The following is a 120,986-nucleotide window of genomic DNA, read 5'->3' as shown; positions in this document are numbered from 1 at the left end:
TGTATTTCAGAAAAATAAGAGTTTTTTTAAATAAATATCCTTATTTACAATATTGACTATTCAATGGGTAAAATTATTCAAAGTTCCTACTTTAGGGAGTGTCTCACATCTTCGACTGCATATTCCTACCAGACAAACAGAAACAAAAGTAGGACTTTGTGATGTTCATGAACATGGGACGTTGTCACAGCATTGCGTTTACATTGCAGGCTGATACACAGGCAGTCGAGTCATAAATAAACATGACCTAATAAATTGTATTTTATTTGGTTCAAAGGTAAAAGAAAATGTGTGGGAGTTTATGTTTTGGCTTTTAGATGGCAATATGTTACTGCTGGCAAGCAGCTGGAGCAAATAATTGAAAATGCACGTCCACGATATAGAATCAATGTGTCTAAAAGCTACTTCAAGTTTTGGTTGTACAATAAAAATTCTAACAAGTTTTTATCGAACGTCCAAAGTCTAACTACACACACATCAATTTTTGAATGAACAATTTTTTTTCGTCCTTATAAACTCTACCAGGAGCTTGACAAACTCATGATCACATCACAATATATGTTTGTCAAATTTTGTTCAATTTAATCAAATTTATTAGGATGGCATAAAAAGTTCAAAAATTGATGTGTGTGTTACTAGACTTAAGACTTATTCACACAACATATTCCCAAACTTTCATAATAATTTATTGGTCTAGTAGTTTCTCAATCACATATAAACACTCATTTGTCTTTTTCTTTAGGGCTTTTTGTAATATAAATAGAAATACAAATCTCAGTACTCTTTTAAATTATTTTATCACAACATGATTCGTACATTAAATGCCATTTTCAAGTCTGAAACATTCAGATTCATTTTCAAACTTGAAAATGGTATTTAATATCTGAATCATGTTGTGGTAAAATAATTTAAAAGGGTACTGAGGTTTGTATTTCAATCTATATTAAACATTCATTTATATTTTTCATTTTTATATTTTATCCAAGTTGTATTATAATTATTGTGTGATTAAAAAATAAAGTGATAGATTTTATAAATTAAATAGTAAGCACTATTATTCACATTAGTCCAATCATATTTTCTTATGACTCTCAATCTATTTCTTGAATATTCCAATGCTGTCTGCTGTACATTATAATTTTTATAACTTTAGTCGAGTCAGATCTGTAATGCAGGAGGAGTAGGTGGGCGAGGAGGAGGAGGAAGAGGAGGAGGCGAAGGAGAAGGTAGAAGAGTGAGAGGAGGAGTTGAGGAGGAGGGGGAATAGTTAGAGGAGGAGGAAGAGTAGGGTGAGGAGGAGGAGAGGAGGAGGCGAAGGAGAAGGTAGAAGAGTGAGAGGAGGAGTTGAGGAGGAGGGGGAATAGTTAGAGGAGGAGGAAGAGTAGGGTGAGGAGGAGGAGGAGGAAGAGAAGGGTGGGGAGGAGTAGGTGGGGGAGAAGGAGGGGTTGATGAGGAGGTGAAGGAGGAGTAGTTGGGGGAGGAGGAGGAGTAGGTGGAGGGTTGAGGAGGTGATGGAGGAGGTCAAGAAGGAGAAGGAGTAGGAGGAGGAGGAGGAGGAGGAGGAGGAGGCTTGAGTTACTATAATTCATCTCAAGTTTATAAACACTTCAAAGACTTAATATAGAATATTTATATATGGTTTAGTTTATAATAAAGGTTTGTGTTAAAGTTGGTGTCGTGTGAACAGAGGTTTGAGCAAACTTGGCTCAAAGCCTTATTGTAATGAACCACTATCACAATAAACCTCGGTTTAGGACTATGATTTGAAATCCATATGTGATATGAATTTGGATTTAACCTACCACATTGTGATGTATTATTATTTTGAAATTGATCAGCTGACTAGTAGTTCAATGAACAGTAGACCTCGCGCAGTTCAAAACCACAGCCTCTTGTAATACTGTCCATCAGAGTGAATTATGTCCTGTCCTTACGTGTCCGTGTCCGTGTAGTTATATAATAATTATAGTTTTACAATTAAAAAGGAAAACAGAAGAAAATAATAACGAACTTAATTAAATATTCTCAACGATTCAGTATAACTAATAAGATTAGAAGAGAACAGTATTTTAGTTAGATTCAGGTAAGTTAGTGAAGGGGTATAAAAAGGGGTATGAAAATATGTTTATACAAAGAAATAAGAAACAGTTGAAAGAAGAAAGAGTTGGTAGAGCTCAAAAATAATAATTTAATCATCAATTGAGCAGCATAATTTTTCACAAGATTTTTTTCACCAAGAAGTCTTTTTCTATTGCATGGAACATGGCAATTTTTCAAATTGCTGAAATCTGGCATGAATATTATTATTTAGAATTCCATATAATAAATTAAATGCTCTTAAGCTGCGTTTACACCAAAGTTATTAACAATATCTTGATAACTTAATCCTTATAGATTTCATCAGATTGAACATAACTTATCATAGTTACACATGATGATCATATGAGTTTGTCAAGTTCCGTTCAATCTAATAGAATCTATAAGGATTGAGTTATTAGCATTTTGTTAACAACTTTGGTGTAAACGTGGCTTAAAGGATTTTCTGGTTTTTAAGTCTTGGACTTCAAATGTTGACCTCGAAGTTTCAGTGGAAAAGGATATTGGACAAAATGTTTCATACTTTTTCAAATAAAGATAACACAATAACCTTCCTGAATTTATTAAAAATCATAAGAAGTCCTGAAGTCGGATAAAGAATATTATTGCTAGTAGCAGTCACCGTGTCCAACTTAATATCACTGCAAAATTTCATGACCATTGGTCGAACGGTCTAGGAGGAGTATCCCAACAAATAATAACAATTTCATGTATAAGAGCTTTGCTCACCTTCGGCTCGCTCAGAAATTAGAAATGGAAAATAAAAATTTACATGGATAAGGCGGAGCACCTGCAATTCTTAAGGTGCGTACAGGTATACGCGCAGCGAACATGAGCAATTCACTTTTAATCAGCTAATAATAATAATAATGTCGAGTTACCTGGCTGGCTCAGGTCTGGTGACAGAGTTTTCAGGTCGCAACTGATCAATTTCAGGGCCTCTGACATGACCTAACGACTTTTTAGGCAGCCTGGACCGATGACTTAACGTGTCCATCCGAAACAGCTGATGCCAAGCTTTTTATATCTGTATCTATCTGTTTCTGTGAAAATACAGATATAGTCAGCTGATTAAAAGTGAATTGTTCATGTTCGCGGCGCGTATATATGTACGCACCTTCACAGATATGGCACTTGTGGCAGGTGATGATCTTACCAATGTCAATTTATATTATGAGCTTGATCAAAATTGTTGGAGTGGTTTTTGAGAAAACCGCGGTTTTTTATATAATTTTGATAGAACTTTGAATCGCAACTATTATAAATGCTGAATAAATGCTATATTTTATGTTGAATTCATCTGAATGCAGGTACTGCTGGTGGCGGACATACAGAGATTTTTACAAGTGCATCCTTCTTCTTTCTCCATTCCTCAACATTGTCACCAACTGTCGGCTTTCTTTCTACAAAATTCTTGGGAACCCTTCTATTGAAAATCTTTGAAATAATGTAGACTGTTTCAAATAGAAAAATATTAGCTATGGTACATTAGTATATGGTTGGTTGATTCAGAGACAGAATTCTTTCAGACGTATGCCCCTTATTAGCGTCTGTGCTCATATTGTTGCATTAGTGCGCCAAAAGTCATCTTTATCGTTGTGGACACTGACGAATTTATTAACCTGCTTGGCCTTCCCCAACACTGTCCACAAGACAACAATGATTAGCATGACCATGCTCGTAGCACGGAGTGCCCTTTCTACTTTTTTGTTTGAAGAGTAGGGTATTCATTTCGGCGCCATTCGCTCTATGTCTGCTTCTCTTTATTCGAGACCATGACATGTGACTTGTATCTCCATTATGGCATTTGTTTTTGACATCTTCACCCATCGACTAGCCGGTCTCACGTCAGCCCATATATATATATTTTATTATAAAGCCCACTTTCGATGTATATATTATGTTTCAACTATTCAGGTTATTAAACCACGTGAAAAAACTCATTCCTGGTGAATTTCTCAATCGATATTATTATGAAGAAAATTTTCTGCAGTCAATATTATATTTCACTCACACTCATTTATAGAAGTACAGATAATTGTAATAATAAGCATATTTTAATACTCTGTTTAGAGGTAGATAATATTCTTCAATGTTGAATAGTCATAATGCTATATTATAATGCTGTAATTAAGCCTATTGAAGAATAACAAGATTACAGACACTATTGGTCAGTGTGAAGTTAGCAGAACATTTGTCAGAAGTACATTAGAAAACGATAGTTCTGGATGCAGACACAATAGTTCTATAGTTCCTGATAGATATGAGCAATAGTTCCATTGATATATGGAAAAAAATGATTTTGAAAGAATGCACTGCCAACTTCTAATAAAAATCCTATTCACCTCAGCAGTACACGTAGAAACGCTTTCATGACTGTTACAATAGGAGATATGAATGTATAAGAAGCCACTTACATGACTGGTGGGTTCCAATCTATTAGTCTATACCCTATTATAAGATAAAATCTTATCTATTATAAGCTAAACTAACGATCTATACAGTTTTCAACCAATTCCATTGATTAATGTGGTCTGTGGCTAGGGTGTGAAGTTGGCCCGGACGAAAATTTGAAACTTCCAAATTTGATATTTAGAAACCTAAATAAATGTCAAATTTGTCAAAACAAACCTAAACTAACGCTAAACTAACGATCTAGACTATTTTCAACTAATTTTATGAAAATTCCCAGGCTGGTGTGAAGTTGGCCCGGAAAATTTGAAGTTTCCAAAAATTTGGTATTCAGAAACCTAAACAAACGTCAAATTTGTCAAAACAAACTTAAACCAACGATCTAGACTATTTTCAACTAATTTTGTGAAAATTTCCGGGCTAGTGTGAAGTTGGCCCGGAAAATTTGAAACTTTCAAATTTGGTATTTAGAAACCCAAACAAACGTCAAATTTGTTAAAACAAACCTAAACTAACGCTAAACTAATGCTTTATTATAACACTTTGTAAAGCATCGAATTTGGGTAGATAAAAATCCCTAACCGAAATAGTAATAGGTCTGAAAATAAAGTAACTGGCTAATATCGCCAAATAGATAATAATTAAGATTAGATAGCATCAGCTTGTTCTGGCTAAACGGTACAAAAACCTAAAAAGGATTTGAAGGAATTGTTGCTAATAAATATTATTATATAAAATATTTTGAAGATTGAGGTTAGGTATATGCATTCAGGGATCGGTGACCTAGAGATCGATCAAATCGAGCAACGTAGAATCTGACCAAAACCCCTTGGCAGAGCTCTATTGCAATCAAACATTATGCAATGTGAAAAAACACATGATCACGTGGCTAATTATTAGGTAGCATGAAACAAATATTAGTGTATAGAATATAGCTAGCATGTAGAGAGCATAACCAAAAACCAAATAAAAATAATTAAGTGTATTCAGGAAATAGGAGGTACCAGGCGCATGAATACCGAATAAAATTTGCATGCACCAATAGCAAAACGGCAGTTAATAGGCGGCAACTGTAGGCCAATTCAAAAATATTTCTATATATTTATATAAATGTACTGGATTTGTGATAAAACATTGTATAGTCTATGTTATTGATATGGCTCAAGGCAAAGAAATTATTAAACGCACAACCTGAGTAATAATTGATATTTTTTGTACGATCTATTTGAACCTAAATGGCGGAGGACTAAGATATCAAATTTTATGTTAATTGAAAGTCGGAAATAAGATTTGTAAAATTGAGAAAGGAGAACCAGCACTCGCCAGCCAAATGCCACCATGAGAGGACCCCAAATATTTTAGAGCGTAGTACCTTGCTAATAAATTTGTAAAAGTTAAAGTTAAATCAAATTATTAAATTTCTTAAAAGACTTCGTGATGCTATTGTAAAGCAGAAGTCATTTTCAATTTCAAATAAATTTATAACCCCTTGGAAGAGACGATTCGGCTACCATATTCCAGGACCACATGGAGTTGGATCTACATCGGCGGCTTACAAGAAGATTTTCGACACGTGAGTGATAAATATTGAATTAGTGATGGGCGCCCTAGTGCTTCGAATCTATCTAATAATCAAAGCTAGCTCGCCGAAAGGGTTTTTATTATAAATTAAAAAATTAATAAGAGAATACTTGCGCAAGTAAAATTAGTATTAAAGGTATTTTATTGAAGAAAAAATATAGATCAATACATTTCAGAAAATTCCATTTGGATCAAAGAAGTATAAAATCTAGGCTATTAAAACATATTCATATGATATTTAATTTTTGCAATATAATTTGCGATAGTTTGTTATAGCTCTAATTCACTAGATGAATGGCTCTACCTATTCCGTCAGGTGCCGAATCTTGCACCCTGAGATAAAATATATATTCGATACAAAGAAATCTACTAAGTACTAGAGATTTTAATATATATATATTTGGATTATTAGTGGCTAATTATCAAGTTGATCTTAAAGAACCTATTTTTAATTGAATTGTCCAAGTCAACAAGTATTAACAAGAGCATATCGCAGCTACATGCCAAAGGATGCATATGAATTTTAAGATAAAGGCACATGGTAATGATTCGTGCCATAAATCTAGAATATAAAGTTTAGCCTGTGATATTTTACTGATTTAAATTATTGTTCTAATTTTATATTATATTTTTTATCGCTCTTTATATATTTTTGCCTCGATCTATTTTTTGCATTATTGTTTAATATATGTATCAAAATGTTTATGGTGTGCAATTTAGTTTTATTCCTCAACACTATAGTATAAGTATCATATTTATATATATATTTATTTTTATTGAATTACAAGAGTTATAGGAGAAGCCCATACCTAGGCCTAGAAGATTTTTATGAGACTGAATCCTATTAAAAAACCACGACCTAATTATATGATTATATCAAATATCTCATGCTTTACCGACTGATGCCAAGCAGGAGGCTAATCGTTATTTAAATATAAAGAATAACGTCAGAACTTTCATTGAGAGGGCTGACATCATCCGGGCCAACTTCGCAGACGTGCTAACTTCTGTTGAGAGCGTACCATGTACTTGTCGAGTGGAAATTATGAGGTAATATGATGGATGAACGTAATATGATGGCATGATGCGTTATCCTATTGGAATTCATCATATTTTAGAAATAGTTCTTCTCTGGAGGCTGCAAAGGACCTGGCTACTTACAACCATTCCGTCTTCTGGCAGCATCTTAGTTGAGCCCAAATTATGAAAGTTTAATGTGATAGCTGAAGACTTGATTCATAAATTCTCATCACAGTTTCCTTCAATAATTCTTACCTGGGGCAGCAAAGGACCTCATTACCTACATCCTTCTCCTCCGCTGACAGCATGATTTTTGATCCCAAACTATGAAAATGGTATAGAACTGAAGCCCAGAATTGTTTTCATTGATTCACACTTTTTTCCAATCTGGACGTAGTGGAGCTGGCCTGCCAAATTTGAAAACTTTTAAAGTCTCTCACGGTTGAATTTTTTGAGACAAATTATGAGAATAGTATAGGAATGGGCTCCATCGAATGAGACCAATATGAAAAATATTCAATATCACTATATTTATGAATCTATAAAGATATTAAATACTTCACACAGACACATAAATACATAATGCAGAATTCAAATAAAGTTCAGCATGATAATACAATTCAATAATTTGATAGTAGATGGTAAGGAAAAAACCACTGGCGTGAGATGACTCTTGATCGCCAGTGTGAGTAGGAAAAAAATTAAATTTAAAGTTCTCTGAAATATCTTATACTAAACTACGGAACTCTCTTCCTTATTCATATTTTATACAGTGTATACAGGATATAGAACACATTATTCCATGGGAAATCGGATAAGAGAATAAGAAGTAATTTTGTCAATAACTTTACTATAAATAGTTACTATAATGACTCAATTTTTCCATTTTCTAACGTTTTACTTGAAAAAGTGAGTAATTTTCGGTTAAATTTTGCATTTGAGTAAAACATCACATTCAATAAATGACTCACATCTCTATTCAAACAGTTGAAAATGTTGTCTGGTAGTCTACACTATTTTTAGTTGTAATCCTCGCCTGATAATTTTGAAAGCTTGTAGAAGTTCTTGATCTGACGGATTCTTCTCTTCAGATTCGTCACAGTCATCATCATCATCATCATCATCATCATCATCATCAGCTCTAAGAATTGAAATGTGTGACAAAAGCAGAAGGATGGGAAAGTCCTGTCTACCTGCCTGTTCTACGAATGACAGGTTTTTGAAATTCTATTTCCAGTAACTTGCATTCAATTTCCAACATGTGTTTCAAACTCTATTCACTGTTTACCATCCTATCTTCTCCCTACCTGAACTTGTCATTATTTTTAGTTTATTGACCTTTCTGCTGAAACTAAACAATTCTGACTGTTGGCTTCTTATTCACACTACATTTTGTATGTTGAAGTGAAGAGAGATAACTTTGTAGTTGAGAGGTCCAAAATTCGTTATAGAAGAAAATAAGGAGCCAAAATTCTGAAATGTCATGGGCAAGGTAAAAATATTTGTTGCTTAGAAGAATTTATTAAGTGGTGGCTTGTTATAGAGAGGCTCGACTGTATAGCAATTTGAATATAGTGTGCTTGTATAAACTGTATAGCAATAGGCCTATATAGATGTAGTAAATAATATATAATAAACAATATATAGGAACATAATTGACTGAGCAAAGTGAGGTTCTAAGATTTAAGTCGACAGTTTTGCATTTCTCTTTATGTTTATAATTATGTTCCGCATTTACGGCGAAACGCGGTAATAGATTTTCATGAAATTTGACAGGTACCTTTTTAAGTTGTGGGTCAACGTATATACAAGGCTTTTGGAAATTTTGCATTTCAAGGATAATATAAATGGAATAGGCGCATCCTTCATACACCAATATTAGAGTAAAAATCACACTAGAATATTATTCATCATAGATCAGCTGTCGAGAGGATTATAAATTGCATGCAATGACGCAAGCAATTTAATATATCAATGTAAATTGAAGAAAAACAGCTGTTGTTCGATTAATATATCATCGATTAAATCTTCGTTGAATAAATGAATAAACGTAGGATCTCATAGGCCAGCTCAGAAAATTATGAGCTGCATATCACGTCTCCGTGGTTGGGAACCCACCTGAAATTCGATCCTAGCATAAGTAAAACTGCAGGTCTATCAATTGACTGAGCGAAGTGAGGTCTAAGATTCAAGTCGACGGTTTGGCATTTCTCTTTATGTTTAAATGTTCATATGTTGCGCATTTACAACGAAACTCGGTAATAGATTTTCATGCAATTTGACAGATATTCCTTTTCAAATTGTGCGTCGACGTATATACAAGGTTTTTGGAAATTTCAAGGATAATATAAAAGGAAAAAGGAGCCTCTTTCGTACGCCAATATATTAGAGTAAAAATCAGACTATAGAATTATTCATCATAAATCAGCTGTTGAGTGGATTATAATATAAATTGCATACCATGACGCATATCTCAATGTAACTTGGGAAAGAAATCATCAGCTGTGTAGACTATTGATTGCATGCCTCATTGAATGCAATTTTTATGCACTATTAAATGAATTATTGATTGCGTGCAATAACGCATGCAATTAATAACTAAAATACCATAGTATTGGCTCTCAAATTTTCTCTGCTTTGAACTCGGGCTGTCCTGTTGCCAGTATGTCTTGAAGGAGATTAGCTTTTGATGTTAGCATTTTTGATACACCAACCCGAACAGCCATTAGCCGTTTTCACACCGATATCTTGCCGACACGACACAACAGGATAGAATTTACTCTGATGGATAGTATATGAGGAGGCTGCGGTTTATAAACTGTGCGAGGTATACTGTTCACAGAACTACTAGTATTATACTTCGGTCAAACCAAGTCTACACATATAATAACATAACATAATATATGTTAACATAATAGGTTCTTGTTGATCGTTGCTCATGCTTGAGAATATAATTATTAGCAATTTTTGTAAATTCGATTGATCGATCCAGCGCATGTGCATTACTTCAAAGTATTAGCAATTATTTTAAGTTTAGGTTTCTCTGAACCACGCAGCGTTATTGTGGGTTCTGTCAACCGTGATACGCGAAAATCACGCGTGTGTGATAAAAAAGTGGGTGTTTTCTCTGACAGCAACCTCGCAGCGCGCGATTATATTTTCAGTCATAGGCAACATAGATGTCCAACATGTTGCTGTAGCTAATGATTTAATGAATTTTGTAAATGAAAACCCATTGAACTTTTTATTGACTGGGGATAAGAAGGGTTTTCTATAATTGTGATTACCAGGCATCTGTTTGATAAAGATACCAAGTTTAGGGAATATTTTAGGCTTTCAATACATTTTGTTTTATTAGGTACTGTTCTGTGAATAGTAGACCTCGCGCAGTTATAAACCACAGCCTCCTCTAATACTGTCCATCAGAGTAAATTCTGTCCTGTGCTGTTGTGTCAGTGGCATATCCAGGGGGGATATGAAGATGTATCCCCCCCCCCCTGCGAAATGAGACCTACATTTATTTCGTGGCCCATTCAGCAACTACTTAGTTAGCTTTCTTTATATTGTATGAGTCGAACAAATATCTAGGAGATGAGAGAATAGCACAATGATAATTATGAAATTATAAGCTAGACAGTGAATGGTCTAGTATATATATGGACTGAGATAGCATGAAAATAAAAAGATAGCACTTTAAAGTGAGTCAATTTTGTTACTTTTCACCATCTATTATTTTGAAGAAATTCAATGTAGCTTATATTTTTTCAGAGTTGATCATAGTTTATTGAGTTTCAAGTATGTGGTTGAGAAGACAAGTATGGCCACCTATAGTAGTTCATATCCTTAAACAATGCACCAGCAGCTTCTTCTACCCTTAAAATTTCCCGGTTATGATAAATGGGGGTAGCCTAATTTCCATCGTTAACAGGGGAGATACATCCCTGAATATTTGGGAAAATTGTTTATTCCTCTCCCCTAGAAAAAATTCAAGTTCAAGAACTGAAGTAAAAATTATGAAAAATTGATCAAAACAGTTAATGAAAAGAATCTAATTATGATTTGGTATTATGCTTACTTTCTGTTTTATTATTTTATACTTTTGTTTATAAAATTATGTATTCTCTTTTATTCGTTTTGAATATGTATTTGTTGTATGGCAAATAAATGATTTGATTTGAATCAAGTTGAAACCTATTAGCATTATTATTTTTTTGGAACAATTGAATTACTAGTAAAATTCTTGAGTGCGCGACGCAGAGGGAATTACAGAGATTGCGCGCGTGAAGTCAGAGAAAACACTTCCCTAGCAATAGCTGCAGCAGACTTTTGCGTGATTACGTCAAGAGAAACCTAGGCTTTAAAATGTAGTGGCTAGTCGCGCATGTAAATTCTATTAGTCGATCCAGCGCACGCGCATTACTTCAAAGTATTAGCAATTTTGAAATGTAATGGCTAGTCGCGCGTGTAAATTCTATTGGACGATCCAGCGCATGCACATTACTTCAAAGTATTCATAGTGGAATTGTGGAACGCTAGGAACTTCAAGGCCATCTCTGTTTACTGTCGATCGGGGGAACCCCAACTGTTCGATGGGAGAGCCGATCGACAGTAAACAGAGATGGCCTTGAAGTTCCTAGCGTTCCACAATTCCACTATGAATACTTTGAAGTAATGTGCATGCGCTGGATCGTCCAATAGAATTTACACGCGCGCCAAATACACTACATCTACAGCCAAATCCACCCATATTGACGTCACAACAGTGACGTCACGCATCATAAAGAAATTATAGAAAACTTTTCAGAGTTTGTGGTGTTTAACTTACATTTTTGTTGAACAATGCATTGTTGTTGGCTTGGTTGTGACGTCAAGATGGGTGGATTTGGCAGTAGATGTTGGCTTCAGAGGTTAGACTTCCCAGCGTGTCTATTCTATAACTGGTCTAAGTATACAACAAACAACCAGTGAACTCTATACTAACAAACACCAAACAACATACATAGCCACAGAATAAATACAGAAAGGGAACTTCCTATCTAACCAGATCATTTTACATGGCACCAAGACCGCGCCATCTTAATTGAAATTAAATTTACCGCTAATTTCAAAACACTCAAATCTAAGCATTGCTACTCAGGTCAGGTTACTCCAACAATTGGTCGACTGTGCAATTTAGCATTCCACTTTGGGGTTACGTATACCCTCCCACTCTCTGGCCGGTATGGTGATGATGATTTCCATTGCCGGAGCATTTCTTACAAATGCCTACAATCTTCAACAGCTTTCGACATCCTCAAGATACTCAGGTTGAGTAATTGTATATTCATCATAAATTTGTAATATCATCCATTCTTATTCATTCATTTATCTATTTTCATTCATTCATTATCATTCATACTGCTATTGTTCATTTACTTATATAGATTTATCTTACTTATGAGCTGTGCCTACAAAGGCAATCAAAGAGTTTGTCATTTCAGGACATTGAATAATATTCAAAATTTTGAATACAAAATCATTTTATTTTTTGAATCTTGTTTCTTTACAATTTGTTTCTTTACAATTTGAAGGTCTTTACAATTGGCATCACATTCAACTTATGTATTTTGAAACTTACATCACAATCAATTCAACAATAAAAATAACAATTATTCACTACTTGATTTTGCAATTATTTGCATTACCTATTGTTTTGGTAGGACGAGTTGTATTCAGGACTCAGCCTACCTGGTCCTCTATTAATTTTGCTACCAGAAAAGTTATTTGATAGGTATCAGGCGCATATTTATCATTATAAGTTTGGCCGTCTCCGGTCCGGATATTTCATATTGACATATGCTTAGAAAATACTTTATTCTTATTCATTATTTTACATCAATTGTGTAATGATTATTGTCTTATACTTTTATTCATAGTGTTTATTTCTGTATGTTCAAGGGTAATATTGTATGGAGTTGCTCATACTGATACATTCAACCAAGCACTTATGTCATTGTTCCCAACAATTGGATACAACACCAGTAGCCATCCAGTGTAAGAGGAGGTCGAACATTTTCAATTGAGGTATCGTTCCAATTTTCAATATGCCTCCTAAAGGCAAACGAAACAGCCTTCTCACTGTGAGAAGTGGCATCATTAAAAATCTATCTTGGCTTTATACTGAATATTTCAATTTTAAAATCAATGATGAAAATGATTTTCAAAAACTACTAGCAGTCAAAACTAAATTGCTCAACTTTGAGCAGCGTTATGAAGAGATAAGCCTGGAATTTGATTCAGATGACATTGATGATGATGAACATCAAATTTTCACAGAAAAATGTTTAATGTTAATTGCTAATGTAAATACAATTTTGAAAAATTATGATTCACAGCAGCAAGTTGCTACGGTACATCTCAAGCACCGGCAATGGAACATCAGTCACCAAACTCCTCTCCAGTTCCCAAATCACCGGGGTCTGTAGATCATAATAGTGTAATCAACACAAATCAATCGCCATCTGCTTCAGTAACTGCTAATAATGTCAATTCTCTGCCTTTGCAACCCACTATGCCTATTTATCAAGGTCTACAATTACCAATGGTACCGTTACCAGAATTTTCAGGTTCCTTTGATTCATGGCTTGAATTCCGTGATACCTTTTCCAATATGGTTATTGAAAACCAAACTTTGGCTCCAGCTACAAAGCTGTATTATTTGCGCAAAGCTCTCAGTGGTGAAGCCCTTGCACGCATTCAGAATATTCCTCCAGGGAATGGAAACTTTGAGCTTGCATGGAATCTGCTTACACAGAGGTACAATAACCCCAGATTAATTGCAAGTACCCACATTCAAGGTATTGAATCACCCCCAGCACTCAAGAAAAATTGTTCCAAATCTCTTAGAGCTTTCATTGATCACTGTAAATGTCACATTAATGCTTTTGAAGCGCTCAAATTGGATGTTCAAATTAAAGATTTACTTTACATGCAAAAAATCACTTCTCAACTTGACTCTAATATCTTGCGCGAATGGGAAAAACGCATTGAAATAAATGAAATCCCTACTATGGATAAACTGTGGGAATTTCTTGAAAATCAATGTAAGGTAATGGATGCTATTTCATCTCATAGCCCCACAAATCCACCAACTAATCAAAAGGATTTTACTCAAGCTTCTTCAAATGCACCCAATGTTAGGCAAAATACTCGTCCTTTTGCTCAAAATAATACTCTGAATAATTTTCAGCCATCAGTATCCTGTCAATTTTGCAATGATCGATCTCATGGGATTTTCAAATGTGTCAATTTTTCAAAGATTCCCATCAATCAACGTTATGATGCAATCAAAAGGAAAGGGTTGTGTTTCAATTTCCTTAATCCTTTCACTGACAATCACAACTGCTCTTCAAAGAGATGCCAAAAATGTGATAAGCGACATCACACTGTTCTACATGATTCCTTTATTAGCAATTCAGGAGGTAAGAATGTTGTTTCTAATGTGATTCAGTCTCAGAATGAGTGCACCGTTTCTAGTGCCCATTCATCTTCAGCATCAAATTAAGTTAGTTCACAATCTGATAATTCAGAAACAACAGTTGTTTCACATGCTGCTTCATCCATCATTTCTAATAATAAGTCATCAGTTCAAGTATTACCTACTGCAGAGGTTCTGGTTGTTAGTTCAAATGGTGAATTAATTGCATGTAATGCTTTAATGGACACAGGAAGTGATTGTTCACTCATCACTCAAGAGTTGGCTGATAGATTAGCTCTTCCTTCTCATCATGTAACTAATCTGATTAATGGAGTGTCCAGTATGCAAGCCAAATCTACAGTTGTTCACTCAGTATTAATAAAATCATCTGATCATACTTGGTCAACGCAACAAGAATGTATTGTTGTTGAGAAATTTGCCTCATGTATTCCTCGTGTCACAATTGATCTTAACTATTACAAGATTCCAAGCAATATTCGACTTGCAGATCCAAATTTTCATAAATTGATATCCTATTGGGTATTGACATTTATGCCGCAATCATGACTGGCAATCAAATTATTGTGTCACCTGATGTTCCAATCCTACAAAATACAAAACTTGGCTGGATTGTTTTTGGCTCTTGTCAATTACCTAAATCAGTGTCACTCAAAAAATCATCTAATCAATTTGTTACCAATTTTGTCTCCACAGCTGAAGTCTCCAATCAGTTGGAAACCTTCTGGAAGCTGGAAGAAGTCTCTTCAGTTATTCCTGTCTCTCCTGAGTGTGCTAGGGTTGAAGCACACTACAAAGAAAATACCATCAGGCATGAAGATGGTCATTTCCAAGTGTCCTTACCTCGCAAGGATTCATTTGCCACCCTTGGTCATTCAAGGACTCAAGCTATGAAACGTTTCCATTCATTGGAAAAAAAGATTTCTTAAAGAACCTGAGCTCACACCTCAATATGTTGAATTTATGCAGGAATATGAAGATTTAGGTCACATGCACCCTGTACCGCCACCAGCCCCTGAGGAACAAGTCTATTATATTCCACATCACGCTGTCTTCAAGCCCGACTCCACTACAACCAAAACAAGAGTTGTGTTTGATGCTAGCGCCAAAACATCAACCGGAATTTCTCTCAATGATGTTATCTTCAAGGGTCCTGTTGTTCAGTCAGACCTTTTTGACATTGTCCTACGATTTCGTATGCGACCATTTGCTTTCATCACGGACATAACTAAAATGTACCGCCAAATTCTTTTAGATCCTTCTGATCGTAATTTGCATTGTATTTTTTGGAGAGATGATACTTCAAAACCTCTTCAAGAATATCAATTGGCCACAGTTACTTATGGGACAGCTTGTGCATCTTATCTCAGCACTAGAACCTTGAATTTACTTGCTGAACTTGAATCAACACCTGATTCTCCATTGTATCATTCAATTCATCAAAATTTTTATGTTGATGACCTAATCTCTGGTGCATCTACATTGGAACAAGCCATGGAATTGTCACATCAATTGCTCACCACTTTGAATAAAGGATGTTTTGAATTAAGGAAGTGGATGTCCAATTCCCCTGAGTTACTGAATTCACTACCATCCAATTTGCTAGAAACTTCATTGTTAAACCAATTTCAGATCCTTGAGGTCCTTACAATATAAGGATCCGACAATTTAGATCAAATGCGATTCAAGATAGCGGCTAAAATGGCGAAAATGTTGTCAAAAACAGTGTTTTTCGCGATTTTCTCGAAAACGGCTCCAACGATTTTGATTAAAGTTATACCTAAATTGTTATACCTAAAATTGATAAGCTCTATCAACTGCCACAAGTCCCATATCTGTAAACATTTCAGGAGCTCTGCCCCATCTATGCAAAGTTTGATTTTAGATTCCCAAATTATCAGGCTTGACATAGAATTTAAACAAAAACTTCCAAGTGGAAAAGATTGAGCATGAAAATCTCTACATTTAATGTTCAGTAACATTTTCACCTAAAATTGAAATTAAGCTCGAAATTCGAGAAAATGTGATTATCCAATTGCAAACGGTTGGCAACTGTTGATTCTATTAAATCATTCTTTATGATGAGATATCAGACCTCGTATAATGTCTCCAGCGTTATTGTCCTGTCACCAGCTGGCTTAGATCTTTGTTTATAAGTAGACTTGTGATGCGCGTGAACACTAGCGTCAGGTGATCAATTCTAATAACGTCAAGGAAAGTTTTGTGAGTGCGCCACACCAGATTTTTCATTTCAATCTTTTCCTCTCTATTGAAAACTTTGAAATCACTTACTACAGTACCTACTTTTGTTGCTTTTAGAATTCTACCATCACCTACCTTGACATCAATTGGATTTTTTAATTCAATACTCTCATAAAAATATTTTTCGTTATTAATGACATGATCAGTACAGCCACTATCCAGTAGCCACTCTATTTTTCACTTACCTAGTGAGTTACTTACTTGTTAGTTTTCAAGTTTTGTATTTTGTACTTTTACATTGAAGTTATTCATTCCTGTTTTATGGGATTTTTGGTAGGATGAGCCAGGCCTTCTTCTCGGCTGCCAGTTGTTGTCTTTCTTCTGCCTACAGTCTCTTTTCAGGTGTCCTTGTTTTCCACAATTGAAGCAGGTCCTTGTTTCTTTCTTGAATGATTTCGGGTGTCCAGAATGTTCCACTGTATACACGTTCGAGTTCAGTTGATTGTCTCTTGTTTTAGTGTTCATCAGGGTAATTTTGTTTTTCACGTCGTCCACCGTCTGGTCTTCTTCTCTTAAAACGTCAATTAAATCGCCTATGTATGAGTAAGAGTCTGGTAACATTCTCAACATATAATTGAGTTTTTCCTTTTCCGTGACAGTCGCACCTGCGCTTTCAAGTTCGTTTACTGTCTTCTCAAAATCGCTGAAGAATTCAGTTACATCACTGTAGTCCCTCAATCTTAATTTGTCAAGTTTATTCCGGCACACTATCTGAAGAGTGGTTGATTGTTTGAGATACATCTGGTCGAATTTCCGTATTATATTGTAATCAGTTTCAATATCGCTAATAAAATCAAGTTGCTTGTTCGTGATCCCACTATAAATGTAGTTAATAGCTTTCACATCCATGGTTAACCATTCGCTGTTTTGTCAGATTCTTGTTTAGGTCGAGTTACGACAATGTCACACTTTTTCATTTTTAGGAACATAATTAATCGTCTCTTCCATGAAGAGTATTCTTGTCCGTCGAATATAGGAATATTCACGTTGCCTTCGGCCATGTTGAAGCTCCTTCCTTTCAGCCACGTTGCACGTCGACTATTTCTTCTTCAAACAGAGTTTCTGTTCACTAAAATCTTTCAAACCAACGGCCTGCTACCATGTTGGAAATTGAAATAAACACTATTTAACTTTTCATCACTATTTATTTGGAAAAACATTTAGAAGAAGCAAAAACTTTAGGAGCATTACAACATAACAATTTCTTGGTCGCCATCTTGCTTGGAACAACAACAATCGATAGTACACATTCGATTTAAATGTATGATACGACTTATCGATATTACAACGTTCGGTATCGATACTCGATATACAAATCTAATAGTTAGTTATCAACTTTTAAAATGTCATTTCAGTTATTTTAATTTGTGTTTCTCATACAGTAATGTCTAAAAATTATTGAATTGTTTCAAAAATACATTTTAAATCAATTAAATTACTTGTGTTCAAGTATTTTGATAGAATGAAGAAAAAAATGGCGACTGATAATGAATTGTTTACTTTTGTACAGTCACTTTCAAAAGTAAAAATAAAATATTCTGGCAAACTGACAACATTGCAAAGCTGGAGAGAGATAGCGCTATCTGTTTTGTTGTATGATAGAAAAGGACAGCAATGGTATTGTCAATCGTACACTGCATTTATAACATCAATAAAACAGTCCTGATTGATTGTATTCCAGCAATCAATACAGCCAATCTTTAATTTTTGTAACAAAATTAATCAATATTTTATGCTTCCAAATTATTGAATGAGCATTAGCGAGTTTTCTCTGTCGAATCACTGAAGGCCAATGTCGTTGTCCATCTGTTTGTATGTTCTACAATAACTTTAGAAAGAATTGATGAAGTAGCAAATTTTGATCACGTATTCTTTGATCATTTTTACAGGTTAAGTTCGTTGGACAACAAATTAGACTCTCTCCTTCGTCCTTTTTCAGTAGGATATAAAAATAAAATTGAAAGTGCACGAGGAACAAATTTGTTGTGATTTATCATTCAGTCAGCTGGAATCAATAGCATGCCATTTCTGTAATTTTTCCATTCATCTAAAAAAGCTTACGATATTTGGGAATTATTACACAGACTGTCCTTTATGTGCAGACACATTATTTCAGCTGAATAATACACAACATTTTATTTATAAGTTCTATATTAACTCGCTTCCGTTAACTTCTGTCTGCCTGTCTATTGTCTGTGTCTGTAACACACACACATAATTAATAGTACCGGTAGGCTACTCATGTGATAGCAGTCGTTGCTATGATGTTGTCAATTTTCTATGACAAATGTTTTTGTTCAATGTATTAGATTTGTGAGTAGAAGCTATTATATTAGCTCCACTAAAGCTGCGTTTTACACCAAAGTTATTAACAAAATGTTAATAAATTAATCCTGATAGATTCTATTAGATTAAACATAACTTATCATACACACGATGAACATATAAGTTTGTCAAGTTCCGTTCAATCAAATAGAATCTATAAGGATTAAGTTATTAACATTTTGTTATTAACTTTGGTGTAAACGCAGCTTAACACTTGATAATTATTATTCAATGTAGGTACTGATTTATTACATTTATGCTTGATTTATTAGTAGCCTATTTCTAAATTTTGAAATCATAGAAACTTTCTATGATTAGAAACGGTTTGAGATATCAATGAGTTGGTTTCGCCATTAATTTTCTTTTGAAATTCTGTATCGAAATCATGTATCACATGACCACGTTCCTATTTGAAAAAATGTAGTTGGATTCAAAATGAAGCTGGATCCATAATGAGGGATCCAGGATAGCAGGCAAAAGTTTTGAAGTGACAGAAAGTAGTTTTTTTTCAATTGAAATAGGATAGTAAGTGCATAATTGAGGGGCAAAAATGACCTGAAAACCGTGAAAGTGTCATAATATGCTGTGTAGATGCAGTTTTCCTCATCACCGGTGTAGCTGATTGAGGAACTGATATACTCTCTGTACATCAGCCAGCAAAGTAAACTTGATGCCATATGAGATTCGACAAACTGAACGGTTCAACCTCACTTCTTTCTCAAGAAATTGTGGAAAGGCACTTTTGATGATCTGAAATCGTTAGGAAATGCGACCCTTAGGCTTTTTTGACTGCTAACTTTATCCCTCAGAAGCATAAAATTTATATTAAGGTGAAATAAAAACGATACCGTATTGTCAGTTCCGCATAATTTGTTGAGCCGCTGTCTCAAATATTTATTTTTTGAAACTTTATAATTATTTGGAACTGACAATAACGTTTTTATTTCACCTTAATATGGAGAAATTCCACAATATCTCTCTTCATAGTGTACCGTGAATTTTATAAACAGCAGCAATAGTTTGAAACTTTTTTTGATTAATCGAGGCTGACAGTTGCATAAATTTATTTATAAAGTAATGCAATACCACCAATAATTTGTGATAAAATCTTGTTTATTCCTTTTTTCTATATTTACAAAAATATATCATGTATAATCACTATAATTAAACTAAACGGAAATTTACAATAATAAATAACAATAATACAGCACTTTGGTATTACAGAATTCGTTTACTATTGTAGATTTTTTTCTATCATAGAAAATGCATAGAGTTATGTGAAAACCCCCAAAAGACACTAACAATCAACTAAAAGTTCTTCATTCAAATTCTATAGTTAAATTTAATTTTAAAAGGCAGACGTTTTGTTCTATTTTTTTGAATTTGTAAAATTGTCATATTCTTATAGCTCGCTTTCCAGTAGTCATAAATGTTTGTGCAAATTTTCCAAATATTCAGCCATTATTTAGAAAAATATAGCAATTATTGAAAATAATTATTATTGAAAATTGGCGGCTGGGAAAGTAGCTTATTAGGACTTTCAGACAGTTTGAAAATTATATTTAGATAATATTATGTTTATTACCCAGGAACAATGCCCTAGTATATTGTTAGGGAGTTCAGAAACATTCTGTATGTTTAAATTTTCGGTTGAATTCAATAATAACACGTTTTTATCCAATACCTGATTAGTAGAACATAATTCGTCAAGCAAATTTAACCCTTCAATTCCCTAGCATTAGCCAATTCACTTTACTATCTATACTACATAGATATGTATAATAAAGGAAAGAACTGGCTTGCACACGTACGGGATATGGAAATTATGTTTGACACATCATCATGTCTGAACTACTGGACTGATTAACTTGAAATTTTTAATAAATAGATTCTTAATTAACCAAGGATGATTATAGGCCTATTTTCAATTCTTTAATATTTCATTACGTCAAGTTTATGTTAAAATAGATCCTTGCGGAGCACGGGTTCCTTATTGCTAGTAAAAAATAAAGCAGATGGATTGAGTGAGCCCTGCTAGCGTCTTGCAGCAATGGTGTAATCTGATCTATGAAACCGTTCCAACACAATTTACACCTACACTGATTGAACTGATCTTTTCAACTCTGAGCTCATTAATATTGATCGTTATTACTTAAACAATTAAATATTACTTAAAAATTAAATTGAACAGTTAAATACAGTAAGGCATTTGTTTAACCGGTTTTTATAGGACCAGGATCATTACGGATAAGCTAATGCGGGATAAACCATTTTCCTCATTTCTGAGAGAAAAATGCTGAGCGCATTGCAGTTGCGTTTCCTTGATGGGAGGCCTTTATATGTTATATACATTGTAAAATTGATTTCGTAAATTTCTTTCATTTATAATGTTTTCAGTAAGCGAGTGAGTCACTAGGCCTATACAGTCGCAATCAGCGGAGAACACAACACACTGCCGTGTCGAGTACAATTCACGTCTCCAAAAATGCAGCACTGTTCAGAAAGTTGTAAATTGCACTGTGGGCTACTTTTTCTGAGATATTTTTTATTTTTTCTCTCCAAACCATTGGGGATATACCGGATTATCAAATAAGCAAGTTCCTACCAGATGAACGAGGTTTCACTGTATTTCCCAATTATACTCTGTCCAAATTGGCATGAGCTCTGAAGGATTAGGGCGACCCTCCTACTATTCACACACACACAAGCGCAGTCTCCTTTTGTGTGTTTGAGTAAAGGGACGGTCTGTCAACCTGTATACTACGTAGTATACATAGTACAGTATATCAATGGCGCAGGTAGGCCGGGCGTGTGTGCCTGCGCGTGGGGGAGCAAAGGTCGGCTTAGTCATCCAGCGCTCATCGTTCTTTGGACAGAGTATAGGCCTATACTCATTTAAACTGAGTAAAGTTCAGGTACATAAAACTATATAAAATAAAAATTTATTTTAATTAAAAATAGTGTAGGCCTACGACATTTATTTTGTTAAAGTACGTTGAATTTAAAAAGACCGAAAGTCATATTTATAGACCGAAAATTTCATTGTAACTTAGGTAACAAAGGAATGGATAACATTTTTAAACATTTACAATGATTTTTGAACATCTGAATCTCTCATACTATTGTAGCATTGAACTAAAAATTAATCACCTACTGAAAAGTAATTTTAAACTAGATATTACTCATAGAATATAACAGAATAGAATATAATAGGATATAATAGAATAGGATAGGCTACTGTGAAGTTACCATGCAGTTGAGTTGCTTGAGATTTTAAGAGCTCAATCACATTAATAAGAATTTCTATTACATTCCAAAATTTTAATTACTTTTACTTAGACTGACCAGGCCTATATCAAATATTGATTATATGTAATTGATAACTTCTTAGAATGAATCATTAAAATATCCGAAAAATTAATTACATAACAATTATTCAAATCAACTGTTAGTATTGATTTTTTTGCTCATGTGAATAGAGAGAGCTGACAATCAAATGGCAACTGAAAAACTATTAACTTGGAATCATATAAATCAGGTCACTTTTATTCAGCTTAGAACGGCCATATTGAGATTACATGCTACAACATTACATGTCGAGTGGGAGGCAACAATTTTGTATAACTTGTGACTTATAATAATACAATTAAAATATAAAGCGAATGCAAGAAATATTTCATAGTGTTTTCTTGTCGTAAGAACCAAACTGAAATTGACTTCTCACTGTGTAGGTAGGCGCACACATATCGTCATCGGACGGACGGCACGCATCGGACGGATCGGATGATTAGATTTGATGCATTGTTTTCAATTGGAGTGCGCATAGGATGCGGATAGGTATGCGCACTCCAATTGAAAACAATGCATCAAATATAATAATCCGATCCGTCTGATGCGTGCCGTCCGTCTGATGACGATCTGTGTGCGTCTACCTTTAATCAGTAATGTCGTAGCATTGGCAGACATTGTTGAGTGTACGTTTTGTTACATTTTTTACTTTTAATTTTAATGAAAAATTCATGGCGTGAATATGTGAATCCTGGAATATTCCTTCTAGAACATTTTACTGGGTCTCATTATGGAAAATTTCTTGATATTCTGACTAGACATTTCTCAACATCTTTTTCCCATATCCTAATTTACTGTAAACTACATGTTCTCCTGCATAAAGTATGAAACCGTACCGTACTCTACCGTTATAATAAATCAATTAATTCACTAATCAGAATGCTTAAAAATGGTTTTAAAATCCCAATATTAAGTTCTATCTAAAATTCATTTTATCAATTATAAAATTACGTAAAGTAGGTACCGTACTGAAAAATTATAGTGTCGTGTAGAAGTAGCCTACTGGGATATTTGTAGACTCTATAGTATGGAGAAGTGGAATGTCAACTACAGTACCTATCACAAGACATAATACACATAAGTTTGATTTTTCTACAGCTTGAAATTTTAGCATACGATAGACCAAACCTTTCTCATCATTTCACCTCATCTTTAGAAATTATCATCTTTTAGAAAAACTGAGCGCCTTCCATACTAGTACGAAGGTACACACAACTACTCAACAATGTACGGTATCTCAATGAAACTTCTGATTTTTAAATACTTTCCTTCATTTGTTGATAATTTACTGTACCAAAATGATTGGATGTTTTGTTGAATTCTAATTTACATAATTAATTTCTGGATACTTATCAAATCTAATGTACCATTAAACTCATACATTTATTATAGATTTCATGGTTCATCCGATTTAATAAATGTCCTATCATAAAGAAAAAATAATCATAGAAGTTTACTAAAACAGTTGTGGATCGAACAGCAAAAGTAGAACCTGCTAGGCGGTGAAAATGATGGTGGAAAGTGATGGTAATGTACTATATAGTTGGAAAGAAGCTTTACAATATAGCCTACTGCTAAAATATTAAGACCTGCAGTGTTAAATCCAGTTGTCTAATGGACATTTCAGTTGAGATCGACGCCACATTGCAGATTCCAAACTGGCCTGAGCTCCTCGTTTAGTCAGGAAGTGTGGTCGTAGGATTTATATGTGTGCGATGATCTCTTATGTCGCACTGTGCAAAATAGTAGCATCGACGAAATCAAGCCAAAGAGCTGCAAAAGTAGGAAAAAACTAGTCAATTATTCTATCTTATAAATTCTCCAATCTATATAATATAGCCTTTCCCTCATCAGTTGACGCTATTGGAATAACAATAAATAATGATATGAACCAAAATTTTGTAAAATTCAATTTTACACAAAATCTTATTCACTCATTATTATTATTATATAATGAGGCTCAACTTGCCTTAGTTTGATTCAGAAGAAAACTATTCCCCATAAATGTTGCACTAAAGTATTTTATTTTTTTTTAATTTACTTGATACGTTGATTACATCCTATTCTTAATTATAGTTCCTATTCTGATTTCCGTTCGTATTTCCATGATATGAAATGAAAATGTTTTATAATTTATAATGTACAATGTATCTATAATTACCTGTAGCTTATTGTAACCAATTCATACTGTACTAATAAATGAGCTTTCACCTGGAATTATTTATCAACAAGTCGTTAGTTCAGTAAATGTTGTAGTTTTTCGATTCATTCTGTATTTTTTATGTAATGATTTCTACAGTTGTATTGGAGATTTCAACTCAACAAGTGAACAAAGAGAGGCGAAATCTCATATATTTCACAAATACTGTATTAAGTTTTCAAATGGCTTTCATTCTATCAATATGTGCTTCAGTGTTGTTAATGTTTGAATAATTTCGAAATTCATAACACATTGCTTTTGGAATATACATTTAATAACAAATTCAAAATAAAGTAGGCCTACTGGAAAATATGGTCAGTAAAAAATAATTATTGCTTTCAAAATACCAAATTATTTTGTTAAAATTATTATTTATTATCAATTCTTTTCGCTTTTGAGTAAAATTTATTAATTACTATTCATTCAAACATGTTTTCTAGCTGTCTTCTCCAATTTTCTTTACATGTTATTCTTATCCCCAAGTTCTCAAGACAAATATATTTTTGAACGTTCTTGTACATTTGTTGTTGTCTTCATAATAATTCAAGCATGTTACATTATCTTGCAATTTGTAATTAGGTTTTTAGTGCAAACATTTTGAACTGGCATTCAGCACTACTGTATTGTTTTCTTGTTTTGTAAACTAAGTTACGGTATTAATTAAAACTGTTGAATCACGGAGGAGAACACAAATGTTTCCTTCTTCTGTGGTTGAATGTTTTAAAAATAATTATGTATAGTGTTCGAAACTTGTACCTACATATCTAAAAATTGGAACACTTGGATGATTTATAAAAATGTTATATCTGTGATTCCAATAATAATAATTTGCTTTTGTAATTATGTTTATTAAATTATTAAATATTTCCAAATTGAATTTAATTTATTGATGACTCGCTACTTCCTCAACTTGTTTATCTTATTCAAATTCTATACCGTATTGATTCAACTTGGAAGAGGCTGGGGATGATGGTGCCGTGCTACCAATTTCTCCTAAATAGGTTGGATAGCATTTCACACCTATTAACCTACAGGAAGTTATCGGCTCCAAAGTGGTAGATTCTTGATAGACTATGAATGGATCTATCGCCTATGAATGAGAAATCCAGTTTTCAGAGCAAACCAACTTATAATCTTCAGAAGAATTTTGGCAATATACAACACAAATCCACAAAACAATACCTTACACACTTAAACATCCTAGCATCATTACAAGCTAAAATACTTATCCAGTTTATATAGTTGAAAACAATGGCTATAGGCTTGTAGACACACAAATCAAAATACACAAACTTAGAACACCATACAACTGTTCAAAACTCAATTTAAAACATTAAAATTCCAATTAAACAGAAAAATATTCAGAGAGCACAAAATTAGAACACTTAGCAAGCCATCATTTTTAGAGAAGACCAAACAAGTCAGAGCAAAAACCACACCTCAAAATCAGTGATGACTTCATGAACACGTCACCAATATTGAATTCCAAAAAATTATAAATTACAAGTTTAGAATTTACATTTTACATTTGTTCTCAATAAAACTTTATTTCGAAACTGTTATTTTAAATTTATATATCCTCTATATTTATAATAATCTATTAATACTGTTTCTCTGTTTCGGTGATACCATGGAATGCAACACAATTATTTACGATAAATTCTCAGTTAAAAAGTTGTCCACATATTGATTACTCTGATATTTACTATCAAGTTTTATAGATCTTGAATTGAAGATTCGATTTTAATCAAGAAAAAATGTAATATTACAAATACCCCCCTCTTGACATAAAAAAATTTACTGTTTGAGAATTTAAAGAAAAAAAATTACATTTCCAGAAAATGGAAGTTGTTGAAATTAAATTTGAGAACAGTAACAATTTTTTCTATAAAAACATTACATGTCAACTATAATTGAAAATTATTATAAAAGTTCATCAATAGCATTTGTTATACGTTTCCGATCAATATTTCAAAGTATAGAATATCAAAATTACTTTTGATTTAGCTTCATAATTTGAAGAAAATATCTCAATGGAAAGTTTAATATATATAAAGAATAGTTTTTGAAATTGCATATAAATTTAATAGATAGAAAAATTCAAATTTTTTATTGCATAAAAAAATTAGTATGTTGAATAAAAAAAAAATTTTTTAATGAATTGTTACATTTAATTTTCACATAAAATTTCAATAAATCAAAAAATGTTCATTTCTTTCACTATTGACACGGTTGATTTTATCGATGCAAATTTTGTAAAACAGTCTGTTAAGGCACTCAGTATGAGTTTCAGTTAAGTGTGACTCCAGTGTGATGACATCAGTGTTGGGCTGATCCGAATACTCATAGTGTTGGTCTGATACTTGTAGTCGACTGATGCATACCAAACTCGATACAGGTGACATCTCAGTTAGCATTGCCTCAGGCTTGTAGTAGACGGCTGCATACCAAACTTGATACAGGTAACATCTCAGTTAGCATTGCCTCATGCTTGTAGTAGACGGCTGCATACCAAACTCAATACAGGTGACATCTCAGTTAGCATTGCCTCATGCTTGTAGTAGACGGCTGCATACCAAACTCAATACAGAGTCACATAAATTTTGTATCATATAATTATACAATGTACATTTCAGGCTTGAAATGACAATGTAATTTGTTTTTTGGAAAAGAGATAGACGCTGCATACAGGATTAACTTAGGTGAGGATTAATTTAGGTAAGGTTTGGTTTTTTGATATTTTCAGCTTTCAAGGTTTAGAGTTCTGCATACAGGAATAATTTAGGAGAGGATTTTTTGAATCAATTCTTCCATGATACTGTGACTGTTATTCTGAATTCAAAGTTGTGAATGTGAACATGGATGGCAATTACCTCCAGGTAATGTGGTAGTGTTGAAGTTTGAGTTACATGGTCAGCAATAGGCGTTGGCATTGTCGTAGGCATTGGCATCAACATTGGCGCAGGCATTGGCATCGGCACAGGCATCGGCGTAGACATTGGCATAGTTATTGGTGTAGATATTGGCGTTGGCATTGGCATCGACATTGGTGCAGACATCAGTGTAGATATTGGTGTAGTTATTTGTGTAGACATCGGTGTAGTTATTGGCGTTGACATTGGCATAAGCATCAGCGTAGATATTGGCGTAGTTATTTGTGTAGATATTGGCGTTGGCATTGGCATCTACATTGGCGCAGGCATTGGCGTGGACATCGGTGTAGTTATTGGCGTTGACATTGGCGCTGGCATTGGCATCGACATTGGCGCAGGCATTGGCGTAGACATCGGTGTAGTTATTGGCATTGACATTGGCATCGACATTGGCGCTGATAGTCAATTAATGAGTCACACTAGTTCGAAAATCACCCAAATGTTCTTAACACTCTTCATAGCATTCACTTGTTGCTGATTTCGAGATTCACGTGATAATTATTTCGATGTTAATGTCCATGCTGTACCTGTTATCTTAAAATGCTTATAAACTAAAAAGAAAATTTTTATTAGACTACCAATACAATCTAATACACATGAAAATTATTTCTAAGTATATAATCAATATAAAAATGAAATTTGTTAACATCTTATTATACAGTCAGCAATACATATTTTGTGAAATTTCCTCAAACTCAATGGAGACATCAATCACAAAATTTTAATAAAAAAAATAATTTCATTTCCATTTATTCACTGTTCAAATAACAAAATTTAATCCATTCTTCAAAATTTAGAACATAAACAAATACATGTTACATAAATTTCATTACACCCTGTATCATTATCAAAATTTAAAAAAAAATCAGATCATCACAACAAAAATAATTTCAATACATATTTCAATAATTTCAGACAATTTGTCTTCTATTCACAATCATTTCATAATACAATATATCTGCATTTCATTATCATTTAGTATAACATTTCATTTATAGCATTTATAGCAAATTCATTTCACATTTATGATTTATCATTCAGGAATTCAAAATTATTTATGTGGACACATTTATAAATTTTCATTTTAATTTTTTGTTCAAATATTGTATAAAAAGCAAATTATTAAATATTATTAATCATCGTTTGTTGGATACTATAGTTTATTTCGACTTTTCAATGTTCTAAACACAAACTACATTTCATGACAAAACTTTACTATCAATCTTTAAACAAGAAATCATTCAAAACATCAATAATATTTTGCTTCAAAGGCAATCAATATTTATAAGTAATCATCTGCATCTATGGCAATCAACATAAGTAATCAACACAAAAAATATTATCTCATTACTGCCTCTCTAAGTCATAACCTCTGTTATTCCTTCTTTAGGCAATAATGGGTTTCCATCTCAAAAAACAATCACATACCAGCAAAATTCTAATTAACAAACCCCACTAAAAATTCTACATACACTCCAGCATCCATTTCAAACGATAATCAATCATATCAAAATTTATAGAACAGTTTTTAAAATTTAGAAAAAGACATCAATTACAAAAACTTTAGAGAAATTTTAATCTTTAACTCATTTCAATTAATAATATGACAAGACGTTTTTATTTAATGAAAACATTATTCAAGTTAACTTTAATTTATATTGAACATCTCATATATATGGTGACACAATTCATTAATACTTTAAAATTTTGAAGTTTTATTATTATAACAAAAGTATTTATACATAAGATTAAATTTCAGTATGTTCTAAATTGTACCATTTATTTTTTAAATAATTTCAGAATTTGAAGACTGTATAATAAGTACAAACATTTCAAGATTACAATACAAAGACGATCAAGATGAATAATGGGTAAATAAGTTCCCTAAAAAATACAAATAAGAGAAAAAGAAAAATTGAGTAAATAAATTTCCTAAATAATACAAGGAAGAGAAAGATTAATTAGAGCCTATCCTACATGTCAGTTCTAAACTTTCTAGTATATATTTTTTTAATAGAAATATACTGAAAATGAGAATATGGGACATAATTTGCTCTGAAAAACCTAGTTACCTAATATAATACCTGACAAAAAATAGACATAATTAAAATATGTAATACATGATGAAAAAATATACCGCAAGCAAACAATTATTTACACTACAATAGATAGATTTTAAAAAAGTTAAGTTTTATCAACAATTTAAAGATTAGGAAAATAAGCTACTATTTTAACTTCCAAAATTATTTCAGAAAAATACAAATTTAAATGACTATGGACAAGATTGGTTAAGATATGCATCATAGAAGAATTTTACTGAACATTACACAGAAACAGGAAAGAACCGAAATTTGAAAAGATTAAGGGCCAAGAAAAATAGGCTACAGGAAAGAAAAAAGAAACAATTATGGACTCTTACCATACACTGCATAGTGATTATGCTATTCTGAATCCCGGCATAACACAGGATTCCTAATCATTGTGTGCTTTCTGATGGTATTTCTCCATCATATATTGATTGACTATCATAATTTTACCTGTACTTATCTCTTCAAGTTTGAAACACCCTTTATTGAGATAATCTCTTACTATGTAAGGTTCACGATATTTAGGACACAGCTTGGCAGAAAACTTCTTCAGCTTGCTCGACAAAATGTAATTTCGAATTACAACTAGATCATCAACCTTGAATTTCTTAGCAATGTTAAAACGAGAAATATAATACTCAGTACTCTTAGATAAGTTTGGCTTATATTTTCCAAATCTCAAATCATTTCTAGCAGACTAGCCGTCAGGCTCGCTTCGCTTGCCATATATGTCTAGCCAGGGGGCTCCGCCCCCCTGGACCCCCGACTGGATTGTCCAAGAATGAGATCAGCAGGCTCGCTTCGCTCGCCTGCATTTTTCATTTGAGCATTTTTATCATATGTTAGGACAATCCAGTCGGGGGTTCAGACTAAACGTCTGGCTAAACAGATATGGCAAGCGAAGCGAGCCTGACGGCTAGTAATATAATATGACTGAATGTTGTCTGACCACATTCTAGCAATGAATTTTCTCTTTAAATTCTTCAAAGTTATTTACATCAAAATGGATGAAAATCCACCAATCACGATGAGCAAAATTTGAATTAAAATTGTTTTCCAAAATACCTTTAATTTTGATCCAGTTTGTGATTTAATTTCTCTCAAGATACTCGGTCAAGTTTACTAAGAAATGCATTGGATTCTTTTTGTCAATTTGCATTTGGAATTCAAACCTATCGAAATTACTATTGTTACCAGTAAGATTACACATTGGTGTTGACATGTTAATTTTATTTATGTTTTTCCTAACCTCAGTTATAGCAGCTGTATTTTCTTGACAATCTATTTTCAAAGAGGATAATACCTTGATTTCCTTGTCTACTTTTTCGTTTAATTCTACAACCTCTTTTTCAACATGCTTAATACTTTCATTATTTTCTACATTGATAGCATTTTGTGTCATATTTTGTTGCTCAACTATGATCTTATTTTTATTTACTCTTTCATTAACCTCATTGACCCTATCAGAAACTTGAATGATTTTGTTTTGCATTGATTTTTCTACATCTAACATTGATATTTCAAGATCATTAGTTTTCTGCTGTACATGACCTATTTCTTTGTGATTTTTACTTAATGTATCATTTATCTCTTTTATTTCCTGCTTTGTACTAACCTGATCTAGTCTTATGCTAGCAAATTCTTGCTTCATATCATCAAACCTAGCATTTTGATCTTGTTTCAAATTATCAATCTTAGCATTTTGCTCATCAATCTTAGCATTTTGCTCATCAAACCTTTGTGTTAGGAATGCTATGAGATTTATATCATTTTTAGCTCCTACCATACTTGTTTCATTTGATATTTCTACTACTTCCTCATGAATTGTTACATTTGAAACATTTTCACTTACAGCTACACTATCGTTTGAGTCATTGTTTAAGGTTAGGTCTAAATCTTAAGATTCTTCATCTAAGTTTTGAATGTTTTCACTGGATAAAACTTCATTATTTTTATTATTCTCCATCTTGCTACTGCGTAAAAAATATTTACTCATTAGAACCTGAACTTTTTCGAACCGATTTCCCACTCAGCAGCATCTCCCATTCATAATTCATCAAGATATCTATCCTACCAATAATTTTTTATAACCAGGGATATATTTTGTAGTTTGAGTCCCACACCAGGGCGTACCATTTGGGACATATTTATTTTGTAATTCGGTCCCACCAGGGGTACCATTTGCCATGCTACCAATTTCTCCTAAATAGGTTGGATAGCATTTCACACCTATTAACCTACAGGAAGTTATCGGCTCCAAAGTGGTAGATTCTTGATAGACTATGAATGGATCTATCGCCTATGAATGAGAAATCCAGTTTTCAGAGCAAACCAACTTATAATCTTCAGAAGAATTTTGGCAATATACAACACAAATCCACAAAACAATACCTTACACACTTAAACATCCTAGCATCATTACAAGCTAAAATACTTATCCAGTTTATATAGTTGAAAACAATGGCTATAGGCTTGTAGACACACAAATCAAAATACACAAACTTAGAACACCATACAACTGTTCAAAACTCAATTTAAAACATTAAAATTCCAATTAAACAGAAAAATATTCAGAGAGCACAAAATTAGAACACATAGCCAGCCATCATTTTTAGAGAAGACCAAACAAGTCAGAGCAAAAACCACACCTCAAAATCAGTGATGACTTCATGAACACATCACCGATATTAAATTCCAAAAAACTATAAATTACAAGTTTAGAATTTACATTTTACATTTGTTCTCAATGAAACTTTATTTCAAAACTGTTATTTTAAATTTATATATCCTCTATATTTATAATAATCTATTAATTCTGTTTCTCTGTTTCGGTGATACCATGGAATGCAACACAATTATTTACGATAAATTCTCAGTTAAAAAGTTGTCCGCTTATTGATTACTCTGATATTTACTATCAAGTTTTATAGATCTCGAATTGAAGATTCGATTTTAATCGAGAAAAAATGTAATATTACAATGGTTACATCATGTGCCTCATTATACTGTTTATTGTTGGTAATGTGATGGGTTGATAATCAATGATAATCAGATATGAATAAAATATATTAAAGTATATAAAATAAATGAAGATTCTGAATGAATAATTATTGTTATTTTTACCTGAATGAAGCAGACGACAAGGCCAACTATGCCCACTATGTGTAAACGCTGAACAAACCACATCTGCACCTGTTCAGCACACCCCTTGCTGTACCAAAAGTCGGCATTATTTGCTTGGCCACAATCTGAAAAATACATGATCAAGTAATAACCTTCTTAGAAACAATTCAATAAAACGGAAACTAAGTTGAGTAAGCCAATTAATTACACATTGTCCGTTAGACCTATATGTGTGGAGCTTTCAAAGAATTTTTATATTGATGGCAGAAATCAACAAATTTAATAATAAACCACTTTTTGATATTAAAAAGAACGACCAGCAGTCAGATTTTTTCCAATAAATTATGAATTTATCACTCACTGTGACAACGAGATTCTTCGGCAGGTCCGCCATCTTTCTGGTTCTACTCATAGACAAGTAAAAGGATAGGATGGAAATTAGTGTGCTGTTATTGGTGTCTATTGAGTTTGCTATGGCTGAGAAGGTAATCAAAGAGGATGTGGAATTTGAAGTTGGTTTGTTCGTTTTATATACATTGTCTATTGCTTTTAAATTGAGTGTATATTTCAACTTGTTTCATTGTGTCTAGTTCTGGTCCTTTGTTTTTTATGTGTATGACTTGTATATCGGTATTTATGTTTGTGTTTGTGATTTTCTTGTATTATAGGTGGTCTGCGAATGCACATTTTAGTCCCTGAATATTCCTTGTATCTTTGATTGAAAGAACGGCCTGTCTGTCTGATGTAGAATTTATCAGCACATTCAGAGCATTTCAGCTTTCATACTCCTGGGTGAAATAATGATTCGACCAACAGAACCCAATCGACAAACTACTTCAAAAAATCAAAAATAAAAAACAAGAAAAGGACAAAAATGAAAAGTTCTCAACAATGACGTACATAAACAATAGATCCAACAGAATAGGAAGTATGTTTCGAAAATCTGGGTATGAAAAGTGAAATCTGGGTTTTAAGTGACATTTAGAACAAAAAATAAAACATGCACGCAAATCAGTAAGAGAGAAAATATTCAGGACATCAGAAAACTCCCAGGAGTATACAAGTTGAAATGCTCTGAATGTGATAAATTAGACATCGGACAGACAGGCCGTTCTTTTAATCAAAGATACAAGAACTCTTGTTGAAGATATTTCATTGATCAATGCAATATCTCAACTGGGGTAATGTAGATTCCAATCCAAATTATCTGTTTCAATTCAATCACTATTATTAATCGAATTGTGTGCGACAGCCACTCTTCATGGGAGTCAATGGAAGCTGTGAGAGTGAGTATTTTTTGTAACCGTGACATCTCACAATTCGGTTCCTATAGTGCCACAGACTGCCAGATTTGTCCGCCTGCTATTTTCTTCATGTGGAGCAAACTCAAATCAAAAGTTTGCACAACTCAACCAATAACTGTTGTTGAATTAGAACAGATAGATAATCCAGAATGAAATTCACAATATCCTAGTTGAAATGTTCTACCCATTGATGATAAATTTCTAACACAAATTTCAGAAGTGTATTCCTACATCTTTCTCCTGCATAACTACAAAGCCTCATTCTCGAAAAATGATAAATGTGATTTATAGCATTGATATAATATAGAAATTCGATTCTCCTTCTTCACTCTTCTCTTACAGTACGGCATTTAAAAAAGTATTCGTTATTCTCGGTTAAATGCTATTAGATCGTACATGATAACAGTTTTTGTCCTCTTCCTGCATGAGCAGAGCTTTATTAGTGAACGCTTACTTCAGCGTCTAGCTTCTATCTGTGTATTACACTTGAAATACTGTAGGCCTACTTGAAACAATTTTATTTTTTGTCTTTTCAGTCCATAATTATCTTTGATTTTTTAATGGAGTTTGATATACTTTTGAACAAATTCATCAGCAACTTTTGAACATAATAGGCTATAGACATCCAGGCCTAATGCCGAGGATTTTGAGCAATAATAAAAAATTAAACAATAACAAACAATGATAGCTGAATTGAGAGAGTTTCAAGATCAATAATTTTCCAATAATAAACCTTTGTCAATGTTCAAGTCAAGTAATAAACATTGAATAACTGAAAAAAGGATATACATAATTTGGTATCATATATGTATCAGGCTCAATGACGGTGTCCTCGAGAACCCCCCCCCCCTGTCCTGTAGTGAGGTCCAAGTTATAATAGCATTTTTTGATTAACATTGGTGTTGCTATTTTTTTTTTGTCTATCATTCGACAAAGCAGGTAGCGCTATCCTTTATTAGCACCGAAATATTCAATCTCAATTATGAAAATTGAATTATTATTAAATCATTGAAAATATATTTTCTTGATGAATAAAATATAGGCCTAATTGATTTTTTTTAACAAGGATGAATAGTATTGATATTACATCAGTACCGGTTGATCAGCTATCTTCTAAAGAAGGCAGTGGCAAGGCAGAGAATCGGCGACACTTTTCTATCTTTCTCCATTGCTAATAAAACGTGGACCTCACCATAGAGTCATTGATAAATAAAAATTTCCATGTTGATTCTGTATGAAATGATAATTTTAGGCATACAAACTCACACGTTAGATTTTGGTACTGAGGGATGCAGCAGGAATCTGGCACAATTTTCTTCTCCGGCCAAGCTTTGATATCAAACCAATCTTCATAACCAGTCACTCCACAGCAATGAAACTGTACAAAAAAAATACTGAATAGAAATTTTCATAGAACTCATCAATATCAATAGTTTTGTTTTTTTTAATTATCCATTATATACCATAATCATTTAGAGAGTTTTAATGGAAAAAAAAATTTTAATTAAATAATTAGCCAACTAAATAGTGAAATTATTTGGGAAATCTGTGATATTCTTCCAGCCAAGGAACAGTGTAAGGCTCTATCTTATAGAGAGAAGATAGCATAAATATAGCTTACGCTACCCATTTCCCTCTACGGCACTATTACTCACTCTAGCGCGACTCCAGTCAATCGTACGATTCCAGTCGCAGATAGCTTCTGTCTTTTCGACCTTTCAACTTGACTTATTTGAAATTGTGTAGTTAAAGACTTATTTTGATCAAACTCTATTGTAATGGTATTTTATCAGAAATTTTACTACTTGTACAACAAATTTGAACTTGTTCTAGTTTATATTCACGATATTTCACTTTAAATCCTAACCTCATTTTATTGAATATAAAAATGATACTGTATAGTCGTCTCACTCTTCTTGCGACCAGCATGTCGAGTCGCCAGGAAGCTCAGTCGAGAGTACCGTATCCAATGAATAGATTTGGAGTGCAAAAAATCCAATCAGGGATTATCTTTTCATTTGATGTTGGGGTTATTATTAGTTTTAAGGACCCGTGTTATCGGATGGGCAAGTGAAAATGTCGGTCCCGGTTGAAGTATGACAGTCGTAAGGCCCATTGATGGCCTAAATTATATATATTCAGGCAAGGTCGGACCTTCCCGCAAGGGACTCCCCACCAACAAAAGCCATATAAATGTACCGTACCTACTTTTACTAGTGTTAAGGAGGAGTTAGTTGATGGTTGAAGTTAGCTTAAAGGAAGGCTTGAGGTTGGTTTTTTAGTTTTAAAATGACAATATACTAATATTATTAATTTTTTAATTTTGAATTAAAAATTTTGACAAACCACACACATCGCTGATGTATGGTCGAGTCGCTTTGCGATTTGAGACGCGCTGATGTGAGTAGTGCCAATAATATCAATCAATCACACAATAACTCGTTGTTTATTAACAAAATACAAAACTAGTCCACCACCAACTTTTTCCTATAGTCTTATTATTCTACTCAGCCACAACAAAACTTTATTCGTACTTAAATAGTATCAATAAATGTAAATGAAATAGTGTTTCCAATAAAAACTTCCTAACTCACACTAATACAGATTCCTTGAGAGTTTCTCCTCGTCTCCATGCTTCAATAAGCATGGAATAAAATAATAAATAAAATAATTCATGTGAGAATATGCTACACAAATTGATCCTGCGGCAAGAAGTAATTTGTATCGATTTGGGATGGAAAGGATAAGATCCGTCTCCTTTCTTTAAGGCTAGTATTAAAGTTGAAACATATTTAGTAAAACATTTTGTTTAAAATATTATTATTCTTCTTCTGAAGATACCCATACACTATATACCTAGAGTGAGGTTTACGTTATAGGATGGCAGTGGAGAGGAGAACTAACAACGTTTCCGATCCTCTGTCATGTCAATGCCTTCTATAGACGGTAGCTGATACAGGTTTACTGATGTCATATTAAATGTTCATTCTCGTTTAAAATAATCAATTATATTTCATTAAGCAAGAAATTATATTTTTCAATAATTTAATAATGAATTTTCATAATGAAAATTAAATATTTTGTTAATAATTTGTATCAATTCTACATTGTTAAAAGACGATCTGGCAACAGAGCAAAGCGCGAAAGTGATAGCGCTATTCGCTTTGTTGAATGATAGACAAGGATAGCAATAACATTGCAAATCAAACCCTGCCATTATAATTTTGACCTTACTATAGTTCCACAAATTCCAATTGGGAGAACTTTCAATATACGGTACATGTCTAGTTCAGTGAGAAGTAAGTATTAGGCCTAATAAGTAAGTACCGGTAAGCCATGAATATCAGCATCTTGAATTACGATTCATTTCAATATTTTGATTGAATTATTTCATTCCAATTGGATATTTCAATATATTATTTTTTTTATTCCAATATGTAATTTGATCTGAGACCCGTTAGGTCGGCCACTATCGACAGGACAAGAGTGTCGAACTTGTGTGAACGAAAAAGACATTCACGCAAAAGACACCGAACGAAGAAACAGCTGTTCGACAGTAGCTTCTGATATAAAATAACGGGTGCGCGACGAGGTGCCACCCCGACTACTTGACACCCCGACTACTTGTCCCCTTTTAAAACCGGTTTTTAGGGGACAAGTAGACGTGAGCCATACCCGTCTAGTTGTATCCTTTCTGAGGAGGTGACAACTAGTCGGGGGGACACCCTGTCGTTAGGGTGCGAGGTGTCAAGTTGTCGTTTTCCAGAATGACCAGGTTCCAGAATGATTCGATTCCAAAATGACCAGGTGCCAAGTAGTCGGGGTGACAACTAGACGGCTACCCAAATAAACCACTGGAAAATTACAAATTATAATGATACAAGAATATAATTAAACCTTGAATAGAGCAGTAAAGAAAAAATGACCGATGAAAAATATTTTTTATTCCAAGCCTTTTGCTGATGACACAACATGCATAACGAACGTGTGTTAACACATTTTCAACACATTTGTCTTTGCCACACCCTTGAGAAGTGAACATGATGTACAAGCAGTTTACTTCTCAAGGGTGTGGCAAAGACAAGTATATATATCACTTAACAGAAAACACTTTAAAGTTTTGTAATATAAATATAAACAGGATACACATGACACGGATAGATTAAAAACACTTGGAAACCTACATTCAAACAAGAATTTTCGGGGGCTGGGCCCCCTTTGTCAATCAACCAGGAAGTGAAGTGGTGCAGATTTCAATATTCTAACGGTCGTGACCACAGTGATCTCTACCGCGTCTCTGTGGTCACGACCGTTAGAATGTTCAAATCTGCACCCCTTCACTTCCTGGTTGATTGACAAAGGGGGCCCAGCCCCCAAAAATTCTTGTTTAAATGTAAGTTTTTAAGTGTTTTTAATCCATCCGTGTCGTGTGTATCCTGTTTATATATATATATATATATATATATATATATATAATATATATATATATATATATATATTATATATATATATATAGGGTGATTCATAATTATGGTAAAATATTTTAATACGTGTAGTAGAGGTAAAAATAAGAAAAAAGTTCATACAAACATATATCCATAAACGCTCCATTAGCGAGCTATACAGAGTGAAAGATTTCACCCGGAATTCAGTTTCTCTGGTGAAATACACCGATGCTGAATTGTTTGGGGACTAGTTTTTGAAAAACTTATGCTGGATTCATATGGAAAAATATCTGAAAAATTGAATAAAACTAGTCTGGAAGCTGTAGTGTGAGTAGTTTTTGAGAAAAAAGTTGAAATATGCAAAAAATCTAAGTAGAAGAACACAGACTTCTACATTTGATGCCCAATAACTTTCTTTAATGATCAGTAAACAAATAAATTTTCGCAATAAAAATTGTAGAGAATTTAATTCTGAAAAGAATTATGTAAGCTGTGTAAACTAAATTCAAATAAAAGTTGAATATAATGTATTCTTATGTAGTACATTACACCACAAAAATTTGCTGTTATATGAGGAGAGAACTAATAACTCATAAGTTGTAGCTGATTGCAAATAGAATATTCGGTTTTTTATGAGAAGTTTTTTTTTTATATGAAAGTAGCATATCTGAATGACATTAAACTTATACCAAAAGACTAGTAGATTATGCCATTAAGCCTGGGAGGAAGCTCGAACAGAAGTAGATGATATCCTATGATTCCTGCCCAAATGTTTACTGAAAACTGATGTTGTGGAAGCATTAGGATTGATGGCATGAGGATTCTCAGCTGCCCAAATATGTTAGTTGTGGACGTTAACGATTGCTGTTCTTGTCAAGTGTGCCTCGTCGGTAAATAAAACGGTTGTTAAAAAGTTTGGGTAAACAAGTTTTACTAAAAACCATCGGCAAATACCAGCATGGGGAATACAGTCTTGTGGCAATAGAGTATGAACTTTCTGGAGGTGGTATGGATGTAATTGTTGCTCTTTTAGTATCCTCCAAATAATAGATTAATTGGCATTAAACTGCACTGACAATTCTCTTGTGCTCTTCTCTGGATGTTCATAAATGTCATTAAGAACTTGTTCTTCTAACCCAACAGTCATAGTAGATCGGGGTCTGCCTGCATAAATGTGCTCTTTGGATATCAAAGAATCTGTTTCAGACAGACGTTGATGAATAGTGGCAAAAAACATTGAACTTGGACATACTCGGTTAGGAAAGTTCTCTTGATACAAACGTCTTGCTTCAGTACTATTACAGTAGTGTCCCATTCCATACATTAAATGCATGTCAGCTAATTCAGAGTATGAATAATGTCTAAAATTACCTGCCTAATTTTTTAAAAAGTTAACACTTAACACAAAAGCAAAGTGAAATGGTTACAAATAACTGGTTAATAGATTAAACAAAAAACACAGCGCAGCTACAGTTGGCCTAACTTACAGTTTGTTTTTTTTTTGTTCAACAGTGAGCTAAAATATTTCTGAAAATAATTTTCAGCTGATAATTTCTTTTGAATATTTTCTTATTTAAAACAAAATAAATCAGCTGTTTTGGAACAGCTGTTATTAAAATCCATGTTTCATTTGCAATCAGTTACAACCTATGAGTTATTAGTTCTCTCCTCATAAAACAACAAATTTTTGGGGTGTAATGTACTACATAAGAATACATTTTATTCAACTTTTATTTAAATTCATTTTACACAGCTTGCATCATTCTTTTCAGAATTAAATTCTCTACAATTTTTATTGCGAAAAATGATTTGTTTACTGGTCATTAAAGAAAGTTATTGAGCATCAAACATAGAAATCTGTGTTTTTCTACTTAGATTTTTTGCATATTTCAACTTTTTTCTCAAAATTACTCACACTACAGCTTCATATGGCACATATGGCACATATGGCACATATGGCACATAACAGAAGCTATATATATATCAATAAAATATATCAATGTATCAATAAACAGGATACACACGACACGGATAGATTGAAAACTCTTAAAAACTTACATTTAAACAAGAATTTTTGTGAGCTGGGCCCCCTTTGTCAATCAACCAGGAAGTGGAGTGGTCACTTCAGACCTTTTTCTCTCCATCCATCTGTACCGTGAAATCTGTGGTCTCTGCTGCTACAATTGAGTGTGGTTGACTATTGGATTCAAAACTGCAGTCTGCTCGGTTGAGGAAGGAGACTCAGTCTCCGAAAATTTCCCCCCATTTCTAATGTAAGTTCTTGAGTGATTTCAATCTATTTTTATTGTGTCTCCTGTTTTAATTTGTATTACAAACTTTAAAGTGTCTTCTGTTATGTTATAACACTTAAAAACTTACATTAGAAATGGGGGGGAGATTTTCGGAGACTGAGTCTCCTTCCTCAACCGAGCAGACTGCAGTTTTGAATCCAATGGTTGACCACACTCAATTGTAGCAGCAGAGACCACAGATAACATGGTACAGATGGATGGAGAGAAAAAGGTCTGAAGTGACCACTCCACTTCCTGGTTGATTGACAAAGGGGCCCAGCTCACAAAAATTCTTGTTTGAATGTAAGTTTTCAAGTGTTTTTAATCTATCCGTGTCATGTGTATCCTGTTTTTTATATATATATATATATATATATAATATATATATATATATATATATATATTATATATAATATAATATATTATATATTATATATAATAATATATTTGGTTGATTGTCAATCAACCAAATATTTGTTTTTAATCTATCCAATCAACCAAATATATTATATATATATATATATATAACTTTGAAGTCTGTAATATAGATAGAAACAGGAGACACAATACATAAATAGATTGAAAACACTTGAAAACTTACATTAGGAACAGAAATTTTTGAGAAAGAACTGAGTTCCCTTCCTCAACCGAGCAGACAGCAGTGAGTGGTACATTTTGAAATCCAATGGTCGTGACCACAGAGTACACATAGAGAGTCAATTGTAGCAGCAGAGACCACAGATTACACGGTGCAGACAGATGGAGAGAAAAAGAGTACAGATTCAGGGGACATCATGGGGTATTTAGGGGGCGGTTACAAACGGGATATTTGAAATTTGAGTGGGTTATGAATAAGGAAAGGTGTAGTTTATGAATTGATAGAGAAGAGGAGATTTAAAATTAGAAATCAAAAAAGAATTAGACAAAATTGGAGAAAGGAAATGTAGAATTGAACTTGAATGAAATTTCTTTTTCATTTTTATTGGACATTTAATATATATTTGATAGCTGTAAAATTTATTATGATATGATGAAATTTATTTCAATTTAATTAAACAGTTGGTGTAGAGTTGATAGCTATCAATGGTACTATTGCTGTCTGTTGAAACCAGGACTGGAAGCAGCTCCAAGCACCCAAATAAAAGCCAATTCTTCCCTCTTGACATCTATGGAGGGGGCTTTGGGAGGGAGGGTGGCAAGGACTTTGACTTTGAAGCATTGGTCAAGGTTCTTGTTGTGCTCAGAGCCATGTGTAGGGATGGGTAGGGAAGTATTATTTTTAAAGGAAGCCCTGTGATTGCTGCTACATTCATGGAATGGAATGGAATGGAATGTTCAAATCTGCACCACTTCACTTCCTGTTTGACAAAGGGGGCCCAGCTCCCGAAAATTTTCGTTCAAATGTAAGTTTTTAAGCGTTTTTAATCTAGCCGTGTCGTGTGTATCCTGTTTCAATTTATATGTATATATATCCTTGCTTCCACTTTACATAGTACTCAATATCCCTTCTCTCATTTCCCTCAACGTTAAACACCATGCTACAATTTCATCCTAACTTTGCTTGCAATTACTGGTTCCAACAAATTCATTTTCATTCCAAAAAACTCTCCAAATACATTAGTCACGTTGAATTCCTCTCCACCTGCGAACTTCTTCAAATACCTCCAAATGGTTTATCAATACAACTCCCACTATCTGGTCTTTCTCCCCAATTCCACCCACCTTTGTTCCAATTCCAACATCAGATTTCACTGCAGTTTCTTGATATTGTTCATGAACAGTACACTCTATCTGTCAACTCCAATCTCGGTCAACTTATTTCTTTTGTGAAACTGATTAATCTTCACAATGATCCTCCCCTATCCAATATCCTAAAAAAATCAGATTGTGCTCTAGAGAAAAACAGAAACTCTCACCTTGAAAAACTTCCTGTACAAATCCCACTTCAAAAATAGTCTGCCTCTTCAAATGCATCATTCCAACATTACCAACCCCCCCCCTCATCAGTGACAAACCCAGCCTTGCCTCACTCTTGAACCTACCACCACCCTGCCATATTTTGCCCTCCTTACCCAAACGTTTGCCCCAACAATCTACATCTCCTTCAATCCATCAAGAAAACGTTGAAAATCCCTCTGTCCTCAACCTATCCTCAAGAAACCTTTCACCTACAGATCAATCATTCCTCAACAAGGGTCTCTCTTTTGCCCCAACTCCCAAACTTAATGCCATAAACCTTCTCTCTGATACTGTTCACTTCACTAGATATCTCAGATGGCGAGTATACTTCAGTGGCAACAACACTTCTGACCCTTCTTGCCCTCCCCCCTCGACTACTTCTGACCAAACCATCAAAAAGTTTGCCCCAAAATCCAATCGTGAACCCAAGTCTCTCCCAGCCAACTACCCTGTTGAAATCTTCTGCAATTTACTCCTGAACAAAGTCAGCTCTAAAAAATTCATTGAAACCCTCACTCCAACCCCCAACCTCACACCTCAAGAGTTCAAATCCATCAAAGACCTTTGCTCTGACCCCAGTATTTTCATCACCAAAGCTGACTAAGGCTCAACTGTAGTCTTACAGAACAACACAGATTACATCGATGAAGCCAACCGGCAAATCACCAACCCTGAACAGTATCAACTCCTGCCTTCTGACCCTACTCCACAAATCCAAAAGAAAGTCTTAAAATGTCTGATGCAATACGGTCCATCTGAAGGCCTCTCGGACTCAGACATCAACATCCTTTTGCCAGACTCTCCCAACACACCACACTTCTATCTTCTTCCAAAAATTCATAAAGAAGGCAATCCTGGGCGTCCCATTGTTTCAAGCATAAATGGCCCAACTGAATGAATCTCTGCTCTTGTTGATTTCCACCTCCAACCCAGTGTTGCCTCCTTACCCTCTCATATCAGAGACTCCTTCCAGTTCATAGATATCCTAAGAAACACAATCCTTCCAACTGACCAACAACTCCTCCTTGTTACCATTGATGTAGCCCCCCTTTACACTTCCATCCCCCATTCTGATGGCTTAAAACCCCTTGAGCATTTCCTTTCCTCACAACCCACACCCTCCACCCCTTCAACCTCCTTCCTAGTAAACCTTGCCAAACTGGTGCTCACAAGCAATGCCTTCAGGTTTGAAGATGAATATTATCTTCAAGCCCAGGGTACAGCGATGGGCACCAGGATGGCACCATCCTATGCAAACATATTCATGGGCCTCCTTGAACAAGATTTCCTTCCCAAACAAACCCTATCCCCCCTGATATGGCTCCATTTCATTGACGACATATTCCTCATATGGCCTCATGGACATGATACCCTCTCCCACTTCCTCAATCAACTCAACTCCAACTCCTCTCTCTCTCCTTCACCTGGAATATTTCTGAATCCTCCATCAACTTCCTAGATGTCAATGTAATCCTTTCCAATTCCAATACCTTATCCACCAATACTTTCACCACATCCACCAACACTCAACAGTCCCTACACTTTGAAAGTTGCCATCCCTACCACATCAAAAGATCCCTCCTACGTTCCCTCTCAATCCGAGGCCAAAAAATTTGCAGTGATCCCCACCATCTTGACCAGTACCTCAAAAAACTCCACCAATCCCTCCTGAAATGTAACTATCCTGAAAGGTTGCTACAGAAACAAATCTCCTCCAAAACTGGCACTAATCCAACGACAAAAAATTCCCAAATCCCACAAACTCCAAAGTTCTGTACCACCTACTTCCCTGGAATTGAAAACCTCAAACCTGTCCTTAAAGATCTGTTCCATGTATGTCGTCTCCTCCAGCAACCACCTACCCTCATTTATAAGCAACCTCCCAACCTCAAGAAAATTCTCAGTAAAAACAAATCACTCACCTCTGATGAAATCCCAACTCCACCTGGTACCCTACCTTGCAAACGCCCCTACTGTAAAACCTGTCCTATCACTGATTCTTCCATATCCTTTACCAGTCTTATCACCAACTACACCCACCAAATCCATCAATCCAGTAATTGCATCTCCAAACATTGCATCTACCTCCTTTCCTGCAACTTCTGTCCTGCCTTCTACATAGGTGAAGCCACCACTGCCCTAAACCTCCGGATCAACAATCACAGGGCTTCCTTTAGAAATAATACTTCCCTACTCATGGCTCTGAGCACAACAAGAACTTTGACCAATGCTTCAAAGTCAAAGTACTTGCCACCCTCCCTCCCAAAGCCCCCTCCATAGATGTCAAGACAGAAGAATTGGCTTTTATTTGGGTGCTTGGAGCTGCTTCCAGTCCTGGTCTCAACAGACAGCAATAGTACCATAGCTATCAACTCTACACCAACTTTTTAATTAAATTGAAATAAATTTCATCATATCATAATAAATTTTACAGCTATCAAATATATATTAAATGTTCAATAAAAATGAAAAATAAATTTCATTCAAGTTCAATTCTACAACTCCTTTCTCCAATTTTAGTGTAATTCTTTTTCGATTTCTAATTTTAAATCTCCTCTTTTCTATCAATTCGTAAGCTACACCTTTCCTTATTCATAACCCACTCATATCTTAAATATCCCGTTTGTAACCGCCCCCTAAATACTCCATAATGTCCCCTGAATCTGTACCCTTTCTCTCCATCCGTCTGCACCGCGTAATCTGTGGTCTCTGCTGCTACAATTGACTCTCCGTGCGTACTCTGTGGTCACACGACCATTGGATTTCAAACTGCAGTCTGCTCGGTTGAGGAAGGGAACTCAGTTTCCGAAAATTTCCCCATTTCTAATGTAAGTTTTCAAGTGTTTTCAATCTATTTATGTCTTATGTCCCCTGTTTTAATTCATATATAATTATATAGTGGCAGCTGTTTCCGTTTCACAAGACTAAATTTTTTTATTAGTTTGTGTACATAAAATAAGTTGAGGCTTGGCCCTCCATCCGATGAAATTACAGCATTGCCAGAATGTATAAAATTGAAACTTTCTCAATTTTCCATTTAACTACAGAATTGTAAGTAGAAATTTCATCCCTGATATTCCAGTAGTGCTAAGAACGTTTCAGGGTTGAAGGATTAAAACGAAACTCTATTTCTCCCATGAAATTGGAAACATCGCGAAAATAGGGATTTCATTTTTGAATATCACTTCTTTCAGAAATATGGAGTGTCATGATAAGTAAGAATTTCTTATAAAAATAACGGGGATGATACTCTGCATACAATTCTATGGTTAAATTAGTAATTGGAGAAATTTCACACGATTTGGCAACACTGGTAGGCCTAATTTCTTCGGATGGAGGGCCAAGTCTCAACTTATTTTCGACAAACTATAATCTTGGTTTTACAGTTAATGTTTACTTAAAAGTTTTACTTAACTGTTTTAAAAGTAAAACAGTTTAATGTTTTACTTTTGTACCATTCAAATATTCGTTCTAGAATCAAATGTCGAACAATTAAATATATTTAATATGAAGGAGTAGCCTATATAAAAAGGAGATGTTAAATAAAGTTGTCATTCCTATAAATTGTTGATAAATGAAAGCAAACAATAAACTTATTCATAAACAGAGGCGATTGAGATGAATTTAATGTTAGCTCTGAGAGTTGGAATTTTTACCTGAGTGGGAATTTTTACCTGATTGTGAATTTTGTTCCATATTTTCTCTAAACCATTGCCAACGGGGTTTCTGTAATGGTATTCGATGCCAGCCAATAATTCATCTTTCAATACTGAACTCAAATTCCCTCGAAACACAAACGCCAATGTTGCAAACAAAAACTCCAACAGGAACATGAAGATCACCATACAAAAGTACTAAAACAGAGAATAATTTTATTAATTATATTATATTATCATGTTTGCATAGGTCTGCCGTATTGTTTAGTTACGATTTTTTCCAATACGGTAAGCTTTAAGCTAATTGAATATTAGTTTGCACCATGGAATGAGGTGCAATGGAGCTTCTCTTTTAGGATATAGTATAATTGCTGTTTTACTTTTGACTTATTAATGAGAACTAGACTTCTATAATAAATGTTTTTTATATGATTTAATCCTCAATCGATTAGTAAAGTCTGTTTCTTCATTTTCAATTTAAATTCCTCATTCTACATTTACAAATCTTACAACTAAAGCATAGTTGTACATTCACAGCTCATTCTACATTTCCTTCAATCATATACCGGTATCGTATAGCTAATAGTAATTCCTCTTATATGCAACAGTAAACTCTCAATATGAATACTGGAAAATCTTGGCACCTGGATAAGAATCTAGGTTTAATACTTTTAGATTTGAAATTATCATGGTCATACTGTCTAATAAATAATAGATCAATTCAATTGATATTATTCATAATAAATAATAATACTGTCTAATTAATATTGATCAATTCAATTGATATTATTTTACAATAACAGTTTCTTATTACAATTAATAATTATCAAGGCTTGGAATCTACCTTCAATTTGAGTTGGATGATATTATAATAGTAGGCCTACTTTAACTTGATACTGACAATAATATTCTTTGAAAAAGGAGTGCTAAACCAAAAGTCAACCATATCTTCATATAATTTAAAGTTATCATGACATGTTAAGAATCACATACAACTTGAATAATATTATAACTTATAGAGGAATTAGTTGTAGCTGCAGTAATATTAGCTATGGACTGAGCATTGGTTGAAATGGGAAACGTTGCTGATAATATTTATAAGAAATGTGGACAGTGTTAAGGTGAATACCATATCTCAGTATTACAATTGAGGATATTTATCTGATAATCATCTATTTAAAAGCCAACTGTTGATCACTCACAGTTACAAGCATGCATCGACTCTGAAACCAGCTTCCGCAGCAGCCGAAAAATGTGATGAGGAAGAGTGAGATGCCCGCTATGATGCACAGAATATCAGCACTCAACGGTGCATATTGGGGGAGGAGGGTCGTGTAGCCAGTGTGTGAGACGTGCAACCAAACTCCTACCCCCACCACCCCACAACCCGATAACTGAAAATAAATCACAACTGATTACAAACCGCAAGCTCTGCTAATCTACTGGCAGAGAAATCCTATTAAAAGCATCAACCTCTCCTTGTAGCATGAAAACATCAAAGTTTTAGATACTTCTCAATAGGTGAACACTTTTTGATAATCATTCATTCAGATGCTCCCTTGAGTAAACAATTCCACTCAATAAGGTTTACATATTTTTTGTTATATTATTTAATAATATAATCACAATTCATATATAGCTATGACTGTGGGAGCGAGCAATAAGCTTGGCCTAAAACTAATCTCGAATTTTATAAACAGTAGAAATTACAAATAATGCTCTTCATTGCCTCCAGTCCCTTATTGGTTTCCATACAAGACCAAGGTCCCTGTTATGTTGCCTACGATTGACATCTACTTTGTCTTGGAACAATTTTCATTGTATCACATTTGATGCTAATAGTCGAGTGATATCATTCTTATCCGTTAATTTCTCTTCAATAATATAGAGACATATGTACTCTGAGAAAGTACACTGCAGCAAGGGTGCATACAAGGGTAAAGTGTAGCTGGTACTCGACCGCACTGACAGCTGGTGCGGTCTGCACCACAGTTTATAAATGAAAGGCTGATTTAGGCCTACTTGGACAAATCGCAATCGCACAGCATAAATAGAACCTTACTAAGTTACTATGAAGGATCTCCGCATTTTGAGTCAAAACATAGTGTAGCTTCAAGCTTGAGAGTGTTGAAAAACGTTGCTAGGAATTCTGGGACCAATACTTTTTGGGACTAAAGGGTTCCGACATAAGATAGGATTCCCAAGGAGAATCAGGTGTATTCAACAGGTGATTGGTCATTGTTGTTCAACACAAAGGCGTTGAACACATAGAATTAGTGAGTCATTTGCACGTCTAATCAACTATATATATAAATATTTATTCAATGTAGGCTACCTCATATATCTATTTATTCAGATTTTAAAGAAGAATTACTTTTTCCTGCTAATTGATCAGGGAAATATTAATTTCTAGTTTTCATTGGATCAAGGAACTTAGATCTAATAACATGCTAGAAAAAGGCCTTCTGAAGATGTCTTTAATAAAAAAAGATTGTTTATCCGCTCAGTACACAGAACTATTTCTAAAAATGAATCCATGAATGTTTATCATTCAGTGACAGAAGCGTGTGAACCTGTCGAAAGGGCTGACCATTGTTTGCTAATCACCTCGCAGGTAGAAACCCCAGACTTGGTCCAAAATTCCTTTTTTCCCAGTTGGTCCCAAATTCCTGATCCCAAAGTTCCGGTCACCATGAAAAACATAGAGAAGTATGTTTAAAAGAATATTGCCAACACTCTCAAGCTTTTTGAAGCTACCTTTGCCGCTCCATTATAATAGTTCTGGTCCTTTGCGATTGGCACCTTTCAGATCCATTTGCTATTATTTGTGTATCAAATTCACTCTTTTTAGTCGAGTTAAAGAATGCTATTGGAAGTTATGTGTAGTACAAAAAAAGAAAAATATTTTTATTCCATAATTCATGATGTTTTTATAGATTATGAATGAGTAAGTACTTACCCAAAGTAAAACATTCAAGTAGCAGAAAATGTATCGAACGCAAGTGTATCCACTTTGACCCATTTTGCCTGGAGAAAAAGAAGTAGTGTAATCTTTAGAATTGAAACATGTCATCCCAATCATATAACACATAAACAATAATAATTGAATATCGGACCAGTTATCTCAATTCATGTGAAATCACTCGTTATATTACCTACTATAGAACGTGAATAGATTTGACAGTTCTAACTAAGAGAATTTAGTGCCAAACTATACACGAAGTTATTTAACTGTACACGAAACGTTTTTTTTTTGGCGATTTCAGACGAATCGGCAAGGCAGGAAGCTCTCCGATTGGCTTATTAGACTATCAGCCGATTGGGTTGGCGTTCGGGAATCAGCTGAATCAGCCAATCAGAGAGCTTTCTACCTTGCCGACTCGTCTGAAATCGCCTGAAAAAACATTATGTATGGTTTGGCCCTAACTTTACAGGTGCTGAGCGAAGCATGGACTTTAAGTAGTTTACTTCAGAACGAGACTATCAGTGATCAGGTCATCAAATATCTTGTCATCAAACATGTTAATGAAAATAATACTTCCATAAATTAATAATATCAAATCATTTCAACTATAACGCGTTTCTGATGGACACATTATCCGTCGGTCCCGGCTGCCTATAGCAACAACCATCAAGTAATATGTCAGAGCCCCTGAAATTGATCGGTTCGATCTGAGAACTATGACACCACACCATAGCTAACCAGGTCCCTCGGCATAATAATAGAAAATTCAACCAACCAACAAGGATGAAAGTATGATAAAGTTTTAAATAATATATGTTTAATGTCTGTTCAACATCACAATAAATTGATAGTCTAAACAAAATTCCATCGATAGACAGGGCGCAAATGTCATTATGTTTTCAATTTTGGGTAACACGACATAAATAGTCATCATCATTGGAAAATTCAAGATGGTGGTCACAATTGACAGAGTTTTTTTTATATGAATTGCTATCAAGTTATAGTAACATACGGTATATCGTATTGATTCTACCACCACAGTCTTTAGAATTACCCAAGCTTAATAGACGATTCTCTCGAATATTATTATAGTTTGGGTAATTCTAAACACTCTGTTGGTAGAATCAATCCGATATCTCCCACTATAACAGTATAGCAATGGATATAAAAAATTCTGTCAATTATGGTCGCTATCTTGAATTTTCCAATGATGATGACTATTTTTGTTGTTTCAATCTTATATTATAGAATATACACGCTGGGAAGTCTAGCCTCTGAAGCCAACATCTACTGCCATATCACCATATCGTGACGTCAGCATCGGATAGAAAACTTTTCTGCAGAGTTTCTTAACATTGTTTTCTATCCGATGCTGACGTCACGATATGGTGATATGGCAGAAGATGTTGGCTTCATCTACTTTCAGTATGAATATACAATGAGCTGTGTCTATTCTATAACTGGTCTAAGGTTTCAATCATAAACATTCTTATTCAGCTTGCTCTAACGAAAAGATTTGGGCCATTTGCCAGTTTTAATCATGATGTAGTCATGGAAGAATCGATTGTATAGTTCCAGCTTGTTTCCTCATGACTGTGGAAGAAAGCACCAGAAATCATGCAAGGTTTTCTTTGGAGGGTGCTAGAGAACACATTTATTGACGTACAACGCGTGAAGTCATATCATTTTAAAGCTGAGAAAACGATCCAAAATCTATATAATAGATGTGACATTCCCCTGTCTCTCTTGTACAAAAAAGTTATAATGAAAAGAATTTCGAAAAATTGGTAAAAAGCAATTCTTGTAGGGGTTTGGGAGGTAATCTATAAATCAGAGTGCGGCATCATGATTTCCTTTTTTGAAATGTGCACTGTTTACCTATTCAGTTGATGACATAGTGGAGTGCTAGAAAGTTGAATCTATAAACAAAAAAGTAAAATTTTGGTGGCCATCTTGTTTCCGAGGTGTTTGCCTGTGATTTCGACTTATCATCATTGTGTTCCTCATGCCTCATCATACTACATGTATGTAGTTCTAACGAAGAGATTGAAACAACTGAGTGTTTTTTTTAGTACCTACATTTTGCGCCCCGACTACAAGGTTCATTGATAGTTGACTACAAGGTGCTCATAGTTTGTTTGATAGTTGAATAATTCTCTCATATGCTCATTTTCGGTTCATAAATTCGGACATATTCTGCTCGTTTTCCGCTTATATTCTGGCCATATTTATTCATCTCACAATAGATAAATCGGCTGATATCGATTTAATAAATAATAATCTTTATTGATAATCTCTAATGACAAGTTTTTTCCATATCTACTACTACTGCTACTATCCATATCACTACTGCTACTTTGCCACTTATGAAACTTATAGATAGAAACTATCAGCTTTGCACCCAAAAAATATCCGAAGTATATAAAACAAGATAGTTTTTTCAAAAAGAAAGATTGAACTGATTACCATAAATTGCATTTTTTCTCGTTTTCTGTCTAACCACCTTAGTTTTCATAAAATAAATAGTATATAAACGTGGAGATTCTCCATTTATCGACGGTTCCATTCTGGAGGATATCAGAGTACTATCAAGCGTCTTAACTAGTCACGGCTGATTAATCTCAAAACAATACAGTCGACCTATCTCTACGTCTACACTCTACTTTGGTTTGTTTTCACGGTTCAATGAACTCGCCTCACACAGCTGACTAGAGGGCAGCTCATCACATTATTTATGTCAGCATCTGCAAGCAATCCTCTTCTTATCAAAAATACTGATCTGATCTCACGACAATCAAAATATTATCATACTCACGACTACAGTACTATCAAAAGGCCTTTAATTTCAAACTTCCCACTTATGTTATGACTAAAGGTTGAAATGTCAATCATCGAATTTCTTCTCTTCATAACAGATAGGAAGCTATCTTTACTCTTTGTCTCTAAATTGCAGCCTATGATACATTTCATTTGTCATTCAATATGTAGGCCTACTCATATTCTTGTCTACATCAATATCATATTTATGTAACTATCTTCTATCTTCTATTTAATAAAAGCGAAATGGCACTGATTCATTCATTCACTCACTCATTCACTCATTCATAATCAACAAAACTAAAAATCTACTGAACCAAATACGTTCAAATTTGGCATATATGTTCAGTTAGCCACATGATCAGTCGCACTAAGAACGGGTTTGAAAAAAATCCAAAGATACGGCCAAAATCTGCGTTTTCCAGCGTTTTTTTGCATTTCTCAGCTTTTTCAAGAACTAATTGAGAGAAAATGTTCAAATTTTCTACAGATTTCAGCCAAGATCTAGTAATTTTATCTTGAGAGAACTTGAAAATGACGCCAAACATATACAGAGTGATTCAAACATAGTGTCGAACATTCTAGGGTGTATATTGTTCCTGGATGATAGGAGACTACAAAATGTTGTATTTGAAGTGTCCAAAACTCAGCGGTTATCCTTATAGCTGCCATTTTGTTTTTTTTTTCACTTAGGAATTTTTATTTCAAGAACGAAATGTTGTATTGATCTGAAATTTGGCATGAATGCTATGACGACTCAACTTAAAAAAAATAAAATAAAAAAATTTCAATGTGAATTTTCAAAATTGTTGATTGCAAATTCCACGAAAACCGTTCACTTGACAAAAAATTTACAAGAGACAAAAAAGTTAGAAAATTTTATCAAGATTTCAAGGATACCTTATATTTATTAAGACTGGTCTAAGAATAACAAAAAAATTGGTTCTTTTCGTACTGCATGCATGACCACTTTTCACCATTATTCAAACATCAATGTTAAATTTTCAATTCCAATTGTATTTAAGACTAGCAAGAACCCGTGCTTCGCAAGGATCTATTTTAAAACTTGACAAAATGAAAACTTGACGTAATGAAATTTTGAAGAATTGAGAATAGGCCTATAACCATCCTTGGTTAATTAAGAATCTATAATAAGCAAAATTTCAAGTTAATTAGTCCAGTAGTTCAGACGTGATGATGCGTCAAACATAATTTTCCTGAACATTTTCCTTTTTGTCTCAAACACAATAGTATTGTAATATTACATTTTTCTTCTCACATTGGAATCGAATCTTCAATTCGAGATCTATGGAACTTTATAGTAAATGTCAGAGTTATCAATAGACGGACAAATTTTTTGACGGAGAATTTATTATCGTGAATGTTTGTTGCATTGTTCCATGGTGTCACCGAGGCAGGGTTAACAAATTACTGGATAAATTGTTTATTTAAATCGAGATATATGTATAAAAATTTAAAATAACATTTTAAAATAAAGTTTTATTGAGAACAGATGTAGAATGTGAATTCTAAACTTATAAGTTATAATATTTTGGTGACGTGTCTGTAATGTTGGAGGCGTTGGCTTCGTGACTTGCAACTTATGTTTTTTCCTGTTCGAGCCCTCTCTTCTCTAGAAAAATGGCTGGCTACAAGTGTTGTCGTGGAGTTTTGCTCTAAATCATTTTCGTTTATTAATGTTTTAAATTGAGTTTTATATAAATTTTTGTGCTGTTTTGTTCAGATTTAGCTGTTTGTATAGTCAAGCCAATAGCCACTGTGTTTCAACTGTAAACTAGATAAGTATTTTAGTTCGTAATAACTCTGAAATAATTAGGCTTAATATATATTGTTTCTTTGTGTATTTGTGAAATTTCATCTGAAGATTATAAGTTAATTTGCTCTGAAAACTGGATTTCTCATTCATAGGCAATAGATCCATTCACAGTGTATCAAGAATCTATTTTATTGGAGCCGACAACTATCTTTAGGTTGATAGGTGTTAAATGCTATTCCAACCGTTCAAGGAAAAATTGGTAGCACGGCAAATGGTACGCCCTGGTGTGGGACTCAAACTACAAAATATATCCCTGGTTATAAAAAAAATTATTGGTAGGATAGATATCTTGATAGGTTGTGAATGGTTTGTTGCTGAGTGGGAAGTCGGTTCAAGAGAGATCAAGTTTTAATGAATCAGTGCATATTACAAAATGGCAAACATTAAAAATGATCTGAATCTTATAGCATTCTTAACACAAAGGTTTGATAAGCTAGATGCTAGATTTGATGAGCAAAATGCTAAGTTTAATGCTAGATTTGATGAGCAAAATGCTAGATTTGATGAGCAAAATGCTAGGTTTGATGAGTTAAATGCTAGATTTGATGAGCAAAATGCTAAGTTTAATGCTAGGTTTGATGATATGAAGCAAGAATTTGCTGAAACATTGAGTGATAATCATGAAAATGGAAACAAATTGAAGCAGTATGATAGTAGTGTTAAGTTACAAGATCAACTCATTCAAGTTTCTGAAAGTGTAGGCCTAGTTACTGTTGTTGAAAGAGTCAACCCTAATGAGATAGTAGAATTGAGTAAAGAAGTAGGTAGGGAGTTGTCTTCATTGAAAGTCAACTATCAAGAAAGTACTATTGTTTTCTTTTTCTCTTGTTTGTATTTTTTAGGGAACTTATTTACCCATATTTCATCTTGATCGTCTTTGTATTATAATCTTGAAATGTTTGTACTTATTATACAGTCTTTAAATTTTAAATTATTTAAAAAAAATTGGTTCAATTTAAAACGTTTTGTTATATTATTAATTGAAAAAAGTGTTTTGTAATTGATTTTTTTTTTAATTTTAAAACTGTTTGTTCTATAAATTTTGATATGATTGATTATCGTTTGAAATGGATGCTGGAGTGAATGTAGAATTTTTAGTGGGGTTTGTTGATTAGAATTTTGCTGGTATGTGATTGTTTTTTGAGATGGAAACCCATTATTGCCTAAAGAAGGAATAACAGAGGTTATGACTTAGAGAGGCAGTAATGAGATAATATTTTTGTGTTGATTACTTATGTTGATTGCCATAGATGCAGATTACTTATGAATATTGTTTGCCTTTGAAGCAAAATATTATTGATGTTTTGAATGATTTCTTGTTTAATGATTGATAGTAAAGTTTTGTCATGAAATGTAGTTTGTGTTTAGAACATTGAAGAGTTGAAATAAACTATAGTATCCAACAAACGATGATTAACAATATTAAATAATTTGCTTTTTATACAATTTTTGAACAAAAATTAAAACTAAATAATTTCGAAACCCTGAATGATAAATCATAAATGTGAAATGAACTTGCTATAAATGAAATGTTATATTAAATGATAATGAAATGCAGATATATTATGAAATGATTGTGAATAGAAGACCAATTGTCTGAAATTATTGAAATATGTATTGAAATTAATTTTTTGTTGTGATAATCTGATGTTTTTTTTTTACAATTTTGATAATGATACAGGGTGTTATGAAATTATATTTCTATTTTGAAGAATGGATTAAAATTTTGATATTTGAACAGTGAATAGATGAAAATGAATTTTTTTTTAAATTTATCATTGATATGTCCATATTTCACAATTTATGTATTGCTGACTGTATAATAAGATGTTAACAAATTTCAATTTCATAGATACTTAAAATAATTTTCATGTGTATTAGATTGTATTGATAGCCTAATCAAGTTTTTCTTCTTAGTTTATAAGCATTTTAAGATAACAGGTACAGCACAGACATTAACATTGAAATAGTTATCATGTGAATCTCGAAATCAGCAACAAGTGAACGCCATGAAGAGTGTTAAGAACATTTGGGTGATTTTCAAACTAGTGTGACATAACTACACCAATATCTACGCCTAAATCTACGCTGCGGCCTACACCAATAACTACACCAATATCAACACCAATAACTACGCCAAAATCTACGCCGATGCCTGCGCCAAAGCCAATATCTGCGTCAATGCTGATGCCAAAATCTGTGCCAATGCTGATGCCTACACTAATACCTACAACAATATCAACACTAATAACTACGCCAAAATGCCAAAATCTGCGCCAATGCTGCACCAATGCCAATAGCTACGCTAATGCCTGTGCCTGTGCTGATGCCAACGCCAATATCTACGCCGATGCCTGCGCCGAAGCCAATATCTGCGTCAATGCTGATGCCAAAATCTGTGCCAATGCTGATGCCAACACCAAAATCAACGCCGATGCCTGTGCTGATGTCAATGCCTGTGCCAATGCCAATAGCTACGCCAATGCCAAAATCTGTGCCAATGCTGCACCAATGCCAATAGCTATGCCAATGCCTGCGCCAATGCTGATGCCAACACCAAAATCAACGCCGATGCATGTGCTGATGTCAATGCCTGCGCCAATGCCAATAGCTACGCCAATGCCAAAATCTGTGCCAATGCTAATGCCAATGCCTGCGCCAATGCCAATGCCTGCGCCAATGCCAATATCAACGCCGATGCCAAAGCCGACACCAAAGCATATGCCAATAGCAATGCCAATGCTTATTGCTGACTCTGTATCTCAAACTTCAACACTACTGCATTACCTGGAGGTAATTGCCATCCATGTTCACATTCACAACTTTGAATTCAGAAGAACAGTCACAGTATCATGAAAGAATTGATTCAAAAAATCCTCTCCTAAATTATTCCTGTATGCAGAACTCTAAACCTTGAAAGCTGAAAATATCAAAAAACCAAACCTTACCTAAATTAATCCTCACCTAAATTAATCCTGTATGCAGCGTCTATCTCTTTTCCAAAAAATGAATTACATTGTCATTTCAAGCCTGAAATGTACATTGTATAATTACAAATATGATACAAAATTTATGTGACTCTGTATTGAATTTGGAATGCAGCCGTCTACTACAAACATGAAGCAATGCTAACTGAGATGTCACCTGTATCGAGTTTGATATGCATCAGTCGACTACAAGTATCAGCCCAACACTACGTGCATCCAGATCAGCCCAACACTTAACGTCATCACATTGGAGTCACACTTAACTGAAAATCATACTGAGTGCCTTAACGGACTGTTTTCCAAAATGTGCATCAATAAAATCAACCGCGTCAATAGTGAAAGAAATGAACATTTTTTGATTTATTGAAATTTTATGTGAAAATTAAATGTAACAATTCATCAATTCATTTAAAAAATAAATAATAATAATAAATTTTTCATTCAACATACATAATTTTTTTATGCAATAAAAATTGAATTTTTCTATCTATTAAATTTATGTGCAATTTCAAAAAAAAAACTATTCTTTACATATTAAACTTTCTGTTGAGATATTTTTCTTTAAATTATAAAGCTAAATCAAAAGTAATATTGATATTCTATATTTTGAGATATTGTTTGGAAACATATAACAAACGCTATTGATGAATTTTTATAATAATTTTCAATATTTTTGGATGACATGTAATGTTTTTCTAGAAAAAATTGTTACTGTTCTCGAATTTAAATTTCAACAATTTTCATTAGGGTCAATGTAAATTTTTTCTTTAAATTTTCAAACAGTAAAATTTTTTTATGTCAAGAGGGGGGTATTTGTAATATTACATTTTTCTTCTCACATTGGAATCGAATCTTCAATTCGAGATCTATGGAACTTTATAGTAAATGTCAGAGTTATCAATAGACGGACAAATTTTTTGACGGAGAATTTATTATCGTGAATGTTTGTTGCATTGTTCCATGGTGTCACCGAGGCAGGGTTAACAAATTACTGGATAAATTGTTTATTTAAATCGAGATATATGTATAAAAATTTAAAATAACATTTTAAAATAAAGTTTTATTGAGAACAGATGTAGAATGTGAATTCTAAACTTATAAGTTATAATATTTTGGTGACGTGTCTGTAATGTTGGAGGCGTTGGCTTCGTGACTTGCAACTTATGTTTTTTCCTGTTCGAGCCCTCTCTTCTCTAGAAAAATGGCTGGCTACAAGTGTTGTCGTGGAGTTTTGCTCTAAATCATTTTCGTTTATTAATGTTTTAAATTGAGTTTTATATAAATTTTTGTGCTGTTTTGTTCAGATTTAGCTGTTTGTATAGTCAAGCCAATAGCCACTGTGTTTCAACTGTAAACTAGATAAGTATTTTAGTTCGTAATAACTCTGAAATAATTAGGCTTAATATATATTGTTTCTTTGTGTATTTGTGAAATTTCATCTGAAGATTATAAGTTAATTTGCTCTGAAAACTGGATTTCTCATTCATAGGCAATAGATCCATTCACAGTGTATCAAGAATCTATTTTATTGGAGCCGACAACTATCTTTAGGTTGATAGGTGTTAAATGCTATTCCAACCGTTTAAGGAAAAATTGGTAGCACGGCAGTATGTATTACATGAACTTTTTGAAAGTGATTTGAAAAAATGTTAAAACAACTGTGTGATCTGTGCCACTGAATGAAATAATAGTGGACTGTAAGAAATGCTTTTGTAAATAAAAAATGTTAAGATGTATGAATTGTATATTTATTGTACTACTGCACAAATCCAACATGCTAAAAAATGAATGATAATTTATAATAAAACTGGTAGCTGGGAAAGACGCCAAATAAAAGTAAGGTTTAAGTAAAACAGTTCAATAGATTTATTGTATACTTTGAGAAACGTGACATATTGTCTAGATTTAGGAAATGCCACACAGGGCAGTTGACTGACGAGATACGAATAATTGACTCAATAGTCAGGAGTACAAAACAATAAAAATGACATAATAAAAAATTGAGACAATCAGTTGAAATATGATAAATTGACTCAATGATCATGAGTACAAAACAATAAAAAAATACATAGTAAAAAATTGAGACAGTAAAAATTGAGATTGTCAATTGATAAATGCTGACTTGATAACAGGAAAATTTAATTTAGGTACAAGACCAAATTCCTAGTGAAATTGATTGATACATTACAAACCATGATGCAAGTACTGAAATACTGAAAATGTATAACTGAAAAACTTATATATTATATATAGCAAACATACATTTATGAATAAAGTGCCTACAGTAATAGATTCTGGGACTTGAATGTTATAATTTTAGCATTGAGATCGTTCGTCATTCAAATTAAAAAACAATTTGTGACTAATGAATAAGTACAAAACTACTATATGTAATGCTCCGTAATGAGTTAATGAATAAATTCAAAGAGAAAATAAACTTTCAAATGGCAATAAGTAAAATAGAAAAGTCAGGTCAATGAGTAATCGCAAAAAAATACAAAAGGTAAATGTAGTTTGACAATAAAGAACAATTAAATATAAATAGTAAATGTTGAGTAATAAACAAACGCTTTCAGGACATATTAAAACCTTTGTAGTTCTGGATAGGTTTTATTAGATACACTAAATAATCATGAGTTGAACGTCAATTGAAAAGCATATATTCAATGTAATTAATAATTTTAAAGACAATATAAAATAGGTAGTACAGTGAAATGAAACAGACACTGTATTCAAGAACGTAAATGACAATGGCTTAGACTAACTTTTAATGCTTGATATAATAAGTCAAATATGAATAATAAGTCAACAAAAAATTAATTGGAAGTTGATCGATATTTAAATAAGTCAATATAAAAATGTAAAATACAAATACTTGCAATACTTCCAAAAATATTGGTAAAAAGTTGTGTCTACAAATGGGAATCGCGACTTTAGAATAAATAATTCCAAGTAAACCCTGAAAAGGTCAAATAATAATTAAAGAAACAAGGCAATTGAACAAATAATGAAAAATGCTGATAATGATTCAAAATTGATACAGAATACTTATCAAATGCATGAAGAGCATGAGATCCAATCTTGAATTGGATGGGCAGTACATCGAGACCCTCTCGATGACACCGAACGATGGTGGAGACCTGGATGGACCCACGAAGTGGAGCGGACCAGAGCGAGCTACCGGAGCTGGACTGGACGGCGAACCATGAAGAGCGGCGACTAGGATGACCCGCAGGCAGGACAAGAATCAATCCGAGTGACAGACTCCGGACTGGAATGGTGACGAATCAGGATAGCCAACAGCGATGGCTCAGTGGTGACGACACAGGAACGGCGGCGACACAGCGATGAGTGGGTAATGTCAGGTTAACTATTGTCAGTGCAATACGGGCAAGACTGACACAATGACGGTGTGACACAGTTGAGATATGCAACACATAAACTTGAAAGTAACGTAGCTGAAGATTCACTGAATTTGAATTGAATGAACCGCCCAAAGGTTAGGCACGGTGAATGAAATGCAAAGCTAATTGAGTTGGCTACGGCCAAAAATCACAACACTGATGCTAAGTGAATGTCTGAATAGAAAACCATCCAAATGCTTGGCATGGTGAATGAAATGTAACAAATGTTCGTAGATCACTAAAAGAACTGATTGAAACTGATACACCATCTACGGGGTAGACATGAAAATTGCTAATACTTCGATCTAGCAATGAATGATTAGGTAGCTAGCTGACTAACCTAACAAAAACGGATACAGAGCAGAACGTCTGACTGCACCGTGAAATGATGAGAGTGTGATCTTGGAATGCAAGCAACACACCAGTAATAATGTCCCGCGAGACCAGAATTACTTCAATGAAACGAATGAATGCGAAATTGGGCCTCAAGCCCTACCACAAAATGCCTACCGCAAATGAATGTTCAGTTCAATCATATAACTTGTTGCTGAATGTTGAATGTTCTGGAAACTTGATTTTCATAATCAGTAATATAAAAATGATTTGAGTTCTCACACTGAGAAGTGAATAAATTTAAGTTGAAGATAAAAATTCAAAGCACTCGTGACGAATGAAACGTGTTGGAACATACCAAATACTGATGATTGAAGATATTTCACAAACTAACGAACCGAAAATACTGAAACTTTATCGAAGCACTGGAAGAAACATTCTACGTTGAATAAACATGAATTTAAAACTTGAGAATTGAAAATTTTGAATTGAAAGCGACGAAAATTGAAGAACGGAAAAAAGCTGATGTGAACTGTTACGCCATTGCTGTGTGTGGAAGGAAACAGGAAAATGCAGGCAGAATTGCGTTGTAGGAAACTACGTATAGCCACGTCGATGAAAAAGATATGCGTAAAAAACGTCTAGACACGGTAGGAAATACTCCAAAATAATATTAAATAATACCAAAATGTACAATAAAATTAATGTACAAATGTAGCATGACAAAAAACTGATGTAATCCGTGAACTGCAGAAAACACAGTGAAAGTGGACCGATGACAAAGTGACTTGCGCACTAACGCGACAAGTTGGGACAAGAACACAATGCATAGTGCGAAATCTGACAACAACAGAACTGAATCCTTATCATTCTACATTCATTCAGAGAGGCTTTTGTTTGAGCCGAATGGAAATCTATTTATAAAAAAATGAATGTCTGTTTGTATGTTTGTTTGTTCCCTGTAGACTTGAAAACTACTTGACATAACGGCATGAAACTTTGGGAATATGTTGTGTGAATATTGGGGATGGTTTCCGAACAGAAATTTTAATAGGGGGGCTAATAATAATTATTTATTAATCCATTTTACAGACATATGTTTTCGAAATGTTCGGCCGAGCGGCTACTGAAGAACGAAAAGATGATCATGATTCAAGATCATATTGTGATAGTATGATTTAGCATCTAAAGTTACCAGCTGTAATAAACATATCACCCTGTGATAAATTATTGTGCACTGGTATTAAAACGGTAGTTTGGAGTTGAAGTGAAGTTGATTGGTACCAGCAGTTGATAATGGTTCCTTAGAAGACTAATACAAATAATTATCACTCCCCTATCATTGAGAAACTGGAAAATGTTGAAAAAAATTATTATATATATATTGTATAGTATATAGGCCTATGTATAGTATTCATATTGCATTCATTAATTACTGAAGAATGAAAGAATAATTTACAATTTTTTGAATTTAGCTTAGCTTATATTCATCCTAAAATGGAAAGAATATGGAATTCTATGTAATTCATCGTACATCGCATATTTCCTGGACCATATATCGACAATCTACAGCTATGAAAACATTGAATATTTTTCTTTGAAACACTGATATAACCTTTTTTTTTTTAATTGAAAACTTTACTGATAGATATTACTACCAATTGATTCAGAAGAATAATATGTTTTCGGAATAATGAATGCTGCATGACTAAGCACATAGGAAGTCCGTATTGAGATGTAAATGAACATGTTGATTGTCAGATAAGTCAAGTGTAACATGAGATACATTGGCGGTACGAAGTTCGCTGGGTAAGCTAATTGTAAATTAAGCTTTATTATTAATAGACAATGCTGAAAAAGACAGGCTCAATCACCAGGAATACTTTAGATCTATAAGGGACCAGTAAGCCATTAATTTTGAGTAGTTCAATTACTTCCATTATGGACACTGGATACATTATGGAGAATCAATACGTTTGAAATTTATTAGCTACTGTACAGAATAAAAAATTTTTGATTGCAATGACCCCAACTACTGTATTATGAATAACTATTCGGATCAAATATAAGGAATTACTCGCATCTCTCATCAACTCGTAATTTTAATTCACAAAATATTAACAAAAAATATGTATATTAAGTTATATTTAATAAACTCACAGCTAGTACTCAAGTTTGTCTTTTTCTGGCCGTGCTACAAATGTAGGTATATGTTAGACATTTTGTTTCTGTAATATTGTTGTCTATTGAGAAAGTTTTCAATGTGATTTTTGATGGCAATAAAAATTGAATTTGAAAAAAGAATTATCAACAGACTCCTAACCAAAGAAAACCTTTGTGCTCTGTTCTAATCGGAGTGTATGAGACTCCATATACAGCTGATAGAAGGCGCAAACAGAACTAGCCAAGCATACAACGATGGAACAAACACATGGTAAGCTCGCGCTCTCAATCAACGCAAAATCAATTCGATCAGCTAATTGATGAAATTGTTTTAAGCTTTCCAATAATTACAACATATTTCAGAATATCATGTGTCAATTATCTCAGTTCCATATGGAGTTCACCTTACCATAAGCTTACTTAATAGGATCCTTTTTCATCCTTTGAAATCCTTAGAGTCAAAATATCTCAAAATCCGTTCTTAGTGCATGTTTGAAGAATATTTGTGCAAAGTTTCTAGTCTGTAGGACAATTAGTTTGAGCTGTAGTGTGATTTTACATCAAAATTTTCGAAAAATGCCCTCTCCTGGACCCCCCTGTGCTCCTGATCGAGGTTTTTCTGCATAGATCTAATTTTTTTTCGTAGCTGAACAAAAAAGTTCCTCATGACTTTGCTGTGCAATGAGCGGTTAAAAAGTACAAAATTTTGGGGGGGGGGCAGCTCCCTCAGGGGGGCAAATTTCTGAAAATCCTTTCTTAGTGGATGTTTTCAGGCTACCATAAATAATCTTGCAAAATTTCAAGTTTTTAGGCTCAGTAGTTTGGGCTGTGGTGTGATTTCAGTCTGTCGGGGCTTAGCCTTTTATAAGTATTAGAGCGAGAGCGATGAAGCTTTGAAACTCGGTATGGCTCCATATGGCCATCCAGCTGATTTTACAATGTTTTTCAGATGAAAATGTTTTATATCATTTTTTAAAGTTGAGTCGTCATAGCATAAATATTCATGCCAAATTTCAGATCAATACAATATTTCGTTCTTGAGATAAAAATTCCTAAGTGAAAAAAACAAAATGGCAGCTATAAGGATAACCGCTGAGTTTTGGACACTTCAAATACGACATTTGTAGTCTCCTATCATCCAGGAACAATACCCTAGAATGTTCGACACTACTTTTGAAACACTAGACTATATCTCGATATAAAAAATTTGTGTTTGAGAAATTTTCCAAAGATCACCCAAAATCTGCGTTTTTTTTTTATCAAGAGCAAATGATCAGAGAGTTTTTTAATTTGTACATAATTTCAGCTAAATCCTATAAATTTTATGTCGGGAACGCTCTAACATTCTTAGATACGACCAAAATCTTCATTTTCCACCTTTTCCGGCGTTGTTTCAGTCAACTGGTGATTGAATGGATCCTAAAAAATTATATTTGATGGGAGGAAGCAAGCTCAGGTGAAGAATGATGGCGAGCAGAGCGAAATTCTCTTTTCTACTTCATCTGACATGGTCAATAACACTATAATATTGCTGATACCTGTAACATTTGGATGTAACTTTAACATTTTTGCTAATGGAAGTGTGTTGGTACGATTATAATGATGCACAATAATTATTGTGAAATTATAGACACCATTTTGTTCATTTAGTTCATAAATTTGATAGTTTTGTGTTTAGTCCATTTCCTAATGCATTCATTAGATTACACTTTCACCCAGCTTTGCTAAGAAGATTTCTCATCTTGTGATTCCAAAGTATCTAAATCAATTAGCGGCATCCTTGCTTCTCATAATAGTCAAGTCACGAGGTAGTGAAAAAGGAATTGTAATTCCGAACACGATAAATTTCTCCAGGAATAGACAGCTTGAATACAAAAAGTTGACCTTCTAGCCCTTGAAGTTTTTGCATGGTGCCCCAAGAACCTCGAATATTTGGTTCATTTCCCAGTTTTTTTTATATTTTCACCAAATCGAGCCATCGGAGAGAAAACTTCACACTTGCATTTTTATTGTATAATAAAACTTCGAAGAAAATTAAACAATTCGGAGCTCTTTATCTTCATAGAGTGCTGAGTTACAATTTTTCAAAAAAGAGTAAATTTCGAGAAATTTCTGTTTTCAATCAACTATATCTTCCGATTTTCACTATTCAAATTCATGATTCAAAATCCCTCTGAAGGCAATTTTGTACTCTATAACCTGAGACCAGATAGACCGTTCTATCAGAAATATATTTCCAGGTACACCAGATTACAAATTGTCTTGAATTTGACCAGCCAGTTTCCATGAAATCATGTCGGTTGTAAGTCAGTTACACACACATTGATTTTTGGACGTTCCACTTTTTCAATCCCTATCAGAAAAGTAACAGAAACAATCAACATCAATCTGAATGGCCACACAATTTCCTGTGAAAATACAGCAAAATATCTTGGAATGACATTAGATGTAAAACTGAATAGAAGTGGAAGATCACATTGAAATCAAAAGAAAACAGCTGAGTTTTGGACACTTCAAATACGACATTTGTAGTCTCCTATCATCCAGGAACAATACCCTAGAATGTTCGACACTACTTTTGAAACACTAGACTATATCTCGATATAAAAAATTTGTGTTTGAGAAATTTTCCAAAGATCACCCAAAATCTGCGTTTTTTTTTTATCAAGAGCAAATGATCAGAGAGTTTTTTAATTTGTACATAATTTCAGCTAAATCCTATAAATTTTATGTCGGGAACGCTCTAACATTCTTAGATACGACCAAAATCTTCATTTTCCACCTTTTCCGGCGTTGTTTCAGTCAACTGGTGATTGAATGGATCCTAAAAAATTATATTTGATGGGTGGAAGCAAGCTCAAGTGAAGAATGATGGCGAGCGAAGCGAAATTCTCTTTTCTACTTCATCTGACATGGTCAATAACACTATAATATTGCTGATACCTGTAACATTTGGATGTAACTTTAACATTTTTGCTAATGGAAGTGTGTTGGTACGATTATAATGATGCACAATAATTATTGTGAAATTATAGACACCATTTTGTTCATTTAGTTCATAAATTTGATAGTTTTGTGTTTAGTCCATTTCCTAATGCATTCATTAGATTACACTTTCACCCAGCTTGCTAAGAAGATTCTCATCTTGTGATTCCAAAGTATCTAAATCAATTAGCGGCATCCTTGCTTCTCATAATAGTCAAGTCACGAGGTAGTGAAAAAGGAATTGTAATTCCGAACACGATAAATTTCTCCAGGAATAGACAGCTTGAATACAAAAAGTTGACCTTCTAGCCCTTGAAGTTTTTGCATGGTGCCCCAAGAACCTCGAATATTTGGTTCATTTCCCAGTTTTTTTTATATTTTCACCAAATCGAGCCATCGGAGATAACTTCACACTTGCATTTTTATTGTATAATAAAACTTCGAAGAAAATTAAACAATTCGGAGCTCTTTATCTTCATAGAGTGCTGAGTTAAAATTTTTCAAAAAAGAGTAAATTTCGAGAAATTTCTGTTTTCAATCAACTATATCTTCCGATTTTCACTATTCAAATTCATGATTCAAAATCCCTCTGAACGCAATTTTGTACTCTACAACCTGAGACCAGATAGACCGTTCTATCAGAAATATATTTCCAGGTACACCAGATTACAAATTGTCTTGAATTTGACCAGCCAGTTTCCATGAAATCATGTCGGTTGTAAGTCAGTTACACACATTTTGATTTTTGGACGTTCCACTTTTTCAATCCCTATCAGAAAAGTAACAGAAACAATCAACATCAATCTGAATGGCCACACAATTTCCTGTGAAAATACAGCAAAATATCTTGGAATGACATTAGATGTAAAACTGAATAGAAGTGGAAGGAGCATATTGAAATCAAAAGAAAACAGCTTGATATAAAATATGGACATATACAAGGTACATAGAATACTTTTTATTTTAGATAAATTGGACAAAAATGTATTGGCTGCTTGGTCGCCAATTCACCCCTATCTTTGAAAAACAAGATCATTATCCATACAACCAAATCTTAAAAACAATTTGGGTGTAGGCCTATATGGGATCCACCTATGAGAATGTGCCTGTAAAAGTATAACATCAATATGATACAGAATTTTCAAAATAAAGTATTAAGTAATATGGTCAAAGCGCTCCTTGGTATATCAGAAACAATGACTTGCATAGAGATTTACTCATTCCATCTGTGTCCAGAGAGATAAGTCAATTTACCATGCGCCATGAGTCGAGACTCCATCATCACGTTAACCCTGCGGTAAGCCAAGCCAACTAGGCTACAACAGAATAAAGATCTTACCAGGAGGCTGAATAGAAGGGAGCTTTTTGAACTAGTTCAAAATCAATTTGTGTATGCAGACTATAATTTTTACTACTCTCCTAATCTCAGAACTACTTGGGTCATTAATGGATGAACTGAAGTTTTATAGTTTTTCATAGTGAGAAATTTTTATTGAAATGAAAATTACTAAAAAACCTTGTTTTTCACGATTTTCTCAAAACGGCTTTAACGATTTTTTCAAATCCATACCTGTATAGTTATTTATTAGTTCTATCAACTGACATAAGTCTTTTCCTGGGGTACTAAAGGGGGGGCCACCCAATCTTGAGAAATGGACTTTGTAACCTCCTTCTCGTGCATGAGGTAGGTAGGTACACGGTTTTTACTTTTTCTTCTTCCATATACCTTGGGTAGGTAGAGCAGTTCATAAAAAGAACACAGTCATAGTCAAGATATTTCATCTGTAGAACAGCTGTTTTGACGAATTTCAGAAAAATCATCGAATTTTACAATTCACATAAAGGAAAAAGTACTCTGAAAACAATTGTATATACACATATACAGTATAGTCTGTCTGATCGTAGTTGCAAATATGTTGCCGTCAATCGTCATTATGTTATTCCCCTGAATTATTCTCGTTTGATAATGAGGCTTATAGTTCAATGAGCAAGGAAAGTTGTGTGAGTGTACCACACCAGATTTTTTAATATTGTAATAGATAACTAAAAATGATAATAATACTAGGGAAATAGGCGAGCAAAGTGAGCTTCCGGCTAGTTTCAATATAATATTTCCAATGAGATTTTGTCATTGCTGTAGCAAACTGCAATTCATTCAAGTGAGTTTAATAGTCTTGAACATTCAGCAAAAAGTATTGCAGACTAGCAAGAACCCGTGCTTCGCAAGGATCTATTTTAAAACTTGACAAAATGAAAACTTGATATAATGAAATTTTGAAGAATTGAGAATAGGCCTATAACCATCCTTGGTTAATAAATTAAGAATCTATAAGCAAAATTTCAAGTTAATTAGTCCAGTAGTTCAGATGTGATGATGCGTCAAACATAATTTTCCTATCCCGTATGTGCATAAGCCAGCTCTTTACTTTATATAATTATTATAGATATAGTTAACGACTGCAAGAGATAGGACTGTGGAACAGAATAGTGGTGGAACTATGATAGCACCAGAATTGTCTCAAACAAAATAGTAGGTACTACATGAAATTTTTGAAAGTGATTTGAAAAAATGTTAAAACAACAGAAACTGAATCCTTATCATTCTACCTTCATTTAGAGAGGCTTTTGTTTGAGCCGAATGGAAATCTATTTATAAAAAAATGAATGTCTGTTTGTGTGAAAACTTCTTGACATAACAGCATGAAACTTTGGGAATATGTTGTGTGAATATTGGGGGATGGTTTCTGAACATAAATTTTAATAGGGGGGCTAATAATAATTATTTATTAATTCATTTTACAGACATATGATTACAATTCGCCGTGCAGTTCGCTCCACAATATTTTTGCTATCCATCATAAGTGGAAAACATGCGAACATGAATACAGAATTATCAGCAATTTTTTATTTGATTAGATTCATGTTTTGAAGAATTCATTGTTACGATTGATAAATTGATAGGAGCTTATAAATATTTTCCAATTCAAATGAAATAACTTCTGAAAAAAATAATGATTGGATAAATACCAATATTGAATTATTGTTGACCAAGAACTCAGTACATAGAAAATTCATTCAACTAATTCTGTATTGATAAAATTATAATCATTTTCTCTATTCATAATCAATTTCATCAACTAACTGGAAAAAGTTCTTCAATTTCCATGAATTTATTAATAGAATTATATAAATCTAAAGTGTGGGTCATATCTAAATTCACAAAGAGTTCGATTCTTATTGGCAGGATAGATGTTATTCAATGTGTTATTGATGTTAATCATTGTTATTTTACTAAAAGATAGGATAAAATTTCTCTTTCAGGGGGAGTTTTGACAACCCACAAAACTCATTTTTCATTTGAAGAAATAATATCAAAAAGGTGCAAATATAGGACCTTACTTTTTGTTCAGTTTGCCAAAATACACCCCTCATTTTAATATTAAAATTTTAGACTGACTGTACAGTGAGTCAATCATTATATCAAGGCTTGAATAATTTTGAAATTTTAATTAAATAAAAATGGTAGAGAATATTATCATGTAGATATCAACACCTTTATTTTAAGACATATTAACTGCATGCGTTTTCATATTGCCGATACAGCATTGATAAAACTGTAGACGTTTATTTAGCAGTCTCAAAAAACTGTTCTATCAGAAATATATTTCCAGGTACACCAGATTACAAATTGTCTTGAATTTGACCAGCCAGTTTCCATGAAATCATGTCGGTTGTAAGTCAGTTACACACACATTGATTTTTGGACGTTCCACTTTTTCAATCCCTATCAGAAAAGTAACAGAAACAATCAACATCAATCTGAATGGCCACACAATTTCCTGTGAAAATACAGCAAAATATCTTGGAATGACATTAGATGTAAAACTGAATAGAAGTGGAAGATCACATTGAAATCAAAAGAAAACAGCTTGATATAAAATATGGACATATACAAGGTACCTAGAATACATTTTATTCTAGATAAATTGGACAAAAATGTATTGGCTGCTTGGTCGCCAATCCACCCTATCTTTGAGAAACAAGATCATTATCCATACAACCAAATCTTAAAAACAATTTGGGTGTAGGCCTATATGGGATCCACCTATGAGAATATGCCTGTAAAAGTATAACATCAATATGATACAGAATTTTCAAAATAAAGTATTAAGTAATATATGGTCAAAGCGCTCCTTGGTATATCAGAAACAATGACTTGCATAGAGATTTACTCATTCCATCTGTGTCCAGAGAGATAAGTCAATTTACCATGCGCCATGAGTCGAGACTCCATCATCACGTTAACCCTGCGGTAAGCCAACTAGGCTACAACAGAATAAAGATCTTACCAGGAGCTGAATAGAAGGGAGCTTTTTGAACTAGTTCAAAATCAATTTGTGTATGCAGACTATAATTTTTACCACTCTCCTAATCTCAGAACTACTTGGGTCATTAATGGATGAACTGAAGTTTTATAGTTTTTCATGGTGAGAAATTTTTATTGAAATGAAAATTAAAAAATCCAAATCCTTGGAACGCTAAAAGACAGCTCAACATCTTGATTTGGTGCCGAGATATGCCTACTTGCTTTACGAAACCATTGCAATTTCGATTTCCGGGGTTTTTCGTCTTCATTGACTGGGCTAATATAACATGCTCGAAAAAGCTTGCATTATGTGTGATGCTACTTTTTTAATATTGTAATAGATAACTAAAAATGATAATAATACTAGGGAAATAGGCGAGCAAAGTGAGCTTCCGGCTAGTTTCAATATAATATTTCCAATGAGATTTTGTCATTGCTGTAGCAAACTGCAAATCATTCAAGTGAGTTTAATAGTTTTGAACATTCAGCAAAAAGTATTGCAGATAACAACATCTTTTTGAAGTCATTTCATTAGTGCATCTTGATTCTTGGACTTTTGGGCCTCTTTGGGCTCATGGTGAGTGGGGGTTATAACCTGGAAACCCCCCCCTTAGCTACGCCACTGCTATTACTTCTTGTCTTTTTTATCTTACAATCTTCAATTTAAAGTATTACTTATTACACAGAGCTTTACAACTAGGTCACTTGGTTATTTATCTATATATTCATTCATTGGATGGAAAAATAACAATATTTTGGCATAAAAAAGCAGGCGCTGGCCTTAAACTTCTTCTGTTCCTAAATTTTGTCCAATAATAATTTCATTATTCTTCAACATCAGTTCTTTGAAATCTGAGTGAAGTCCAGAGATACCAACAACTCTGAAAGAGAATCTATAGCAGGATAATAACGCCAACCGTTATTTGAGACATAAAAATATGAAGCGAAGACGGCCGATGGCAGTGTGTGCGCATGCGCGAGTGGCGAAGAAAGTCGCTTAGCTCTAGAGCTAACTGAAAGATGACCCGAGATTACTACCGTTACTAAGGCGACCATGAAATTCTAGCAATAGCCATTCCTCTTTATTGACTTGCCATCTTTAGGTGTTAAATTATTACTCGAACCATCAGAGAATCAAATATCATTCAATCCCAGACGACGGACGATCAGGACCAATATTTTTTCAACAAAACAGTGGTAAATTAGAAAAAACCTGTCCGCAGTAATCTATATTACTCTGTGCCGAGCACTATTTTTTAATTCAGGCCTTTTCCCAAGTTATAATAGTAAATTTAATACACATGACTAGAGCCATTATTGAAAGTGAGTTAGCGGAATAAATTATTTTTTCTCTCTATTATGAACGGCCATGACTTCGAGTTTCCCAGGATAGATATTTAAAAATTGTGGCTCCGAGTCGTCGAGGAATGTAGATTATTATCTCTAAAGCTTGGCCTTCCTGTCGCGACATAGAGTGCGATAAGTTGGAAAACAGCAAGTATTACAATTATAACAATCTAATGATTTTGCAGTTACATTTTGGTCCTAAGGTTCTAGAAGCCACGCGACGATTGGTCAAATTGATTCCCTACGCCCAATAGGAGACCTGTTTCTAAATACGTACAGTAGTGGGGCGATTCCGCAGCCGAGAGACCAGATTACGTTACGGAGGACACTTGCTAGGAGCACTACGAGAGTAAAGATGTAGTCATTATGTTTCGCCCTTTTTGGGCAAGTTTATATTATTAGTTAATGTGGGAGTTAGTTTTATTTTTATTAAAGTTTAAATTTTCTAGTAGTGCCATGTCCTAAAAAGTTATTAATTGTGTTGCTTCATCATGTAGGAATAATTGTTTCTTCAAATAACCGCTAATAAGGTACGTAAAATAAGGTTGAAATATAATTTAGGGAATTTAATTAATTGAAACTTCCATCTGAGTATTGTACCAGCAAAGCCTGTTATTTTTCAAGTTAATAATATTGATTGAGAATAATCCTTTTGATTTTATTAGTGATAATGGAAGATAATTTTTTTTCTAAAGAAGTAACTTACAGAAAGTAGAGAAGAAAGTTTTCATTTATGTTACATTTGAGTTATTGTTTCTGAAGATATATTATTGTAGAGTATGACTGAAAGTCAGGAAGATAGTCTTTAAACTGGAATGACATTTTTAAGAGTATGTTCATATTTTTCTGACTGTGTTTTCTCATGGCGTTAAGGTTGATACCTGACCAGAATTGACCTAAGGCCGTTTCGGGAGACGGACGTTCCGCATCGCAAGATGACTTCCCGACATCATCAACTCTTAGAAGAAAACGAAATATCAAAATAACATCGAAAGGAAACACGACGGAAACCATCAACAAAGTGCAGTGCAGTGAAACGAAGAGTCCTACAAAAATGTCAATCAAAGTGCGGGTTTGAAATTGGTGTATGGGGTTATCGACGAAATTTGGGTTCTTTGGGTTTTTCTGTTCTGAGAGTTTTGTTCTGAAATTAATATTTGCAACTGATATTATTTGGTTTGGTGACGTATTAATATCTAACGTAAGGATAGTAATGCGCCCCCAGATCGAAGGATAAAGGTAATGTAACGTGTTGAATTTAATATGATTCTTATTCTCTTTCGTGTCAGTATTGTTGATATTTTGTTTGTTTTAAAAGATTGTATTGTTAAAATAGTGAACGGCGATTAAATCAGGCATGGCAAAAAAAACTTATTGTAGTTTTTCTGACTCTAACCCGTTCGCCTGCATGAATTGAAATAGTATAGACTCAGATTCATTTTCTAGATGTGCCGGCCTACTTTAAAATTCTAAAAAATTTCTTCAAAATTATTTTTATTTTATTACCTTCATAAAGGTTAGGCACAACACCTGAATCTGAAAGCATGCATATTGCTAATTTGTATAGTCAATCATTAATGACTTGTAATGAGGACATTGAATTGATTTCAGTGTTGGGACCAGGAATTTTGGGACTAACTCTGGGTCTCTACCTGCGAGGTGATTAGCAAAAACAATAGTCGGCCCTTTTTACAGGTTCTCACGCCGCTGTCACTGAATGAAAACCATTCATAGATTCATTTTTAGATAAACAATCTATTTTTATTACAGACATCTTCAGAAGGCCTCTTTTTCGATAGGTTATCGGATCTAAGTTTCTTGATTCAATAAAAACTAGAAATTCACGTTTCCAAGTAGCTCAAGGAAATAATAATTCAACTTTAAAATCTGAGTGAATAAATAATGTAAAGTACTGTCTATTGAATAAATATTTATATATAGGCCTAGTTGAGTAAGCCTGCAACTGACTCGCTAATTCTATGTGTTCAACGCCTTTGTGTTGCGAAGACTCATCTACCTATCTTATGTCGGATCCCTTTAGTCCCAAAAAGTATTGATCCCAAAGTTCCTAGCATCGATGGGCAGGTACTAAGAGTAAAGCGAATCCTACGATGACTGACTCACTTCAAAAAGAAGCTCCGGGGAATCTTTTTCCCCTTGATAAAGATTTTTTATCTCGAATAATCCAAATTAATACTACTTTTGATCAGATTGATCTATCACTTTTATGTGATGCATCATAAGAGAAACAAAATAACTGCTTTGAAGATCAGAGTTGACAGTCTTCCAAACACTGTATAACCATAAAATACCAGCATCACTAGTATTATGTTGTACATAACACATAGCAATAATATTGTTGCAACTCAATGTTGCGTACTTTCTCTAATGAGTGGTACTGAGTAGTTTCTCTAACTTTCAATGAGTGGTATGGATATTACGAAGTACCTAGCTAAAGAGGCTGGAGGGAAGAAGAAAATACGTCATATATTGAGTTGACATTACTATGAGTTGACGTCTCATTAGCAGTACGCAGTCGGCGTTGCTAATCTTAAATCACCGGTCGAAATGGAGTTATTGAGCTCAAGCGACGACATAACACTCACATTCCTAACCAAAAACATTGCTGGCATTTGCATTGCACTTATGCAAACACTAGACTTGAATTGGACGTCATTATCCCACCTGCTGTGTGCTATGAGCCTCGCTCAATGCTGCTCTTTGTTAAGCACAGCAAAATAGTAAAAAAGATTTATTGAAAAGCACTTTTTACATAAAGACAAAGAGCAAATAATACTTGTTGATTATGACACATGTGTTTCTTAATGTAGTCTTAACTTACTATGGAGCCTTCAATAGAGAATAGCGTTGAAAGCATTTAAAGGCAAAATTTACTAAATTATATTATTGAGTGGAAAATCAAAAACTTTTACTTTACAAAAACTCTTGGCTGTTATTGGGAAATTATTATTAATCTAGCATAGGCCTATACAGAGTGTCCCACGAAAGGTGTAACAGACGAAGAGTATGGATTCCACATGAAATTTACAACAAAAAATGGCCATTAGTATTTTCTTATATCAACCTTAGTTTTCGATATATATAGATGTTTCGATATTTTTGAAAAACGTCAATAAATAGAAAATTATCAGTCGGAATCTAATTCTAAGGATATAGTCGGAAACAGGTTGAAATTTCAATATAATTCCTTGGTTTGACGTTTTTAAACTTTTTATGAGCGTTAAATCTGCTGTTTAAAATTTGCCTTTGAACTCGTCGAATGTACTTTTTCCAACTTTGAGCGCTCATAAAAAATTTAAAAACGTCAAAAAAGTGAAAAATTATTATAATCTTATTGGAAATTTTTTCTTTTTCCAATCAAATCTTTAGAATAAGATTTTCACTGATAGTTTTCTAGTTACCTATTGACGTTTTTCAAAAATATCAGGAAATCTATCTAATTTTACTGATCATTTTTTGTTGCAAATATCGCGTGGAGTCAGCTGTTACACCTTTCGTGGGACACTGTATATTCCACCATACCGCATCTTCATAATTTGAAGGGTTTGTAACTAACTGTATACTGGGTATTTTTCGAAAAAATATCCGAAATCCCATCTTCTCTTTTCCCCTCTTCCAGTAGGCGAAAAAACAGGCCTATTTGAATGGTTGAGAAAAGTCGAAATTTCATTACCCCTTATTTATAGAAATTAGGAATTCCTTCAACGTATAATGGAAAAAAATGTTCAAGATTTTATTTTTGAAGTAGACGTATTTTTATACTGAAAACTTGTGATGTTCCTTACAAGGATTTTGGTAGATTTTTCATCATTTCATCACTTTTGAAAGTTGTGGATTCTTCTCAACATATCACTACTTGCTTGCTATAATAGAATCTATCTATAATGCTATAATAACATCATATGTCATTTAAATTCAGTCAATTTGTTTTCACGCCTCCTGGAGAATGATCAATTCACTGAAAAAAAAAACGCCTGGTAAGTGATAATTATTGCTGTAATTAAGTCTTAGAATGTCCGACAATATCCTTTCTAGAAACCTCTTCTGTAGGACGTGCAGTTGATGAGGATTACGGTCTTTTAGAAAGCAGACATAGCTTTCACGAATAGACAAGTCAAAGAATACCGCGGATGGGCAGAAGTCGGAGAAAGCCAACCGATCAGTGCAGTGGTCAGTGCAAGTGCAATCGACACACGGTTCATTTTATTCAATAGTCAACAAGATATTCCACTGCCCAACTTAGATCATTAGAACTATAATATGTAACACACATTTAAGCGTCTGCCTTGAAACCAGATGAGGAGGAAGAACTTGACAATGAGAGGAGCCTTTCTCAAGTTGAAGGCAGTTGCCTCTCAAAATGAAATACGATTTTTTCAATAATGATTCATCAATGATTCTTCAATATGGTTTAAAATGTATTCAAAATTCTAGAAATAATATGCGAGATCTTTCTCATATCTCACAGGTGCGGAGTGCGGTACCTCGATCTAGTTCAAAGACGAACGACGATGGACAATAGTTATCCACCGTGCAATCAATTTTGTGACCAGGAGTGGACCGTAGTAGTCGGCCTTATAGGCCTATATAGGTTAGTTTATAATTAACATATTGTAAGGTGTAAGCAGCTCCCATTGTAAGGGTGACTACTTTGAGAGCCGAATTCCTATTAATACCATTTATGTGTTTAAAAGTCACTTCCCGGTGATTCGGAACCCATATCTGAAGCAGTATGCCCATCTTCTCTCTTAATAATCCGTCTCATCACCCACGCACAAGCTGGAACTCATGTGAGCATCATCCTCAACAAAAAAGTGTTTATCAACTTCATTATTTATTTAACTATTTATCTTTCATTGCCTTTTCATTTCCTCAAAAATATATTCTAGTCTTCTGAGAATATTTCACTGGTTTGAGCCATATTCATATGATAATGACGTGTAAGCCCAAGTAGTAGAATAACAATATTCAAATTTTCGTGTATTACCTACCTATATTCGATGAAAAAGCAAAAATAACATGTCCTACATTTTACTACATTCACTAATACAGTACTAACAAAGCGGTTTCAGGTTTCAGGACAGTCCACTCTCTACAGCTTTGTCAACTTGATTATATACGGTAGGTAAGTATACTGTTGTTTGCGGGCTTTACTGCTTTACTTGAAGTGAGAGGAGTTGACGATTGTTTGAAGAACAGCGAGAAGCAGCACTGTAGCCTCTAGGTCAAGTCGTCTATTACTCTCAGGTCACACACATACCAGCAACCATCTTAACAAGTAAACAGTTCCGATTGCATTTCCGTTACCAGCTTCAGATGTCATGTTGTTTCTCACAATATGTAAGAAACAAAGTCGAGGTAACAATTCAAACTAATTTTCTCGAGATTTGAGAATTTAACAACCATTTAAACTACTTGTCAATAAGACGATAGACTTTATATTAAATCAACTGCAGCACTTAGACTCAACAACAATCCATCGTAAAAAGTACCAAACGTTGGTTTTTAGAGCATTTAATTCTCTTCAATTTGATGTAGGCTATATTATTTCAACATTTTATGCTTTCCATCAATTATTGTTGTAGCAGCTTCAGTGTTGAGTGTGAAATCATTAGTTACACAACAATATAGTATATAGATCATTTGACATTGTAATTTGGACACAATATCTAGAACACAACTCATTTAAACAAGTTAGGACCTGAAAATTTAAAAAATCCTCATCCCCAACCCCTGTGATGTAGGTGGAGTACAGTCATGTTGACACTAACTTGTTGCTGTATTGAAAATTTCACACTCAAACTCTAAAGCTGCGATAACAATTGATGGAAAGAATAACATGGTGAAATAATAAATCAAATTGAAGAAAATTAAATGCTGAACAAATCAACGTTTAGTTTGTAGGTACTTGCCGATGTATTGTTGTTGAGTAAAGCCCTGAAAAAGCAAAAAGTTGGAAGAAAAACTGTATTTTGAAAGATTCTTCAAGAGACAAAACTAATAAGTCTCTAAAACTAATGGAGTGGAGATATCAAAAACATCTACTAAACAAAACTTGTAGGAAATTTATCTAGCTCTATTTTCGTTCAGTTAGCCATGTCGCTGAAAGGCATTGTTCCCAAGATACATGCGTGTAAGCCAGAAATGATACATTGCAATTTTTAAATTAAGCACAAAAGGTGGGGATGAGGACTTTTGATAAGTTCACCTTCTAACTAGTCCATGCAAAGCTGAGAAGTCAAATATTGTGTTCCAAACATTCCCTCCAAATTTCCCTGCCAATTGATATATTGTTTTTAAACTGGAGATTTTACACTCAACACTATAACTCCTGCAACAATCGTAGGGAGATGCGTAAAATAATAAAATAATACATGATATTGAAGAGAATATAATTCTCTATGAGCTGAATGAAATGAAATGAATGAGTACCGGTAAGGTATACATTGAATGAATAATCAAGTGTGAACATAATATAACTTCTTCTCACATTTTAACACTTTGAACAAAAAAAAACATTGTCATAGCAACTGCTATCACAAGTAGTATCAACTAGTAGTTCTGTGAACAGTAGACCTCGCGCAGTTATAAACCGCAGCCTCCTCTTATACTGTCCATCAGAGTAAATCCTGTCTGTATGTCGTGTCGGCGAGATATCGGTGTGAAAACGGCTAATGGCTGTTGGGATTTGTGTATCAAAAATGCTAACATCAAAAGCTACAAGTTCAAGAGACAATCACAATACTATGTCATTTCAGTTATTAATTGCATGCGTTATTGCACGCAATCAATAGTTCATTTAATAGTGCATGAAAATTGCATTCAATGAGTGCATAATTACTGACGGTCTGTGTGACAACTGCCAAATAAGAGCATCAGCTTCTTTAAATGAATGGAAGAATTACAGAAATAGTATGAAAATAATTCCAGGTGACTAATAAATAATGATAAATCAACACAATTATTTTCTTATGCACTTTCAATGTTATTTTATATCCTGAAAAAGGACGAAGGAGTGAGTCAATTTAGTTGTCTTCGCTAAAGCTCGTTCATCAAAGTAAATTCTCTCGACCTTTCTCTGCTTTCAACTCGGGCTGACCTGTTGCCAGTATTTCTTGAAGGAGATTAGCTTTTGATGTTAGCATTTTTGATACACCAACCCCAACAGCCATTAGCCGTTTTCATTTAGGCTGTGGTTTATAACTGTGCAAGGTCTATTTTTCACAGAACTACTAGTAATAAGATAGGCCTACAGCTAGCTACATTAATTTGCATGCATTTTGCCATGATTAGCCAAACTTCTCGCCAGTAAAATAAGATCTATAATAGAGATAGTATAATAATAATAATAATAATAATAATAATAATAATAATAATAATAATAATAATAATAATAATAATAATAATAATAATAATAATAATTACCTATTATCGTCTTCGGTAAAATTATGCTGTGTAGTACCTATTAGGCTATATATAATGACAAAATAACAGTTTCACGTTTATAAAAACCATCACTACAGTACCTTATAGAAGATTTGAATTTAGAATTTTTATAATCAGAAAATGTGGGCAGTAGATAACACCATAGATAAAGGATAAGCATAAGCTATATTTCTTGTCTCTGATAACACACAACAGCATCATGTTGTATCCTACTCAACACTGCCTATGGTTGTGTTGGTCTCCTCAATATCTGGACGAGATAAATGAATGAGAAAAGCGATTTTTCATATTTGGAATCAATTTCATTGGTTGCGAAAAAGGGAAATCTATACAGACGCATTGAATGAGGAGGAAATTAAAACTAAAACTGGACGTGCTCGCATGCCATGTAGTGGGAATCGTTTTCAAAATACGTTTCAGCTCGTTCAGAAAACCGTTCACTGAATAAACAAACAACTGAAGTTTATGAGTACGATCAGTTTGTTCGGTATGTATAGACCTTGTGCAGTTTAGAGAAAGAGAACACTAAAGAAATGAGAAATATTAAGAAGGAGGGCGAAGAGAGGGGAAAAAGGAGAAAGAGTGAGAGAGAGCGGATGAGAAGAAAAAAATGAAGAAGGAAGAAACCTACAGGATGAAAGGATACAGAATGCATGATGGTTCCGATTGAATGGGTGTGTCGCCTAATCCCGATCCGGTGATTCCAATCCAGAAAGCCATGTCGCTCTGCCCACGCACCAACTGGGCCGGTCTAGGCCTACTCCTACATGTCCATCATCTCACAACTCACACTTACAGCATCGCATCCATACAACCGTCCAAAATGCAGTTGTATGTATACAGGTATGTATTTATACGAATCTATATGATCACATCGCTCCCTCATTACACGAGTGTCTTTACACGCTTTTTAGCTCTCAAGTAAGATCTGAATGGCCCAAATCGTGGGAACGCATCTTTCTGGGGTATTGATAGAACCAAACACTGCACATATCAACTTGTATTTCTCCTGAAATCCAGGAGTGTGTAGTACAGTCTACCTTTATTTGTTATTTCTCACTCTCGAACTCTTGTTTTTTTGTAGTTTCTTTATATTTACTCGAATAGCATTCGAATTCATCATACCGTACTGTAATTTTTTGAATGTCGGTCTATTGATTTTTTCCAATAAGTTAGATAGCTTAACTTGAACATCCACTTTCTCCTGAGTTGATGCCACATGAGCTCCTGGCTCGTGCGTGAGTAATGGGAAGGATGATGCGAAAAGAGGGGATCTAGGTGGGTTCCGAGCGAGTCACCAGGAACTGTATTTTATACTAATGATTTATATTAAGCGGGTTCGGTTCCTCAAGTGGTCACCCTTCTAACGTGAGTAGTAGGCACAATGTTTCTCATCAACTTATATGAGTGATAATAAAATAATCAGCACGACCATATCTCTCGACCAATCAATAGACTACAACAATAACAATACCGTGGTAATCAAACATTGTTTTTTTATTTCCTAGCTGAAATGAAGGTAGTGCAGGCACCAGTCTCAGAGAACATAAACTGTAGTAAAATGACACTTTAATTTTCATTTTCTATTTAAGGTGCAATATTATATGAACGATTGCTATGTTGCAACAAAAGTTGTACACTTCAGATTCAGAGGCATGAATAGAGAGGTGAGGAGTATTTTCTCCCAAATGTAGCAGTTTACAGACACCGGTCTTAGGAAACCTTTCTTCCTATTGGAGAAACATTATTAAACATCAAACACTATTGAATGTGAACTCTGTACATATGAATATCTTCATGTTATCTGTTTGATAAAGTCTATGTTATAATGGAATAATGTGTCAGCTGGATCATATCAGCTTCACTTTTCTCAAGTTTAGATTTCAAATTGCGCAATTCGCCTTGAGAAAAGAAGTCTCTTCGAGTTATGCAAATGCATTCCACTATTTGCAAAGATATCGACTTGCTGTGTTCATATTTCACATCATTCAGAAATTAGCATTCTATGTTCTACTGTACCGTGCTGTCATTTTCAATTAGCATTATTGTCAACTTCCAGTAATGTTCCAATGTTTAAAAATGCATTCTTCTAAAATACAGATGCGAGAGGAAGAAATTTGTGAAGGTATTCTATGGATTTCTTAATCTATAAATGTTAATTGATTATTTAATTGCTCTATTTAAAGAAATGGATTGATAAATGAATGTTGATAGATTGGAGAATTGATTTAACGAATGATGCGTGCAATATCTGATAGTTTACCAGATAAATGAATTGTGTGCAGTGATACTATAGTAATGTCACTCAAGAGTCAAAAGCTCCCCAAATCCCAGGTGGTTTGCAACCCACACACAAGTGACAGAATAATTTTGTGACCATCATAATTTTGATCTCTTCAAACTAATGTCAAATCCAATCGAAATTTATTTTGTTCCACGGCAATGAATATTCAATACTCATACTTATATCATACCTCAGAAATTATTTTTTAACGTAGCAGCACAGGAAGAAACTCATCTAGAATATTGTAAAATGTTCTTTCTCTTGCAGATATCCAGGAAATTCGTCAAAAGTCTTTATATCGTTATCAATATGCAGAAATTCATTGATTAAATGAACGTTCAAAACGCAAAAATCAATGACTTATCCTTCAATTAAGTTCTTCGAGAAATTTTCTGCTGTGATTTTTGACAGGGAATTGAAACGTAGGGTATCGTATATCACTATTGACTCTGCACGTCCTAGTTTCAGGTATGTGTAGTGAATTTGAACGTCGATAAAAGAGTGTAAACATACAAAAATATCCAGCACGGCGTTGACTGTCCCTGTTAGTAAGCAGGAGCTCAGATTGGGTCAACTTTGAGTCAGATTGAATTTACGATACCTACTAAGAACAGTATTCCGTGACTCTATTGGTTGAAAGAGAATCGAATAAATTTTGGTAATTTTTCAATACGGTGATATCCTATTGATTATTATCCTATTTCATTATTTTCTATTATTCTGAAAACAAATTTTCCTTGAAGCATCTGAACTTAAAATTAATATTCAAATTGGTTTACCGTATTCCATCATTCCTAATCATAATAAAGAGATTGCTACCATTCTCAAGTCTGTACCTTCAAGGAGTCATAAGTTACACGGTTTTCTAATTGTTGGGATTGGAATTTGGTGGAAAAAGCGTGTTTTCCGCTGCAAACAGTACTTTTCACTCTTTTTCCGATGACGCTCCAGCCGTAAAATATGGACTTACAGCCTCCAACCAGATGTCATTTTGAAGCTTTGGAGATATTCTACAACACTGTGCCAATAATACTAGTGTTCGTCGACTGCGAATACAAATACAGGATGGAAAGTAAAATATTGTCCCCGAAAAATGTGTGTTTCAAGTTTTTGGAGTTGAATAAATAATGGAACGAGTGGTCGAAATGTGATGATTCTCTCGAACATCATTGTTTGGTTAATTCTTAAAACTTTGGTGATAGAACCAATCCGATATCTCTCACAATAACTGGATAACAAGCGATATAAAAATTCCTGTCAATAATGACCGCCATCTTGTATTTTTCAATGATGTAGAATATTTTCGTTGTTTCCATCATGAATATTCTTATTCGTCTTGTTTTAAAGAAGAGATTGAGACCATTTGCAAGTCTCTATCTTAAAGTAGTCATGAAAAAATCGATTTTATAGTTCTAGCTTGTTACCTCATGCTTATGGAAAATCGCACCAGAAATCATACAGGGTTTACTTTGGAGGGCGCTGGAGAACTAATTTTCTGACGTACAGCGCATGAAGATATATCGTTCCAAAGTTGAAAAAACACTCTAAATTTCACAGGTTTAAAATTTCTCAGTATCTCTTGCACAAAGGAAGCTATAATGGAATGAAATTTGAACAAATTTAGAAAAAAAGTTTTTTTTGGGCTTTTGAAGGTTATAACTAAAAAAATATGCGTTTTAGAGGAAAATTTTATGAAACAAAAATTGTAGAGGAAGATGTTTAAAATGATGATTCTCGTCTAAAAAAACGGTTTATATCTTGAACGGTTATTGAAATACAAGCGATATAGCAAAACCCTGAAAATTTTGAGAATAGTAGACTTGAGATGCGCGGGAACACTAGCGTCAGGTGATCAATTTTCTCAACGGCAAGGAAATTTGTGTGAATGCGCCACACCAGATTTTTTCGGAAAGCAATACCAGCCTTACCTAAGTAAAAATAGTGAAAATGACAACCTCGTCTCGAATAATCCAAGCAGTGTTTCATTACAGCCTTTCTAGAGATAATCAGCTGCTTACATTTGAAATAATTCAGTCAAATAACTCGTGAATTTCCAGCTTTTAGCATACAATTTGGTACACAATGCATACCATGCAGCCGCTCTCCGAACTTTAAAATTCCTTGAAGACCAAAATACGATCTTCTGACTACTTTTGACAATTGAAAAAACAATTTCAATTATTTCTGAGAAACTTTCTCGCTTTCACCACACATATCTTTAGAAACAAAAAAGTTTCTAGCGTGTCGAAAATTTCATGTTTTCTGCTTGAAATGTCTCGACATTGATGAACATAAATATTAATTAAAAAATTACTATAGTTCGGATAAAAATTATCCAGACACCAAAAGAAAGGAGACATTCTCCCCGTTAATGTGATATAAAATTATTACGCATTACGACGCCCCATGATTCCGAGAAAAGTGATATTCAAAAGAAAAACAAATTTTCGCGATGTTTCCAATTTTATCATAAAAGTTGAATTCCCTTTTAATCCTTCAAACCTGGATCTTTTCTAGCACTACTAGGATATTGGGAATGATATTCTACATCCAATTCTGACGTTGAATTGGAAATTTGCAATTTTACACGAATTGGCAACCATGTAATTTCCTCGGATGGAGGGCCAAGTCTCAACTTATTTTACACAATCATACTATAATAAATGACTTTGATATAATAGAGCTTTGGTTAGGATTTTAAAATGTAAATTTCAGTTAAAATTCAAACTATCTACTGATAGATTATTCATAAGTAGTTCGTCACTTGGTCATTAAAAAAAATATATAAATATTTATGGGTTGCATTCCTTTTATTATTTGAATAAATAGTGATGGTGAATCTGAAAATAATTTTAAAACTGTCAGATGGCTATTGATGAAACCTGCTCTTCCACTTCATTTCACATGGTTATTATACTGCAATATGTGCCGATTTGTAATTTACTAATGTATTAGATCGAATCAGCTAGCCTATTTCTTAATAATTATTTTGAAACTTCATTGTTTTCATCGAGCTGTAATCGATGTCATGAAATAGAGAATCTTTGGCAGTAAGAATTTGTCAGAATCAGAGCCGATTGTACGTACATTATTCGTAGACAGCAGCGTTGCCAGCTAAATATAACAATTTGGCATCGAGTGGTTCGGAATGTTTATAAACTGTTATCTTGACAGCGGCTTATTGGAAAGTAGTACGAGGAGTCGGGCGGAGGGCAAAGCATGCGTTAGGTGACGTTGTTATCTTACCGTATCAGTTCGCGCGGTTCTGCAACAACTGTGCAATGAATCTCTGCTGACAAGAACGCACGACCTTGTCAAGTTGAGAGAAAACTGAAATAAACAACTGAACTACTAAAGATGATGCTACCGCAAGCTTGGTTCCAGCAGTTTTTTTTATTACATATTTAATCTGAAAAGCAATCGGACACGCACCAACGGAGAACTCACTCCACCGCTAAAGTAGACCACACTGAAATATCAGTCAAGTCACCTCACCTCACCTGGCCGCGCTAAAGCTAAGCCAGTTCCATGTGCTTCGGCAAACGTCTCCCACTCCATCACTGAGCTTTCTTGCTCCATTATCACTGCTAGCGGAATCTAACAATCATTCTTGTAACTATCACACGTCGAAACCGTTTTTGAAGGCTGTAAGTAGGACTGCAATCACGGAATAAACATACCAGTAGTGCTTCTCTACTCTGTGCTGCAATATTCCATATAGGGACACCGAGAAGCGAACTACAAAACAATATTATTCTTTCCTCTGTGGTTTAGTTCACACAAAAGTGGCAGGCATCATACATTTGATTAATCAATTGGCAGACTGGGTTTCTGACCACTTGACCAGAACATTTTTGAGGTTTTTTTTATTTCCATAATTTCTCGGTCAGTCATTGTTGAAGTTTTGAGTTAATAATGTAACCTTTTATAATGGTTGGTCTTTTGGGTACTATAATACTCATGAAAAATTCATTTCCACCGATTATTGTATCCTCTAGAGCCAGGTCCTTCTACATATATAAGAGGTATATAAATATTGTAATTGAGAAGGTCCTGGGTAGAACTTTTCCCTCCTGTGCAGTCGCCTGTGCAGTCGCCCATTCATAGACCGGGTACAATATTATTGATTTGTGAATCTTTTAAACATAATTAATAGAGGCTACCTTCCAATTTCTAATAGATTTTGATAAGCAGTGGAAAACTATTATAGAGTACGGGCTGCATAAAAGCAATTAACTTATAATTAAACTAGCTCTACTCCTAAATGATATCTATCTATTATCTATTCCATTTCTAGTCAAGGAATAGCCTATTTACTTTTTTTCTCAGATTAGTGTTCCATGACTCTTTTGCCAATTTATTGTTTTATGATCCTGTTCATATCTCCTCTTGAATGGACACCTGCGTACCCTAAAATTCTCCTTAAAAGGAGTATTATCCTAATCAAAATGTATGTGATCACCCTGCGTACTCTAATCAATATCTGTAAAGATAATTGGCTTATTTTAATTATCAAAATAAATTTCAACTCTTTTGTTCAATAGAAATCATAGTTTCAATTATAATTAATGAGAATCTATTTTAATACTGTAAACCACCCCCAGACTTCTGCAAATATTGACCACATCCAGAGAGAACAGCTAGGAGAAACTTCATTCAAAAATAATGTCCCAGCCCAGGAATCGGACCCGGTATTTTGCAGTTGCCATAAGTCAGGCATGCTTTAACCAATTACATCAAACTGGCAATCTCTGCTGAATATATTATTAGTCCGGGCGCAAAAATGTCATGAATAAGGCACTTCGTGGTCATTTTTGAGTAACAGCCGTGGAAGATGTCTCAATTTCTTTGTTAGGTCTAGCATAATAAGAATCATGATGGTGATAAGTCGAAATCTCAGGAAAACACCTCGGAAACAAAATGGCCGCCAAAACTTTCAGGGTTTTGCTATATCGCTTGGATTTCAAAAATCGTTCGAGATATTCTACCGTTTCATTAACGGAAATATTTTTAAAATCTTCCTCTACAATTTTTGTTACATAAATGTTCCCTCTAAAACGCATGTTTTTTAAGTTATAATCTTCAAAAGACCAAAAAAACTTTTTTCTTTTTTCAAATTTCATTCCATTATAACTTTTTTTGTGCAAGAGATACAGAGAAAATTTAAATCTATGAAATTTAGAGCGTTTTTTCAACTTTGGAACGATATATCTTCATGCACTGTACGTCAAAAATGAGTTCTTCAGCGCCCTCCAAAGAAAACCCTATATCACACAAAGAATAGCTTTTAAGACGATAAAGGATAAAACTATCTTAACTAATGAGATGGTTCAAACCTGTCTTCACTAATAATACAACTATTTTTTAAACTGTCCGAACTGTGACAGAAAAAGCTGTATTGTGAGAAAAGACAAGCCTATCCTCACCACCAGTTCAGAAGGACTTTACTGGGAGCCCTACCAAAACAAGATAATTGTAATATAAATCTATCAATCACTGCAAAGACATGAAAGTCACCTCGAGTATACAATATTTTTTTGTCTATCGCAAGAGCCATAGCCTACTATAGATAGAGAAAGTAAGCCATGCAAGAGCGCAACATTTGTTATTAAAAATAAAAGATGCTAAACAACCAAATAAACAAACTTTTTGTCAATGACAAGTGAAATACTGTTCATTGAATTTAATTTGAAATCCAAAATCTTGATCATTATGAGATAATATATTTATATATTAAATATATATTAAAGTGAAATTCCAGGAATGTTGTCTTGTTTTGGTGACAATGGTGCTGTGGCTGGTTTCATTGTACTAGGTACTGGGCGTTTGGTATTCAAAATATTAACTTCCATAAGGGAGACACGTTGAGGCTGTCGTCTCTTTTATTTAGAGAGCCTTGCTTTTCGATTTCCAACGCCTCTCTCACAATCCTGATTTGAAAAACTCGAATTCTGGCTATTTGTTTGGAATTCACGAAATTTATTGCATGGCCAGTATTTTTCACATGGTTATATAGAGCTGATGTTGATTGTTGATTTTTGTTGATATATTGATTTTAAATATATTTTTCATTTGAAATAGCCTGATGTTATCATAATAAAGTGTTAGTTATTATTTCTTTCATTTTTGATATTAATTGCAACAACCCATAAATCGAGTAGTTTTATATTTTCTTGTCGCCCTTACATATTCAGTGGAGGCCTATAAATAATAATTGGAATTCTGTTCAATAGCTATTTTTTTCATATTATACTTTTTTTGTTCATGTACTACTCTTATTCATAAGCCTATTTTTGTACAAATGAATTTCTCATTAATTTCCATTTTTAGAATTTTAGAATAATGGCTTTGTTGGACTTTATGATATTTCGTTAATGTTATGTTCTGTCATGAGCATTTCAATTTATTTCAACAAGAATGTAGTAGGCCAATGATAATATATAATATCGTTGGAGCGATAGAGTAACTTGATATTTGAAGAGTAATTTTTCATTTAAAATATAAGAGGATCTCCAATAACACCTACTGTTAATAATATTATTCTTGTAAGAGAAGTATTCAGTTGTTTTCAGAATTTTCATCAACTCTGTATTATTGAAAGTTATTGCGGGTTTCAAAGATTACAATTCAACAGTTCTTGAGCAAGTTATATAATTCATTATAGTGCATAATTCACAACTTTTACATCTTCAAAATGATATGGCTTTATATATCAATGTGCGGTTTCTGCCATTTATTTTCTTTTGAAACTCTGTATCGAAATAATGTATCATGAATTTGGATTCATATAAGCATATTAATTTAAGCGACAGAGTAAGTTTTTAATATTTGAAGAGTAATTTTTATTTTCAAATTAGAACTCTAACCTCAACAACTATCTACTATGTCTTAATTCAAATCGCAATTGACAAGTCTACGTCACGACTAACTAACTAGTCCAAAACGGCGCCGCGCCGCGCTGCCCCAACGACCTGATGCACGGACCTTCCATTTTCCGCTCTCCTGTGCGTCGCGCCGCCCCACCGACCTCCTAGTGCACGCTCAGCTTTAAAAGTCTTCCAAATTTACGTAACACTTTCATAAAAACAGTGTGAGTTTTTATTTACACGGTTTCTGTTTCTGTTCAGCCAAAAATACAGTAAGATTAAAGGAAAAGGTAGGTTAAAAACGTATTTCAGTAAGTTATATGAATACCAGACATTTTCCATCAAAATGCCAAGACCCAAACATAGCTTTTTGTAAAGTACAAAAGATAAAAATCAACTATTTCATCAAATTCAATCACCGTATGAATGGGCTATGAATGACACATTGTAGGTCTGGCATGACATATTAAGGTCGTACAACTCACCAGCTTGCTCTCACATTCACAGTGAATATGTTTACGTACCGTACTACAATATGGGAACCATTCGAATAAGAACAAAAAATAAATACAAACTTCTAGTACGACTACTTTCAGATGAATACTTCTACATTATTTTATCTCAAGTGATCAACACTTATCAGCAAGTTTTTGTATTTTTTTTTTTAATTCAAATTTGGAGTCAAGACAGTTTGGCAACATTACGAATAAAATAAAATTGTTTCTCTTTTAGTAAGTGATCTCTATAACGTAATTTAACATTTTTTGAATCAATAAATTGATATTTTGAACATATCAATCATTCATTAAATGCTTTTTAAGGAAAATCATTGTAATAAAAATTGAATATCAAACAAATAATGAAATATTACAATGAGGTTGGTAAACAACAATCTTCTAGAAACATCTGTTCCTTGTTTCTTGACTTTCTTGTTCTGCTAAATTTCTTTTCCATGCGAGTTCCAAATACTTAGCATGGCTACTTCAAGGGCTGTGGTTAATTATTTTAAATTTAAACGCTCGAATTTTGTAGGCCAAAGTATCTTTAATCAATTATCATGCAAACTTCCAAATAAATGTATAGAATGTGGAAGAGCTTTCAGCTCAGCGGTTTTGCTATCCCGTCTAGTTGCGGCTTCTAACCATTGCGGTAAGTCGTGATGTTTTGCAATTTATTTTTGTTGCCAGTATATATTATTAACATTGTTTGAATTAATAACTTAACAACCTTATTATTCTTCTTTCATATAATCTCAACTTATTGGAATGAAATTCAACATCTTTTTTTTTGAATTGCAACATAGGCTACTAAGTTTGGTTAGGTTTTTACATACAGTAATATAAATGGAAAAAATAATAAAATATTACTTTACCATATCTGCATTAAGTTATACAGTATTTTTATTATTTATATCTACGTAAACGTACTTGAATCCATTTATCACTGCTGGGTTTTCAATAGAATATTAGCCTTGATAATAAAATAACTTGTAATTTTACGTGTTATAGTTTTAATTGATTTATCATATTTGAAACAATACCAAAAGTAGAATATTATTAATAGTAAGGCCCGTATGCAGATACTCGGAGAACCCATACAAAACCCGTATGGTTTAAACGGAGAAATGTCAGCTGTTATTTAAACCCCGTATGAAACACATTATGATAAATGCAACCATATCTACGAGAAGTAAAGGTGGTTTAGCGATGAACGTAGTGTTAGCATTAGGACCGCAGGCTTTCACTAGTTCAACTAACTTATGAATTATTTATAAATTTTATAATAACTAATAATATAAATGTATTTATAAGGTTTATAGCCTAATTATTGAAAATTCAAATTGGTTAAAAATAATTTTCAAGCAATTTAAAATAAAAAAACGATATATATTTAAATAATTAGAATTCACAATAATGCGTAGGCCTAATGTGGAAAATAAATTGAAAATTCAAAATGATTTTTTCTTATTCTGCATTTGCAACAAAAGAATCCTGTTGTCATAAAAATTGTATTTTGGGTAGGGGTGAGGAATTTTGATAGCCTACATTTACCTCATTACTACCCTAAACATAGCTGCGGGGTCAAAAATTGTATTCTAAACTTCTCCTTCTATACCCTCTTTTGAACATTCGTTTCCTGGACTATATATGGATTATTGTTCTTTTTATTTTTCATTGTGAAATGTCATACTACTATTACCAGTGTTTGTATTATTTTAGTAAATAAAACTTCCGATATGTATTACTTTTCAGGTGTTCTTGCCGTGCCTAGTAATTCTAACTGGAAATCGACGTTTAGGAACTTCCATTTGAGCAGCTGTGATTTGGCTCGTAAAGATTACTATGAAACATTGGGTGTGCCGAGAAATTGTTCTAGCAAGGATATAAAGAAAGCTTATTTCAATTTAGCCAAGAAGTATCATCCTGACACAAATAGAAATGATCCCAATGCAGTGAAAAAGTTCCAAGAAGTGTCTGAGGCTTATGAGGTAAATCTAGAAATTTAGCTATATTCACTAATATTTTTTATCAGGCTATTTAGATAGAAAAAAATTCTAATTTCTCAATTTGGCATGAATATGGTAGAAAAAAATCTCAAAATTCTCAATTTGGCATGAATGACGAGAACATTTCACTATTGTTTGTACTGACATATCTTAATTTCTGGATAATATATCTTAATATACTCAATCCACCTTGATAACTTGAATATACTGATTACCTGCTAACTTGCTAAGGTACACAGATAATATCTTATTGAAAAAATATCGTTCTAATGCCCACCTTATGAACTTGGAGTGGTTATGTCTCATAGTTATATTACATGTAAGTTAGTTTTACTCTGAGTTGAAGAAAATAGTTGTAGGGGAAATTTATTTACATTGGGTTTATAATTTTTACGTATACTGCCTCATTCAAATCAATTGACGCTTTTAGATCAAGTGATACGTGATTGTATATTTTATAAAACCAGTTTTATAATTTATGTGTTTCTTGAAAATCTTTATCAGTTATATGTATAAAGGCTGATCTTCTTGTTCACACTGATCAGCTTGTTCTAATTCTACAAAGAGGGAAATGTTTTCATAAGAATAAATTAAAGAATATAGTATACTGTCTTTCTGTTGTAGAACGTTAATCAGATGATTTTCAGTTCAGTCAGTAGGAAAAGCATGAGGAGTACCTAACATTGACCATTATTTGTGTTGAAACTCATGACAAAAACATTAATAATTTTGGGTTTGAAACTATTTTTTGCTTTTCTCCAAATAGAAATAGAAATCTCTAGGCATAGAAATTTGTGCATTAATGAACTGAAATAAAAACCAACAATTTACTGAAACTTGTTCACTTCTATTTTTTCATAATGTGTTCATATTATATAATGGAGATTCATTATTGACTGTTGGATTTTGTGTAGGTGCTGAGTGATGACATGAAGCGGAAGGAGTATGATTCGTGGGGAGCCACATCTGAACAAATGGGCATGGGGGGTGGGGGGCCAGGCCCGGGAGGGGCAGGTGCGCGGGGAGGCATGCATGATAGCTACTCCAACAGATGGGACTTTCAGTCCACCGTCGATCCCGAAGAACTTTTCAGACGTATATTTGGAGACGCTGGATTCAAAGCAAGCAACTTCACCGCTGACGATTTTGCTGATTCCAGTTTTGGATTTGGACCTGCTCAAGAGGTAAGACAGCTCTCGTTTCCAATTTTATTAATACAGTTTATAGTGTTGGAGGTACATCCTTGTCTTCATCTTCTTCATTTGCACTCATTAAATAAATAAAAACAAATTATATCATCAAGAAAAAAATATATTCATTCAACTGTATCACTGCATGAGAGGCAATCTCTTCAGTATGATGTGAGAGCTCATCAGATATCGTGATCGTGTCTGTTTTTGTTAGTGGAACACTGCTTTTCCTAGTTGAAAGTTACATACTGTATTCATATTGAGCTCCATGATTCATCTTGCAATTGAAAACAGCGTTTCATAAGTATATTTAAATTGAAGTATTACCAATTCTTAAAACTTGATTGTAGTTCAGATTTAGATAGTTGGTTAGGTAGAGTTCTGTACAATGATGTTAGTCCTGTTACTTCGTTTACAACTAATGTGTAGCACTATATTTATTTATTTATCAATGATAGAACACATTATCATAGAATGATTGGGAATGAAAAACAGGCTTATATGACATTTGTTGTTGCTGAGTTTGAAAAATATAAGCACTAACTATTATACACGTAACTATACATGCTCCTCAGCAATCCCACCATCTTGTTGAGTTGTGTCCATTCATTGATGAGTGAAAAATCAATTAATGTTGTCTAAAATGTGACAGGTGGTGTTGAAGTTGAGGTTTGATGAAGCTGCTAGAGGAGTGAACAAAGAATTGAAGGTGAATATTGTGGACACTTGCCCCAGGTGTCGTGGCAGTCGAGCTGAGTTGGGCACCAAAGCCGAACGATGTACCTTTTGCAATGGTACTGGAGTCGAAACAATTCGCACAGGTAACGCCTCAATCACAATCAAACATTTATAACGAAATAAATGTTTAGCTTTCCTCCTACTCTGTAAACCACTTTCAATACAAACATTGAAGCTTATTCAACTATCTCTCGTGAATGCGATTTTTTGAACTTTTAATCATGAACTAAACTACAAACTTGCTGTTAGCTACTGGTCCAAAACTACCTAATACTAGTTGCTCTATGAACAGTAGACCTCGCGCTATTCGAATTTACTTCTTCCTGTTATTTGGTTTTTCGAAACTAAAACAAATATCAATTGAATATGTCTAGAAAACATCCAAATCAAACAATATAAAAACTACTGTAATACCAAGAACAGAAGAAAATTATTTCAAAATATAGAAATCACTATGAAAAGGATATTTCTAATGATTCAAGACGAAGCATTAGTCTCAAGTCAAGTGGGATATGGATCATAACACTTGAGAACACATTCATTTAGGAACATATAATTCCACTACGTCTTGTCAACAAGCAGAAGCAATCTCTCATGCATACTGGAAAATGTCTGTTAGATTCTAATTCACCTAAAAATTTTAATTATGTTTGTCCTATCGATTCATTTCTTAATCAAACACAGTTCATGAGAATCATCAAACTAAAACTTCACCACTTTATTTCAATTAATAAGCATTTGAATGCTTGTGTTTCAAATAGTGTGAAAAAGATTCAGCTCTTCCAGAACAACGTTGTCTGTTCCTAGTGAATATGATAGATGATTGGAATTGGATTTATTATTATTATTATTTTTTTAATAATAATCATGATCATGTAGTTGACATATTTCAGGAAATAAGTTGAATTATTTCAGGGCCGTTCATGATGAGATCAACATGCAGGCATTGTCATGGCACCCGAATGTATGTGAAGTACAAGTGTGGCGAGTGTGAAGGCAAAGGAAGTACAATTCAAAGAAAAAATATAACTATACCGGTTCCCGCAGGTAAATACCATCATATTGCTATCACTATCAAGTAAGAAAAAGTAGAGGTGCAAAATTGTGTCCAATATTTTCTAACAATTTAATCTGTAATCAATTCAATTTCTCATCTCAATGGTTGAGAATTGATATAGAAAAACAAATTTGTTGGAATATTTCTCAAAGTTGATTCCTCACAATATCATAATCATTGGAAACAGTTTTGGACTTACATGCGTATCGTTACTTAACTGTTATGCTAATGAATTAAAAATTGACAAGATCTTAGTATCTTAGCTTAGTACAAAGCTGTTTCTGATCTAATGGAAATGCATCCTATTTATAATACCATTTATTTCTGAAGTATCTAAAAAGTCTCTTTTAGTGCAGAATTGTCAGATTATCTAATTTCCAATTTTAATTTATATTTTGTACGGTAGTTATCTACTGTAAGTGTAACATATGTGATTTTAAAATTATATGTGCTCTTCAAGTTCATTGACTGTCATTCTGCAAGCCGAATAAAATGTTAACTCATCTATTTTCAATCTCGTTATTTTACTATTTCAGTACTAATTTTAAACTTATTTTTGTTAGGTGTTGAAGATGGCCAAACGTTGAGAGTGTCGGTGGCAAATAATCAAGAGTTGTTCATAACATTCCGCATAGCTCCTTCAACTTACTTCAGGAGAGAAGGCGCAGACGTACATAGTGATGCTGAAATTTCTCTGTCACAAGCCGTACTAGGAGGCGCCATACGCATTCAAGGGGTCTATCAAGATCAAACCATCCAAGTTAGTAATCTTCTCTTGTCAAATTTGAATTGTATTTATGCACTTTGGTTGTGATTATGCACTTTGGTTGTGAAATCGTCTGATATTTATCTATCAAATCTTACTGTGTGATGCGTTTAATTATGATGCATTTTGGACTTATCGAGAATTGACAGGAAATCATGACCGCCATTGTAGCTCTTTTCTTATTTTAACTGAGTTCCATCGATCAATAATTGTGTGGAAATTATTTGGACCAAGTTATCTAACTTCAGTTGAAGAAGAAACCATGGAATTTTGTAATTGTGAAAACAGTGTGAGAGAAAAATGTATTGTTAGTAGAACTAAATTAGTAAAATTAATCTTACATTTTTAATAGATGTTGCCTGTACTATAACATCCATTTTTCTGTTTATCTCCTTTAGATCAACTTATTTGTTGGATAATAATTTGGGATTTGGTGAATTGAGCTAGTAGAGTATTGTTCATTATACTATTTATTTCTTCATCAATAACTATTGACTAGAACTAGAGTATGGTTTTCAGATGAGTAGTCAACTGTTTTAAATGAGTCGAAATGATTTTCTTGTTGTGTTTCCTTTTTAATCATAAAATTCTTACCCCCAGTTGTACGTACGTCGGTTATCGTTTAATCACGATTAAATGCTATACTTCAATCGAGATTAGCGTTAACCGATGCATTTTGGTTGCACAAAACAAAAATTTCAAGTGATAACGGCGATTAAACTAACTGGCGTAAAAAATTTAATTACTTTCCTTGCCCTACTACCATAGGTAAGGAAAGTATTGCTTTCCAAAAAAAAATTAAGGTACCCCAATTTCAAGTTTTCTACACGTTTCAAGGTCCCCTGAGTCCAAAAACATGATTTTTGGGTGTTGGTCTGTGTCTGTATGTCTGTGAACACGATAACTCCATTTCTAATTAACCGATTGACTTGAAATTTTAAACTTAAGGTCCTTATACCATGAGGACCCGACAATAAGAAATTCAATAAAATTCAATTCAAGATGGCGGAAAAAATGGCGGATAATTACTAAAAAACCATGTTTTTCACGATTTTCTCAAAAACGGCTCTAACGATTCTCTTCAAACTTATACCATGGATAGCTATTAATAATCCCTATCAACTGACATGAGTCCCATTTCTGGGAAAATTGCAGGAGCTCCGTAATATTCTTGAGAATAATGGCGGATAATTACTAAAAAACCATGTTTTTCACGGTTTTCTCGTAAACGGCTCTAACGATTTTCTTCAAATTTATACCATAGATAGCTATTTATAAGCCCTATCAACTGACACGAGTTTCATTTCTGGGAAAATTGCAGCAGCTCCGTAATATTCTTGAGAAAAATGGCGGATAATTACTAAAAAAACATGTTTTTCACGGTTTTCTCGAAAACAACTCTAAGGATTTTCTTCAAATTTATACCATAGATAGCTATTTGTAAGCCCTATCTACTGACATGAGTCTCATTTCTGGGAAAATTGCAGGAGCTCCGTAATATTCTTGAGAAAAATGGCGGATAGTTACTAAAAAACCATGTTTTTTACGATTTTCTCAAAAATGACTTGACCAATTCATTTCAAATCCATGCCCTCTATACTTATTTATCAGATCTATCAACGGCATGAGTCTTTTTCCTGGGAAACTTACTGGGGTCCATCCCATCCTTGAGAAATGGACTTTGTAAACTCCTTCTCGTGCATGAGGTAGGTAGGTAGAGCAGTTTATAAAAAGAACACAAAGTCGAGATATTTCATGTGTAGAACAGCTGTTTTGACGACTTTCAAAAAATCATTGAATTTACACAAAGGAAAAAGTACTCTGAAAACAATTATTATATATACACATATACAGTAGTCTGATCTTAGTTTCAAATATGTTGCCGCCAATCGTCATTATGTTATTCTTCTAAATTATTCTCGTTTAAGAATGGGGCTCACAGTTCAATGAGCAAGGAAAGTTGTGTGAGTGTACCACACCAGATTTTTTTGATTAGTTGGCACCATTTTAACGGCGATTAGTTGAAATGAAGAAAATTTAGTTGCAAATAGGTGAAAATCAAAAAATAACGCCGGCTAAACTAATCGACGTAAAAGATTTTCAACGTGCCATTCATGGGGTTATTAAATCCAACTAATGCCGATTAGGTACCTACTGATAGCTGTCTTCCAATTAGTTTTTGGTAAAACAACTACAAAATTCAAAGTATGAGCTAAATATATGGATGAATTTCATCCGTTAATAAGATAGAGAAGTGTATCTAGCTGATATTAGCATTCAAAATTAGATTCTGATTTTTGAGGTTAGTTTTCGATCTGGTTCGTCTGCAGATAGCACTTGACACTGGCGACAGACAGCACATTTTTATGGTGCATGCCTGGGGGCGCGACAGTCGAGACCGACGACATTCGAAACCTACGACCGTAGAGGACTGTTTTACAGTCCTCTACGGTCGTAGGCCTCGACTGTCGGGAGTGTACGAAAATTAGAGTGGCCTCAACTGTCGCCTAACGCAGGCGACATTTGAGACCACTTTTTCAGGAGTCCTCTCCCGTCGTAGGTCTCGACTGTTGGGGCTGTACACAAATTAGAGTGGCCTCAACTGTCGCCTAACGCAGGCGACATTTGAGGCCTCTTTTTCAGGAGTCCTCTACCGTCGCTGGCCTCGAATGTCGTCGGTCTCTACCGTCGCTGGTCTCGACTGTCGCAGGACTCTTCTTTCGTTTGCCTCGTTTGACATCGATCCGCATGCCTAATGAATGGTCACCGCTTTAATAACATAACCTCAATTTTGTGCCAATTGTTCAGAATAATAACATCTGTCGGTTAAATTGCAGTGTTGCCAGATTGTAAAACCGTTAAAATCTTGGTTAGTTGAACGGAAAACTTATCGGGATTGTAACCAATCTTTGTGGAACAGAAATGAATCTGTAAAACTAACGCTGATTTGTTAATCAGCGTTAATGTCCATATTTAACAGACGTACGTGCAACTGGCCCTTATTGTTAAGCACTGGCAAACCGATTGTTTTTTTTCAGATACCAGAGGGAACATCATCGCATACTCGCATAAGATTACGTGGCGAGGGAATGAAAAAGGTGAACTCGAGTGGAAGTGGTGATCATTATGTGCACATTAAGTTGAAGATACCCAAGAAGCTGAATGAACAACAGAGAGCACTGCTGCAAGCCTATGCTGAATTGGAAGATGACACGCCTGGAGTTATTCGAGGAATAGTCTATAAGAAGGACGGTCAGTCTAACCTAACATTATTTTCAAATGCTTTCTGTTCCATCGTGCTGCCTTCCATGTCCAAATTATCAGTGGTGGTAATGATATCAGATGATACTGTCTTTTCAAAAACTTTATGGTTTGAATAAAAAGCTGTTTCTCACAACTGAACTACTCAGCTAATCATAGTTATAGCACAATTCATTTAGTAACAATTATTTCTTGAAGTGGAATACATATTGAGAGATATTATTTATTCTATGTTCTGAAGAAGATCTCTTCTGTGGTGAGTTCTCCAGAATGATTTTACTCCCATGAATTTGTATGGCCGATTGTCAGTATCAATTTTCCTTTGAAATAGTTAGTTTGAATATTACAAACAAACGTTCTGCCGAGATAATGTGCACAGATATTTGAAAGTATTACTTATTATTATTATAAAACACGTTGAAAAGCATGTGTATATGTATTCACAAATCAGAACCTTACATCTACATCTAACTTAGGTACTTAATTTGGATGAAACTATTGTAGAATTATTAAGTGAAAATTAAATGGTTGCTTTAAATTATTTTTATATTCTTTGAATATTATAAGAATGTTTTTACTAATATTATTACATTTTCCATTCTAAAATTTTAAGAGGCAATGATAAATTGATTGATAATCAGATCTTAAACCTGATTAATTAGCTGAAGCGCCTTACTTCTATTTAACCGTTGTTAAGTTTCTCAATTGGGGATAATAAGACAAATTAGATGCAAAAGATGTTTCATTTTATATTTTCACTATGTTTGAATAGTAGTAGACTATGTTGGAATAGTGTTTAAGGGTTATTTCTGTTTGTTCTAGGATCCAAAAACGTAGATGAACAACCAATGGCAGGTTCTGAGGATAGTAATGAATCAGTTGAAAACGGGGGCTTTTTCAAAAAGATAAAAAGAGCTTTATTCGGATGAAGTAGAACTGCATAGTGTTATGAAGTGAGTTGCCTTTCTCAATGAGCAAATGTCATTCGGGTGATAGGTTTCGGGTTTTCACTGCCCGTAGACAGAAAGCCATTCTTTAGTCTTACTATACGTATGTTTCTATCATGCCACTAGAAATAAAAAATCCTTCTGTACAATTCATTTTCATTTATAACCATCTAGCTAGTCACATTAACTTTTTTTAAATGTAGGATTCTTTGTATCCCGTAGTATAAGATTACTTGCTACTGTAAAGAAAGTATAGTGAATTTCAGTAAAGTATATAATTGAAGCTTATTAAATAAAATATTATTTCCATTCTTCAATAAATAATATTTAATTTGATACATTTGCAATGTTATTATTTGCAGCATTCAGTGTTCCATAAATAAGGAAGCTTGTTACTTGATGGTTTAATGAAAAATTGTGTAAACAGCTATTTTATTGAACATCAAAACATTATTGTATTGCTTGCTAGTCTATAAAACTAAATAATTCTCTACTTATCCTGGTATTGTTTTCTCTATAAATAAATAATAGCATGACTCCCATTCACTGTAAAAAGGATTCAAATATCAATTTGGTCAACACTTTTATTATTCATTTTTCTCAAATCGATAAAATGCTGCCACTGATAATATTGTGATGATAGATCAGCTCGTTATACTTTTTTGAATGGACATGGAAGGATGTATCTTTCGATGAAATCAATAATCATTTAATTTTTTATTTGAAAAAACTTGGTTACTTGGTAAAAATACTTTATCCATTCTTGCACGATCAAATTTCCATAAATTGTTTCAAATATATTGAATCGTATTGGTGGAGGAGCCGAGTCGGTGACAACCGCCTCGAGTGTCTTGAACTTTATAGGGGGTTTTAGTAGCTCTAATTCCAAAATACCTCTTAATAATTTTTGATTATAGAATGAATCATCTCTTAATTTATTTGTAATAAATTTTGATCTATAGAATTTGTATAAACTAATTAAAATAGTTTCATACCATACTTTTCAGGTAGCAAACAATGTTGTGAGGACTCTGGTCAACTACTCAAGAACCTGCGCTCAGTTTTACAGGGGAATAATAATGAAAATAAAGTGGACGTTATTGGTAAAAAAGTTGCTGACAACTTAGAAGACACCCCTTCTGATACAAAACGTGGTCAGATGTCATAGAAAGCTTTAAAATATTAGTGAAAGCCAGTTAATTTGTATAAAATGACAGTTTCGTATGAGAATAATGTAGTTCTCATATGAAAAGAATGTCCAGAATACTCTTTAAGGGGATACTGTTGAAAGTCTGCTAGTTTTCAAATAATATACTTCGCGAGTAGCATAAATTATGAGATAATCAACTTATTCGGTGTTGAACAACGCATTACATTTCTAATTCATCAAACTGTCTTGGTATGCTGGAAAGTAATATATATATATATTTTTCATAATACGTTGGGTTCATTGTACAACAGATCTTAAGAAATAAACTTTTCAGAATTATTAGATAAAATCCTATAAAATCTTTATAAGCTTGAGAGTTTTAATTTACTGAAATTTCTTGAGACATTCTTTAAAGATTGCTGAATGTTATTTTCCACCAATATTCTTTAATAAATGCATGATAAAATCACGACCTTGAAGTAGCAAGAGGACTGAAAACTGATGGATATATTATAGAGCATATATGTAGAAAATAATGTAGATTATTTTTTGTTCTGTTTGTTGTACATTTTATGAAAGTGAACTTATTCCAGCTCACTTTGGAGATAAAATACCAATAAAAAACATGACACATACAGTGTTTTGAGAATTTATTAATGTATAACACTCTTTCTTGGGTAATTTGTTAGTTGGGAAATTCTCGATCTCTCATCAAATCTGCTGACCTTGTCACAGAACTAACTTGTTGAATGATAGACAAGGATAGCAGCAATACCAATTTTAATCAAATGCTGCCATTATAACGTGGACTTCACTATAATATTGTTGAAATAAAAGTGAATTATGGATTCACAAAAACAATTTTGTGAATTCAATTCAATTCAATTTTCATTCAATCCTTGACCAGTCTTTACACTGGATAGATTTCGTCATAGAAATTAAAACATAAAATTTACAAAACTATCGAGATGGCATGTCAAAGAGACAAATAACCGAGTGATCTCCTCTTCATCCAAGGAATAGAGTGGAAGTTTGAGGATTTTATCTCGAAGCACATTTTTAAATTGTTTATCTTCCAATTCACGAACACACTATGGGAGCCTGTTGAATATTTTCAGGGTGCGAATTGGGAAACTGGTGTGTGATGTGGCCAATCGCAATTGTGGCAGGTCTACATCATTACGTCTTCTAGTAAAATACTTATGAACCTGGCCTCTCACTTGAAATTTATGTAGCTGTTCTTTTAGAAGCACTAACGAGGTAAGCAGGTACTGACTGAAGACTGTGAGGATCCGCAGTTCTTTGAACAATGGCCGGCAATGTTCCAGGTATGGTGAGAATGTAATGATGCGGATCACCTTTTTTTGAAGAAGCAGGATCCTCTCACAACAACCCACATGTCCCCAAAGCACAATCCCATGGCTGTGAAACAAAGCATGGTATGCAGTCACCAGGTAGCTTCTTGGCACCATGTTCCTCAACTTTCGCATTAGGTAAGTCACCTTGGAGAGCCGATTGCAGACCATGTTGATGTGCTGGTCCCATGACAGTGAGGTATCTATCATAAAACCAAGCAGCTCACCAAAGGAAGGCGGTCTGCGTCTCAGAGTGCATAACATGTTCTGCGTCTTAGTCTGGTTCATGCACAGTCTATTTGCTCCAAACCACGAACTGGCCTCTTCAAGCAGCTTGGGCAGACTTGAGGGTGGCCAATTGGGGATTTTTATCCTGGGCAACAAGAGTGGTGTCATCCGCAAACAATAATGCTTTTCCATCCATGCTGAGATCTTTAATGAAGATCAGGAAAAGAAGAGGGTCCAGAATAGATCCTTGGGGAACTCCATGGCTCACTTGTAGTGCCTCAGATTTGGCTCCATCCAGAGTAACCACCTGGGTACGTCCAGAAAGGTAATCCTGCATTGTTCTCAGGACGGCTCCACCAACACCATATCTCCCAAGTTTTCCAAGCAATATATCATGGGAGACACAATCAAATGCTTTGATTAGGTCACAAAAGGTCATGGCAACTGAATGCCTGTTCTCCATTGCCCTGAGTATAGAATCAATCAGGGACTGAACGGCGCCTGTAGTAGATCTTCCTTTGCGAAATCCAAATTGATCTCTTGTGAAAAGCATATTCTCCTCGAAATAGGTTGAGAGATGGGTAAACATTACCGACTCATAGATCTTGGAGAATGCCGGTATTACAGATATGGGTCTGTAGTTTGACAGCTCTTCCGGGTTACCCTTTTTGAAAACTGGTACAGTCCTGGAGATCTTTAATGAATCTGGAAAAACACCCTGTTTCAGGCAGCTGTTAATCAGACCACTTAGAGGAGAAGCTATTGATGCTATTGCAGACTTTAATAGAGCTGTTGATATGCCATAAACATCAGGACTATTTGAGTTTTTGTATCCTTTAACAATTTTCATCAAATCCATTTCGGTTACTTGCTTCCATTCAAAAATCCTGCAGGTGTGAAATGGGTGGGACTCTGTTGACTGCAATTTCCACAGATCCTGGTGATGCCTCCATGATCTGGTTCACAGAGTTGACAAAGAAGTTATTAAACTCATCTGGATTTGCAGTCTTAGTCAGTAGAGATTGCTTATTTCTTGATTTATTTATGACATTCCAGGCCGCCTGACAGGGATTCGAAGCATGTCGTATGGTTCGCTCAATACTGGATTTCTTGGCTTCAACAATTTCCTGATGATAAACTTTCTTGGCTCTGAGATATGTATTGTAGTATCTTGACTTCATCTCAGTACAAGTGGCAGACTTGTACAGACTATTAGCAACAATAACAAGAGCTCTAATGTTGGCTAATTCCGGTGTGTACCACAAATTTCTAGAATTTACTTTTAAATTACATTTTCTACCTACAAATACAGGAGGCCGCTTTGATCTCAAAGGAAAGAAATCATCAAATATGCTCATGAACTTGATGAAGAACACTGAAAGCCATAGCAGATTCACTTACACCGATAGAAGTCTCCCAGATTACTCTTTTTAGTGCTCCGACAAAGATCGTGACATTTGACCCATCAATCTTTCTATGAGTGAATTTGTATCTTGAAAACCAATCTGGTATATTGTTTACAGCTTCACTTGAATGTTCACTTAGACCTTCATGATTAGAGCATGATGATCAGCCACAACAGGGTCCACCACTTCAATGTTGTAATCCCATGAATTCAAGGTTGTGACAATCGAGTCCAGACATGAATCTTTCCTTGTTGGTGCTCGGTTTGCTATAAACATGCCAAAAGTTTTCATGAGAATGGTGAAACGGTTTTCAGTGGGACTGTTTTCCTGGAGGTGAATATTGAAATCACTACCACACATTATTATTTGACAATGAAACTGGCAAAGAAAACTGAGACACTGTTCCAACTTGTCAAGAAAAATAGTTACATCACCACTTGGTGGTCTATAAACTGATAAGACAATGACTGAGTTGTGCTGATATGACACAGCAGACAATTCAAGAATAGAATCTGTACAAAAAACTTCAAGGTCGATTGGTTTAACTTCCAAGTGTAACCTATTGTCAACATAAACTGCAGTACCACCGCACATCAAAGAATTTCTACAGTGCACACTGACCATAGTCAAAAATTTCACTGACCATGAAATTGAATTCGAGATATTTAATGATGAATAATGTTTTAAAAATATAAAATATTTTGATGGAATCAAGTTTGATATTTAAAAAATATCTTAGCTCTTGTGAGGGTTGAATATAGAAATTGGTCATTTGTCATTGTGTATTTGAATACTGGTTAAAGTACACTCAAGGATAAATTTTCTATTTTTCGACCGAAAAAGTCAGGACCCACATTTTCTGTCCAATCACAGGATTTGGCGGAAATAGCTGAAAACTAGAAAATAAACCAGAAATACGAGGTTGGGCCACTCTGTATCTAGCACAAGGAAATTTTGCTTTAAAAATTTGATTCTGAACTTCCCTTATAAATGTATAATATACATATTATGTATCTCATGTATCTATAATATTCTCTTATGTTTAAGCAATCATTATACAGAGTGGGTGAAAAGTCCGAGAACGGCTTAATATCTCATACTCAAAGGCGATTTGACGGTGGGTGTGATTGGGCATATCGATATCTCAAACCATTTCAAAGATATTCACATTATTAATCAATACTATTCAAAGCAGAAAGGGAAGAAGAAAAATATGAGAACGGCTTAGTATCTCATGGAAAATGTGATTTCAAGGTGGGTGTAGGTGAGGATCCCACTCAAATTAAAAATACTACTTTACTTCTATGTCAAACGTTTTGAGTTACTGCCGGAGTCAGACAAGGAGACGCTTTCTCAGCCACACTCTTCAATCTAGTCCTTGAAACGGTACTGTAATTTAAAGGCTAGGTCTGAACTGAACAATTGTGAATAAAACATCTCAAGTACTAGCCTAATGCAGTCGATGTAGTTCTGACATCCACAAATCAAAATAATTTGAAAGAGCTCTTTTGCAAAGTGAAGGACGAAGCCCGAATTTTAGGTCTAGAAATAAATGTGGCGAAGACCAAGTACATGAAAATGTCGACGAATGAGCGAAGAAGAAAGTGAACAACCTAAAAATATCAGATGATTGTGAAGTGGAAGGCGTCGGTGAATTCAAATACTTAGGTGTAACTACTGTCCAATGATAATAAAACCAGCCACGAAATATGCAATCGCATCATGATGGGCAACCGAGCTTATTTTGCAACCAAAAAATTTTTAAGAGCAGACTTATCGCCCATAAAACAAAAGAAAAATATAAAAAACATTGGTAAAGCTGGTTGTAATATATATGGGGATGAAACTTGGACGATATTGAGCAAAGATGAAAGAGCACTGAGATGTTCTGAGAGAAAGATGTTCAGAAGAATTTGGGGTCCAATATGTGATGAAGGTACATGGAGAGATAGATGAAAAATTGGGGAAGAAAATATTATACGCACCATAAAAAGCAAGAAGAATTGAATGGCTGGATCATGTAGTGAAAATGGCTGAAGAAAGAGAACCGGTTAGAGTAATGGATGATATAGTGATTGGGACGAGGAGAAGAGGAAGGCCAAGAAGAAGATGGATTAGTGACGTGTTTGGTGATCTACATGTGCTGGGAGTAACAAACTGGCGGCAGAGAGCACAAGATGGAGACGTGGAGGCGACATGTTGAGGAGTTCAAAGTTCATCATGGACTGTAAAACCACACGAAGTCAAGTAAGTAGGTGGGGATCCTACTCAAATTCAAAATACTACTTTACTATGAATTTAAAAATCTGCTCCGCCATTTTGAATGGAACTTTATTTTTTTTAATAGGAAAGTGGTTATGCAATACATGATTTCAAGACAACATGAACGACGAAAACTGCACATTGATTATATCAAACCGTTTCGAAGATATTCACTGTATTGGTCAATTAAATCTACACCTATTTATTATTTATAATATCATGAATAAGGATATTATTTTTTATTAAATTAATTAACATTTCCTTAATTTTTATGTATGTATTTTAGTGAATTGCAGTAGCATACATATTTTTTGTAAAGCTTTTTTGTATTTTGTGTTTTGGCAATAAAATAAATACCACTTAGCTATTTAATTTCTGATTTGATAGTATTGATGTATAAAGGTGCGTACAGATTTACACGCTGCGAACATGAGCAAATCATTATTAATCAGCTGATGCCAAGCTTCTTATATCTGTATCTTACCGTTTCTGTAAAAATACAGATATAGTCAGCTGATTAAAAGTGAATTACTCATGTTCGCGGCGCGTATATCTGTACGCACCTTATATATGAATGTGAATATCAGAATAAATACCTGAGAATAATATCAGGGGCCTGTTTCATAAAAGTTACAAGTCCTTTAATACAGGAAAAGTTCCTGTATTACAGGTAAAATTTAGAAGTTTGTGTTTCATAAAGAATTTTCCTTGTAAAACAATTTACAAGACATTTGCCTGTATTACAAGTAAATAATACAGGACTTTATCATAGTTGTGTTTCATAAAAAGAAACTTCCTGTATTACTGGACCTGTAAGATGTTGAATATTATTTAATCATTGTTTAGACCATCCTAAAACTTTTACAAGTGTAGGTAGAATCTTGAAAAGCGACATTTTGTTGAAAAGACAACGTGTTGAAATGGATGAAGGTAGTTGTTCTAGTTCTGGTAAAGATGACTATGTTATTATTCGTACGCCAAGAATTTCCTTCAATATGATGCAGGAAACTTATCAATATTATGAACGGTTTAGATTGAGCTTTCCTCAATAAAGCGTTATTGGAAATATTCAGAAAATGTATGTACATAATGTTTTATGTTTTTTATTAAACAAATTTGATGTCGTTAATTTAATTATTAACTTTTTTGAAATATTACTACTCACATAACTGTTATAACAAGTTATGAATGCAATCTGTCCATCGTCAGAAATTTGATAATGTGGATTTTCCACCAAAACATCTTAAGTTTTTGTTCAAATATTATATTAGGCTCGCTGGCCAATGAAAACATTAATTCATAATAAAGGAACTGTAATAGGCGAATATTACAGGTGATTTTACAAGTGTAGAATTATTTTTATGAAACATAATTTTACAGGATTGTAAATTTTAATTTATAATAATTTATAAGTCCTGTAATACAGGCACTGTATTACAAGGGTTTTATGAAACAGGCCCCAGGTGTATCTCGCTTCAGTTCATAAAACGCTCACTTGTAGCTCTGTATGTAAGTGTACATTAAGTGAAGTAGACAGCAGTCAACTTTCACAACGTAGAACCGATTGAGCACAAGTGCCTTCCTCATCACATTATCATTTCATAGTTCATGAAAGATAACAACTTAGAGAATTTTTTTAGGTTAGGTGTTGAGTTTTTGATTTCATTGTGCATGTGTGTGTAGGGTATTGTCTATTGTGTAATAAGTTGATGAGTATAATAACAAATAAGTAACTTAGAGTTTAAAATATTGAAAAATGTCAATAATAATAATTATTGTAGATTGTTTTTATAATATGTGAATCTGAGGTAGAACTGAATAATTACTCTTAAAATGACCGAGAAATTAGCTGTGAAGTTTTCTCATCATGAACAACAGGAATTTTGTTATAATCGACCGCATTATAGACAAGGCAGAAAATTTACCGCCGTAAAGGTAGTTAATCAAAAGTATCCTATTCATGGCTTATTTTTAATCGATGTATTATCTTTTAACACTCCTATCATGGAGGGCTGACAGAAGTTCATGATGCTGGAGAAGAAGCATGTCAGTAGCTCCAGAACTTACTAGATTTACGCTATGTTAAATACTAATAGAATCTAGTAAGTTGTGGAGCCACTGACATGCCTCTTCTCCAGCATCATGAACTTCTGTCAGCCCTCCAGTATATCTCTTTTAGTTCGTTTTGTATAGTGTTTTCTTAGTAACTTTTAACTTAAAGGCTATTCTTGAAGCCTGAAGCTACGTTTACACTATTTAGCTGGAGAGCTATACAAAATTTGAGCTACATCTAGCAGAGCTATAGAGCTATATGTAGCTCTGCTATAAGTAGATTAACGCTAATTTTATGTAGCTTGACATGTAGCTCTGCTACATGTCAAGTTTTGTTTATAGCAGAGCTAGATGTAGCTGCTCTGTCCTTGAAGGAAGGCTGTCACAGTTGTTTACTGCTGTTTGCAGTGTTGTTTAGTGCCTGCTGGGTTTACACCAGATATACTGTACGTACTGATTTTTTGTCAGAGTGTTAGTTCGTTAATGCGCATTGCGAGCATTTCTTTTTGATTTATATATTATTGTGCAATGATGGAGAGTAAATTTGACTGGAATAGAGACAACATTATCGAATATTTTATTTTTCTTCTCTGTGCTGCCATTTTGATGTCCTGAATACGGTATATTATTTGTGTAAACCCAGCAGGCACTAAACAGCTGCGGCAGCCTTCCTTTAAGGACAGAGCAGCTACATATAGCTCTGCTATAAACAAAAATTGACATGTAGCAGTGCTATATATTATATATAGGCTATATATATATATATATATATATATATATATATATATATATAACAGCTACATATTTATAGCTCAGATTCTCTTTGATGTTTACCGAAAATTTTGGATAGCTCATTTTCTGCTATATAGCAGATGAAATAGGCTTAAAACCGGCTTATAGCCGGGCTATATAGCAGATCTCCAGTGTCACTTTTTGAACTTGTAGCAGAGTTTTATATACATTTCAATTGTTGTTTATAGCAGAGCTAGATGTAGCTGCTCTGTCCTTGAAGGAAGGCCTGTTTAGTGCCTGCTGGGTTTACACCAGATATAGGCTACTGTAGGCTACACTCATTTGTTGTCAGAATGCTAGTAGTCTACTGCGCATTGCGACCATTTATTTTTAAATTATAAATTATTGTGCAATAATGGAGAGTGAATTTGATTGGAATAGAGACAAAATCATCCAATATCTTCTTTCTCTTCTTTGTGCTGCCATTTGATGCCATTACTTGTAGCAGAATTTCTGTGCTGAAAATATCACAGTAGCTGCGGCGAAAGCAGCTGCTGCTGCAAGAACTACCTTCTTCTTTTGCATCTGGCTGGGAACTGAGCAGTAAATACTGGTTTATTCCAAACTCTATGGAGCTCTGCTACAAGTAATGTAATCAAAATTGCAGCACAGAGAAGAAAAAGGTAAAATTGTCATTGGTGTCCCGACCATCTTTTTGAACTTTGACATCTCTTGCAAGCTATTTGACTAAATATATTTAATGAGACAACCCTCCATCCGCTGTGTTGTTGAATTGAATATTTTGAACAATATATTTTTGCAAGAAAAGATTGCAGCTTTGCATTAAGTCAAATTATTTTAAAATTTGATGAGTAAAGCCTGGTCCACACGCTCAAACTTATCATGCAGTGTTCCGATTCTACTCTGATATTTTTTCTGTGTGGTGAAGACTGAAGAGTTGCTGATAGATAGATCACATGACTGATATGTGTGACATTCATCATTCCAGGTCGTTGGCATCACTAATCATATAAATGTGATCGGAGTGGGATCGAAAAATTGTAAATCATGCAATCGGCTTAAGCCGGGATACATCTGTTATGCAGCGTTCCAATCTCAATCCTATCGGTAAATTCATTAACCTTAGATTCAGGTGTGCGATAAATTGCTAAAATAATGAAATTCAGATCTGGCAACCATATCGCACAATCCTATCAATCTGACAATCCTATCTATCCTCTGACAATCCTATCTCAATCCTATCAATATGGTCGGACGACTGAATGATGGCGAAATAAACAACTGAATTGCGACAAGCCTTTCCTATTAGTGATATGACCTATTTTTCCACCACCTCAAACAAAATCGAACATGTTTCTGATCGGAGAGCTGCATGAAAAGTGTCCCCCGGCTCAAGACTGTACGTGCGGGCAAAATATTTGACGTTTGACATGAGTCAAATCAGGTTTGACAAAACGGAGGTATTATTAAAACCTACTTGAGCGTGTGAACACAACATCCAATTCAGTCTTATTTGTCAAATCTGGATGATCATGAAAGACTGACGGTAAGTTTGAGTGTGTGGTATGAGAATGACGTAGGGGCCTATGGGACCTCTTGGATTTCTACTAAATGGTGTAACAAAGTCTTGTGTTTCAATGTGTGTCAATATTTCTTAATGTGTCTTAATGTTCTATTATTGAAACTCAACTTTCTGATATGTTTTACCCTGAAAATAATACCAAATGTAAAATTCATTATCCTCGACCTGACTTTGTGTAATTTATATTAATATTCGGATTATCAAATTTGAGGATTACTTGAATTTACGAATTGAGGATTTTTTATGTCATCACCTTTCTAAAATATTTTCCAAGTCTCACTCGATACTAAATTTCTCAAAGCGATTTAGTATAATTTTGATGTCAAAAACTTCCACTTAGAGTCATATAATCGAGATGCGCCTCAAACTCATTGGATTTGAGTTTCTTTCGAGTCCCTCAATGTTCATTATTATTAGCATTTTTCCAGCAGCAGATTTCGTAATTCGTGGACGCATTTCATGACGTCGAACATCTGCATACTCATCACCTCATCTGCATACTGAGTCCAATACTCAGTTCTGCTACAAAAGAGGCTAAACCAAGGACAATATCCTTTATAAATGCTACCGTATATACTTTTGTCTATGATTGAGATAAATTTAATGTTCTCTATTAATCCAGACCATTCAGAACAATTTATATTATTTCCATTGCCTATATATATGTAGAAAAAACTATTTGTGTATGATAATGAAGTTCGCATCCGAAAATATCCAATCAATCATCAAAGAACATGATCAAACATTTTCAACTCATATTTCCCGAAATTACATTATTTGAATGATTTAGCAGTAAGTATCTTGTAGGCTACTTGTTGAGAATATTCACTTTTCCTTAACGAATCAGTACTTTCTGCGAGTCATGTCTAGGTATATACGATTAATGATGAATCGACGCATCTTTTGATCTTTGACGTTCCTGGTATCAATTTGAGAGATGAATTGGCCAAGTTGGTGAAGAAATATGGGCCAATCAATTCCTTATCTCAAGTGAAAGATTATGACGATCTAAAACAATTTACGGAGCTTTACCATGTCAATTACAAACGAATTCAAGCTGCCAGGTAAGCCTCTACTTAAAGTCACCCTAAACCCAATAAGTACTTTCTTATGCATGATATTTACCATCTTGGAACTGTCACTTGTTTCACCATTTTGTATTTAAATATTGAAATACCAATCATTCTTATACTATTTCCAAATCTAGTTATGTTTATGGTTATAATTTCTAGTACTGTAAATTCCTATTGTGTACAGAATTTCTTCACCAAGTTTAACACTCCAGTACTCGCGTGGGGTACTCCAGTACCCCAGACGCTTTATTTTGTGTGTGCTTTCCGTTAGCTTCACTGCATGATCATGTTCACTTTATCTCAGTACCTTTTATCTAAGTATTCCTGAGTATGCTAACGTCACTTTAATTTCCTGTCACTTCAGTCATTCTAGTTATAGACGTTCAAACGGAAAGGTGCTCGACTTTCGGGTCTGACGATTGCATAGTAATAGGCTATTCTCATGTCAAAAACGATTTCCAAATCGTCTACTAATTTATATTAGGTAGGTAGTTATGAGTTCATGTCCTGTGCAATATTCAAAATGTCTGAAATAGGTATGCGAAACGACAACTGGATAACCGCTCATTTTATGGTGGAATTTTACATGTGTGCTATGCTCCTGAATACGAAAGTGTGACCGAAACTAGAGAGAAACTTATACAGAGAAGGCGAGAGGTTTCTCTCAGACTACGGATTAATGAGGGAAAATCAATTTCTGGAGAGTCAAAAACCAGGTAGGTCTAATTGTCGTCATAATTGGATGATTGTATACTTCAGTCAGAATATCTATTAGAAGATTATTTACCTATACTTTAAAGGTTTTATTATTAAACCACTTATTCACTTGTATTAGTTTATTACATTCATATATTACATATACAGAACATGATAAATATATCTCATTACTAATTGCATGAATTCAACTCAATGAACAGGAAACTGGTTATTGAGAGGGGTATATACATTTCCCTACATAAGGTTAGGTAAGTTGAGCTCCATGCGCCTGTTACTCACGCTGTGAGGTGGCCACTTTAATTGCTGAACTCCCAAATACCATATTTATGAGTTTAAAAAAATCGCTTCCCGGTGATTCGAAACTCACCCAGAGCTGCAGGTCCACTAATTTATCATCATCATCATCATCATCCATCTTGTTACCTATACGAACAAGCCTGCAACTCATGTGGGCATCATCCTCAGCAAATACAAGCATGTAAAGTTATGTTTGTAGAAAAGTGATAATGCCCTTCTTACTGGGAAAAGCTGTTTATTCTTCCCACTCTTGATTATTTGTCATCTTTGCCAAAAAAATTATCTTTATGTTTAATGTTCCAGTGCACACTTTTAAATCGTATCCAGCTTTATCACGTTCAAATAATATCTTGACCGAGCTTGGTGAAACCGGTCTGGTAAATTTACTCGAAGCCATCAAAATTAATTATAAGATGAACTTAAGGCTTTGGGGTTGATAATTGTTTCTTATTTGAGATTGTAGGGTCTGGCCCGAACCTATAGAAATAAACATGAGTTTGCAGTTTTTGTAAACTGTAATTTTATATCAGTTATATGTAACGTTATAACTATATTTTATATCAAGTTTTAACACAAAATGATGACTTGCAGACTACCTATATAATTTGTGAAAAATATAAAATATTTTATATGCAGACTATATAATTTATAGTTGTCATTTTAGTGTTAATAATTGATTTAATATATAGCATTTCGTAATGCTATATCATTTTAAGAGACTGTCAAAATGTATCATTATAACAGACACTTGACAATGAATGCATGCTTCCGTCAGTTAGTAAATATTTTATATTTTTCACAAATTATATAGTCTGCAAGTCGTCATTTTAGTGTTAAAACTTGAAGTACTTATTTATAAAACTTAGCACATAAAGAAATCAAGTTCAACTAATAGACTTCCTAGCCGTATTTATAATTATTTATTGCATTGAAATATTAGCTAAAAAATGTGTTGAAAGTACAAATAATAATAATAGGGTATCATTGAAACAATTATTTTAAATTGAGTCATAAATAAATATTATTGAGTTATTATATCTATCAATTTATAATCATTCTTTTATGTTTATATAAAGTAAGATATTGTAATTCTGATGATTACGAACTATTGAAAATTATAGAACATTTGAAATGAAATTCTTAATAATTGTAAAAGTTGATGGAAGGTACTGAGTTATTTTATAATCTTTCAAAAATTGTGGTGTAAAAATGTATTTTGTTTGATAGTGAAAACTGAAATAACTAAACTTGAATATTTCTATTTTGTTTATAGTAAACCGGTAAGGACAAGAAAACATCCAGCTCTTCCTTTGACTAATCGCAGCTCGGATTCATCAGAAAGCCATGTCGTTGGATCCACTTCTCAATCCGTCATAACGCCTTCAGCCTCTCTACTGCAGGTAATTTATTACTATTGAAGTGGGGGTTTCGTTTGGGCGTAAAGTGTTGCCGACGACAACGAATAGTCCAACTGAAATGGCTGACTGCTATCGTGTTGAATCATAGGGGCGTTTTTGTTTATACAAATTGTCACTGCTGAACGAACATCATCCGTGTGCGAAAGCAAAGGCACTCCTCCAGTAGCAGTTACTCGACCATCCGCAGCAAATTCTAACCTCAAACATATCGTAGAAGCTCTAGCAGGAAACAGTAAAGAAGACTAGGCAATCCAAATTTAAAATGTTCGAAATTATAATATTTTATTATTAAATCAGAATAGTCAAGATTACTTTAAGACCCGTATCTTAAGGGTAAGTTGCAAGGTGCATAGCAGAATCAACCTGATACAAAACCTGGCTGGCACAAATTGGGGAGCTGGAGCTGATTACCCATGAATTTCATCCCTGGCACTTATTTTTTTCAACAGCTGAGTATTGCTCACCGGTATAGCTCTACAGCTCCCACACAAAGAAACTGGATGCCCAACCGAACAGTGCATTGAGAATCATTTCAGGCACAATAAGACCGACTCCTGTTCCATAGCTACCAGTTTTAGCCAATATAGCCCCAGCACAGCTTCGTAGAGAAGAGCACCTGAAGTGAGAATGGGAGAAGTGCCTACATAATTCAAAAACGACTATTTATCCTCAAGTCAAGAAATCGTCTGGGGAAGATGTACTCAAAAATTATAGAGCGTGGTAGCATGAAAGAGAGGTGGAAATCGAAGTGGGTACAAGATGCACCCACAAATAACTTCCTAGTTGAAGATCCAACTGAAAGTGTGCATGGATTTGATCTCCAGAGCAAAGAGTGAATGAATGAATGAGTCCAATTCAATAAGTTTGTGAATAATATGGCTAAGTCAATAAGTTATTATGCCTATAATAGAACATTGCAGGTCTATGATAGATTCAGGCAGCTGAAAAAATTGATCAATATCATAAAAAGGGTTCAAGCAGAGCCACGAATGTCGAGTTTTTCTTTGAATTCTCTGGTTCCGAATCTTCATAAGAAAGTTGGAGAAATCATAAAAGTCCTTAGATCTAAATGATTTCAGATTCCTATCACTCTACTCACATACTCAGGAGTGATGAGCTTCCAATTTAAGCTTAATATACTACCCAATCCCCTTTCTTATTTTCCCCACACATTTTATCCATTAGTAGAAAATTACTTCATTAAAATGATATTGGCTATAACCAATCTAGCCAACTGAGTTTCTCTAAACTACCAGAGTCGCGGACGGGAAAGAAGATCCCTGGGTCGATTTACCCCTACCACAGCATCAAACGCTACTATGCAATAAAATTAATTTTATCATCCAGCTACCAACCAAACAGCATGCCGTAATTTGTTCATTAGTAATACAGCAGTCAGGCATGCGCAGTTGTCTTTATTCTACCTTCGCCCACCCCGCACCGAACAACTAGAGATCATCTCATCAGTCCACTAATGTATTTCAGTGTTGACACTGCATTTGGCACAGCATTCAACTAGAGACGCCTGTGATATTATTCTAATGCAATTTTTCAATGAACAAGAAAATGTGATGTTTTTAATATTAATAATACTCAGCTATTGTTCTGAGTTCAGCTATATGTCATGAGTTTTGTCTCATTCTCATAAGACAAAATACTCTGCTATTCTTAGTCATAACTAATTCTAATCTGAGCACTAACACGAATCTGAATCTGTAGTGAGTTTTGTTTTGAAACCATTAACTTGAAGATAGTCATATTTTTTCAGCATCCAAGCTATTCCACATAATGGCGTTCCACAAACGCTACTGATGTAAATAATATGGTTGGTAATCCACCGAAAAAGAAGAGTAAGACAATAAAAAATAATAAATATACTATTGTATTGAGGCGACCTTGATAAAACTTAGGCCCTAAAAGATGTTCAGCCTTTATGAGTGTTGAACATACGTTCATGATGGATCAGTACCTTTATACTGTATCTAGGTTTGATTGGAAAACGTTTCTGCAGTCGCATAAACTATACAATCTTTTTTCAAGAAATTGATTTTTACATTTTGTTGATTTCATTTCAGGAAAGGTTTCATCCTCGAGGAATCAAAAGGAAACATGAATCAGCGACAGAGAATGAATTGGTGGCTGACAATAAAATTTCATCAACGAATTCTAGCTCTGCTAAAATGCCAACCACTTTAGATCGAAGTTTGACTACAAATGAGATGAAAACATTGAAATTTGTTCCCCGGTCTGTGTCATGTGTCAAAAGGATCACATTTCACAAACCTCGGAGTCAGGTAAGAGCATACAATTTTTTCCTTTTTACATAAGGAATTATTTCTTGAGAAACATAAATCTAGAAATAATGAGTTGTCTTGCTGAAAATAGAAGAGTTGAACAATGAATACTGCATGGGCAAATAAATCAACCACATTTAAACAAAATCTAAATGAGCTCATATACTGTTCCACGTTGTATGTAAGTTTTGTTTGGTGACTGTTTGTTTGTTTTACATAGTAATACTTAATATTTAGTGTTGTTATTTTTACTTTCCTTGCCCTATTACCATATGTAAGGAAGGTATTGCTTTCCAAAAAAAAATTAAGGTACCCTAATTTCAAGTTTTCTATACGTTTCAAGGTCCCCTGAGTCCAAAAACATGATTTTTGGGTGTTGGTCTGTGTGTGTGTGTGTGTGTGTGTGTGTGTGTGTGTATGTGTATGTGTGTATGTGTGTGAACACGATAACTCCATTCCTAATTAACCGATTGACTTGAAATTTTAAACTTAAGGTCCTTATACCATGAGGACCCGACAATAAGAAATTCAATTCAAGATGGCGGAAAAAATGGCGGATAAATACTAAAAAACCATTTTTTTCACGATTTTCTCAAAAACGGCTCTAACGATTTTCTTTAAATTTATACCATGGATAGCTATTTATAAGTCCTATCAACTGACATGAGTCCCATTTCTGGGAAAATTGCAGGAGCTCCGTAATATTCTTGAGAATAATGGCGGATAATTACTAAAAAACCATGTTTTTCACGGTTTTCTCGTAAACGGCTCTAACGATTTTCTTCAAATTCATACCATGGATAGCTATTTATAAGCCCTATCAACTGACATGAGTCTCATTTCTAGGAAAATTGCAGGAGCTGCGTAATCTTCTCGAGAAAAATGGCGGATAATTACTAAAAAACCATGTTTTTCACGGTTTTTTCGAAAACGGCTCTAACGATTTTCTTCAAATTTATACCATGGATAGCTATTTATAAGCCCTATCAACTAACATGAGTCTCATTTCTGGGAAAATTACAGGAGCTGCGTAATATTCTCAAGAAAAATGGCGGATAATTATTAAAAACCATGTTTTTCACGGTTTTCTCGAAAACGGCTCTAACGATTTTCTTCAAATTTATACCATGGATAGCTATTTATAAGCCCTATCAACTGACATGAGTCTCATTTCTAGGAAAATTGCAGGAGCTGCGTAATATTCTCGAGAAAAATGGCGGATAATTACTGAAAAACCATGTTTTTCACGATTTTCTCAAAAATTACTCGACTGATTTATTTCAAATTTATACTCTGTGTAGTTATTTATCAGCTCCATCAACTGGCATGAGTCTCCTTTCTGGGAAACTAATGGGGGGTTCACCCCATCCTTGAGAAATGGACTTTGTAACCTCCTTCTCGTGCATGAGGTAGGTAGGTAGAGCAGTCTATAAAAATAGCACATAGTCGAGATATTTCATCTGTAGAACAGCTGTTTTGACGACTTTTAAAAAATCATCGGATTCCACAATTTACACAAAGGAAAAAGTACTCTGAAAACAATTATATACACACATATACAGTAGTACGATCGTAGTTTCAAATAATTATGTTGCCGCCAATCTTCATTATGTTATTTCTCTAAATTATTGTCATTTAAGAATGAGGCTCCCAGTTCAATGAGCAAGGAAAGTTGTGTGAGTATACCACACCAGATTTTTCTTTTTGTATAGGAATCATAAACTTCGGACTGTTTTACATCAATTGCGAGTGGAGGCAGTTTAGGTAAATGCTTATAGTCTCTACCTATTTTGTGGTGTATTGTCAATTTATTATGGGGGGGGGGCGTCATTGGACAGATTATGACTCTTCCTTGGAAGGCGATGCATTCAAACTATTATCAGCAATAATGATAAAATACACACACTATACATTGAATATCATCATTCAACTTACCGTATTATCCATGATGAGTATAAAGTATATTTCTGTATTAATCACCTTGAGAAATACATATCAGGTCGAACTTAAAATAACTAGTCTTGGCAAATGGCAGGTTTCCTCCTTGAGAGGGCAGCCACTCATCAATTATATTGCTCTTTACATTGAATGGATTCTGCTGTTGATTTTCCATAAGTTATATTTACTTGTAATATTGATTTCTCTGTAGCCTAAATTTTTATTTTGAATTTCATGTTAATGTAACTCAAGTGGTTTTATTCTATATCAATGTTTTATCCATTCTTATTTATCATCTGATGAGTTCTCCATTATTTGTTCACACAGGTTCCTTAATGAATGGACAAGGAATGGACTAAGACACGAACATGCTTTTGCATTGCAGTTCGATTGTATTCTCTTTAATATGTGTTTATTGCCAATCATGCTACAATTTTAAAATCTATATAAATAAGAAAGCGATTTGTCGTTGACAAGAAAACTGCAGTGAAGAATTCTCAATAATTATTGTTTACATGAATTTTATGATGTGATAAATAATTTACTATTATCTCTTTTCTGTATAGGGCTACTTGTAATATAAATAGAAATACAAATCTTAGTACCCTTTTTACTTTCACCCTATTACCATAGGTGTGTGTGTGTGTGTGTGTGTGTGTGTGGTGTGTGTGTGTGTGTGTGTGTGTGTGTGTGTGTGTGTGTGTGTGTGTGTGTGTGTGTGTGTGGTTCCGTTGCACTCTTATGTAACTAAGTAAGCTTAGAGCCTATATCAACATTGAGGAGGCTTCTACTGATCATGACATAGATGACGTAAGGTCAATCACACAATCCCAACTGGAGAGGGAGGATGAGCTTCTCAGAAGTCTAGGAGACCAAGAATCTTCAGGATGCAATAGAGCAGTTTGCGGGTGAAGAGACGAAACCTCACCACTGCTCTAACACACCAAACCACTCTGACACCAGACCTGAGCCAGCCAGGTCACACGATATTATTATTATTTTACCACTGCTCTAAGAAGGGCGGCCATTCAGACAAAACTTGAGAGAGGTAGGGGAATGTGGGGTGGCCCCGGTAAGGAGGTAGCCCCGGTAAGCAGTCTATATGCCACTCCATGTATTTGTACTCAATGCTAACCACGCTAGATGCTTGGTGTGAAGAAGAAAAACTAATTTTTAGCTTGGCATCAGTCAGCCATTACTCTTTGGTGTGCTAGTTTGTTGTCAACTGGTTTGTTATAACTTTCACATGACTTTTCAGCAATGTAAATACTGTTACTGTTCACACAATCATAGGTGCCATGTTATAATCACCCAGTGTACTGATCAGGCTTCAATTTCATGTATCAACCATCGACCAAACTGATTTTCCATTGGTTATCCTAAACGTTTCAGTAGAGAAATGCATTTTGGGTAGCCCCGGTAAGACACTGTGGGGTGCTGGCAGTAGGTTACCGGCATTCCCCATCACTGTTTCTAATGGTTGTTTCGAGTCAATTTACTGTGAGCATGATACAACAGTAAACACCTTAATAAGAATATATTTATATTAACATAATTAAAATATACTCAAATATATTAATTGAAATATATTATATTAATTAAAAAATATTAAAATATAATTAAATTAATAAAAATATTTAATGATGTGAATAAAATAGGTACCTTTTCTCATACTTGAACCTTTTCTTTAAGTCCCTATTATATATTTAGATGGTTTAAGTTCGATTTTCACAAAAAAAATGAAATTTGTTTTATTAAATTTTTGCAATTAGAAATACATGGGGAAAGTCCCTACTGTCATTACCCCAAGGGTCGGGGTAATACCGGTATGTGTAAGGGTTGAGAAAAAACAAAATTTAAGGTACTCATTTTGTCATAAAGTATCTACAAAAAAAATTTATATTGTAGCCTGTGATATGTGGAAGCCACAAAAAATGTTACCAGACAAAATTGAGAGTTTTACCAAAAACTAAAAAGGATGCTGTTCCACATACCGGCATTCCCCCATTCTCCCCTAAGGCTTTTGACCCTGCAAAGTTTCGGAGGGGCAAAACAAATACCAAGAGACCAGAGATGGGTGGAACTCCAGGCACAAATGTGGGTCAAAAGGATGATTCAAGCACCCTAGAGGCAATTTGGCGACCCCTCCCTCAGTGGAAGGACCTACAAAAAAGACCAGGAGTGGAACTGACTTAGGTCATGGGGACCAATAAGTCTGAAGAGACTGTCAACATATTCTGAATTGCGAGAGACTAGTGGCAAGGAGAAGGGCTCTGTTTGGTTGCAAGCAACCAGATGATGAATGGGATGTTGATATAGGGGAGAAAACTCCAGGATCTTGTAAAGGCCAGACACAGGTATTGGTTTGCCCAACTAACATACGGTACTTGGGGAGATGGGACACACAATAAGCTTCAGTTGACGTGTATGGTTCTTTGAACCACATTTATAATGAATAATTCTATAGTCTGATTTTTACAGTAATATTGGCATTAATTCAATAAATAGTGCATAAAAATTGCATGCAATAACTATAATAACACGGTATTTTCTTTACCCCTTTCTTTCGACCTTTCTCTGCTTTAAACTCGGGTTGACCTGTTGCCAGTATGTCTTGAAGGAGATTAGCTTTTGATGTTAGCATTTTTGATAGACCAACCCCAACAGCCATTAGTCGTTTTCACACCAATATTTCGCCGACACGACATACTGTCCTGTGTATGGACAGGATTTACTCTGCTGATTGACAGTATAAGAGGAGTCTATGGTTTATAACTGCGCGAGGTCTACTGCTCACAGAACTACTAATTAGCAAAACAATGACATGCCTCATGAAGCTGTCGACACCTTGTTTTGCTGGGGGGAGAGAGTGGTGTGAATTGGTATGTGGTGAGTAGGATGCCAATGACTCCCCTCTACAACAACACTACTCGAGCTCAGACAGAAATCATTTGCGTACTAGCGCTGTCAACCGCTATTGATACTGTACGTCAGGCAAAACAATATCCCATAAGAAAGTTTCCTCTGATAACAAATCGAATGACATATGGAAGATCTTTTTCATGGTTACAGAGATAATTTATTTCCTGTTTACTGCTTACTATGGTGAAGAGAGTCAGCCACTCTGTACCGTGTCGGCAGTTTCCCCTTCCACGGCGTCAAATCAAATCGCAAATACATAACAATATACATCAATAGATTCACAATGGAAGTGGATACATTAATTATGAGGCTAATTTTTCTTTTATAACACTTGCTTCGAAGTTAATCAGAGAAAACAAAAAAATAAAATTGCTACCTCCCTAAATTTTTACATATACCGTATATTATTTTAAGAAGAAACCTGTTTGCTTGATTGAAAAAGTGGATAGTACCTACTAATATTGTAGTCCATTATATATAGAATCGAATGACATATAATAGAACTCTTTTTGATCAATGGTTACAGAGATATTTGATTTGCCGTGATTACCTGCATTTTTCATGTTTTTGGTGGCTGGGCTCCAAGGGGATTTCTTAGGACTTTTGGGAGAATGACCCTCTGGGAGGGTTCTATCGATGGTGAGAAATTCAGCTTTTATTTAATTTTTGGATCGAAAATTGCTTTTTTGGACCTTCATTGACTGGGCTATAAAGTATTTTGATAGAATGAAGAAAA

The 120,986-nt window shown here is 34.1% G+C and overlaps 3 protein-coding genes across 7 annotated transcripts; 2 read left to right on the top strand and 1 right to left on the bottom strand.

Moving 5' to 3' along the window:
- Nucleotides 1-20,264: 20,264 nt before the first annotated feature.
- Nucleotides 20,265-85,004, bottom strand: LOC111053726 (tetraspanin-9). Of its 2 annotated transcripts, none has more exons than XM_022340646.2 (7): nucleotides 84,719-85,004; nucleotides 49,477-49,544; nucleotides 47,720-47,911; nucleotides 46,536-46,715; nucleotides 35,433-35,544; nucleotides 32,863-32,987; nucleotides 20,265-24,292 (listed from the first exon to the last, which is right to left on the bottom strand). In XM_022340646.2, the coding sequence occupies exons 2-7, from the start codon at nucleotides 49,537-49,539 to the stop codon at nucleotides 24,200-24,202; spliced, it is 765 nt and encodes a 254-aa protein (XP_022196338.1). In that variant the 5' UTR covers nucleotides 49,540-49,544; nucleotides 84,719-85,004; the 3' UTR covers nucleotides 20,265-24,199. The 2 variants fall into 2 exon arrangements, with proteins under 2 accessions (XP_022196338.1, XP_022196339.1); XM_022340647.2 differs by having other exon boundaries at nucleotides 84,560-85,000.
- A 4,232-nt stretch (nucleotides 85,005-89,236) lies between these two features.
- LOC111053725 (protein tumorous imaginal discs, mitochondrial) lies at nucleotides 89,237-100,590 on the top strand. Of its 3 annotated transcripts, none has more exons than XM_022340645.2 (9): nucleotides 89,237-89,487; nucleotides 90,591-90,826; nucleotides 91,759-92,028; nucleotides 92,687-92,855; nucleotides 93,688-93,819; nucleotides 94,393-94,589; nucleotides 97,634-97,847; nucleotides 98,679-98,809; nucleotides 99,811-100,590. In XM_022340645.2, the coding sequence occupies exons 1-8, from the start codon at nucleotides 89,313-89,315 to the stop codon at nucleotides 98,783-98,785; spliced, it is 1,500 nt and encodes a 499-aa protein (XP_022196337.1). In that variant the 5' UTR covers nucleotides 89,237-89,312; the 3' UTR covers nucleotides 98,786-98,809; nucleotides 99,811-100,590. The 3 variants fall into 3 exon arrangements, with proteins under 3 accessions (XP_022196337.1, XP_039280156.1, XP_022196336.1); XM_039424222.1 differs by having other exon boundaries at nucleotides 89,243-89,487; nucleotides 99,791-99,918; XM_022340644.2 differs by lacking the exon at nucleotides 98,679-98,809 and having other exon boundaries at nucleotides 89,256-89,487; nucleotides 99,811-100,530.
- Nucleotides 100,591-106,835: 6,245 nt separating this feature from the next.
- On the top strand, nucleotides 106,836-117,929 carry LOC111053724 (RNA-binding protein 48). Of its 2 annotated transcripts, none has more exons than XM_022340643.2 (6): nucleotides 106,836-107,139; nucleotides 110,462-110,655; nucleotides 111,201-111,380; nucleotides 112,952-113,078; nucleotides 115,172-115,390; nucleotides 117,656-117,929. In XM_022340643.2, the coding sequence occupies exons 1-6, from the start codon at nucleotides 107,038-107,040 to the stop codon at nucleotides 117,662-117,664; spliced, it is 831 nt and encodes a 276-aa protein (XP_022196335.2). In that variant the 5' UTR covers nucleotides 106,836-107,037; the 3' UTR covers nucleotides 117,665-117,929. The 2 variants fall into 2 exon arrangements, 1 of the variants encoding a protein (XP_022196335.2); XR_005570828.1 differs by having other exon boundaries at nucleotides 106,854-107,153; nucleotides 110,439-110,655.
- The last annotated feature ends 3,057 nt before the right edge of the window (nucleotides 117,930-120,986 follow it).

The sequence above is a fragment of the Nilaparvata lugens genome, chromosome 3 (genome assembly GCF_014356525.2).
Source record: "Nilaparvata lugens isolate BPH chromosome 3, ASM1435652v1, whole genome shotgun sequence".
In the NCBI taxonomy this organism is placed as follows: Eukaryota; Metazoa; Arthropoda; class Insecta; order Hemiptera; family Delphacidae; genus Nilaparvata; species Nilaparvata lugens.
This window is presented reverse-complemented; position numbering and strand designations above follow the sequence as displayed.

Coding starts and splice junctions, on each gene's coding strand:
- LOC111053725 (XM_022340644.2), top strand. CDS start 89,313: ATGGCTACTTCAAGGGCTGTGGTTAATTATTTTAAATTTAAACGCTCG. Junction 90,827..91,758: donor AAGTGTCTGAGGCTTATGAG/GTAAATCTAGAA, acceptor GATTTTGTGTAG/GTGCTGAGTGATGACATGAA. Junction 97,848..99,810: donor AATAGTCTATAAGAAGGACG/GTCAGTCTAACC, acceptor CATACTTTTCAG/GTAGCAAACAATGTTGTGAG.
- LOC111053724 (XM_022340643.2), top strand. CDS start 107,038: ATGACCGAGAAATTAGCTGTGAAGTTTTCTCATCATGAACAACAGGAA. Junction 111,381..112,951: donor TCTGGAGAGTCAAAAACCAG/GTAGGTCTAATT, acceptor TTTTGTTTATAG/TAAACCGGTAAGGACAAGAA. Junction 113,079..115,171: donor CTTCAGCCTCTCTACTGCAG/GTAATTTATTAC, acceptor ATTTCATTTCAG/GAAAGGTTTCATCCTCGAGG.
- LOC111053726 (XM_022340646.2), bottom strand. CDS start 49,539: ATGGGTCAAAGTGGATACACTTGCGTTCGATACATTTTCTGCTACTTG. Junction 46,716..47,719: donor GTCGATGCATGCTTGTAACT/GTGAGTGATCAA, acceptor TCTCTGTTTTAG/TACTTTTGTATGGTGATCTT. Junction 35,545..46,535: donor GGAACAAAATTCACAATCAG/GTAAAAATTCCC, acceptor TTTTTTGTACAG/TTTCATTGCTGTGGAGTGAC.